This window comes from Cyrtonyx montezumae, unplaced genomic scaffold, assembly GCF_038088225.1.
Source record: "Cyrtonyx montezumae isolate F1298 unplaced genomic scaffold, pur_monq_1.0 scaffold_7, whole genome shotgun sequence".
Taxonomy (NCBI): domain Eukaryota; kingdom Metazoa; phylum Chordata; class Aves; order Galliformes; family Odontophoridae; genus Cyrtonyx; species Cyrtonyx montezumae.
In genome coordinates, this window is record NW_027072078.1 from 29,790,544 (window position 1) to 29,928,409 (window position 137,866).

The 137,866-nt window shown below is 38.5% G+C and overlaps 4 protein-coding genes across 10 annotated transcripts; 2 read left to right on the forward strand and 2 right to left on the reverse strand.

Annotated features, from left to right (window-relative positions):
* Window positions 1-3,896: 3,896 nt before the first annotated feature.
* Window positions 3,897-14,545, reverse strand: MAP3K19 (mitogen-activated protein kinase kinase kinase 19). The gene is made up of 8 exons (XM_065750273.1): window positions 14,506-14,545; window positions 13,879-13,963; window positions 12,812-13,053; window positions 12,124-12,167; window positions 7,595-10,054; window positions 6,419-6,559; window positions 5,504-6,201; window positions 3,897-4,484 (listed from the first exon to the last, which is right to left on the reverse strand). The coding sequence occupies exons 1-8, from the start codon at window positions 14,543-14,545 to the stop codon at window positions 4,421-4,423; spliced, it is 3,774 nt and encodes a 1,257-aa protein (XP_065606345.1). The 3' UTR covers window positions 3,897-4,420.
* Window positions 14,546-16,780: 2,235 nt separating this feature from the next.
* Window positions 16,781-35,654, forward strand: RAB3GAP1 (RAB3 GTPase activating protein catalytic subunit 1). Of its 3 annotated transcripts, none has more exons than XM_065751391.1 (24): window positions 16,781-16,806; window positions 16,887-16,942; window positions 18,209-18,284; window positions 19,499-19,631; window positions 19,873-19,951; window positions 20,308-20,427; window positions 20,999-21,164; window positions 22,133-22,232; window positions 23,315-23,396; window positions 24,132-24,200; window positions 24,845-24,918; window positions 25,444-25,536; window positions 26,724-26,893; window positions 27,007-27,105; window positions 27,308-27,480; window positions 28,095-28,149; window positions 28,432-28,800; window positions 29,835-29,972; window positions 30,493-30,720; window positions 30,818-30,914; window positions 31,004-31,107; window positions 31,197-31,312; window positions 32,425-32,527; window positions 35,314-35,654. In XM_065751391.1, the coding sequence occupies exons 1-24, from the start codon at window positions 16,789-16,791 to the stop codon at window positions 35,554-35,556; spliced, it is 2,961 nt and encodes a 986-aa protein (XP_065607463.1). In that variant the 5' UTR covers window positions 16,781-16,788; the 3' UTR covers window positions 35,557-35,654. The 3 variants fall into 3 exon arrangements, with proteins under 3 accessions (XP_065607463.1, XP_065607464.1, XP_065607465.1); XM_065751392.1 differs by having other exon boundaries at window positions 23,321-23,396; XM_065751393.1 differs by lacking the exons at window positions 31,197-31,312; window positions 32,425-32,527; window positions 35,314-35,654 and having other exon boundaries at window positions 30,818-30,901; window positions 31,004-31,083.
* Window positions 35,655-37,907: 2,253 nt separating this feature from the next.
* ZRANB3 (zinc finger RANBP2-type containing 3) lies at window positions 37,908-73,516 on the reverse strand. The gene is made up of 21 exons (XM_065750322.1): window positions 73,467-73,516; window positions 69,888-70,043; window positions 56,575-56,593; window positions 55,634-55,812; window positions 53,157-53,388; window positions 52,878-52,963; window positions 50,358-50,529; window positions 49,806-49,934; window positions 49,145-49,264; window positions 48,320-48,439; window positions 47,667-47,846; window positions 46,799-46,951; window positions 45,741-46,188; window positions 44,597-44,797; window positions 43,819-43,910; window positions 42,791-42,892; window positions 40,848-40,990; window positions 40,223-40,366; window positions 39,219-39,612; window positions 38,565-38,696; window positions 37,908-38,006 (listed from the first exon to the last, which is right to left on the reverse strand). The coding sequence occupies exons 2-21, from the start codon at window positions 70,034-70,036 to the stop codon at window positions 37,908-37,910; spliced, it is 3,294 nt and encodes a 1,097-aa protein (XP_065606394.1). The 5' UTR covers window positions 70,037-70,043; window positions 73,467-73,516.
* A 22,088-nt stretch (window positions 73,517-95,604) lies between these two features.
* Window positions 95,605-135,947, forward strand: R3HDM1 (R3H domain containing 1). Of its 5 annotated transcripts, XM_065750327.1 has the most exons (27): window positions 95,605-95,693; window positions 96,551-96,758; window positions 101,880-101,921; window positions 102,380-102,469; window positions 106,124-106,238; window positions 107,700-107,778; window positions 109,345-109,404; window positions 109,490-109,630; window positions 112,049-112,157; window positions 112,253-112,348; window positions 113,419-113,456; window positions 113,539-113,589; window positions 113,720-113,946; window positions 115,921-116,175; window positions 118,629-118,783; window positions 119,742-119,843; window positions 122,289-122,546; window positions 122,893-123,013; window positions 125,845-125,999; window positions 126,241-126,389; window positions 128,194-128,297; window positions 128,794-128,955; window positions 131,833-132,002; window positions 132,191-132,341; window positions 133,640-133,721; window positions 134,376-134,461; window positions 134,543-135,947. In XM_065750327.1, the coding sequence occupies exons 2-27, from the start codon at window positions 96,591-96,593 to the stop codon at window positions 134,902-134,904; spliced, it is 3,528 nt and encodes a 1,175-aa protein (XP_065606399.1). In that variant the 5' UTR covers window positions 95,605-95,693; window positions 96,551-96,590; the 3' UTR covers window positions 134,905-135,947. The 5 variants fall into 5 exon arrangements, with proteins under 5 accessions (XP_065606399.1, XP_065606397.1, XP_065606398.1 ...); XM_065750325.1 differs by lacking the exons at window positions 95,605-95,693; window positions 96,551-96,758; window positions 101,880-101,921; window positions 119,742-119,843; XM_065750326.1 differs by lacking the exons at window positions 95,605-95,693; window positions 96,551-96,758; window positions 101,880-101,921; window positions 115,921-116,175; window positions 119,742-119,843 and having other exon boundaries at window positions 102,385-102,469.
* Window positions 135,948-137,866: the final 1,919 nt, after the last annotated feature.

A 137,866-nucleotide genomic window follows, 5' to 3' on the forward strand; every position in this document is an offset into this window, starting at 1 on the left:
GTATCTCACTGTGATCTGGTACTTCGGTATTTGCATAAACCGGCAGTCCTGTATATTCTTTTGGCAAATTGTAAATATAAATGTTTCATATTAGCATAGCTGAATTTTTGAGGTACAGACATTTGTGTGAGATTAGAGGACTTTATTTCTAAGAACTTGTAAAAAAAAAATAAAGTATTTTCAATAAAATTCCCTACCTCACCTCTATTGTGCAGAAATTATCCCATTTCCTATGTTCAGTTTTCCAACTTCATTTGTAGGTGCAAATATCCCTTTTTTGTTGTTGTTGTTATGGGCAAAAACATTTCCCATTAAATCAGTCTAACAGTGTATTACTTAAATTTGAAATGTAACTTTTCTTTTGTGTCCTTCACTGTATGGTGCTCAGGTTTAGGAACACATGGTAAATAGTATTTGCACACAACAAAGACAGTTCTGATGTTTTATGGCATCTGAAGAGATGCGTGTATCTGTTTCCTCACCCCTACCTGTGTGTAATTTCATTGTAAAGGGATTGGCCATGATTGATACTGCTTTGTTTTCTGTCATCGTCATGGCTGGTGGGAGGGGAAGAGGGGAGTGACTGGAACCTTCTATTCATAAGACCATGGATGGAAAGGTTCCTAGTCCCTTGTGTAAAGGGGACTGAGGAAACAGTGCATTTGATTTAACTGCAGTTGTAAATACACATTCTGTTAGTAAGTTCTAAAAATAGATGTCTTAAAAGACTTTCAAGTTATTCTACAAGGAGCTCGCTAATTAATCCTTTCTCTGCAGTGTTCAACTCCTCACACTTTGGGGGGCAAAGGGGGAGAGCCTGAAGTTCTCTCTCATGTGGCTGCAGGGAATGACATTCCTGGAGAAGGAATATCCTGCACAAGCAGAGTGAACCTAAATCAATAATCTTTACTCTTGAAAGTTGAAAGTACTTGGTTTTGGTTCCTCTATGTTCCTCCACTCAAATTGCACCAATTTTCTTGCCGTAGTTCAGAGTCTGTTTTGGCAATACCTGTAAACCTCACTTTCTGAAGCTGCCTCATCACATTGGGTCCCTTTGGGAATTGAAGGAGAAAAGGTAGTCAGCTCTGGGGGCTGGAATCATTTCCTCAGCAGAGCTTTTGATCTTTTTAGCTCATATGCAAGAACTGGAGTTGAGATAGAGTTGTAGCAAATAGCACCAGTTCCTTTCTGACCTTTGTGAGATGGGCGTGCAAGATGGTGATAGTTTTGAGCCTGAATCTTAAAGATTGTGGGTTTTCTGGGCCTGATGTCTGTGTCCTTGAGAAAAAGGTCAGTGCATGTATTCTGAGAGGAATATTTTGATGTCATTGGTGTCTGTAGTTTCAAAACAAGTGCAGAATAGTTGGGTTGGCAAGTCTTAAGAAAGCTATCTTTTTCCTGAGTGATAGTTCAGAGCTTTAAATGTTATTGCATAGAGTACATATTAGGAATCCTCTAAAATGGTAAAGGGCGTGCTTTCACATGATTGAATTTTAACTCCAAATGCTGAGGAATCTTGGCGTTGGTAGCTGCACCTGCTCCCTGGTGGCCTGCATGCTTTTACAATGTGTTCTTCATTGCTCTTTTGTTTCTGGCCCCGGTTTTGTGAATGAGTACTGTGATACAGAGTAAATAACGTTAAGGCTTGCCCTCCTTAAACACAAAAAATAATAGGGCAAATGTGTCCCTTTTCAGAGTTGTTCTTCATTAAAAAAAAAAAAAGCCTTAAGGTTTTTCAACTTTTCTCCTTATTAACAAGTTATCTGAATTATCTGGATTCTGATGTGAAAAATGTATACTTAAATAAGAAATGTGCAGTTGTCAGACTATGGCAGACCCAGCTGAGCTACCCGAGATGCCCTAAAGTAACATGATACTTTGTTTAGCTGTGCTGAGCGCAGGGCAAGTGTGCAATCACATAAAACCCTGTTTGCAAGCATGCTTAAGCTGAAACAAGCTTTGTTGCAAGCACTGGCATTAGACAGCAATCTCCTTCTCTAAATCTGGTTAAACAAAAGCGAAAGTTTACTTCCATATTTTGCTAAAATTCTCAGGTTCAGGTTTTTCAAACTTTGACACATTAAAAATAGAAATTAGTTTGATTAGCTGAACTAAACGTTACATTTAAACTCTAAATAGCAATTACGTGAATAGTAGGGAACTCAGACTTTAACAGGAGACTTAGTTTTGCATGTAAGATGTGCGTAAGGAAGAAGGTTCACAGCTGAACATTTTTAATTAATTGCATGTCTTAATACATTCCCACTCCTTCCCTGCTCATTTCAGTAACACTTCATGATAACTAAAAACTCATGTTTACTTTGCAGCTTTTTTGGAGACACTACCTTAATCTAAGAAGAATTAATAATTCCATAATGTATAATGTACATCCTACCTGAGTTCATGTGCCAGGGCTCCTACCTTTATTCTGCAATGTACTTTAATGTGAAGATGCTCAAGCTACCATTGATTTTGACCTGAGGACCAGCTGGTATTCCTCAAAATGGGACTGATAACCTTTCGAACTCTGAAGATTTCTGTAATGCTAAGATTTCTCTTTATACTGGCATGATGTTCTGTCATTGTTATGTGACATCATACCTACAGAAACTATTAATAAAGAATTTTGCTAGAAGTACTGATTTCTCTTCATTTTGATGAAATTCAGACCAAATAGATCTCTGAAGTCAGACTACTGGAATAAAATGAGATTTAAAAGCTATTTAAGTGACTGAAGTGTTTAATGCTCCACAGAAAGTTTATCTTACATAAACCAACTTTTTGTTGTTTTCCTTCTGTTTTGTGAAATGCCCATTTTTGACATTGCTGCTGGTGCAGACATCAGGGCCTTTAACTTCTGAGGGCTCAGCCCTTAGAAGTTCCAGGATTGAGTTTTACTGCATTTCTCCCTAGAACCTAGCTGCTCCCGGGGTCATAAAGTTCACATTTTGTGTCTTATTCTCCTAAAATCTTAACGATGCTGAGAAAGAAGCTCCACCTTCTATTGATGTATCATAACATTTTTCAAATTTATTTTCACTGCATTCAGTTAGAAGTAGGTAGTAGTGAGTTAGTGTAACTGTAAAATGGTGCAGACTGAGACTGCTCTATGTGGTGTTCTCTCAAGTGTTTCTCAAAATAGTTCTCTGAATAAAATTTACCCTACTTTTACTTTTTTTACTTTTTCAGGTAAAGGATGTTGAAAACTAGTAGTAGTTTCTCCAGTGATTGAAATGGCACCTTACAGCCTTTGCAAATCAGAGAAAGGTAATGCTCCTATGCTTCTGCTGCTCTGTATCAGCAAGCAGAAGTTAGAGAATTACAGCACGTCGTCACTCAAAAAGGGCAGCAGCTCAGAGAATCCTATCAATGTGTACCAGTTCCTGATGAGGGGCAGTCAAGACAGAGCCAGAATCCACTGTGTTACCCAGTGGTGGGACAAGTGGGCACAACTTGAAATACCAGACAGTCTGCTCAAATATTTTATTTTCAGTATGAGGATATTTGAACACTGGAATGTGTTGCCTAGAGGAGCTGTGGAGTCTCCATCCTTGGTGATACAGAAAAGCCAAAGGACAAGTAACTTGAGCAACCTGCATCTGCCAGCCCTGCCCTAAGCAGTGCAGTTAGATTACAAAATCTCCAGCTGTCCTTTCCAACCTCAACCCATCTGTGACCCTAGACTGTCCATAAAATGCCATGCATGGTTGAAATAAGAACAATTGTCTCAAATCTCAGATGCATAATTCTAGAGAGATTAAGAAATTACCCTGATGTTAGTTAATGGAGATATATCTGTATGCAGCTGGGTATCTCTTGTCTTTATCACCACAGTGTCTTGTTGCTCCACAGCAAAGGATAAGAAGGACTGATGTGTGTGCATACAACCTAGTTTTTTCTATTCACCAGCTACAAATAAAAAGCCCATCTAGCTGAACAACAACTTCAGGATGTTTTATGCCAATATAATTGCATGGTTTGGAGTTTCAACAGGATCTTCACTGACATACTTAAAGACTCACATCTATGAGTTTGAAAAGAGCTTTCACATAGCTTTCTGCATCTGTAAAGCTTTCTGCTGATACCATTCACATTCCATAGGATTTTACAGAAAATTGGCACTCCCAACTTACCTGACTTGTCATGTGCTGGTGATAGTGAGTTTCTTTCCTTCTAGAATCTCAGAAACAACAAAATGTGTGGCCTTGTATTCACAGTGAATGAATGCCCATTCCAATGAGTACAGATATGACAAAAAAATGTTGAGCACTGTCTAAAAACAGACTTATTGTCTACACAATTGATCTACAGTACGTTCTGCTGATACTTTTAACTCCAGTTCCTTCTGGCCTTTTCCACAAGCAGAAATATTTTTCATAATGGAAAATGTATACTCACTTGGCAAGTTCTGAACAGTTCACTATCTTCCTTTCACAAAGGGATGGTCCAACAACTGCAGAGCAGACGGGCGTTCATGTTGATCTCTGCATTGAGGATTTGAAAAATCAGTACATAAAATGAATGTGCATGTATGGCATGTAATTATTTGTAAAACCTAAGTGCACACTATGCCATTTATTTTTTTCTTATTTGTCAAGTGATCAGTCCTTTTCAGGTAGCTTTTTTTCATTTCCTTTTGTTTTAATGAGGCTGACAGAGGAGGGCAGAATTTATGGGAAGACAGAGTTGACACTGATGTGACTTATAAAAAAATACTTCATTACAAAAATCATTCTTCCACTAAAATCTTTTCAAAACATACAGTAATTCTGTAAATTTTGATGTTTCAGGTGTACCAAAAATGTATTTAAGGAATGTGACAATTATTTGCCTGAACTTGTGTCTGTCAATCTATTCTGTCATCTCCAATCAACATAATTCATACTAACAAGGCCATTTGGAATTACAGTATCCACGTATAAGTCTGGGACAAAACATGTATTTAAAATAGAATAAGCACCACAGGAATAATTCTTATAGTGGGTGAATGCTTGTTTGTTTTAAATATAGAGAACTTTATGTTTCCAGTAAAGGATGCATTTCCATACTGGCAGTGACACCAGATTTTCTACTGCAGGAGACATGAATTATGTGAAAGCTCTTTCATTTAGAATATTGTCCTCAAAACAATTTGCTAGACACAGGCCAGACTCAGCCAGTCGATACTGAAACAGCAAGGCAAATAATTTTCTTTTTCAAAGAAAATTATCCCACATTTGTCTAGAACGTGTTTGTGCATGAAAAATACAGGAAAAGTAAATGCTGGGTAGAAGGCCTACAGGAAAAGGAATTTGTGGCTTTTAAAAATACCATTATGGAGAGCAAATCTCTTTTATGTACACTATTATTTAATGGCTTTCCTGGAATGTTGTAAAACCTAAGAATTTACAGTATGTTTGTTCTTCTACACAGTCTGAAGTACCATTTAAGAGGTAACCTAAATTCCCATGAGCAATGTCCACTATATAAAATAACTGCGTTTTTCACTTCAAAAACCACATACCTGGTTAAGCATGCATGCACAAAGTCCACGGCAGTTCCAGAGAACCGATCAGGTAGGGAAGGCATCAGTCCTCTGTGGGCTCCAATATAGAACATGGCTGCTATCCTGTCCATGGAAGCCAGTGGTGGTTTTCCTGTTGCCATCTCAAATACAGTGCAGCCAACACTCCAGATGTCTGATTTCCTCCCATATCCAGATTCATTGATAACTTCTGGTGCCATCCAATATGGTGTCCCATGCACAGACTTGAGCATCTCGCTGTGTGTGCCGCCGAGGCTGACCCAAGCCAAACGCCGGGCACAGCCAAAGTCAATTAGCTTTACTATTCCATTTGGCATGAGCATAACGTTATTGCCCTTGATATCTCTATGGACAACACAATTGTCATGTAGATATGCAACCCCTTCTAGAATTTGTTTTGTGTATTTACAAAGGACAATTTCAGGCAATGGACCAAAACGATTAAGAATACTGGAAATTGAGCCACCAGGAACAAACTCCATGAAAATACTTAAAATATTGTCTTCCAGACAAGTTCCTAAATAAGTTACAATATTGACGTGCTTCAGTGTCTTCAGAAGATCAACTTCCTCATGTAGCTTCTGATACTCCTTTTCTGTAGTCAGTTGATCTGATGTATCCAAAACAACCTGCTTTACAGCTATTAATTGTCCCTGGTTTGTCAGACCGCAGTATACCTGCAATGAAACTAGCATGTATTAAAATGGAACATGAAATTAAAGTGTATGATTACTTATTTTAAATACTACCTTTGTTTCTGTCATGTGTGAGACATGTCTCACTGTACAATCAAAATATTTAAGTTACACACTAAATGAGAAAGGAGTCATTTATAAGGTAAGACATAGCTCAGAGATGACCAGTGCATCCCTTAGCATACTGAGACCAACTTACTGTGCCATAGGCTCCCTTTCCAAGGACTTCCCCTCTTGTCCACATGATAGTATCCTTGTTATTCAAATTGCCTCCAGGTACTTGAGTAGATTCCTCAAAGTTTAGCAGTCCATTTTCTTCCAAAAAGGCTTTTCTGTCACTCTGCTTGGAACATGATGGTTGGTGTGGGGAGAAAGAAAGGAGGAAAAAGAAGGCCTCATATTATCATTACTTTTTATAGAGAGTAACTTTCACGAGGCATGTATCTTTTTTACAGATTTATATATATAATCCTTGCCTGGCACATCAATGCAATGGGTACGTTACCTAAGACTATGGAAATATTTTCAAGTATATACCACAACAGTAAACAGTCTGAAGATTACAGCATGCCATCTTTTTTGCCATTGAAAGCAAGCAACGCAGAAGGAACACTTAAAAGAACATAATGGCTTACTGTTTTATTTTTTTGGTCACATAGCTACAGTTTGCAAAGCTTAAGGGGGAATGTGACGAGTAGGTAAAGTATATAATCCAAGCTTCGTGAAAGCAATTTGGAGGGGAATTATCAAGAAGAAGAAACTGCTTCAAAAACAATAGGAATAATACTGCACCCAGACACAGATCCCTGAACTGAGGTACAGTTGGCTTCTGTGTTTGCAGAAGCAAAAGGAAATGTATCAAAATGTACTGAATTAGTTTCCCTTGTAAAATTTTTAAATAGATTAAAAATCTAAGAGAGTAAAGGAGAAGCAGTACTGGTAAGTAAGCTCCTTAGTAGGAACCCCTTCACTGAGTGAGGGACAGAATAAGCCTTCTGAGTTTGAAGTTTTCATTAAATATTACTTAAACAGTTGTGATTAGCCAATACTTGTAGTTAAACCAATTAAAATAGCCTCTCCCTTTTTTCACTATAATTTCTCTATTTAACTTGACTTGTCATCTAAGTCTTCCTGGTATGTCAGTCGTGTACCATCTGACTCATGTCAGACAGGCAGCACCTAACATCAGTATCCTCAGCTGAATGCTGGAAGATCCAGAGGGCAGCTGGCCTAAGCAAAGTACTCCATCTTTAATGAGCACATACTACCAGAACTTTAGTTAAGCACTGGTTACTTAGTTAACATGAAGAATCATCTTTCATCCAACACTGTGTTGAGCCATCCAAAGTAGCAAGTTAGAAAAAATTAATTTTACCTTCTCTAGACCATTATCTACTATTTCTCCATCTCTAGTCATTATATTTCCTTCTTCTTTAGTATAGGTATTGAGCATTTTAGAACCTGCATATTTTGCTCTTGAAGAGTTGATGTCTTTTTCTTCATGCATTAGCAATTCTGCAGCCAGACAACAAATCAACTCATCAGTTACATCCTTATTTTCTGTCCAGGACAAAACATTTTGACTTGTCTGGAAACTGGGACTCATAACATTTGTTGTCTGAAGCACTGAAGGCTGAGTGAGTTCATTTGCAAAAATACTGTTCTGAGGTGTGTATGCCCAACCATGACTTAATTTTTTGATAAGGAATTGACACTCCAGACTATCTGAAATGTGTGACGCTTTTCCTCTATTTACAGTCTCAAAAGTGGCCTGGTCTGATTCCAGGTGTTTGCAGCCATCCATATCCACCCTGTACTGGGGTACACAACTGTTTTGGTCTGCTTTTAATAAGCTGTTACTTAGAGCAGTGCATTCTGTGTAGTCATTATCACTGAGCTGAAGAAGATCCTGGCTATAGGAACCAGCTTTCTGATGATTGGATAGATCCTGACTGTCCAGAGATTGCTCCAAAGAAGCTTCTTTAATAGCTGATAACCTTGAATTTGAAAGAATTTTGTTCCTCTTGGTTGACTGTGAAAACTCTTCTAAAAATATAAGCTGATGATCTGTATCTCCATGAAGCAATGTCATGCTACTTGAAGTCTGTATTTGACAATCTGGACCAGAATATATTACGTTATCTTGCTCTGTGCTGCCACCATGCAATTCAATACTTTTGCTGTTTGCACGTAAGTCTTTCTGCTTTTGTTTAGTGCCAGATATGGTCTTCTTTGCTTTAGAATGTGTTCTCTTTTGAGTATTTCTTGTTCGGCTGCTGTCTCTTCTTTTATTGCAGGTAGAACTGCAGGTGCTAGCGATGCATACCCCAGGTGGAGCAGAACAAACTTCTCTGTAAAAACTGTTCTCAAGTTGATCAAGATCACGTGTGTGGGAATAGACAGGAGTTCCAAACATTTCATAAACATCTGGGCCTTTGTCATTTGAATTTATTTTCTTGAACATATCACTGTATTTCAGTTGTACAAAATCTGAAGCAGATTGTGCATATTGCAGAGAAAGCGGAGTAACAGGTTTCTTTGAGATAACTAGATTTTTGCAACTGCAGGAAGAACGTTGCTTCTTAAGTTTCTGAGCACTCTGAAGAAAATGACATCTGTTGGTTTGAGGTATTTTTTTTTGGCACTTCAGGAAAGTCTCAGATTCCATGCATGGCAGTTGCAAAGATGGAAAAATCTGCCTCTTGGCATTCATCTTTTGTGTATTACGTTTTGTGGAAATCTCATTAGAAACAGCTAAGCCTTCAGGTGTCCTTGTCTTGCTACTCATTTTAGATTTTGATGAACATTTGTTTCTATTCATCTTTACCTCGCTTTTGTCATTGTAAGCAAGAATGTTGAAGCTGTGACTGATATGAGGAGGCTGGCTACGAACGGCGCTCCTTTTTCTGGCGGGATGTTTATCGATGTGTGGTTTCTTAGGTGGTCCTTGTTCAGAGAAAGTAACATGGACAACAGGAACAAGCTCACTTTGACCTCTTGCAGTCAATTCTGACATTGCTTCTTTTTCCAGTTCAAAATTGAGAAGACAAACATTATCTTCTGTTTGTTTTCCAGAACGATCCTGCACTTCTACTCCAGGAATTACTGCAGCTACAGAATTACCTTCTAAGACACGGCAGGAATCGATCACTTCATTTTCACACAAAGAACCTAAATTACCATCACCAAGCACAAGTACACTCTCAGCATCTTCATATGGTCTACAATCCAGTATCATCTCTGTAATGCTCGCTTCTACACTAGTTCTACAGGAATTCTCCACTCTTTCTTCCTTCTTGTCAGCTCTTAAAAGGTCTGTGTTGTTTGGCATAGGACACAGGGCAGTAACTACTCCACAGTTTATCACATCGTTACTTGAGTGCAGGTTAAAAAGATTATCATCAGAAAAACTGCCTTGGGTCATAATATCTACATTCTCACAAGCCACTGAAAATTGAGACTTCTTCTGGTCCATTTTTTCACTGTTGACAGCTACCTCAGCTTCTGTCCATTTCAAATTGCTTTGAATTTCTTCTTTCTTATCACTAGGGTACTTACAATATTTATTCTTGCTGAAGCAGTACAGGCCTTCTGATGGAGTGAACATATCAGAAATAGTAGCCACAATCACACCTGAAGACTTTTCAGCATCTCTTCTTACTACATTGTCTAACTGATACTGATAAAATTTAGTAGCTGATTTTATAGGCTGAGAAATAGAGTTCGTAATATTCAAAATATTTCTGATCTTGGTGTGCTTATTGATGAAAATATCATCTAGAGGAGCAAGATGAATTGTTCTTATAGGCTGAAGTGTCACTGGTGGCAAATGAAACTGTAATTTCCATTAAAAAAAAATTAATAATGTACTACACAGCAGATAAAGGTAAAATTTAATCACTAAGAACCAAACATTGATGTGTTGATTTGACATATTCCTATATTTAAACTAATAGGAAGTATAACATCAAAACACTGAGAAAATACATTATTTTTATCAGATTGACAATTATTCCTCAGTTTGAGGCAGTATAGAAAGTGGGATTCTTTGCTATAAGGCATAAGTCACTACGCATAATTTAAAAACAGTAAGCCTTGGCCACACATACAAATAATATCATCAGTTATTAACTATGCCTTATGCTATATAGCATGTTTGATACACAAATTCAAAGACTGGTCAGCAGTTTATTGTGCTAAAATGTCCTTCTTGCTGTGCACTCTCGGTGAATAAAAGCACAGCTCCTACGCTGATAGTTAAAGCCTTTGTATGTAACCCTTCAAAAAGAGGCACTACAGGATACACTATATTCCCAACAGAACCAGATGTCATTAAAGCAATTTTTAAAAAGCAAAAGCCTTAATAGTACAACAGAATGCTATTTCATCCATGGAAAAAAAAACCAAACAATTTTTACAATTCATTTATTAGTTTTAAAAGTCATTTACTGTAATTCTAAACACGTAGCTCTTCTGTGCATTCAGTGTAGACTTAAGAAGTTCTCAAACCATGTCAGATGGGCTACAGATCCAGCTCAACAGCATTTTGTTAGAAAATACTACAGTCTGTACTACTTTTTTTCAGTGAAGTTGCACAGGTGGCTACCACAAATCCATTTTTTAACATCAGCTAATGCAGTATCCTGTTGTGCTTAGGATGTATTTTATTATCCCTCCCTTCTTTCTTCTCTTCCCCTTCCATCACCTGAAAGGTACTGCACATCTTTGAAAGAAAACCAATTTGAGAATTTAAATATTTTATTGTGATTATTCATATGATCTGTGTGAATAATTTTCTGAAAGTATTTCTATTTTTTACTGTATAGGAAAGAGGTACAAAATAAGCTCTAATAAGCTGCATACTTTTATGCAAACGAATGCAAGAGAAATAATTACACAGTCATATGCTCTGAGTACCCATCTGCATGTCTATATTCAACATCAGCAAGAAATCTGCAGGAGATTTTTGCTGCATTCCAAGGACAAGCTGAAGTGTGAATGTGCCAGGAAAGCAATGAGGGCTGTTTTGAAATTTACAGTTGAGAAGACTTTGTTTAGTCTGCGTGGTTTTAGTTTGAACGCTCAGTAAATCCCAAATGATAAGCTCCAGTAATCATCAGAGCCTAAGAAGTGACATAAAGCTGTATTAAATTACATTGACGTCGACTAAATTATTTTTCTTAAACATTTCCTTCAGTAACGTTTTATTTTTCCATAGCTCTTTTTATGAACTGCTGTCAGAACTTCCTGCAAATGCTTTTGTACTCTGCAGTAGGTACACTAAAGTGGATTCAATAATTCTCTAGCAGAAAGGACTATTAATTAATATCTACAAAGACCAAATTCTAAGTACAATGAATTTGACCTTCTGCAGCTCTTAAAGCTCACCTAGTGTGATGCACTGGCTCATGTTAAATGACCAGCTTGATTGCGAGGACAGGAGTAGCCATAAACAACAACAATCCTGTTTACACTAATCACAACATTTCACGATAACTACTATTCTAATCCATCATATAATATCAGGTCTGTTCTTCAATTTGGCTTCAATTTTATATTACCCATCAACACAATGAAACTGCTTTGCTTTGTTTTTAAATTCAGCAAAGCTAAGCATCTAAAGTGTCTAATATACTGAAAATTAACTTATGTGTTTCCATTTTAAGAGGTTCTATATCTTTTTAAACTTCCAACACCTTGCCCTCAATAATCCCAGATGTAATACTAACATAATTTTGAACAAGTGCTGATATATATCATAACATCTATAAAAATATTTGATGTTCATCTGAAAAGCTGTAGCAGAGAAATCCACCCAGACTTCTATTGTATCAACTCTTTTAAAGTTTTCAAAGTATACAAAACTTTTAATTGTGTTTATTTTTGTACGTAATACCATCTTACCTCAGGCCTCTTGTTCCTGTTTTCCAGTATTGTTATATTCAACCCTTAAAAATCAAAATGCATCAATGTTAGTGAGAAGTTAAACAGACTACAGTTGTCATTACATAAATATCTGAACTGTAGGGTTCTGAGGACCAGACATTTGTCTAACACGTGCCTGCAAGACTACACTATAAATCTGCTATAACAAAAAAAGGAGGGAAGTTACAATTGCACTTTCTATAAAACACAGTGAAGTACAGCAATGTAAAAATATTTTATTCTAATAATTTAAGCAAATATTCCTTCGAAATTCCAGATGTTTGCTAACTACAGCAAGTAGCTAATTAAATCAATTATGAAATAATTAATTCCAGCAGGAGAAAAAAAAGTGAAAAGAGATGGCATCCTTTTGGATGGCTCCACTGAGAATGCCACTGTACATTATGTGTGGGCAGTTTTATTACACAGAGTAATGGGAGTGTAACATCTCTTTTTTCCTTTATGTTCCCTGTTGTTGCTTTTCTTTATCTCCTTCATTCCCTAAATACACATACAATAATTTAAGAAGACTGGCAATATGGCTAAAGCCTACTTAATGTGAAGAATTAAAACAAGAAGACAATAAGGACTTCTGAGGCTTTAGCACCTACCTTGAGAGTGACATTTAACTTTTTAAGAAAGTTCTGACTTTCAAATATGAACTTACTTTGTTGCCCACATGCTTTTATTATCTGGAACACATCTAAATCCTTAAAATACTTTGGAATGTTGGATTCTGGGTATGAGGCCTGTAGCAGAAAGCTGAAGTCAAAGCCACGTCTTATGTTCTCTTTCTTCAGCAAGAAAGGTAGAGTGCTGCGCTGTGCCATCTGTAACGTTACCGGCTTTTTACTTGGACAACATGCCACTTGTTTATCTGGCTGCAGTCTGGTTGTTGCTGTTATCTGGCTAAAAGGCAAAACCAGAAACCAAAATATGACATGAAAATCAGTGGAAGGAGCCTACTGGGTTCAAACAATCATTCAACTTTGGAATAAGAGGAACAAGAAGCTTGCAAGACCCAAGAATGCCAAAGCACTTTCTCCTTCTTGATCAGACTAGGAAGCTGTGGCTCTTCCCAGCAGCATCTAACTGCTATGCTAGCAACTGATCACAAATAACAATGAATGGCAAATGTAGACAAAGGCACTGTATAAACAGGAAAACACATGGCCCATCTTCCCCTTGCTGACTGAAACGGATTGCTTCCAGCAAGTATTTTTTAAGAATCATCAGGAAAGTATTTCAAAAGCAGACCAGGTGGTGTGCCTTTGTCATTTATAAACTATGCTATGGCCTCCCTGCAAGAACAGACGCTGTATGGACAAGACTCAGATTTCAGCTATCTTGTTTCTGAAGAATGGCAAATCCAAAAATGGGGAGAGAAATAAAACAAAACAAAACACATTTGATTGAAAAGAGGTAGAAAATACAGACTACTTTATCTTAAAGCTGCATGCAAGGCAGTTCTTTGTTTTTAATTAGGTCAAACACTTATGTAAAACCATACACTGGAAACTACTTCTTATACTGTCCCAAACCACTAGTTCATGTAGTATGATACCTATCTGCCTCTGCCAGGTTCAGTGATTGACACTGGAAAGGAACACCATGCAACTCATATAGCTGTATCTAATATGTGGCACAAAGTAAATCTTTTCATGTTCAGACTAATTCCTGCTTTGTCTTCGCTTTTGGATACCTACCTACAAATTAAACATCAATTCTACTTACCTATTTGTTCCTAGAGCTTTGTACAAATCACAGGTTTCTTTCATTATCTTATCTGCATTTTGAAGAGCAATAACATTTCCACAACCTGCATCAGTAAATTAGTATATTTGTATTATACTGCTGCACTTCATGAAATTCTAGTATATTGCATATCATTCACTCACCAGTCATACAAAGCAAATATACTTATTTTGGGCCATTAAAATATTATTGGGATGTATCGAGAAAAAAAGAAAAGCACATTTCATTTCAGTAAAATACATATACTTTTTGTTGTAGATTTTAAGACATTTGAATGCATAAATCTAAAATAATTTCAGCTATTTTGGTAAGTATATTAATTCAGTCTACTTTTAAAAGCAAACGTTTAAAAAATCCAGTTATATCTCCCATTTCAGTGGAACAGAAATATAAGAAAAAAAGATGGACCAATTCATTTCGAAAAAGTATTAAAATGAAAACAAATCTCAGGGCTTCCCCATGGCAGAAATAACTCTAAGCTCAATTTCATATTTTCTTGTGGATGTTTGATGTTCACAAATGACAAGATCTCAAATTAACATTATCCTTTTTCTTCCCCAGATCCATATATTCAATTTCAGAGACTTCATGTCAGTGGTTAGATACCTTCTTTGCTTCTCCTCTTAACCTTCTGCTCCTCAGACATACTGTCCTTAGATGCTTTAAGGTCCTGAAACCGGAAAAGATATTTCCCTAATTGATTTCCAATTCAAGCACACAAATCAGTAGATCATATTTCATTATTTTGGGATCCTATACAAAATCAGCATTGAAAAAGTACTTGAAGTTATTAAAAAAATCAGTTTAACTTAACATCCAATGCCCCATCCTGCAAATACACAAAACGAAGCAGTCCAAACACAAATTGTGTTGCTAAAAATTCAGCACATGCTGTGAAGAATAAGAAATGAAAGCTCTCAGTATTATTTTGCTGATATCACCCTTAAACAGCAGACCAGAATGTCAACAAATCACATTTAGAAGATAATTCTATTTTGAACATTTTAACAACCCAGATCTGAATTGTTCATCTTTATTTGATCAATACTCTCCCTTAGCAACAGAGATCAATAAGAAAAACTTTCCGAGCACCGAACAGCTCGTATGCTGCAATCTCAACAAAGTCTCTATGTGACCGTTTTTGTAATCGTAATGCAATCCACATCAACCCTCTTTCCTAAGAAACACGAAAAACTCATAAAAATAATATCCATGGGGTTTCTTTATGGACTTGGGGCTCTTTCTGAAAAACATGGACTTCTGTTTCTCAAGTGGCAAGCATATGTAATGTAATTAACTACAGTGAATTGAAATGAATGTAAGAAAATCTTATTACCAGCTAGTATCTATATTTCAATGCTTCCCACTGTCTTTATTACTTAGCAAACAACAGACAGTTTAAGAAATGCAGAAGATACTGTCAGATGTGTGTACAAATACACAGAAATGAATATTCCTCATTAAATGACAGACAGCCTCAAATTCATTAGAGTTGCACAGGGTTAGTGAATGCTAGAGAGGAAGATTATAAAGTTCACAATGGAACATTCTGTGATAACGTGCCTAATATGAATAACATTTATAAGGACTTTTTTCCATCTAGACATAAGCAACATTTTCAGCATTCATTATACATTTTATTATAAGTAATTCCTAACAGGTACTATCACAGGCAATGTTTTTGGGTTGGCTTTGTTTGCTTATTTGTTTAGCTCATAAATACTTGCTTTCAGTATTTTCATAAATTCCTTTTTTCCTTTGCACTTGAGCTCTCAGTAGAGCTACTAATGGGAAAGCAGCCCAATATTGCAGCGCTGCCAATGGTAAAACGTATGCAACAGATGGCAGGTAACAACTCTGTCCTTCAGAGGGCTTCAGGACTCCATTTCAAAATCAGGACAGAGGTCCGTTGGATTCAGCAGCACTTCGCCACTTACTGCCAGTCAGCAGAAGAACTTGGCTTTCGTTTCTCATCCTATCAGCAAAAAGGACACAACATGCCTTCAGCACGCTGCAGCCTTTCCAAGAGACTCATCCACTTATTCTGAATTAAATTAATTGTTACAACTCTGTGTGACAGTTTTGTACGTGTGTGAGAGAGAGAGGAAGGCACGTTATCTTACAGATGCTAATCCCAAACGATGGTGCACCTTGACATCGGGCAGCGCTGTTATTGGAAGTTTACAATGGAGAAAAGTTGAGTAGTGAGACCAAGATCAACGGATACACTGTGAAACAGCAGAAGCAAGCACTTGTGATCTGTCATGCTAAACAGCAGATAGGCCATTAGAAGGCCCATCCTATGAGCCTGTTAAGGGTTATATCACACGATGAGCTTTTCCAAAGTTTGCCTTTTTTGAATATATATTAAAAAAAAAAAAACAAAAAACACAGACCTTTCAACATAGTAGCTGACAAGGCTGTATGCAATAAAGCGAAGCCGTCCCTTACCATGTGCTCGTGGCAGAGGCGCGGATCCACGCACGGCGGCGGCCGCGCTTCGTTTACAGCGCGTTGCCACGGCACCGCGGCCCTCTCCGTCCCGCCTTATTGATTCGTGTATTTATGCCGGAGAAACAGCAGTTTGCAGCGCGGGGCGACGGTCACAGCTCCTGTGAGGGCTGGCAGCGCTGTGTCTGTGTAAGAAGGCGCCATTCCGGACTTGTTCACCCCCTCAGGCGGTCCCACAGAGCCCCGTGAACAACCTCAGCCCCACACACGGTGCGGGAACCCCTTCCCTACCGAGCAGAGCACACTGAAGCCGCACAGCGTGCTGCGAGCACCCCCGTGAGGCGCTGAGGGGAATGAAGAACCGTGTGGAGGACAGAGGGCGGACAGCCCTCCCGCCTTCCCGTCAGCCCTTGCGCGCGGGGCGGGCCGCAGCCCAAGATGGCGGCGGACAGTGAAGTGAGTGTTATCCCTCTCCTATTCCGTCCCGCCCCGCGGTCACCTCCCCGCTCACTGCTTCTCCCGCTCTCTCCCCTCAGCCCGAGTCGGAGGTGTTCGAGATCACGGACTTCACCACCGCCTCCGAATGGGAGAGGTAGGTGGTGCTGAGGGCGAGCCGCGGGGCTGCAGCCGGCCCTGCTCCTTCACGTCCCCCGCGCGCCTTCCCGCCCTCCTTCACCGGGCATTCTTAAATATTACTCTTTAAAATACTATTTACATGATAATACCTGCGATAGGAGGAGACGGATTTAAGGTCTGCGTTTAAATTTGAATTTAGGTTACAGTTATGTGTCTAATGCGGTTTTTGTTTTTCTGTAAGCAGTGCTCTGCTTTGTTGTAGGACCAGACAAACCTGTACCATCAGCCTCAGTTCTTCCAACTCATGTTGTGTTAAATGAGCGATCTGTATATGGATCTAAATTAAAACTTGTGTTGGCTGTAACTGAGATGTGTTTTAATTTTAGCTGGTCATGCTTGAAACCCTTTCTGTAAAACCAGATAGTGGGGATAGGGGGGAAGGGTAAGAAGGGGAGACAGAAAGCATCGTCCTCTACATTAGAAACTATTCCTTTGGAAAAAAATGATTCTTGAAGTGTAACTGCAGTGCTGGTCAATGAAGTTGTTCACAGAATCACAGAATTGTAAGGCTTGGAAGGGACCTTTAGAGATTAACTGATCCAACCCCTCTGCCAAAGCAGCTCCCTAGCCCAGGTTGCACAGGTGGGCGTCCAGGTGGGTCTTGAACGTCTCCAGAGAAGGAGACTCCACCACCTCTCTGTGCAGTCTGTGCCAGTGCTGTCACTGCGCTGTGCGGAAGTTCCCACACACTTGCGTGGAACTTCCTGTGCTTCAGTTTGTGTCCTATTGCCACACACTGCTGAGAAGAGTCCAGCCTCATTCCTTTGCTTTCTGCTCCTTAGATATTTACAGATGTGGATCAGATCCCCTCTGAGTGTTCTTTTTTCAAGGCTGAACAGCCCCAGGTCTCTCAGCCTTTCCTTGCAGGGGAGGTTTTCCACACCCTTTATCACCAGTTGAACTTGTGGGTCCCCAGAGGTCCCTTCCAACCCCTACAGTTCTGTGGTTTTATGAAAATGAGTGAGACTTTATAAATGTTCAACTCGTGTTCATAACAGTTGCTAAAAATAACGCTCATCTGGGGTGTGAAACTAAGAGCACCACTTTATTTGTACAAGGAAGCGGTCCTGTTTTTGTTGTGGTTCTTGGTGTGTTATTGTTTTTTGTTTTGTTTTAAAGGAATTCCCCAGTAGAGACTACTTGTCTGCTTTTGGGGGTTGGATTACAACACGAACTGAGTGAGCAATCAGGAAATACTAATACCTTTTTCCTCCCTTACTAGATTTATTTCAAAAATAGAAGAAGTGTTGAATGACTGGAAACTTATTGGGATTTCTTCAGGCAAACCTCTGGAAAAGGTCAGTTAGAGCTTCCAGAGAACCTTTAGAATTACTAACTAGCAGTACTTAAATGTGGCAGCTAATGATTCGTGTTAGGAGTTTCGCTTGTAAAACTTGCTGTTGAACAAACAAGTGCTGTGAAGTTATTGGAGGTCTGCTAGATGGATGATTTCCCCGATAAATGTAGATCTTATTGGGACTGGCACTGTATTGCTGTGGTTTGCATTGAGAGTTTTCCATTTGGGAATGTGGTTTTAGCTTTTCTTCATTCTCACAAGCTTTTTTATTTACTTTTTTTTTTTTGTCCTCCCTGGTTGATGTGTCATGCCCCACATACTCATGGATGAGTTTTGCATTGTGTTACTTGTGACTCAGTACATCTCTCATAGAGATTTTTTACATTTTTTCTCCCAAAGTCTAACGAGTGCCTTTGTGGTGTTTCTTCAGTCCTGTAAAATGTGTGGGAAATTAAGGGGTTGTATGGCTGCCATGATTCCAGAGGAGTTTTATGACTCTTAATTTTAGGGTGCCAAGTATCTTAATAAGGATTAAAGCTTATGATATCTAACGAACTAATTGTCAACCACAGCTGTCAGTGTGTTCCTGTATTTTATGTTCTCTACACTGGCCCTCATATTCTAGTGAGAAGACACCTTTTACAAAGAGTGGATGTCCACATTACTTTTAGTATTTACTGTACGATTCTGTACAGTGCTGTTGATTTTTTTTTTCCTAAATATTTTCCTATGTAGTATTTTTGTTTAAAGTTTTATTATCCTAACACAGGACTTTTGAAGGTTTTAATACATTGTTATGTATCAGTGGAACTCTGATCAATGTAAATATTAAAGAAGCATTTATGTAGATTGGTAGAGTAGACAGGGACAGGTAAATTCTGAGGTGGGAAGATCTTGTTGCTGGGCAAAGTAGAGGGTGCACGTGCTTAAGATGTGCAGTATCATGTGAAGGGAAATATTAGGCATTGAAGAGGCAGATAACACTGGAAACTTTCCTGGGGGACATCTTGTCCTTGAAATGAAAGTGATTAACGTGGATTTTAGCATTCAGCTAACTTTATATTTGAGTGCCTTGAGAATTATCTTCATAGTAAAGCATGCCTAGCTGTAAAATGAAACTACAGAAGGAGAAAAAGGGGAAGAAATATTAACCTAAGTTTGTGTGATAAGTAATAGCACTGTTGGTTGCTTTTATTTGTTATTTTCCATCTACAGGGTGTATATACCACAGGAGCATGGGAGGAGAAATCAGATGAAATTTCGTTTGCAGACTTCAGATTCTCAGTTACGCATCATTATCTTGTACAAGAACCCTGTGATAGAGATGGGAGAGAAGAAGGTGTAGAAGGTAGTTGACAGTACTCATTTGTGCCTGAAATATGTACAGGTGTTGTAAGGATATGACAAAAGGCAATTTCAGAACGTCGATTTCTAAGTGTTGATTTGAATCTGTGTGAAATTCTGGGGGATCTGAGGGGTTGGACCTGACATTCCTGATTTTATCATGTCTTACAGTGTGCACCTTGCTTAAGAAGAAAACTGTTAGCTAAGTGGATACTGATGTTCTTACACGTCACATTTTTTTGCAGATGCCCTTCCTCTGCCTATGCAGGACTTGCTGTGCATGAACAATGACTTTCCTCCTAGAGCTCACTGTCTGGTAAGATGGTATGTATGCTGCTTTTCTTCTTCAGTGCAGGGAAGCATGGCAATAGATTGTTTTCAAGTATAATTACAGTCCTTACTAACTTTAGTAAGAAACTTAGGACTGGTACACCTGGAAATCCTCATGACTTTAGTAGTATTTGAACATTGTTGAATTCACGTAGTGATGTGATGATCTGTGGTACTGCATTCCCAGTCAGACCTTGGCCTCTCTGAATGAAGCAACACACAGCAAAATCAGTCATATCCTGCCTGTGACAATTAGATTGTTCAGATTATAATATTTCTAACAGTTCTGTATTTGAGCTGGTTTACTGGAACACACAAATACGTTGCCCTTTTCCCCTTCTTTCTCTAAGGTATGGCTTACGTGAGTTTGTGGTGATTGCTCCAGCTGCAAATAACGATGCAGTTCTCAGTGAATCCAAGTGTAACCTTCTGCTGAGTTCCGTCTCTATTGCGTTGGGCAACACTGGCTGGTAGGTGAAAGCGTGAACTTTTTTATATGCTCAGGAGAAACTCTTCATTTAGTACTTAATTTATTTAGGAAAAAGTATTTAATTATTATTGAATTACATTGTGTTTATTGCATTTGCACCATAATACTGTTACAAAAAGATGTTTTTTAAAATCTTCCCACATAAAATCTTCCCACAGTAACTATAAAAAGATTATGTCATTTATATTCAGTGTTGTATGAAAACATGAAAGGCTTTAAAAACTGTTGCATGTTGTTGAGATAACTGGCATACAGAGCACAGCTTTTGGAAGATTTCTTCTCTGCGTGATAACTGTACATTTCTAATAATTATGAGTAGCTTTAATAATAAAACTGACAGCTGACAGGTCACTGGTGTGAGTCTTTGCATTTGTTTTTCTCATGACAGTTTGTTCAGCATTCTCTTTGATGATGAAGTTAAGAATATTTTTCTGTGAATCTTACTAAGCGTTTTGAACTGTATTCCCCTAAGAGAAAATATATTCTAAAAAATACAGTGTTTAAAAGGTTGTGAGATGGCAGAGGTAATCCGAAACGTGGATGTTTTATAGTCAGGTGCCCCTGTTTGTACAAATACATCAGAAATGGCGACGTATGTATGTTGGAGAATGTCAAGGTCCAGGAGTCCGAACTGACTTTGAAATGGTTCATCTTCGCAAAGCGCCCAGTCAGTACACTCACTTGTCAGGATTACTGGATGTCTTCAAGTCCAAGATTGTAAGTGCATCTGTATGTGCATGCCTGATATGAAGAGTAATTGTTCTGTTACCTGGCTGCCACTGATCTACTTCTGTCTTCTAGCGATTTATTCTGTAAGAATCAGACTTCCTGTCAGTACCAACAGAGCATCCTTCCAAATATTGTCACTCTGTATCTAGTAGAAGAAAGTAAAAAATTGCATTTCTCCACTGCCATGTGAAGGATTCTTCCTGTTTCGCAGCCTACTTAAAACAACTCCCTCTTTCATCTTCCCCATGCAAGCTGTATTTCCTGTTTGAAAAGAGAGGGGAAGGTTGAGGTGTGTGTTTGTTCTGATACTTGTAGCTGCAGCACCCAACCTACTATAAATTAAGAGTGAAGAGCAGTGTAACCTGAGGAGTCTTGAGTGGACTTCTCTAAAATGGGGTGGCTTACTGCAACACTTTGCAACTAATGTTGGTAGTCAGCAATCTCATCAAAACACTGAAAAAGTCCTCACTGAAAATGTGGCCTATTTTGTGTTAGTTACTTGTCCATTACTGGTTAAATGGATCTTGTAAATGTTGCATGGATAGATTATCCAGATATCCGATAAATTAGGAAGGGCTCACCTGGAACTACACAGGAGGGATCTCCAACAAGAGACCCTTCCCCAGTGGTGGTCAGCCCTTAAATGGGATCTGGGAGAGGTGGAGCCAGGCTCCGCCCCCTTCCAGTCACACAGGTACATTGCCTTCACCTGTACTCCTGCATCTGACTCAGTGCTCACCTCAGGTGATCAACCAGTGGTCAGTGGTTCAGGCTCTGATTCAACAGTTCCCATACAGCTTAGTTTTAGCACAACTGTTTTGCTAAGCAGTGACTTTACTGTAATTCTTGGGGCTTTTGCAGTTCTGATTAAATTAATTCCATTACAAGTTGTCATAACTTAAATTCTGTATGAGGCTATTACAGAGGATGTACACTTAACAATGAATGTTTTCAAGGGGTGCCCGTTAACACCGCTGCCTCCAGTTAGCATGGCTATTCGGCTTACATATGTGCTTCAGGACTGGCAACAGTACTTCTGGCCACAGCAACCACCAGGTGGGAGTTTTGTATCCATTTAATTACCTGTCTTAAGATAAACAGTAAATGCTTGGATTTTTTTTGTTGTTATTAAGCCAAGGAGTTAATTCTTTTTTCACGTAGAAAATATTGCTGATTGAGCCTTTTATAATATTGTATAATTAATAAATAAATTATATTATTAAATAAATTAATTAATGAATAAATTGCTGGGGAAAAAGGGGAGGAAAAATAACTTGTAGTTTTCATTCTAAGGTACATAAACCAGGCTTGATAAGTTTGCAACAGTAATGCTACTTAGAAAAAAGCAGTGCTAGATTGCTCACTCACTAATCTCATAGTGAGCTCTGCTGTGCTTTCTTGGCGGTCGTTCTCGAGTTTCAAGGATTAAGTTAGTTATCTGTTCTAATGCCTCAGTTGTTTTGTCAGTTGATCAGATGCATGTGAAATTAGGTACCAGATGTTATATTGGCATTGCAATACATTCTCAGCCATTTGAAATCTGGTCTGTGAAGCCTATCAGTTTTTGTTTTGTCTTCAACGAGTATGGCATTGGAAGCGGCTGAGGACGCGGGTAGGCTAATGTGTCTTTTTAGTAGTGAAAGGCATCCTCTGGAACATCGGATTGAGTCTTCCACTGCAAGATTCATAGTGAATCATTATTCTCATACAACTTTCCCACAGCCTTTTCAAATAAATTGGTTTCTGACTCCTGCAGTTACTTTTCCAGACGTCCCTTTTACTGGATGAAACTGATTTCTTACCCTGATCTGTTTCTGACAAATTTGTGTCTATTTGTTTCTTCCTGAATGTGAACTCTTCAAGGCTGTCTCCATTGTTGCCATCTGTTCCTGTATAAGAGGACCAGCTTTTCCTCAATGCAAATGACAGAAGTTTTATTTGGAAACTAGGATTACTTCCTAGTTTCTGCTGGAAACAACTGCTTTTGCTGTATGCTAATATTGCAATTTTATAGCTCTGTCACCTTAGCTGTTCAGTTATTTTCTGATCAGCCAAAAAGTTGCAGTTGAAAATAAAAAGAGATGCTTTTTCAAATACCCTGTACATTCTGTATGGAAAATGTGTTGATCTGTGTTCAGATATAGATGCTCTAGTTGGAGGAGAAGTTGGCGGTCTTGAATTTGGGAAGTTACCATTTGGTGCCTGTGAGGATCCTATTAGGTAAGATAAAAATTCAGAAGCCAGTTTTTTGTATTTTTTATAACTTTGCTTAACAGCAGACTTTAAGGTATGTCACTGAGCTTTGCCTTCCTGTCACTCATGCTAGTACGTGCTCTAATAGCAAATAACAACTTGGCAATATATTCGTGTAATGGTATTAGTGTTGCAGCTCATAAATGTTCCACCATAAACTAATGGACTATGTTGGAACACGTGTTAATTGGAGGAAACTTAAAAAGTCATGTGCTTTCATTCAGCATTTGGACTGTCTTTTTTTTTTTTTTTTTTTACTATGACATTTCTAGAAGACATAACATGTCAGAGTCTGTTAACTGAGTTGTTGTAATACTTCTGATGTCCTCTTCTGAATCCCCACTCAGCAAATCAAGGGATCATTTAATTAGTAGTATTAGACACTATTAAAGCTGTAGGTAGTTTACGTAGGGTTTTTCTTTCATCTGCTGGGATACCTAGAGGATAATGCACAATCTCTCCTTTTATGGAGAGGAGTTATGAAAGAGTCCTCTCTGCCAGCTGCTAGTAAGGGTGTGTGCAGTGTGATGTGCAGGTGATGAGCTGCTGAATAACCAGAAGAATGCACGCAGTGAGGAAACTTGTTAAAAATATGCACAGCTCTGTGCTTAGCTGCAAAATCCACACAGGGACTTAAACATAACCCAACATGGTAATCGAGTTCTTAAACATGACAGAGACTTGAATCTTGTTCTGTTTCAGTGAGCTCCATCTAGCCACCACGTGGCCTCACCTAACGGAAGGTATAATTGTCGACAATGATGTCTATTCGTAAGTATTTTGTCTGAATTGCAAGTGTCTAGGTGTGTACTCTCCACTTGTTCACTACTGTATCTGTATCTGGCTTTCTGTGGAGTGCTACGGTCTACTGATAGAACGTGGAAAAAATATTTTTGAGGTGCATTTCTGTGTGAGAAAATGTTATAATGCTGTGATCTCAACAGATTGTACGTTCCCATAGCATATTCCCATGCTAACCTTACAAGTTTTGTGTATTGCTTTATTTTCTTGGAAGTGATGATAGGAAGATTTAGAATACGGAAAGCATTAGGAGTTCACTGATTGCCATACCTCTTCCTGAAGAGGAAGAACAATACACACTGATACTTCAGAAAAAGAATTGTAGTCTATTGTTTGAAGTAATGCAGAAATAACTTTTCAACATCAGTAGACTTCAGAAGATGATTGTACTTAAAATTGAGCTGAATTGTTCTTTTGATTTCTTTTTTTTTTTTAAGTCATGTCATATATGTATATGGAAAGAGACTGTTGCTTACTGTTTAGAATGCTTTTCATGTTCCTCTGTATAATTTGGTGTATATTGTAACTTCACAAATATGAAATTCTATTTGTTCAGAATTTAGTGCTCATCTCTTGTATACCTGTGGTTCCAGAGTGAAACTTTTTTTTTCTAGTGACCTGGATCCTATTCAAGCACCACAGTGGTCTGTGAGAGTCAGAAAAGCAGACAATCCTCAGTGTCTATTGGGTAAGACATCACAATTTTGTTGTATCTTCTTTTTTTGATGCATCTTCTTTTATGGCTGTTAAGTTTAGAAGTTAGAATTGGATGATTGATTACCTGATGACCTGATTTCCTCACTCCCATAATTTCTTTGATTGTACTGTATTTTGGGCTTCTTTCACAAGCTTTGAAAATAGGTATATTTCTTATAAGATAGTCTATATCTGAGTACCATTAATTAAAATAAGTGCTGTTCTTCATCAGATTCCAGAGAATAAATGTTTACTGTGTATGTTCTGTTCTGCTGCCAAAGTTGCAGCTTGCTTCAAGTGAGGTCTGTGCTGTGGAGTGGTGGCTGATAGGTGCCTGGCTGTGATTTCTCTGATACTTCAGTTATGTGGTTTAAGGATATTGTGTGCTTTGGAACAGATTATCATGTTCTTTCAGACAAAAGAGAGAAAGTTTATCATCTTTCAAGAGTTAATTGAGGGTTAGTGGATTGTTCAGTGAGATCTTCATTCAGTTGTTGAGAAACTGTTTGTCTTACAGGTGACTTCCTTACTGAGTTCTTCAAGCTTTGCCGTCGGAAGGAGTCGACTGATGAAATACTTGGAAGGTCTGCGTTTGAAGAGGATGGAAAAGGTAAAGCTAAAATCTTGGTGACTTACATTACTTGATTGTTATTCATTTCATAGATTTTTCCTTTCCTGCCTGCTTCTCCTGACTTCAGATTCAGCAGTATTTTGTATTTCTTACTCTCAGGCATTTTTTAGAACACACCTACAAGTTCAGGTACTATTTGATATGAATTCTTAATATCAGTTAGCAGTGTTAGCTCCTGAAGTCCTAGAGGACAAATTCCTTTGTTATAGTTACTTTTTTAATTAGAAGATGAGACTTCCCTTTTGATTGGCTATGTACAAGACTTGGTTATGAGCAAGCATTTATAAAGATTGATCTGCATTATTTTCTGTATTTTTATATTCACTTTTTTCTGCCTTTTGAAAAACTATGTCGGGCACTTTTAAACAGCCAATTAAGAGTGTAATCTGTTTGAGACTTTTTGACCTCTTTTCCATTTTAAAGGCCTATCTTACTGAGTAAAACAGCTAAAACCAAAATTATTAGACACACTGGTCAAGCATTATCCCAACAGTGTGGGGATACTGGCATCTTTTTTTTTTTTATGTCCTTCTCTCTTTCACTTCTGTTTTAGCTAGTTAGCATTAAAAGGTGTTAGACTGCGTAGAGTATGTGTTACTTCCAGTTTGACATGAAGTCTCTTCAGGCCCTCCCTTACCTCTCATTTCCTTAAAGTGTTTACCAAGATGACGTTTTCCAGGCTACTGTTAATTATTTGCTTAAGTTTGTTAAAACCCTTTTTAACGATATTAATTCATTGGTTTTAGAGTTTACCAGCAACAGCTTTGTCTGTTGAGTTCAACAGAAGAATCTAAAACAAAATAGCGAGTAGGTCATGGAAGCTCATATACAATGATTAATGCTCTTCAGCAGGCTTTCTTGCTGGTACTCTGCCTGTCCGTTATCTGCAAGTATGCAGTACTTGCAGTAGGTGGCAGGCACTACCTGCAGCCAGTCTTGTCTTCATTCAGAAAAAAATGCATCAAAGGTGGTTGGCCTGTGACTCCTTTCTGACTCCTGATTCTGCTATATAACTTTGTGCTTAAGAACAACACGTACTGAGGGTCAAACATTGACAGCATGAGGGTATAGCCTTGGTTAATAGTGTTAAAAATCAATACAACAAGTATAGATTGATTATGTCAGGTGAACGTTGAGCTGATATTTTTGTTCTTTTAATTGCATAGAGGTTGCTGATATCAGTCACGCTCTGTCGAAGCTCACCGAGCCGGCGCCTGTCCCGATCCACAAATTATCTGTCACAAATATGGTTCACAGTGCGAAGAAGAAAATCCGCAAGCACAGAGGTGTAGATGAATCGCCTTTGAACAATGAAGTTTTGAACACTATTCTTCTGGTAAGTGAGCAGAATTGATTTAAAGAAAAAATGCTTCTGATGTCAGTCTTATTATTTGAATTGCACTGATCCACTTCTTGAAACAGCCTAAGTCTGAGTTTTATATCTTGAAGTTCTTATTTCCTGATGCTGCTGATAAACTCACAGAGGGATTTGAAAGCAGAGCTAGTGCTCCAGCAGGAAGCAATCCTCCTCCAGAAAATGAAGACTACGTAAGTTATACCAGCTGATACATGACAGAGGGAAATGGGGAGGGACACAATCTTTGGTGCATGTTAATACAGACATTGTTGTGATTGCCTTGTGTTTTGCAATTGATGGACTTTGGAAAGATACACAGAACGCACAGATCATGTGGTTTTGGAGAAAATGCCATTGGTTGTATATTCCTGCTTTCTTTTATTTCTTATATAGAATCTCTTCAGTCAGTTTAAATCTGCTCCTTCTGATAGCCTGACGTACAAATTAGCTTTATGTCTTTGTATGATCAACTTCTACCATGGAGGAGTAAAAGGAGTGGCACATCTTTGGCAAGAGTTTGTGTTAGAGATGCGCTACAGATGGGAGAACAACTACCTTATTCCAGGGTAAGATTTATTTATTTATTGCAGATGCTATCTACTGCTTTTATTATCTTTCCTTCCTAAAGCAAGAAAGGAGAGGGAATAGGGAAAGAATCTGTACGCTGTTAAACTTGAGAGATCTGAAGGAGCTCCAGTTAAAGAGCATTCCTTTGTGTGGAGGAAAAAGCAGTTTATGCAAATGCTTAGCTTCCAGATTATCAGATAAAAATGGAGGAGCTGATAGAGTGAGAAATACCTTTGTTTTGTGGTGTAGTTTCACCACTTTTCTAACGGAGCTGTTCTCAGTTCCTGTTGGCATAGTTGCCTTTTCTGATTCTGTCTCAGCTATCATCCAAATAGAAAACTAGCTGGGGAATGCAGAATCTGTTTTATACTGCTATGAGTGATCTCTGAGCTTCAAAATGATCTGTAGGAAATAAATGTAGTTTAAATTCTGGGCTTGTTCTGTCACTAGCTTGTCTGTTGGGACTGTAGAAGAGCTGCATAGGGGAACAGGTGGGGGTGGGCTCATTGGGGGGTATCTGCCCCTTTCCTGGATTTCAGATGATTTAAGTCCATGTGTGTTTGAAACATTCAGCTTCATAATTGATAATAGTTACACTTCTACCTTTTGTTAGATTAGCTAATGGCCCTCCAGATCTGAGATGCTGTTTACTGCATCAGAAGCTTCAGGTAAATATCCCAAATTTAAGAATGATTTTTCTCCTAGAGAAACAGACAAAGTCATAACCGTTATTATCTAAATATGTTGGTTTTGTAGATCTAGTTATGCTTTTATCGCTTGGATGGACCTCCATTTCTTGGCAAAATCTTTGTTATGGCACCAATTCAGTGAGATTAGTGTCTTTTGGAATTGTAAGAGATTTTTGTGACTCTCCCAAGTTTCTTTGTGATGTTTTTTCTGTAAAAGAAGTAATTGCTGATTACTTTTTTTTCCCCCATTTAACTTGTTAGATGTTAAACTGTTGCATTGAAAGAAAGAAAGCAAGAGATGAGGGGAAGAGGGGGAATGTGTCTGATCGTTCACCCAGTGGTTCTGGTGATACTGGAAGAGGAGCAGACCACTCTGGGGATAACCTGAAGGAGACTGATAAAGAAGTTGGAAAGTCTTGGGAATCGTGGAGTGACAGCGAAGAGGAATTTTTTGAATGTCTCAGTGATGCAGAAGATCTGAAAGGAAATGGACAGGAAAATGGAAAAAAAGGAGGAGCTAAAGAAGGCAGCAGAGATCCTGTAAACCTAAAACCAGAAGGCCGTCTGCATCCTCATGGGAAGCTGACGCTGCTGCATCCAGGAGAGCCTCTCTACATTCCTATAACACAGGTTAGACAGGCAGAGCTGAGCCAGATGTGCAATGTGATTCTCATGCAGTGATTCATTCTCAGGAGTTGTATATAGTTTATAGGTTATATATTTATTTAGTCCTAAAATTGTGCAGTGGTTTTGTCTTAACTGGTTTTCAGTATTTCTAACTTTGTGAAGCAGTTTAAAGTTAAATCTTGCATGCTTTTACCAAATTAAACTCAAAACACATTTCTTTCATTTGAAAAGAGAACGAAGCTGTCTTGTCTAACTCACACTTAGGTTTTTTCTTATTTCCATTTCCTAAGGCATCTTCCATTCCCTTCCTGTCTTTTTTTATGTTTCTCTGGTATGACACATGTAAGAGTCCACAAGCTTAGTCATCAGAGCTGTTAGTAATTGCCATCACACAACCAGAGTACTGGATCAGTTTTGCTGCTACTGCTTGTATTTTAGACACATGGAGAAGTGTTTCAGAAGGCCATAGTTATCAGCTTAGGAACTCACTGTTCCCACAGAGAACTAGAAACCTTATCTGACTTTCTTGTAGAGGAGTGAAGTAGAAAGCAGTGGTGTTAGATTAAGTAATGTGAATTCAGCCACATATGAATACAGTGGTTTTCATTTGAAAGAAATTTTCTTAACTGATGTTGTTTCACAAGGATAAAAAGAACCAACATACCGCAGTGAGGCAAAATGCCATCAGCTTATTATATGCTGACAGTATCAGTGGCAAAAATTCTGCATTTCTTTACTATAACTGTCTAAGCAAAATAGTATCAAACATCAGACTTAATCTTTTGTTTTTGTATTATGACAGTGTATCTTTCTAGCATTACTTTATTCTCATGTAGTGATAGGTTTGTTTGTTAATGTCCTTTTCAGATGCACTTCAGGTTAAACAGTTTAAGCCATGGAAACTTAGGTTATTTCCTTAAAGTACAAATTGAGAACAGTGAATTCCTGGTGACAGGAAGCTGTCAGCTGCTTCTTGCTTGATAAGGGGCTAAGATGAGGAGCAACTATTGGTGAACTTGTTTTTTTCTGCCTTACAGGAGCCAGCACCCATGACTGAGGATTTGCTGGAAGAACAGTCCGAGGTTCTGGCAAAACTTGGGACATCAGCAGAAGGTGCACATCTTCGAGCACGCATGCAGAGTGCCTGCTTGCTCTCAGATATGGAGTCTTTTAAGGTAGTACTACTTGAAAAATTCCACACATCTGCTTTCCTCTTAATTAAATTATTCCTTTTGCACATGTTGAACGATATTTAAGGGTTTTATGGTGAGTTGTTTTTTTTTTCACAAAACAGTTTCAAAATAGTTTTAAGTTGAAAATAAAACCCCATTGATAAAACTGATCAAACACTTCAGAATCTATGCCTATCCAGTCTATTATAATGTAGTGTTCTGCTAAACTTGTACGCTGTCAGATGTGTGTGACTTCCTATGGGAGATAAATGAAAAAAACAACATGGCATTTAGTGGAAAAAATAGAAACTAAAAGTCAGGACAGCCTTATAAAGGAGGTAGGATATTTGTTAAGTTCTTTTTTAAAGGAAGAAGAAAAGGAATTTCTGTTGTTAAAAGATGGGTCATTGTTGGAAGCATAATTCATGCAGCCCTCTGCAAAACCACACTGCCTTCCTACCCAGGTTATTATACTTCCATAGTATTTTTTTCTGGTACAAATTGAACGTTGTCTTCATTCCAGGCAGCTAATCCTGGCTGTTGTCTGGAGGATTTTGTGAGGTGGTACTCCCCTCGGGATTACATTGAAGAGGAAGTAGTTGATGAAAAGGGGAACGTGGTAATTAAAGGTGAGCTGAGCGCCCGAATGAAGATCCCCAGCAACATGTGGGTAGAGGCCTGGGAGACAGCAAAACCAGTCCCAGCACGGAGGCAGAAGAGACTCTTTGATGACACTAGAGAAGCAGAGAAGGTAACAACTCTGTGGCTAGTGATAAGTGCTTATCTTTTGAACTTAACATTGAGAAGCAGTTCTGATCATTAATATATTAATTTTTCTGTTATTACAGGTACTTCATTACCTTGCTGTTCAGAAACCAGCTGACCTTGCACGGCATCTCTTGCCTTGCATCATCCATGCAGCTGTACTCAAGGTAAAGGAAGAAGGTAAATAATGCTTAATAAATTATTATGGTATTTTAGGTTGAACACTAATGCAGTAATGAGAACTTTTTTGTTTCTTTTCCTCCTAACAGAAGTACTAGAAGATATATCTTCAGTTAAGAAGATTATTAAACAGATAATATCCCATTCCAGTAAAGTTCTACGATTTCCAAATCCAGAGGACAAGAAGCTGGAAGTAAGGCTTCTATGTTGGCTCGTGCTGGAAACTTGACAGACTTGTTTGTGGGATTGCTAAGAGTAAATCTTTGTGTTTAACTCCTACAGGAAATCATTGCTCAGATCATGAGTGTGGAAGCCATCATTGCCAGGGCCAGGTCTTTGAAGGCAAAATTTGGAGTAGAGAAATGTGAAAATGAGGAAGAGAAGGAAGATCTCCAAAGGTGATTCATTTCATGAATTTTATTTAGTTCCCTTGTTTTTTCCTCTGATGCTCATTTTTTCAGTAACATCAACATGTAGGACACGTGGAAGCGATTATGTTACGGAAACAGTGAAGAATCATATTTAATGTGTTATATTTAATTCAAGTGTCCTTGTCCCTGTGCTAAGTAGTGGTGGGCATCTTGTATGCCCATCTGAGTAACCATCTCTTTAAAGCATGTGATACAGACTATTTTGATGGAATTTGCTTTCTGTTGATGGTACTGGAAATCTGATGTATTTTTGTGTTGAGTAAAAGGTGCACGTGATCAACTTTTGTTGCAGTTTATGTAAAATTAGGATGAGGCATTTTGTATTTTCTATAATTAATATGGAATGAAATGCTGCCCAAAGTTACATTTTCTTATCCTAGTCTCCTTAGTAATTTTAAAGGTCTTACTGAGGAACATATAAAAAGTGGCGAGGTGAATTTCCTTGTCACCACCTGCTGTCAGATTTACTTTAAGGTGACAAACATGTAACATCTATTAAAAAAGAAGTTCTTACTGCTCTAGGTGATAGCTTAACACCAATGGGCAGCTCAGGACCACCATGCTGTTTGTCTTCCTCAAAAAGATAGGAGAAAATACAATGGAAAAAGTGTTGTGGCTTGAGACCAGGACAAGGGAGATTGCTAACCAATTAGTTAAAGCTTAGTGTGAACGAATGAGTGATAGGAAGGGAGGGAATCACTGTAGGCTAAGTGGACAAGGAGAACTGTTACTCTGAAATGTAATTTTCTAGAACGGAGAATTCAGAATTAGCCCCTGGTGCCAAGTCTGTTAAATGGAGACCCCTCTCCTGGGAAGCAGTTGCATTTTTAGATTAGAAAACAGAATCACAGAATTGTAGGGTTGGAAGGGACCTCCAGAGATTATCAAACTCAGTCCCCCCCCTCACAGTGAAGAAGTTCCTTCATGTATTGGTGTGCAACTTCCTATGCTCCAGTTTGTGGCCATTTCCCTTTGTCCTGTCCCCACAGACCACTGAAAAGAGGTCGGCCATGTCTCTGACTCCCACACTTAAGAGTAAGCATAATTTCTTTTTTCTTTTTAATGATTTGTACCTTCAGATTTGTGAACAGTCTCCTGGAGCAGCCAGAAGTGTCTGTCCTTGGTGCAGGAAGGGGACCTGCTGGCAGCGTTATTCACAAGCTGTTTGTGAACGCACAGAGGGTAAGAGAGTTCTGACTGCTGTGCTGATGCTCAAACCACTGAAATGCACTGAGTTAACATATGATGGCTGTTCATGTTGTCTATGCATATGCATGTATCTTTATAAACGTGTTGCTTTTTTTTTTTGTGATGTACAATATGATTTTAGCTACAACAGTATTTCACCGAGAGCAGATGAACTGGGATGTGAAACTTGAAGGGAAGCCAAGTAGATAAAGCTGTCACTGATGTTTGATTTACTTTGAATGGTAACAGCAATGCAATTATGGCACAAGTTTCTGCTTCAGTCAAGTTGTGTAACATGCAACATTACAGCAGGAGCTACTGAGCGTGTTGATGGTTTCACAGGGAATGCAGAGAAGCATGCCATGATATTAAGTACCTTTTAGACTGAGGCTTATATTGGAATACTTTCTGGTATGTAAACTTGTGCTTAGGAAAAGTTTCAGTTCTCTCAGCTCTGTATTTGCTTTTTACTGTCAGTGTTTTATGCGTTTTCTTGAAATCTTCCCCCACTTCATATTTGTATAAATAATTCCTTTTTCCTTAAGCATTTTAATTATAATAATTGGCTTGATAAGTATTGATTTCCAAAGTTCCTGGACTGCAGTCAGCCTGTAGCTTCTCTCAGAATGTCAACTGCCTGTAGCATCAAATAATCCAATCAGATTTTAACTATAGTGATTATAACAAGGTGGCATAATGTTGCAGACATCTTAAACCCTGAAATCATGTTCAGAAATCACTGCTAAAAAAAAAAAAACTTGGAATTAAACCCTTTAATGATGCAGACGCATTACTAATAATCAGTAATATTTTGCTACTCAATGTAAAAAGGACCATTCTGAAAACAGGCCACAGTTATTCTGAGAAATGAAAACCATAACGTGTTTCACCCTTAGGAGAACTTTAGTTGCCAGTGAAAGCTGTGTTGCAAATCTCAAGGTGTAAGAGCCAGCCTTAAGGAATTTCTCTTAAGATTACTTGCTTTTTAAATAATATTTTGTTTTAAATGTTGAGTTTCTAATTTTAATGATGAGTAAAAATGTACATAATTTCTAGAGTCCAGGGTTGTTTTTATTTTGAAATAGCAGTAGCTAAAGCTAGCTTACAGCCACCTCCCACTAGCTGCTGGTCACTGGTAAGACTTCTTAGGGGGATGGGAATTAACTGCTACAGAAAAGCATGTTCAATCTACCGTGAATTACTTTAGTAGAGTTGTTTAGGAATTAGAAGTTGAATGACTTTCTTGTTCATTACCTTTTGAATCTGGACTCTTCTCCGCGTTGTGTAAAACGACTTACTGTCACGCTTCCTCAGGGATAATATGATAGCAAGTGCATGCTCTTAGAAGTAGAGTGCATGATGTCTCCTAAACCTACAGTCTCCTTCTAACTTCCTGTAAGTCATCTCTGACTTGCCTTTGTTTCTATCTTTCATTACTGGTTCTTTTCTCATCCCTTTTCAAGCTGACTGAATCTTCTGATGAGGTAACCAACTTTGTCCCTCATTTCCCACTCATCTTCCTTAGCTGTATGGAGTTGAACCTTTTGGTAGATAGAGTACAACAGCCTGATGTGGGTGGTACTGTAGTTCACGTTACTGAGCATAAAAATAATCTTGTGTTTCCAGAATGGTTTTTCCTCATTCATAGACTGTCTTTTAGAGCCTCTCAGGAAGTGAAAATAAAAAGAAATTAAAAAAATAAAAACAAGAACAAAAAACGCAAACATTTCTTCAAGTGAATCCTGTTACTTACTGATGCTGAAATACGTGGCCTTCCTTTTATACTCTCTTCTTTTACTGTCACTAATAGACAAACAAATAAACAGCCAGATGCTCTGGGGGAAGGTAATGATGTACTGTATGGGTGTTACTGTCCAGCTACTGCCAAAACTGTGGAGATAGCAAAGCTTATTAAAACTACTGAAACTTTTAGACAAAAGGATAGAGGGGTTCTGAGAGGGAGAACTAAAGAAACTGAAGTAGCAAAAGGAAGATTCTCTCTCTTGGTTTCCTTGAACTGTTTTTGTGGGAAAAAATGACACTTGTCGCTGGTGACTGTGTCAAAGGCTGCAGAGCCAGGCAGAACTGGGTTCTGACAGAACAGGGCTGGAAGCACAGGGAGCACAGAAGTCATCCTGTGGTTTCTTCCATGTCTCAGCAATGTTGCTAGTCTGAAGGAGTTCAGTACCCTGTTTGGGTATTGGTGTGTGTGTGTGTGTGTATGTCAGCTGGGCTGCCTGAGGAACAACCAAGAGCAGAAGCATGCCATTCATGCAGATTTAGTGTTACTGCTTACTGGCATTGAGTAGAGATGGAGGTTGCCCCGTGCTATTTGCTCTGTGACCTCAGCAAGCCTCTCTCTGGTTGTGGAGAGAACACTGAAGTTACATGTTGAGTTCCAAAGGCAGGTGACTGCTGCAGTGGCACTGGTTACTACTACCAGGAGCGTGGCTTGGCCATGTGCATAGCTGTGAAGAGCTGAGGCTAATTTCCTGACTGAGAAAGGGTGATTTTGTATGGTGAAAACCCTTACTTCATGCTTCTCAAAACCCAAGGAGCTTAATCTGGTCTGAGCTTTACCATCCGCATACAAAGGTTCTTCCATTTGATGGTGTGCAGTTTCTTTATTGACATCCCATTAGTGTCTTGCTCTGTGTACACGTAAAGCCTTCTGATATTTACCATTGCCGATCTTCCTCTTCTCCTCCTATGAGTTCTTTTCTGAACTCTAATCGCAAGGAAGGGCCTGCCCTGTAATGACATCTCTGCTTTTATTTAAGATTTCTGCAATGCCTCCACTCGACGAAGAACTGAGGAGATCAGGTTCATCAGATGAGCGAAGGTTCAACGCGGGCTCCGTGTCGGACTTCCCGCCGCCCACAGGCCGGGAGATCATTCTGCGCACAGCTGTCCCCAGTCCTGCTCCTTACTCTAAAGCACTGCCCCAGCGCATGTACAGCGTGCTCACAAAAGAAGATTTTCGGCTTGCAGGTGCCTTTTCAGCGGACACAACGTTCTTCTGATGTCACCACGGCTGTGTTACCTTGTGTGTCTTCACAAGTAGAACCTTCTTCATTTTCCTTCAGGGAAGTTAATGCAGATCTACCGGCGTGTGGTGAGGAGAAAAATAAGGCTGTCAAATAAGGCTGTCATTTAGTGAGTAATAATCCCAAGGATAGTCCTCGACTGAGGCTTGAGCAAGAATGCCTCCAAAAGCTCCATCGTGGGGGTCTGGAGAGGCTGCAGCAGTAGTTCTAATCAGACCTTTGGGGAAGAAAGGGTAGCCATCCCCTTCTGCCCAAACAGAGCACATTTTTGCATTAGCTTCTTTAATAATGGATGTTAATGGGCTATAGGCAAATACTTAATGTTCAACTTTATGCAGAATGTGCTGCTTTCATCAGTTCTTAATCAGACTTGATAAAGTGATATTAGCCTACTCAAATTGATGTGCAGGCATTAATTTGTATTCATTGCTAATCACAAGTATTGAGCTCAGTATTTTCTTGGTTAATCTATAAATTGCAAATACTTCTGAAATACCCTCAATTTTATTTAAAGTGTACAGTACATTGTAGTTCATGCCTAACTTTCAGCATTGCAACAGTCATCCAAATAGAAGCTCATCTTGGACGTTCCTCCTAAATAAATATTGTGGGCTATGAGCTACTACAAGGTCCTAATAAATAGCCTTATGCCCAGCTCAGTTTTAGATGCTTTATATCCTTCCCTGCATGTAAGGGCCAAAGCTGTATGCAAATTACATGTAAAAGAGGTGTTTTAAACCAACACTGAGCTTACAGTAGAGACCGTTTAAATGCATACTGTCTTTGATCTGTTGAAGCAGTTCTTTAACGTGCTGTAAATTAACCCCACTGAATATTATGTGTACACTACAACTTGTATGTGCCAATGTTGCTTTACAGTGATCATATTGTGTTTTAATCAGAATCAGCAGATCAGAGTTACATTACAAAATGAAATGTAAAAACTGTGGTATTGTTGGCATTACTCAATAAATCTCAGCTGATTGGTTCTCAGAACTTTTCAAGCAGGAGTGATTTTATCAAAATACTTCTTAAATGTCATCCTTGCATAGTTTGATATAGGAACAAACTTGCTTGTGACTATATCACTTGTAGAAAGCTAAGCTCCATCTATTTCAAATACTTCCCTCTGATAAAGGAGCTTTAAGGACAAGTTAACTTTCTTTAGAGAAAAAATCTTGCTGTAGGATTTTGTCCCACAGGCTTTTTGTGTTTTAAGAGGTAAATGCCTTTGTTAAATAGGAGCAGAAAGGCAAAGGCCAATGCAGCTGTTGCTTAACTGTCTAACTTTGTAAGTAATTCATTGCACTAGACTAATTACTAGGTAAGTAATCTTACACTTACTATTTCCTGGTATTCTTGCTTTCATCCTCTCCTGCTATGCAATCTTAGTGGATTTTTTTCATAACAGCTGGTTGAAAATACGTGATGTAGCTGTCAGGCTTTTACTGGTGCTTGCTCAGCTTCCTGGCAGTGCCTCACATAGGGATGCTCAGGGAACACGAATGCTGTAACACATTCTCCTGAACACATTCACCACATTTCTTCACCTGAGAAAAGCTGTGTGGAAAACATGAGGAATTTTCTCGTAAGGGTAAGTGATGAAAGCATTTCAGTGTACTCTAAGTAGATACACCTGGAATTGTAGAGAACACAGTACTTTTATAACAAGTGATCTATTATTATTTCTCATGAATAAGCCTTAAGTGCTAGCTGTTTTCAACAGGTACTTCAATAAACATGAACAGAAAGTGCCAGATTTTCTTCACCAAGTCAAGTGAAACTAGCAGGCATTTAACAGCCCTTTCCCAGGGCTGCTACTGACTTAGGCATGTAGTTATCAGACAGTTTTAGAAGAAACAAATCACCCGCATTGTTGCTGTCACAACAGAGAGCAGAGCCTGTATTTTCTCCAGTATCTTTTGATTATGTGAATAAAGGGAATAATTTAAGATAGTTCCCTGGTCCTGAATATCCCACTATGGCTGCACACTGTAAGACTTAACACGAATTTCAGCTGTGCTTCCTCCAATTCCTGTAGCTGTAAGTGAACTAATATGAAAATCAGAGTACTTCAAAACTGCACTGAGGTTACACAGAAATTCAGCTTTAAACTGCAGGGCTGTAAAAATGTAACTGTGATCCAGTACCTTACATGCATTCTTCCAGGTCCAATGAAAATCAGCATTTTGGATGATTGATTCTTTGTTTCACTCACACATTTTCTCTACCAGCATACTAGACTACTTTTTTAAAGTGCATGAGGAAAGCTATGCAAGCTGTAATCGTTCCTGAGTTACATTACATAACTGAGCATATTTGGTATTTTACATCTTCACAAAAAACTTTGTGATATCACAGCCATATTTCGTAGCTAAAGAGCGTCTCTTCATCTGACTTCTTTCCTTGGCCTGTTTTGCAGTTCTCTGGAAAAGAGAAAGATAGGTCAGGTCAGAAAACAGAATTACACTGCTGGAAAGCATTAGGCCATAGCTTTAGATTTCAGTCTAATTTTGTAGGAGATGACGAATAAAATGCAAATGTTTATTAAGGCAACATTTTCCCATTCATGAGTAAACCTTTCCTGTTCACTGATGCCTTTCTCCAAGGAGCAGTGCTGTGCCACAGACAGGGGGCAGCAGAGAGAAGCATGTATCAGTTGAGTACGGCCTGAATGAGTAACATCAGGTATTTCTTAGTAAAGGTTTTTAATTTTTACCAGTTGCTTCTTTCCACATAACTAATAACCTGGGCAGTGCCTATTACTTATAAGGCATACAGACTAATAGCTGCTTTTCATTGTAAATATAATAGCATGATCTCAGCTACCTATAAATCAGCGTTAGTTTCTCCTGTCAGAGAATCCTGTGATTTGCTACAAGTGACATCCCAGTTCTAGGATGGGTCAGTGAGGAGAGAAGCTACCACCAGGCAGTTGCTTTCAGCTGCCAGACAGCCATGATTTCTGACTTTACCACACTGACCTCTCTGTGGCAGACTGTACACAACGTCTGAAGGTTTTCCAGGGAACACTGTCCTCCTCCGCTGTAAACAGGCCTGATGTGATCCACCTGCCAGAACTGACCTTCTGTGGGGTTTGTTATAATTTCATTCAACTGCAGAAAACAAAGGGCAAGACAACAGAAACCTCAGATGTTCCTTCTGAGCTACATCTGCATGGTACAGAAAGAACTGCTTTCAAATCAGCAAAAAAGTGATTAAAATCCAGGAAGAATGGGGGAAGTTCTTAATGCACTCTGAGTGAGGGAGGCTGACAACTGGTTTTTATTAAGCTCCTTCCAAGCATTCTGTGAAGTAGCAATAACCTGGTTCTATTTGCTGCATCCATTCCTCCATTCTGTTTCATAACCACATTCCAATCAAAGTCAGCTACAGCATTTACATCCCTAAGAATCAGAGTTCTGATGCCTGTCCCATTTAGAGATCAGAAAATGTTTATGTCTTTGAAGAGAAGGGTTTTGTTGTTGGTTTTCTTTCCCATGGTCTGCCCTTGGTGCTGGGTAACCTTCTATCTTGTGCCTGCAAGAACACCATTCTGGATTTTCCTGAACCACCTCCTACAGCTGCTATGGGAATACACACATCAGCAGAGAGCACTCTGAACATGGTGGTATTACCTGCCCCAGGGGAAGGTGAGACATCCACGAGCTCTCCAGAACTTTCTTACGCTGACTCCTAGGTGCATCTCTGACGGTAAGATAAAGCTCTTGGGCATTCTGATGACAAAACTGGCAGACACCGTGTTCGACTTCAAACACCTTAGTCCTGAGGTAGCTCTGACTAGAACGAACTGAGAAGTCCTCCTGGCAGCCAAGAGAGCAGAACCGCGTGTCCCAGGCATGGGCCTGGCTGCTCTGGCTGAGCTGAGTGGTTGGCTGCTGACAGTGGAGACAAAGTGGGTTCCCTTCACTGTCCAAAGCTTGCAAATAGCCTTTGGGGAGGGAGGAGCCTTCAGCCTCAGTCCAATTGGAAGGAAGAACTGAAGGACTTTTTCCATTCTCCAAAAACAACCTGTTTACAGAGATCAAAGTACAACTATTACGAAAGCAGGCACTCAGCAATACGATTTTTTGCTTTATACACTGTGTATTTCCATTAGTTATCTTTCATGCTCTAGATGCCAATTTTAATCAAGATCATCGAAGTCAGGTTAATCTGCACAGTGCCTTCTCTCTGCAACTTTTGTAACTTCCTTTCAGTTTCCTACTCTAAACAAGGTTTGCTTCCAGACAAGAACTACCTGTCTGATAAAGAAGGGCATTTTCTGACCAAAATTTACAATTTTTCCACCTTATTCTAAATTATAAGGTAGAAAGGAAGAAAATTTGCTCTCCAATTTGAAGTTCACAAGTGAGCTCAAGCTAACACTGTTGCTTCCTTAACCAAGTTGTGTAACTGCTTTCTTGTTTCATCCTGTCACTCCATTAACTCATAGCAATGTCATCAGATACTATTAACACAGTTAATAGCTCATTAGCTATTTCAGCAAGTTTCTTTTCTATAACTTACCAACTACTACAGCTCAGCAAGGTAAACATAGACTATTTTTAAGGTAGCAGAGCTGCTATGAAGAAACAGCTTCACCACTTTTTTTTTTTTTTTTGCATTAAACATAACTTACTTTGTGGAATGACCCAGTTGTGCCACAGAAGCACTTTCTTTCTTCAGACCAGCTCTACTGTCTCTAGTGATGAGGCGCACGCTGCCCCCACTGCTGCCTGCTTTGCTAAGTGAGGCTGCTGCTACATCCTCCTTGGTCACATACCTAAAAAAAAACCAACAGTTTTTACAAATGTCACCCACAGCAGAAAGAATTACTTCAAGAAAAAATGAGCATGAAAAAGGGGTTGAAGAAGGCTGCAAATTATCAATAAAAGATTGTAGCACTGATGGCTACCGATGATTTATTACCCACTCCCAGGTAGGAAATACAATAAGATATTTTTAAGCTTACTTTTCTTACAAGACCCTAAAGGTAATGAGTTTTCCTCAATCTCTAGTGAGCTCCACCTGCTTAAATACACAAAGCAGAAAGCCAGAATAGCTACTGAATGTGACACAGTGACAGACAGGGAAGCAGATACTTCCATTCCAGCACATTTATCTGTGTGCTCAGTCAAATCTGTTTGTCACTGTGAGACAGTCACTGAACAACCCATTTATAGTCTTTGGTTTCATTCCACACATTAAATACATCAAAACTTCCTGCAGAAATTAACAAGTGGAAGAAAAATAAAGACACATACCTTTTTGTGCTGCTTACTGCTGACTGCTTTTTAGACAACTCCTCTGCAGCATGAATAGGACTACAAAACAGCTGACCACTTTTTCTGACAATTCTCTGTTTCATTGCTGTTAGATGACTCCATTCTTTCACAAACCTCAGTATCTGGGGGAGAATGCTACTGTCAGCAGCATGATATTAAACAACTACATTGAAAGGGTGCTAAGAATTAATATATTCCAAACTAGCTGGAAAAAAAAATTAGTATGACCAGAGATGGCCCCTTCAAGTCAAACCTTGTGCAAGCTGCAGCCTCCCATCCTCTCCTGCTGATGAACTTAAGACTGCTTTGATGTGGTCTACAATTACAGTTTTGCTATGACAGAGATGTGTGCTGCTTCAGAAGGTAGAAAATAAAACCACAAATGGACTTTATTAATCTAAGCTATAATGACAGGAGAATGGCTTCCTGATAAAGTCTGAGGTAAACCTTTCTTGTGTAAGCAAGACTTTCCTGATAGATAAAAATAGACAGGCAAAAGTCTTCTAATTAGAATGGCCCTCTCTCTTTTGCTCTAGGCTTTTCAGAAAAGCAAAGTTTGTGAGAGAAAAAAGACACTTCAATGTAGAAATCTGGAATTTATAGCATGGCCTTCTTTAGAATATGCGTAGGGGAAAAATGGTTTCCCATCTTCATCTCTACCACAGAAAATAATATGAGTACCATATGTCTTTCACTGTTAGTGGCTGATATGAAAGTCTTGCTCCATTTGTTTTTCCCCAATCCATTCCTTGCTGACTTGCTACAATCCATAGTAGCCAGTATCACAGTGTATCTGAGCATAGACTATGGTAACCACAAAAACATTGTGCAGTATGGACGAGTGATTTCAGCCTCATCCAGGAGCATGCTTCAAAGACTACAATGTGAAAAGGAGTTTCTCCTTGAAGTATTCTTCAAGACAAACATGGAATTGCACTGACCAGTCTCACTTCCTGAGTAGAACAGCAAGAAAGAAGTCAGCAAAACTGCAGTATATAAAGACACATGGGAACATTTACTAACGTGGATATATTAATCTGCAAGAGAAAGCAGAGGAAAGAGATAGGAAGATCCACAAGCAGTATTACCTCCTGCCCAGAAACATGTCATTCTTAACATGTCTTCTCAGTCAGTAAGTAGCTCTGAAATTCTTTGGCAACATCTCTGTTACCCACTTATCAGGTGATTCAGATAACTCTTGGCTGAATCAGTCAGGAATTTGACCTACAAATCTAAGTTCCTGCCTTGTTGGAGAAGCTACTAAAAAGTCTTGTTCCTACATGATAGAATCTGGTTTTCCAAATTATACACCTCCTTAAACGGATGAAATATTGACTGTTTCCAACCAATAACATCGCAAGTTCGATTTAAATTCTGGACTTCATTAGTGTGAGTACTTGGTTTGACAACGTTCATGTCTTACAACACCAATACAAACCTGATTGTTACTCTTAAATAACTGAAGCCACATATCTCAGTGGAGTTTTGCCCTACACTGTTTTGAATGTTGTCTCTTGTTTTGTCCTTTGGTCTTCTAACAAAGCCTGCTCTAGCAAAACCGCAGCTCTGATACAACCCAGCACTTACTCATCATTCACCACACAACGTACAGCCTTTAAAATGCTATTTTGATGACTTACAAATGCTAGTTACTAGTCCTGCAAATGAGAAATTAAACAATGCCTGGTTGATTCCATCTACAGAAATGTTAACAGGAGGTATGACAATCTGCCAGAAAAGGAGTCTACATAATAAATATTTGCATCAACATTTACGAGATCTGCTTGCATTAACGAAACCATGTCTAGGCCCCAAGTCCTGGGAGTGTTCTGCATTTATTAAAAATAAAATAAAATAAAATAAAAAGCCCAAATACTCCACATCAACTACTCTATTATTGTGCCAGCAGAATTTGTACTTACCACTGAACGATTTCGTTTATGTTGGAAGTTCTCTGGTAAATCCTCCCAGTTATCCAGCTGTATGTCCAATGGAATGAAATTCAGATTCAGTGGTTCACCATCCTACACAAACAGACAGTTTTGTTTACAGACAGAATGCACTACAATCTAGAAAAGAGAAATCTGTTTCAAATGGATTCTCCTCCTCTTTCAACCAAATTTAGATCCTCAGCATTACGAGTTTTCCAGGAACAAATACTAAATCACATGGTTAATTACAAACAGGACAGTATTGTGGGTGCAAGACACGTGATTCACATTAATATATCCAGAAGTAAACAGGGCAAAAATTTACTATTTGAAACACGTTTTTTTTTCCTTTAGAAATAGCTCAGAGACGAAATGCCTTAAAGTAATAAACTGAAATTGAAAATCACTTGATTGAGTTTCCAAGTGAAATGAATAATTATAGAGTGAAGAATGTAACTTCATTACAAAATAAAATCAGAATTTTATTTTGCTTTTTTCTAAGTATGAACAAGTTATACTCTATTTGTAGGGAACAAATTATCCCCAGAGCATTTTATGACCCAGGGACTTAGCAGCGACTCACAGAAATTTGAGAGAAGGAATTAAAGCAGATTTCCCCAGTGTATCATGTATCATGGCACTCGCTCATTCAGTAGCTCTGAAGAAATTTTCTAAATGAAGGCTTCCAGCCCAAAATAGAAGGGATCATGATTTCTCATGTAAAAATGACCTAAAAAATTAATAACTGCTTGTTTCTCTTTCCATTACCATTACAGATCAATGATAATGCATTTTATTCAAGTCTTTACTGATCTATACACAGCATCAACATGTACCTTTCAGAAAGTGTGGGGGCAATATTTTATTTACCTATTTAGACTGGAAAGATTCATTGATTACTGTAACTCTAAAAATATTTTGGAATAGCACAGTAGTTACAAACAGAAGAAAGACATGCTAACTAAGATGCTAAATTACGTAATTTTGAAGCGATAACAACATGCTTATTTCAGCTTTACCTTTGTATAGAGGTGAATTCTATCTGTATTCCTGCTTGCACAGAACGTTAGCCCATCGTATACTAGAAATGCATCTGATTGACCTAAATATCCTACACAGAGAAGCAATGTCAAAATTAAAAGGATTTCTTTATTTAGTCTGTTCAGATACTAAAAATATTACCACACCTGTTATTTGTGAAATTTCCTGATTTCATGTGCCTATAAACGAATTATTGTATGAACACTATAAATCTTTTTTTTACTTTTTACCCTTTTCCCCCACCTCCAAGTTTTTGGGAAGCGTGGTACAAACTCCAAGAGAGTATATATACCACACTAGGATTCTACATCTAATTCCAGAACTTCATGAGATGCACACAATGCAAGCAACAAACTATTAAGATATTTGAGTTCTCCTGATTTTTTCCAGGAGATAATCTTGTTTCTCCTGAATTACCCAACATTCCCTTTACCTGTGGCTATCCTGAACACAAGCCATCATAAACTTCAAAAAAACAATACGTTGTAGCTTAGGTTTTACAGCTGCAAGTTTGACATAATTGCTTTGTTAAACAAAACCTCTCAACTTCCTCAGGCTTTGTATAAAGAGTGGGTTTAGACATCAAAATTCAATAAACAACCCACATTAAAACAAGGAAATCATACGCTAGTCTATCTTTCACACTTCACAAGTTCTTTTTCATGCCAGAGGCAGTTAATACAGTTCCACAGACAGAATACTGTCACCCTTATCTTTTTTTATTTTTATTTTTTTTTCAAAGGAGTCCCCTGTTACCTTCTCCACACCTTCTTTCATTTTCTTCACTTTTGATTTTAACAGCTTCTTTTTCACTGACTTCAGATTGCTGGGTCACCGATTCCTCCAAATCTTCTCTTCCATCTTCAGCATCACAGGCTGCTCTCTGTTCATCTCTTCTGGACTCTTTTGACATGGATTCTTCATTCTGGCCAGCAGGGACTTCTGAGTTTCTCCCAGCTATAGAGAGAGAAAAGTGATCATTTATACTCTCCTGATAAACTAACAGCTAGTCAATAAATGGATGGACAAAAACTAAGTAACTGAAATACAGAGACACTGAGTTATATTCTCTAATGATACAATGGTTCAATCAACTATGGAAACAGTGCTACCTTTGATATTAGGAGAATAAACACATGGACCATTTTGTGCACTTAGCTTTATGTCAAAATTAATGGAAACAAACAGTTGGCAATCATCTACTGCACACATCTATTGTACACCATAAATACATTTAACAGTTTTCCAGCATTTATACGTACTTAAGAAATTAAGAAGTTGTCTTTACTAAATCAGGCAGAGATTTAAAGAGGAAAAAAAACCAAAACTTATTCCTTTCTTTGTAATATAAATGCTAAACATGGAAAGAGATTTATAAAAGTATTTACTAAGCTCCCAGATAGCTGAACTAAATTTCATAGAAGATATTTATTCTGACCTGTATGAGTGAGAAATGCTGTATTTTTAAGGTAACGCCTCCCACGACAACTATGCAATCCTGAAGTTAATAAAACCATCTATATGACATCATTTAGTTTTGACAGGTAGAGAAAAACTTTCCCATTTAATTGGATTCAGAATGACCAGAAACCTTCACAAAGAAACCAAGAGCTACATCTGCTGTAAAGAAAATTCAATTTATATTCTTACTCACCATTTTTGGATCCTGCTAACATTCATCTCGATTCTCTGTTTGTTTCAAATTAGAATCACACAAAAGATCCTCAGGGAAAGCTAAATTAAGAAAGATCACCTAAAAGGAACCTACCTATCTGTTCATGTAAAGATACCATTCTTTATACTTTGCTTGTATACATGTACACTCCTATTTAAAAATATTTATTTTCTGAAACTAATCACAACTGGAATGAAAAATGCAGGCTTCCTCTGCAGCACTTACCGTTATTGCTCTGAGGGCAATTACACATTTCACAGTAAGGAAGCAATTCGTTATTGCTGTAAGTGCAAACACTGCAGTGCCAAACTTTATTTAAAGCTGTGCCTTTGCTTGAAGTACGTGAACTGCAAGGAAGGACTTCGTTCTTTTCTTTGGAAAAAGAGGACTTCTTTCCAGTCAAAGTCTCTTTCTTACTGGAGCTGATTGGAGTGCTTCTTGCTCTTTTAGCTTCACGTTCACAAGTACTTTCATGACAAATTGTACCCACATCACTTATTCTTCTGGAATCCAGATTTTCACTGCTCTTCTCTGAATCCTCTTCCTTTGAGGCTTGAGAAGACTCAGCATCAACCTTTAATGATTCACTGTCTGATAACATTTTCCGTTTCTTTACAGTGGAGGATTTTGTGGAAAAGAAGGAACGTATGTCATGCTGTCTTTCCTTTTCAAACTAGGAAAGAGGAAAGAAATACTTAAAGCTATCTTTATAATTACCACATTAGGATCGGTTTAAATTAGTAGTGCTCTCTAAAACAGGAAGCTAGTTTGGAGATAAAAACAAAATATATTTTCCTTCAAGCAGAAACAGCATAAAAAGCAATTCAACATTGTTCTGCTTCCTAAAAATTATTTGCAATATTCTTATCAAAATTCTGCAATAGCAATAAAGAAAGCAAATACACAGAACAGATAACAAGGTGTATGTTTTCTGACGATGTCTATTACAAGGAAAAGCTTTCAAACCATGTTTTCAAAATAACTGTGCTGAATTTAAATGCCTATTAAGAAAACTGAATTTGAAACAGAAATTACATTTTCTTATGAGACTCTGAGGGTGAGTCAATCACATGAAAAACAATGCAAGCAACTATTCAAAGCACGCAGATTATATCTCTACCCAACAGATCACTTTCTTCAGACTAACTTTCTGAATCTGAACTCAGGTTTTTCCCACTCATATAGTATTTCTCCATTAGTAAATTCTGCAGTGCACACAAAACTTGAGTGAAAAATGGTTAATTTTTTTTTAATGAAAGAATAATTAAAAACATGAATCTTACATGTGTAAACAGAAGTTCATTTTGGAGATCTTCCACACTTTCACTAGGGGTCCAAGTTTCAGCAAAACTCAAAAAATCCCATTTCTCCTTATCACCTTCTTCAGCTTGAATTTTCTCTTTTTTGCCATTCAAGGTGCTGCCTGTAACCTTGGCCTGCAGAAACACTTGCGTAAAGGCTCTGAAGAATTTACAGGTTGGAACAAATTTATTTGTCTAAATGCATTAAGTTTGTTAAAACTGCTGAACTAAGTTTGCAAAAGAAAAAGAGAATATCTGCAGTAATTCAAAATAATGTTAGTGATTAAAACAATCAAAACGCACCTCAGCTATCAAAAACAATGCATGGTATCAATGTCTACTGAAAGGTCAAAAAGGCAAAACAGACAAATAATTTTTAGTCCTGTAACCTTCCAAATAATGAAAGAATGCCTAATGGCAGAAGAAGTTAAGATTACTTGGATCTTGGGTTTGTTCGAGAAAAATTACTTGGGAATGCTCCTGTTTCTCAGACAAAGTTTGGTAAGGTACATCATTCATTCAATTAAAAAAATCTCTATCTTCTTTGATTGTGCAGAAAAGCCTTTAAATTATAAATGGAGAAATTTGAGCAACAAAAAGTTAAAAGAAAGGAAAAACCTACAAACGTGAAACATTCTATTCATTTCATCAGAATGACATTATTTATCTTGGAATTTTAAATGGAGAAAAAAAATGTAGGAAATGTTAATTTAGAACAAATGTTCATTTTGATAACTGGCAATCTTAGATCCCTAGATTTGTCTTATCTAGAATGTTATTTGCCACTTGCACTTCAGTGCTATCTAAAGCATAGTGAGTCCCCAATTATTTGGTTCTGTTCTACACACACCTTGCGATTCAGCATTGCCCACATAAGAGGATCCAATGTTCCTTTTGCTATAAGGAAGTGAATATTCACAGAATTGCACTGCCCAATCTGGTGAGCTCTGTCTTCTGCTTGCTTAATATGGCCTGGATCCCAATACAACTCAGCAAACACAACGTGAGTAGCAGCAGTGAAAGTTAAACCCTAAACAAAAGAAGACAGTAGATGCAATTTAGAAAAAAGATTCTCCCCATAAATCTACACGCTGCACAGAACAGCTTTAAATGTAAACAAGAGGGACCACCTGGACATGAAATCAGCCTTCTACACTTATTTCAGGTGGATGTTAGTAAGGTTCAGAAAACACTGCAGTGTTGTGCAAAGGCTGCATACTGCTCCTCATTATGGAAATAAATGTTACTTTTTATTGATCTGATCCTTCCAGACAGAAGGTGCAGTTTTTTTCTGTCGTTTTCAGTTGTTGCTGCTGCTTTTACAAATTATTCAAGCATGAGACACTGCTGCTTATGTTGATTTTGCTCATGTAATTTCAATGGAGGCTTAAAACAGTTAACATGACTCTGCAGAAGATGTATTACACGAATTGCCTTCAGTAAATAACTTTAATAATAACATTTGTTTCCATCTTATTTAACTTCGTGTTTTTTTAATCCTACCTGACCAGCTGCCTGAATGCTCAAAATAGCAACACGAGTATCAGGATCCTTCTGAAATTGATTAACAAGATGTATTCTTTCTGCAGAAGGAACACTTCCATCTATACGTATATAGCGAACCTGTAACAGATTATAACAGATAAAGAAATGAAATCATCCCTGCCCCTTTTTTGATCCAACCACCTTCTTCCCCTCAAAAATACAAAAACATCTGCTCTATTCCAGACAAAGTAGTTTTTTACTTTTTATCTAGGAGATTGTAGACTTAGTACTACCTATTTCTAAGAAACAAGAATAAACACAGGCTCTTAAAATTGAATATTCTGCATAAGAATCTGCAATTTTCTCGATTTATTAAAATTGTAAGCACTTGCAAATGAATAGCTTGTGGTTAAATAGTGATGTTAGCCAATTTTCCCTAGCAATGGTTGAGTCCACGACCAATAACATGGAAGTGATCTGTTGTGAATTAAACATTCAGGTAAGATGACAGTATTTTGAAAAAAACAACCAAAGCAAAACACCAACAACAGCAAACAAACATCTATTCTCCATTCCAAAAGCAGACAGAAGCATATCAATGAAAAACCTTGGGAAACAAGTGCCTACAACACTGCCTCAGTGATGAAGTATCATACCAAATGTCCCCACATACAAAACATTTCTTCAAAATCCTGCAGTCTTTTTAATACACAGGTGCTGACCTTTATATACTTAAGCTCCTTAAATTCTTCCACATACAGATAGCTCTACTCAATTTAAGCACAGCTGTTATGTATTTACTGAGTCTGAAATTAAATGAGTGCACATTTGTTAAATAATTACCTTATTTTCTACAACTGCCTCCGTACAAGCTTGAAGCATGCTTAAGTGGTGAGCAAAAACCAGAAACTTCAGTTTGTCATTTTCAAGCATCATTTTGATATAGTCCTTTACGGCTCCTGCCTTGAGTAAGAGAGGATGTTTTCATCAGTTAGATATATAAAATGTGCAAAACAACAGCTTTCACTTCAATACCTAAGTGGCCGTTCTATTTGTTACCCATTTGAGATTTTATCAAACACTACTGTTAATAATAATAATAAAAATTAAAATTATGTTTAAAAAAATTAGTGCAAGTTTATGTCTTAATAGCTAAACCTATCCCATTTCTTTAGAGAAAAATTCTCACACCTTAAGGATAAGAGGGAAATACAGAACAGGTGTTTCATCTGATAAAATAGAGAGACCAGTTAGAGGGGATTATTCTTTTTCATTTATCCATGCAGAGAACCAGTATTGACAGAGCAGTCTGCATAAGAAGGGCTGCATCAGCAGCCTCCTGTAACACAAGCCAACTGGGTCAGTCGGCTGCACCAGCTGCCCACACACAGATATGTTCCTGGAGTATTCACCTTCTGTGTATTCCTACAACGCAACTAATTTTATTAAGTGAAAACACATGGAAAAATTAAAATATATATTAAAGAAATACTCCTACACTTACCTTGGCAATGGCTGTTTCCTTATACATGCGTGTGATTAGACTCATGACTTCAACAAAATGGCTGTCAGTGGGCTCAGAATTCAGCTTCCTCATTAATTTCTCCCACTCTTCAAAAGTGGTATTCAAATTCTAATTGGTAAAAGAGATCAGTGGTTAGATAGATGTACTAGTCTACAGATATGTCAGAAACTACGAAGTATGCTCTACCCACAACACTGACTTCAACAAAATGTTTAGGGATGGAGTACTTCTGAGACCGCTATCAGATCTGTCTAAAAGTAATTCTAGTATTCAATACCTATTGAAAATGAGAGAAGAAAAGAAGGTTGTATTAAAATTAGGGTCAATTTTGTCATTATTTTATCCCTCCTCAGAATGACATACTCATATTTTTCATATTACAATTAAAAAAAAGATAAAGATGCTGTGCTATATGTGTTACAAAGAATGGCAGAATATAACACACATGCTTATATAAATACATATATAAATATATATGAGTACATAGACATTTACTAACAAATGTCCTTTTAGCTGATGTGGAAAATTCACCTTAGCTGCTGCTTGTGGGAGGTCAAATGGAATACGCTGTCTAACTTTGGGAGGTAATTGTGTTAGAACATCATTCTTCAGTCTTCTGATCATTATTTCTCTTAAAAGTTGATGTAGTTCTTTTAAATTTGAAGCTCCTCTACAGTCCCATTGTTTTCTTTTACCAAAGAATCTGAAAATGAAAAAAAAAAATCAATATTGATTGGTAAACGCTAGATAGTCCAAATCCAATAGAAATCTTCAGTGCATGACTAATTTTAAGACACAGTTAGATACGAAGGCATTTAGGATAGCTAGATTCAATGTTCCTGGTTATGCCAGAGAGGTGATTGCTTTCTGTCTGACTCCTTCCAACACTCAAGTCAGAGCTCTTTCTGTTTCTAACCCACAGACTTGACTCCCCCATCAGACAAAGTCCTCTGTCTCATCCCATCTAGGCTTCCCTTTGTACACATGAATTTTCCAGGTCTATTCCAGCAGAAGAATCTACCACAATGCCCCTTTATTATATTACAGAGGGTAACAGCTGATAAAGCAATTATCACAAATGCTGCAAAGAACATCAATAAAATTCCTTTGCTCTCCCATCTGAACTCCCTGTCATTAACATTCAGGATTCAAAGCGAAATGTTCCAGTTTTAAATGTAATTGTATTAAAAAACCAAAGCTAAATATGGGAAGTAGATTAAAAGTTATAAAGCTCAAGGTTAAAACAGAGAAACAAATTAATAACTGTGTTTCTTTCTCTTTCTTTTATTTACAAGGATATGTTGCAAATAGCTTTTCTGTGTCAATATTGTCAAGAAGCAACAAGTAGCATGGCAGATTCTGCTGGGTTTGGAGAAAAGCCCAGGTGGTATTTCTCAAGAATAGGAGAGTATGTAATTACATTGGTAAAAATTAAAAAAAATATATTTATTTTTAGGAATAAGCTTTGCTGGGCTTAAGCTGCTGCTGATTTCAGATGGCTGCTTATCATCAGTTCGGAAAGGAGGCAAGGAATCATTTCTACACTGGCAAAGTAATGCTGTAACTTGCTCAGACTGCTAGACAGATGGAAGACAGCTACAACTTTTGCTCTTATCTCTTCTATAGTCTTTGTCTGGCCTTAGAAAGGATTCATCCCTCCAACATGACCACTGGGGATGTAAGAAATGGTAGCTGAAAATAGGTGTCCATAAACAACTGAGTAGTTCAGTCTGTTTGTAAGGATGAGGGCAAAAATGTAAAAAGCATTTTCAAGTAAAGTTCTGCATAAAATAAAGCTATCAAGTAGATAACCACAGGACGTTAAGTTCCAGCCAAGTCATGACAATATTATTTGTTGAGAGCTTGCTAACCCAGATTTGATTTTCATTATACTTATGGTATTCCAAAAATAAGATAATCATCTATGATTGAGTAGTGAACCACGCTGTACCCACGCACACTTGTGGTGTGAAAATTAGATGCATTCAGTCAAAACACCATGGAAAAAAATAGCATTTATCTGTCTGAAAATTAGACAGCACCCTTCTATGTTATTAGAAGTTAAATGCTGGTAAAACACATACAATGGAGGAAAAAAATGTCCAAGTTACATTAAAGTGAAATTATTACTGTAAAATTGAATGCTAGCCAATTTAGCTTACAAAAACTAATGTTTTTAATATAAAATATAAATCATAGGTAATAAATCTTTTAAAGGTTCTTTTCCTCTTATACCTTCATACAGTGCCCATATTCAATCCCTCAAACAGAACTAAAAGCATATTACAGTGCTTTTGAAACCTTTCTCTCCTTTGGTTTGGTTAATCTAATATTTGATCTTATTTTCCCCAATTGTTGCAGGACAGCAAAAAGACTGGATCCCATAATAAAAAGAGATAAATTATTACATGACACGAGCATAAGACTGAGAATCAGAAAATCAGCTCTAGCTGAAATGCTAGCTCAAAAGGTAAGAACTATACATTTCTTATTAACAAATAAATTGGCAAATAATTTTACTTAACAGAATGTTGGCACTTATACTTTCTCTCAAACTTTAATAGCTTTTACTTTATTCCCCAAGTAAAATCTCCTGTCAATTTAATCCTTTTCCAAACATTTCTAAACACTGAAAACCAAATCCATGTATTTGCCAACCTATCTTCTGTTTGTACAATATATTTTTTATACTCTTCCTCTACAAGGTCCCTAATTCACCTTGATGGAAGAGATGGTAACATAGCATGGCTTCGTGTGGTCAGGACCTCACAGATCACCCAGTTCCACCCCCTTCCATGGGCAGGGTTGCCAATCACTGAATTGGGCACTAGATCAGGCTGTCCGGGCCCCCATTCAACCTGGTCTTGAACATCTTCAAGGATTATGCACCCAAAACTTCCCTGGGCAGCCTATTACAGCACCTCATATCCCTGGGTCTCTAAACATGATGGCAAATAGACACAGTAATAGTCACTACTTATTTGTTCTTTCATTTCACATGAGAGGAAAATGAAAGACGTCCATGAGAAAGTATGGCAAGTACAGTAATACCTCAGACGAGCGTCACAGTATTTTTTGGCATATTCACTCCAAGTTCCAAATCTTCTTGGAAAAAGTGCTTCAATCTGCATGAAAAGCTGTATAAAAAGAAGTGTCAGTGACAAACTGCCTTCAAGGGTAATACTACTCAGAAATAATTCTCAAATATTACATGCTGCACTATTCATGAAAATTACAAAACTGCATGCTCAGTATTACTGATGCTATCCCTAAAAAAAAACAACAAGAAAAACAAAACAAAACAACAAAATCAGACAGGATGCTAAATACCTCTTCAGGTCTTCCTAGAGCAGGAGTTCCAGTAAGAAGAATAGCTCTAATGGCTTTCTGCACAATTGGCAATAAGATCTTGCTGCGCGTAGCATTTCTGGATTTCATATAGTGCGATTCATCAATCACAACTACCTTGAAGTTCTGCCTATACAGAGTGTCTACTAAAGTCTGGGCATCAGAAGTTAACAGGCCGTATCCCAGAATTGTCACTTTGCTGGTTGATATTCTCCTAAAAGGGAAAATTCAGAAGTTGTCTTAGTATATTTTTATTGTAGAAAAATTAATATAGCAAAGGAGTTCCAGAAAGATGATTTCTCTTTTTTTTTTTTTTTTTTTTTTTTTACAGAAGGTATGTATGGATTTTGGATTGGTTAATTATAGAGTTGTTAGGTTAACTAATAACATTGGCTATTCAATTAAAAACAAATTATAGCATCTCACAATTCTAAGTCACACATATTTCATAACCACTTTCAGAGGACATCACTGTGGTTTAACACCAGCAAGCTAAACACCATGACATTCTCACACTCCCCCTCCTCAAAGAGACAGAAGAAGAAAATATGATGAAAAAAACCTTGTGGCTTGAGATGAAGACTTTTTTTCTTAAAAAAGTGCTGAAAATAGCTCTCACAATGAATTTAAAAACATATATAGGCATAAATCACAAATTGTTTTTAAAATCACTAGAGAGCACTGTGGCCCTTCAGGAGTCTTTAAACGCAGAAACACAAAGTTGTTAGGCAAACAAGTTAGCAGAACAAGCTGATCTGTCTGTCAGAAACAACTGCTCTTCTGGCCTGATTATTATTTGTTTCCCAGTAGCAACAGATCAAAGACCAATTTGATAAGCAAAAGTTTCTTACAGTACTTAAGAGTAAATAAAGTTTGTGCATGTGTACATCTATGCTTCTGGGCATGGAGGAAAGGGCAATGCTTACAGCAATATCCTTACTACTGCTACTAGGAAAACAAGAATTTCACCACCTCTGTAAAAAGTGGAGGAAAAAAAATACAAATAATACTATTCTTCACTGAATCAGTTTATCCAATAAATATTCCATTTCAAACGTTGTTAGAAACTCTGACGACCTGGAGCAATGTCTAAGCATATTTTAACCTACTTATATGAAGAAGTTAATCAACATTCAAGCAGTACATATCATTGTTGAAGCTCAGAAGAAAAGCAAAGTATTGAAATAAAAGAAATCAAAGGTTGAACATATAGAAGCACAATTTCCCAAAGCTCTAAACCAAGCGCGGCAGCTCCGTTTTTGGGCTTGAAAATACATAAAACATTCTTTATGTTAAAATATTAATTAGTTCAACAGCTATCTTGAAGCTAGAAGCATACTGGGAATTAGACAGAAAACCGAGTTTTCTTTTTATCTTATTGAGAACAGAAGTAGTAATGCTTAAGGTCTATTCCTTTTAGAAACTTCAGAACGTGAACAGAATTCTGTTTGCCTTTTACTTTTGTCTTCGTATTTCCCTTATTCCACATTTCTCTTTGCTGCATTCAGCAGCATAAGCATAGAGTTTTTATGTGCAGTTTAGCTGAAAAGATAAAAAAAAAAAACCAACATGCTCAATGGATCTTTATTGTATTTCCCAATTTCCTCTAAGAGTTTTATTTTGATTAGCAATAGCAATTATCCTTCAATTAAGATTTTAAACATATTTTGAACTGGATTTGTCTGGTTATGGTTACCACAAGGAAGATTCCTAGCTACATTCACACTTTCTCATCTGCACATCCTGGAAGTCAAGTCACTTCCTGATATTCCCCAGACATCATGGAAGTCAATCTTCTTTATCCAGAAGTTTTACAACAATATCTAGACACTGCCATGAAATTAACTAAGTCATTTACAGTAAAACAGACTACAAAATACCCCTGTAGTTCAGTGTTTCCTCGCAATAGGAGAGTTATTTTAGTAACACCTAAGACTTATAGTCCCACTGTAATTATTTCTGCTACTAAGTCTAAGGATAGAAAACGTAGATCACAATGACCTTCACAGTTCTTTAGTGAATACTTATTGTAACACATTTATTTTCCCAGTGCTCTAAACAGAACATCATATGTAATTAAGTCCTTATTTTGTAATGCGTACTAGATTTTTTTTCCAAAATGTATTCAAAATGTTTTACAGAAACTAACAAGTACAAATACATCAGAGCTGACACATAACCAATGCACTCAACATGAAACACTCCAAAGAAACCAAATTTTCAGTAGACATCTCTCCCTATCATGCAAAAATCAGACCTCTCTGTTACGGAGGAGACAAGGAACAATCATAATCCCGACTCTCAGCTGAAACATAAATTTCAACTATGTGCTCTATCTTGCTGAAATCTTTACTTTTCATTATGATCATTATGATATTGTATGTTTTTCACATACATACTGCAATCGGTTTACAGAATGAAACAGGACTGTCTATAGAATAATAGTGGACTTAACTCACCCAGTATCAGTTTTGTTCTGAATGATGCTAATATCATCTGGAGACAGTTCTGGAATCCACTTTTCCATCTCATCAACCCAAGGATATCTCAGAGATGAAGGCACTACAATTAAGAGAGGCCATTCCTTTCTGTAGTAGTATGAAATAGCAATTGCTTGAATTGTTTTACCTAGTCCCATCTGGGAAGAGGAAAAAGAAAGTTAAAAACAGAAGTTATGCACAGAAAGCATAAATCAATCAGAAAAGCCAAAAATATTTTGTGAAGACAGAACCAGATAAAGGCAAAGAAAAAACAATGAGCTAGTTACATAGTATCTACTTCACAGTCATTTGTTACTACAGTTAATCTAGATGAAAGAAGATACTTTTCTTTAAAGGGATTCATACATACTGCATATTTGGTTAGCTTATTAAAGCTATAAGTAGCTTTCCAGTCATTTCAGAAGGTTTTTGGTTCAGGGACTTAATAGGATCAACAATAAAGTTGACAAAAGTCTTCAACTTGTTAATTTGCCAAAAACATAAAAACAACAAAACAAAATAACTCCTGAGGTTAAAATTTCCTCAAGCTTCTTTCTGCTAAATAATAACCAAAGTTGAAGCTTGGAACCTACATCAAATACCAAACATTACCTCTTTTACATTAAGTTTTTCTACATACTATAACATTTTATTACAAAACCATTTTTATCTACAGTAAGAAATTATGAATTAAAATTTCCATGATGTGGACTAAATTAAAAATTTTAGAAGCCACGAATTTCACTACTAGTGAAAGTACACCCTTGCATCAAATTTAGTATTTTGTTTTTTCTACTTCAGTATTTTCAGAACGTCTAGATAATATCATAGGAATTAGGCTCCACTCACTGTCAGCTTTCCTGAATGAAGCACGTTAAAACAAGAAAAGGTGGCGTTACAGTAACAGGAATATCACTTACCTCATCAGCAATCATACACCTAAACATGAAATAAGAAAGAGGGAAAAAAGGGGAAAAAAAGTACAGTAAATATAACTGATAAAGCAATCATTATAAATGAGTTACTACGAATTTATGTTATGCATTTACTGAATCTAAAAGATATTCTTTCTGACTAAAGGAAAAAAGATAGACTTCTTTTTTGGAGCACCTTTGATAATAACAGTAAAAAATAATTTTGGTACGAATGTAAAAATAAATACATCTTTTACTCTAAAACTGTATATTCAATTTGTTAGTGTTACTGAAGAACATGCACTGTGGAACTGAATTGCTGCTTTGGTTTCGTGTTATGTTACATGTAATTTTAAGAGACAGCGTTAGAAGTACATCTTCCATTTTACTGTCTTTGAGAAACAGCATTGGTTTTGCTACTTCGTGATTAAGGGTCACTTCTATGTCACACCAATTCAGAAAAAAAATCACTTCCAGAGGTATTTCATTTGTTCTGAAATAGGAACAGACGTCCTCTCACCTCCCCAACTGTACCAGATAAAGTGTTAGAAAATGAACTTGATTTTTCCATTTAGAGTCCTTTAGTCCACATAAAGAAAAGAATGGCAACTCTACAGGCAACACTTGGAAATTATTTAAGTATATTTACATTTTCAGAACAAGCTTTGATATAAATTTCTTTATAGGTATGTTACATTATCTCCTGGTAAGAGATACTCACTCTTAAGTAAAATAGGATCTAGGGAACTTAAGTACTTCTAGCTAACACAAGCTTCTTCCAAAACATTTTGAAACTGGATGAAGGCCAATGAAATTATTTGATGGACATTCAGTTACACCACCAAATGGTGGATTTCAAGTATTTCCAAATGTTGTACCCTCAGCTATTTCACAAACAGCTCTCAGCTATTTCATGAACGTTTACCTCTGATACTGTACAGGTTCACACCAGTTGGAAAAAAATACACCCACCAAAAAACAAACCAAGATTATCCAACTTGCAAGAATTATCTAAGGAATTAAGAGTTTATTTTAACTCTTGTAATTAGTAGGTAAAACAGCTACATCATACTCACACACCAACAAATTCAGAGGAAGACAGTAACTGTGAATTTAAGAAAAAAGAAAAAACCTACTCCCTTGAAGTTTTGCAACACAGTGATGACTTAAAGTTGTTTTTCTGTAACAAAACCAGACTGCATTAAGCTTCAGACTTGCTAAGAATCTCCTTACCACAATCAATGCTACCAGTTATGAAGCATGATCTAAAATGAGTACGAAGTGCCAACCTCTGCAAGTTCAATAGCAATACCTGCATGAGTTTCAGCTAAGTAACTAGCAGTCAGATTAATCCTCCAGCTAATAAGGAATCTGGGGAGTTTTTCAAGCACTGTATAATATACCAAATTTTCATAAAAAGCAAAGTGAAAGAATAACTCCCACTGTTCTGTACCATAGTGCCACACAAAAGGCTTAGTCACACCACTGAGAAATACAGCACGGGGTGCTGCTGCATGAATTGAATGGCAGCAATAGATTGACAGCTGCATGCAGTCCATCACTTACAAGATTTGCAAATCTTTACTGACAGAAAAGCATCAAGTCTCAGAAATGGAGATATTTCAATCTCCAGTAGAGAATGAACTTCACAGGCCACTCTGCTTACTTCTAATCTGATTCAAGGGGAAAAAAAAAATCAAAAGCCCAAGGACCTTAGCCTTGCGTTTTTGCTTCTTATTCCCAGTAGCTCTCAGTCATAGACACAAATTAGTCTTGATGAATTGCTCTGGATGAATTCCTCTTATTGCTTCATCCCCTCCACTGCATCTTCTGTGAAAACAAACTTCTGCTCCTCTGCCGCATGAGTAGATGTGTGCTCACTGCACCATGCAACCCAAATGGAATGTTCCTTCTTGGACAAAAACTGAGATGATCTTCTAGGTCTCCACATCTTTAACTAAATTTAATGTATTGAGACATCAGAATTCTTTATTTTGATATTAGAAACTTTTTAATATAATACACAACTGTTTTTTCAGTGTCAGGTGTTTTGAAGTTCATGCAGACACTCCAAGTAGTGTGATCAGCTGTGATCACAATAACATACATCTTGCCATAGGGTCAAAATGGACAATCCCATGGCCAAAATAAAAAGCTCAGCAAAAAACATACAGGGGCAGTTTCCAGATCTGATGTGCTGGTAAAAGTTTGATATTCTGAGAAATCTGGTACACTTCCTTGCTCATTCAACCTGAAAGTGTAGATTTCAGCATCTACCAGCTTCAATATTTAATTTCAACTAACACACAAAAAAATTAAGTTTTATATATATATATAAAACTTAAGTTTTCATAAGTAACAATCTACTCGTAATAAACCTTGTAACAGTACCCTCAGCTTTTTAGATGCTCTCCATTTCAGACTTGGTTGGGATGGAGCAACCAAAACTAAGAAAACAAAGAAACAAAACATAACAAAACATAACCACTAAATCCACACAGGCAAAGGAAAAAAAGCAGGAAGAGAATTATTTTTAGTGGCAACTCAAGATTGTGGAGCCTTTATGTTTGTGATATGCAGATGGGCAAGGACATTTATTCACAGACAAGAAACACAATTCTATTTTTAAATAATGCCATACGTTGCTTGCTTTAAAGAGTGATGAGGTTTTTTTGTCTGTTTAATGCAAGTTGCTTCAATTGTACTTTTGAATATAATTCTTTCTTGCAGATTCTTAAAGGTGGCAACTTCTTTCAATAGACTGATCAACTTTTAAAAACAGTATGAAGACTGAAATCAGGTTGAATGTACAGCAACCTAACGTTGGAGGATTATTATTTAGTTTTAACTCCTTAAACAAATACAGCAATCAGCAACACACAGAGCAGAGGCAGCTCAAGATGAAACTAAAAATATCCTTTAATATTATATTTAATCCTAAAGGATATCTAAGCAAATACACAAATACAACAAATAACTGAAAGCACACTGCATTCAATAGCATCTGCTAGTAAGGAAATGTGGCAAAGAGAACAGGAATACAAATGTTCCTCGACAAGTTGAGCTGACAAATACAGTATTTCTCAGTACATCAGCTTATATTTTAGCAGTCGTGCAAATTATATCACTTTAGGCATGCATCTTCTGCACAGAGGAAATAAATCTTTTTAACACATTTTAAAGAGATCAAAGTGAGAACATATAAGGTCCTAATGCACTGTGTTTTGACACATGCAGACCAACTAGTTGGATCTTTGCTCTATTTCTCAGAGTAACAAGCTAAAATAAAGAAATGTACAGTGATTTACAAGTTGCTCTCACAATCAAAAGCTAAGAGCAGTCAAAACAAAAAGTCTTTAAAGTATGTTTACCACAGAACCAGATTTTCCATGAAATTAGATATATTTGCATTAGTTTAGTGTAGCCATTCACACTTCGAAGACTTAAGTATCTGCAGAACAACAGGAAGTTGTTCTGTTTTACTGTTTTCAATTATTTTCAGGCTCTGCACACAGAATTTTCTGTTTCCATGCTTATTTATTTCAAGTTAATACCTCTTAGGTGAAACTCCTTATGCAGCAGTGCTATCCAGAATAGCACATACAGTTTTGATCACTCACATTCACAGAAGATAAATACAAGCAATCAGCATTATATTCGTAATTATACTAATAACTGTATCAGTGAAGAATCATGGGAGGAAAAAAGTTTGTAATTACAAAGTAGAACCCAAATTCAGAGAATCAGCACGGACCTTTCCAGCAGCACAGGCTTCAGGACACAGATGACCTCCAATTCTGTTCCCAAACAGACAGTACAGTTTCTCTTAACAGTTGTAAAGATATGGTTCTTCCACATAAAATTCCCACCCTACTAGGTCTGAATCACTTTGAAATACCATAATTCAACAAAAATCTTCAAATCTAGTTCTCTCGCATCTGTTCTGCTACAATAATTTGCAGTAAAAATCAAAGGTTGAAGTGAGGAAACTGCTGCCTTTTCTTTCTATACCTGCAACCCATATATCATTCAGTTATATGAACATTAACTAGATAGATCATGGACTAATATGAATCAGATGCACAAAACTGTTTCTAAAGCTCCAAATAAGAGTACATGAATGTCTTACATCCTCTGTTACAATAGTTAGCAACATGAATCACTGCTTTGACCCACACCATTCATAGGCTAATTTCTGAAGTCCTACAGTTTTAGATTGCTGATTTATGCCAACTAACTAAAGTTACAGAATCACAGTATTGTAGGGGTTGGAAAGGACCTCTAGAGATCATGGAGTCCAACCCTCTGCCAAAGCAGCTCGAAGCCCAGGTTGCACAGGTAGGCATCCACGTGGGTCTTAAATGTCTCCAGAGAAGGAGACTCCACCACCTCTCAGTGCAGCCTGTGCCAGTGCTCTGTCACTGCACCGGGAAGAAGTTCCCACTCACATTTGTGCAGAACTTCCTATTGTTCAGTTTGTGGTCATTTCCCCTCATCCTATCACCACACACTGCTGAGAAGAGTCCAGCCTCATCCCTCTACCTCCCACTCCTTAGATATTTATAGACGTGGATCAGATCCCCTCCGAGTCTTCTTTTTTCAAGGCTGAACAGCCCCAGGTCTCTCAGCCTTTCCTCATAAGAGAGGTGCTCCAGGCCCTTTATGATCTTTATGGCCCTCCACTGGACTCTTTCTGGGAGAAAGATGTGATACACAGGATGAATTTATTGTACAAGTAAAAGTAAATAAAACTGAAGTATGTGGAAACCAAGAATGTTCAAATTATGACTTAATGCACTTCAGATCACTGATCCCCTGAAGTTTTCATCCTTAGAACATGACTGCTTCATGTAGTTGCAACATCTAAGAAGTCCACTATCTGCTCTTTAAGGCACAAAAAATAGTTTATATCACTGAGAAGGGAATCACCAAGAATCCCCACATTTATAATCACAGCCATTAGTTTAGAAGTGTATGGAACTTCCCTATCATTACAGCCCAGATCATACAGAACTCATAAGATATCTGATGGTCACATAAAACTGTTAAAAAGAAATACCCCACATTTTGCTTTATGTAACCTTAAAAATATGCAGCCGCTATTTATAACAAACTTCAGTATGTTCTATATTACTGCAGTTAGACAAGCTGACAACATGAACATAAAGAAACAGATCTGCAGATACACGGAAGGGACAAATATGTACTTTTGTTCTACATATTTTGACTGCAAGAAGACAGACTTCTTGTTCTCTGAAGTTCAATTAGTCATTTCCTCTCGACTGGTAGTTACCCAATTTGAGCTTCATCATTCATATCCCATCTGTTCCTATGACACCTTAATAATAGCTCTATCCAAGAATAAAAATCAGAGCTATGATACGCAGTTTCACATCCTGTTATAGGCTCAGCCCACATGGTCAAAAGTTTCAGAAAAGCAGGAAAAATCATTTTAGATGTCTCAGTTACACTTCCCCTCAGCAGAGAAGTCCAACTCGGCAACAAGCATCACAGTCAATGGCAAGCTCCCTCCATTTCCTTTCCTATTTCTAAATGCTTCCTTTCTTCATAGTGAATCTTGAGGTTAGCATGTGAAGGAATGGTATTTTTTCCTAACACATCACATCAGAATCTTATTGCAGTGTATTACATGTTCTGCTATGATCTTTCTGGTATTTACAAACCTTTCACAGCTGTAGGGTCAGCAGTGGGCTTGGGACACGGGAGTAGCTTTCATAAATAGAAGGGAACCACGCAGTTTTACCTCCACTAAGAATTTACAATCTTTTCCTTTCAAGATGTATTGATTTTAAAATAAGTTGAAAGCATCCTGATAGGTGAATACGCATGCAGAGAAAAAGAGCAAAAAGGCTGTTTTGTTGGTTCAACCCAAGCATACATAGGTCCAAAACTTTAATTTTGATCCAGACAAAAGAGAATACAAGCATCTAGGAGTATAATTTAAGGGTCCACACAAAACTGAATGAATCAGAGCCCCAGAACCTGACAGTCAAGGGTTAGCACACACTACTAGAACAGCCTTGTATCAGGTACCAAGCAAGGATGTGCTTGCACATTCTTACTGTGCAAAATCTTGGAGAGAAATTAACAGCTTAGAGGAAAGTTAGAAAAAAAAAAATGAGGGACAGAAGGGATGATAATTTTTCAAACCTCGTAGAGAACAGGAAGAGCTCATGGTTACATTGACGTCAAGAAGACTGAACCAGCTTTGTAAAGCATAAGGAGAAACAGATCTTTAAAATACTAAGCAGACGAGTTCACTGGAGAAGCAGAAGGGAAACTGAGGCTAACCTTGTGTGGCATATGTCCTACAGCCGCAGGAAGGACTCTGCAGCAGAAAGACATTAATGCTGAAACAGTTTCATAACATGAATTTTGGGGAAGGAAAAAATGTTTAAAAGATAATTATTTCTATTTCTGTGTGTCTGGGTTAAATTCAGGCAAATTTTCAGAAATGTTAGCAATATCCCCAAGTAAACAATGTAATTACAGTTTGTTGTATTAATTATGACTCCAGGAAGGTATGTGAACAAAAACAAAGAATCTAATATTGAGCATCACTCTTGGAAAAATACTGACAATTCAACAACAACACAGTGGCATGTTTGAGGTTTAACTTTATAATCCATATAATTTATATACATATTTAACTAAGAATCCTATTAAGTCACAACAGTCAGTGCTTTACATTCCTTTAACTACAAATATATTTTGCAATTATATTCTCTCTAAACTAGACGGTTCTGCCTCCTTATAAAACATGGATTAAAAAGGGATATATTGTTCCAATATAATTATTGCTTGCTTGTGGGGATAATTTAACTTTGTGATTTATTTTCAGCAGCTATTTATCCAGAAACTGCAGAACTGCAGTCAGATCTGCAGGCAGCTTTTTCAGAACAAAGTCCTCCACCTTTAGTTCCATTATTCAAGACAAAGAGTCAAAGCAAAAGCACTTGATTTCTTAAACCACTGAAAAATTCTGTTACTACTCAAACAAATTAAAGCTGGTTCTGTTAATGCAGCCTTTGGAACATGTTGTACAGAGGAAGCTTGCATCTTTCTCTCACTAGTGTGGGTGTTCTGATATTCTTGGGATTCTCACCTACTCATGTGAGTCAGTTTTATATAACGCTACAACATATAATTTACCTCCTACTCACAAGCCAACACTTTAGCACTAACATCTTAACCAAGGGTTATTTAAGGAATCTGAACTTAGTGTATTTTTATATAAAACTGCGCAAGCAACTGTTACATTAGTGTGTCAGTAATCACAGCACTCAGTCCTCAAACTAGAACATGGATGACTTTCTTGCAAAAATAATCAAGGCTGTTTAACCAAAAATAGAGCCCCAGAAGATTTCACTCAGGTCACACACTTGCTCTTGAATTGCATTAGGTATTTTAAAAAAGTAAATATCTAATGTAAGGTGCACTGAATTGCTACCTCTGCAATGTTATTGATCCTTTAAAGAAATATAAAGGAGAATAGTTGTGCAGAGTCTTAGTTTTTTCTCCAGCAGCCCTCAAACGTATCTGAATAAAACATCTAAAACACCCTGTGTTTATGAAGGTTTGAGAGCTATGAGAGTGTATTAGCAAACATATCTCAGTATGGAAAAGGACGTGTGGAACAATGCATCTCAACCAAAGTGGTCATGGTGAAACTCAGAGACTGGAATCACAGAATAGTTTGGGTTAGAAGAGACCTTAAAGACAATCTAGTTCCACCCACCTCCTAGCCAGGGAGGCTCACACTAGACCAGGATGCCTAAAGCCCCATCCAACCTGGCCTTGAACACCTCCATCGATAGGGCATCCATAGCTTCTCTGGGCAGCAAGCTCCAGTGCCTCACTACCATCTGAATAAAAAATTTCTTCCTTATGTCTAATCTAAATCTGTTCTCTTTTAATCCAAAACCATTACGTCTTGCCCTATCACTAGAGGACCTAGTAAGAAGTCTTTCTACACATTTCTTATAAACCCCCTCTGCCACAAATCAGCTCACCAGCTGAATTGCTGCTATAAAAATTGACATCAATTAATTGGAACAGAATGGAAAAACAAACTAATTTCAAATACTGACAATCTAGGCTACAGACTTTAACCTAGATATTAACTAAACCACCTGCAATCAAAGTAGCTCTTGCCTAGTATGTAATGTAGCACCCCTTAATGACAATTAGTTATTTATCATTACTTTATCAATAAAATTTGCTTTTCCAACTGATATTCCTTACTGCAAAAGGTGCAGAACTCATCTCCTTGAATCTTCCTCCTTACTCTCAGTTCTCTCCAATCTGAAGAGACAGAGTTAATGGAGGCACTTGTGGATATCCTTCAATCCTTCAAGTCACCAAGTACGTGTTAAAATAAAAATGAAACATTCATAAAAATATTCCTAGGCATGACTCAACAAAATAAATATTAATGGCATTCCATTTTCAAACATGCAAATTTAATTAATTTGGCATCTATCAAAGTCTTTGTGTGACAGAAATGGAGAAAGTAAGTAGATCTCCCTTAAAGAAATGATGATAATCCTTAACCTACTTATTTTGGAAATCCTCTGAACTTTCCATCTTAAAATCAAAATGGTCAAAAGTTTAACAACGAGAATTTAGATGAGCTCCAATCTCAAAAAAATACTGGGACTACAACATTTGCACACCTTAACTGATATTGTGTGTGGCAATGACACCAATTCAGCATCCCTGCCTGCAACATGCAAGGCTGACATTAGCTACATGCTTACAAGGAAACAGAATGGTCACTCAGATTCCCATTAATTCGGACAGTAATCATGAACCGAAATGTAATCAAGATAAAAGCAAAACAATGCACAACTCTGGTAACTTTAAAAAACAAACAAGAAAAACAAGACAAAAGACAACAGTGGCATTATACCAAAGGAGAAGGAAACAACTGGTAACATAAAAATCAGAAACAAACTCAGTAGAAAAGATAAAAAATAAGAGTGGAAAGGAAAAATAAAAATATACACAAGAAGGACATGTTGCACTAGCTACAGTTAAAATCTGCATGGAAACAAATGTCAACCATACTTAGTCTTATCATACCAAATTCCAAGAACTAGAAGTGCATCTGTTACCCTCTCAAACCCTATGGATTTTGTGTCATTCATGCTATTCAATGCCCAATAGAGACAAATCAACCTGATTGAGGCTACCTTGTTCAGAGCATTAATGCACTAGTATACACCAAACCTTGTGGTGAGAAAAACTACATCTGGGAATTAGACTACCCTATAGAAACTCTTTGGGCATGCATTCATAATTAAAAAGCTTACTTCGTATGCACTAAAAAACTCTTCTTGTCCATCCATAAACAAGATAGCTTAAACGAATCTATCTGCCAACTATTCTAGGAAAAAAAAAATGCATGTGAAGGTATCTTTTATAGATACCATCAAAAAGGAAGGCAATGCCTGCAAGTTTTTCAAATCACACGCTGACAACTTGTATTGTAAAACTTGATAAAGCATTTAGTGATACGGGTTATACTTGTTAGCAGCACGAGAGCTAGCTTTCAAACACTATCATGCTTCTGATTTTCACAGTGTACGCAGATAAGCAAGTTATTCATAATTAAAGCAAAAAGCATTTAAATATATATATTTATGCTGTCTAAAACATTCATTTTTATGAAAAACACAGAAATAGAATAGTTTTCAAGGATCGAATTTGCATGCACCCATCTTTTTCACACATTAATGTTTTAGATTATAATCAAAGATTTCAATCTCTTCTAAAGTGCACTTCTGAAGAACAATCTCTAGCAAAGAATAAAAAGCTGTATAGTTACATCCTTAAGAATTGCCTGTCAGCAAAAAGGAATGTTATCTTTAAGTATACATGGTCTTATTGGCTCTAGAATTATTATTTTTATTATTTTGTAGAGAAGTATTAGGCAGCTCATGCTGCTCTGGACAACACCTTTGGGGCATTCAGTGAAAAAGCTAGCATCTTACCATGCTGCCTCACTTTCAATAATGAATCGAAAGCTCAAATCACAGCAGCATATTTATTATTAGGGAAACTGTGAGGAAATGAATAGATTAATCCCAGTCCCATTAAGATCTCATTGTGTATATTTCATTCAAGAAGATACAGTTTTTTTGTTCCTCTTTCATGCCAGGAGCTTCTCTAACCTAAGAAAACATAAATTGAATCTCCACAGTAGAGAATTCTCTCTACACCAGTTTCCTGCCACTATAGCAAAGCATGGATTAAGAGATGACTGCAAAGGGAGTGCACAGCCTGAGAGAAAAGAGAAGCCCAGATGCACGTCCTGCTTACTTCAAGTCCTATGTTCATATATTTTCAAAATCAGAAAAGACACTTATATGGAAAAGCATCAGACCTTGTTAAAATATACCAAAGGGAATAGCAAAAGAATGCTTAAATCATTAAGAAGTGCACAAAAGACAGATGTGGGTGAGCCAGAGGCTGACAAACTAATAAGAAAACTCAGCTACAAGCAGCAAAGGCTCTTGTTCTCTGTTCTGGGACTAAAAGAAAAACAGATCTGAGTAAGGGACAGATTTTTGAAAAGTAGTCCTCAGGAGAGTTTGGCTTAATACATTTTACTTTAGAGGCTAGGTGAATGTGTGCAAGCCATTCCCCAGTTTGACCCAGCTAATGCATAAAACATCCTAGGCCAATGAATGGCATTTCTTTCAGCCATAACGAAAATACTTTCACACTCATGTAACAGGAAAAATATCAGCGTCATATTGTTCAACAGTCTTTTGTTAATGAAAAGTTTCAAAAAAAAAAAAACCAACCTAAGCCCATAATCCTAATTGAAATAACCCCATTGCCTCAACAGCCATTAACCTAGGCATTTCAAATCTTTCTAGGCACTTATTGCGGGCAGCTGTTACTTCTCAAAGAAAAATACCTGATTTGAATTTATCTAGTTAAGCAGTTTTCCTGGGGAAACTCATATTATAATAGCTTGCAAAGAATTACGTTTTCAAGCACATCCATTAGCCTACACAAATTAACATTAAAGCAACTACATACATATTTTCTTGTGTAATTTTATTATTTGAATATATAAATGTATCTCAGTTGCATGTTATTTAAACTTGACTTCCCCTTATTAGCATCAGATCAACTGAGATATGGTAGCCTAGGGCTTTGGATACATTAAATTCAACTGTTAAATACAAACTTCGCTGCCTATTCTGTCAAAACCTGTGATCCATTGAAACTGTTCACAGTTATTCCTACAGTCACACTGTGCAGCAGAAAAACACATATAATCATAGAATCCTTAGAGTTGAAAGGGACATTTAGAGGTCATCTAGTCCAGCTCTCCTGCAATGAACAGGAACACACACAGCTAGGTCAGGTTGCCCAGGCCCTTTATCCAGCCTTGCCTCAAAAGTCTCCAGGGACCCCTGTCAACCACAATGCTAGGTAACCCGTTCCAGTACCTCACCACTCTCACTGCAGAAGACTTTTCCTTATATCTAACCTAAACCTACTGTCTTTAAGCTTAAAGTCATTTCCTCTTGTTCTATGACCACAGACCCTGCTAAAGAGTCTGTCCCCTTCTTTCCTGTAGCTCCCCTTTAGATACCAAAAGGCTGCTACCATGTCATCTCAGAGCCTTCCCTTCTCCAGGCTGAACAGCCCCAGCTCTCAGCCTGCCCTTGTAGGACAGGTGTTCCACTACGAATACGTCACTCCTGTGTGCAACTTCCCATCCACCAGTACCCCCAGATCTTTTTCTGCAGGGATGCACTCGATCCTTTCATCCCCCAGCTTGTATCAGTAATGAGGGTTGCCTCAACCCAGGTAAAAGATCTTGCATTTAGATTTGTTGAACCTCATGATGTTCACCTGGGCCCACTGTTCATGCCTGTCTAGGTGCCTCTGAATGGCATCCCATCTCTCAGATGTGTCAACTGCACCCCTGCAGCTTGGTGCCATCAGTAAACTTGGTAAGGGTGCATATGACCCCACTGCTGATGTCACTGATGAAGACATCAAAGAGTATTGGTCCCAGTTCCGACCCCTGGGGGACACCACTTGGCACTGACCTCTATCCAAACATTGAGCCATTGACCACCACTCTCTAGACTCGTTCCTGCAGCCAATTCTTTGTCCAATGAACACTCCACCCATCAAATCCACACTTCCAATTTGGAGAGAAGGATGTTGCGAGGTACTGTCAAAAGCCTTACTGAAGTCAAGAGAGAGGACATCAGTGGCTCTTCCCTTGTCCACTGATGCAGTGACACCATCATAAAAGGCCACTAGGTTGGTCAAGCAAGCTTTGCCCTTGGTGAAGCCACACTGGTTCTCCTGTATCACCTCCCTGTCTCCCATATGCTTTAGCACAGTCTGCCAGTAGGATCTGCAGATTTTTTCATCTTTGTAGAAGTGCATGCACATTTCTTCCACAAAAAGCTCACAGATATTAGCAAGCAATCCTCTTAGGCACCATTCCTTCTATTTAGAGCAAGATGATGAGGTTATCAGAAAAAAACTTGAACTTCCTTACAGCCTCAGCTCAAATCACTTCTTTTGTGTCAGTCCTCTAAGACAGCATTGCTTTGCAGAGGAACAGCATGCAGTAGTTTCATGACTTTAGGCTGCAATTGCTTAGATACTCTAAAAGTTACAAAGCACAAATATCATTTTCCTTCCCACTTCTTTGACCTTTTAACACAGTCACATGATCTTAGCAAAGTACTTCCAGTCGCTGTTGCACAAACTATTTTTCTGATTTATAGGGTACTTCATTGTTGAATGCTCTATCAGTTGCTGCTCTTGCTAACTGAGCACTCTGCAAGTCTTCTGCTTGGCTGTTACAGCTCAGTGAGCTCCAGAACACCCTGATTACATGCCAGAATTGTACCAAGTTTAAAATAGATCACCGCATAGATGCATCAAGATGTGTTAGTCATTCTCTTAACAGATCTACCACCCATTAAGAACTACAGAAGCAAACATGAATTAACTTATTTTGAGACTCCTCTATTAACATCACAAAAGAACGCTCCTACTGATAGCAGCCTCCTCTCATGTGTGGAGATCTTGGATACTACAAGCTGATTTTGTGCCATTAAATATTTCTCCCTCCTCTGAGGGGAGAAAAACGAAGCCACCTCATTTTAAATCATGTTATATTACAGTTTATTTTAAAAGCTGGAATATAACTCACCTAAGTGCTGCTGTATTTGCGTAACTTTTGTAACTATTCATTAACTTTTATTTAGAATAATTCTTTCAAGCACATGATATCCTAAGGATTTTACCTGCCACTCCTCTGGAGTGCAAAAACAACGCCTTCCTCCTGAAAAGGAAGTAGTTTCTTCCTCAGTCTTTCAGGCAGAAAGGACAGCTCAGCATCAACATTTTCACAAGAAGCTTCAAGCGTAAGTGTGTCCTGTGGCATATCAGCCATTTTGAACCTACAGGAAACAAAACCAAAAAAAGATGACTTACTTAAAAGATAGGTGTGCAACACATTAAAGAATAAAACTTCCTGGAATAATATCAGCTTGAAACACTTGACATCTACACCTTATACAGACAACCCTTATACTGACAGCACTAGGAAGAAACGAACAGGAAATACTCAGACTAACTGGTTACCTTCTTCTAGAACTTAACAGGTTAGGCTTTTAATGGATGTCACACATGACATTTTAATTTATTAAAAATATATCACAAAGGAAGAACATCAGAAACACCACCATATTAATTAGTAACTTCCAAGATATGTCAGTCAGAAAAATCCTCACAATTCTTACCATGCTTATGTTAGAAAGGTAAAGTCACAAAGGTGTTGTAATTCAATGAACCTCTGATAAGGAAGATCAATCTCTGCAGATAACCCTTACCCCAAAAAAACCAAAACATTTCAACACCCTTCCCATTTCCAAAGTAGCACATCTTCATTTGTTTTATCATATAAAGAGCTATATCAAGTTGCCATAGAACTGCCTGCCTTAATTTAGAATTAGAAACGTAAAGCTTCATATCTCTCTCTATAGCCAATAAAAAAATGGCAACATTTGGGTATAACAAGGGAATTTTCCCCCACAAAGCCATTTACAAAAAGGAGCCATTTAGCAAAGAAGTTAGGGGAGGAATGCTGTTTTCGACATCAAAAACGTCACCAAGATTGTAAGAGAAAGTTGGCAAGATCTCAGTATGAGAACAGGTTTCATCACGCTATATCGGTATGACTTATTTTACAACAATGCCTCTGAAAACACATCAGTTCTTTCCTAACGTTGATTCATTTTCAACTTTTGACTTTTCTGGATAAAAGTGATCTGAGATGGACCTGTCCAGCACAAGGAACGTGGTTTAGCTGGACGCAAGAAATCTATTTAAATTGGCACTCATGGGTAAACTCCAAAGACATCCAGTGAGAAGTATCCTAGTAATCTTTAAGAGCTGGGAGGTTTTTCCCCTCTGGGCTACAAAGTCAGACTTGAGAGCCATTCTTGTGAATTGCAATACTGTAGGGGCTGGAAGGGACCTCCAGAGATCAAGCTCAACTCCCCTGTAAAGCAGGCTCCCTTCAGCAGCCTGCACAGGTTGGCATCCAGATGAGATGTGAATATCTCCAGAGAAGGAGAATCCGCAGCCGCCCTGGGCAGCCAGCTCCAGCGCTCTGTCACCCTCACTGTGATGAATTTCTATGCATATTGGTGCAGAACATCCTAAGCTCCAGTTTATGGCCATTTCCCCTTGTCCTGTCCCCACAGACCACAAAAAGAGGTTGGCCAATCACATCTCAAGAATTCTCTACAAAGTACAAAATAACACAGATGATAAAGAGCCCACAACCTTATAGTCAATAAAAAGTTCTAACTACTTCAATTGGAAGAGGTTGGTGCACATTGCTTCCTCGATGCAAAAACAGCTTTTTTTCAAGTTCCTTATTCAGTGATGATAGTAGGAGTACATCAATACAAATTCTCATACTGCACCTCGTTCACTTTGTCCACGGGAACAGGGCTAGAGCAGAACCACTAGCTCTTGTTCTCTTATAACTTAAAGAAAAAAATAAATCAGCTGCTAAGACATCAGACTGTTCAGTTGTAGTACACCAACTAAGCACATGGAAAGGAGCAAACCTCTCATCAGAGCACAAATAAAAGGTTTTTGACCATGAACTCCCTAATCGTCTAATGTTGGATTCAGAGCTTGTATAAGGAGCAAGACCTTAACAAGCATAGGAACAAAAAGCATCAGCCTAAATATGCCTCTTGTATTGTCAGCAGTAGATATTGTACTGGTATCAAAGGCTCCGTATCAAATTTTTGTAAGAACACATTGTGCTCACATTTTTTTGAAACTCATGCATTTCTCAAGCAACTCAGATATGATCTGGTAGGATGAATCATTACACTTGCAAGTAAGAAATACACGGAGCTATTGCAATCCACTTCAGAAATCCACAGGACTAAATAACCTGGTCTTTGCACTGACTAGTTACATAGTAAGAGACCTGGAGGGCAACGGAAGTGGTTAAAGTTATCAATATAGATCACACAAGACAGTTTGCAACTGCTTGCTTCTAATGTCCTGGAGTACTGGCAGTGAAACAGATTCTGATTAAACAATATGAAAGAGGACTGCACTAATTCATAAATTCCATGTAAGAATTTTTAGCTACAAAACTTGATATACACTCTACCAACCAAAGTTCAGTGAAGAAAATCTAGTCGTAACTTCACTGCTGCACAAGAGAATAACACTGCTCCATTTTCCACGGGCTATCTAAGGGCCGTCAGATTACTAAAACTAAGAAATCCTTCCACTGGGTGAGTTTCTCCAGGACAGACAGACCTGCTCAGTGCAGTGCAGCCTCTTGGTATGACAGCACAGATGGTAGCATACAAGACTTCAAAGTCAGGGCAAGCCAAAGAAAAAAGGAACATAAGACAAGATTGCTGCAAAAATAAGTTAGCAGGAATTTTTCCTTCTGTAGCAAAAGAATTTGGCAGAAGTACTGTTGACAAAAGTGTCTGTAGACAGACACACAAGCCCCGAAAAAAAAGACCTGAATGTTCTGTAAGTCCACTAAGCTATTGCACAACCCCAGAAAAAAAAAGTAACAATTATGATTTCAGAGTATCCCGCCACCGGCTCCACTAGTCAGGCTAATGAAATTCAGAAAGAAAATGAGTAATCATTTATTTTGTTTATATGAGATCATATAAATACATGAGAACTCCCGTGCTACTTTATTGGGAAAGTTTTACCACTTCATTTACCACTGGGCAGCCTGGTCTAGTGGCTGGCAACTCTGACCACAACAGGGGGTTGAAAACAGATGATCTCTGAGGTCCTCCTCAACCCAGGCCATTCTATAATTCTATGCTATCCTTTGCACAACATATACACCACTAAATATATTACCACACACGGATGAAAACAAGAACCCAAACTGGAAGCACAGATGCGTGCCTTGTATAGATTTTTTTTAATTAAGCTATATAATTACTTCGATAGAGGTGATCATTTACAGTTCATTTTATACAGATCAACTATGCACAGCGTTTTGTAACTTCATCATATAAACGCAAGATTTTTAAAGTCACACTGCAGCAATGTTGCTTGGCACCGTAAGGAAGGCCAGTTTATTAAACAGGCCTGCTGTTCTAAGCTCTGAGAACACAGATAAAGGATCAGTGCACGTGTTTTCTCTACTCCCCAACCCCCCCCACCCCCCCAGTTTACTCCTGTAACCGTAATAAAAATAGAAAATATTTAAAAAGACCCAAAATATTAGCACACAGCAACTGAAAAAAACCATCGGTCAGGCAGAACAAAGGGCACCAAACGCAGCGTTACGCATCACGTAACAGTTTTACCGCAGACCATCGGGGAACACAGACACCTCCACACCAGCTCAGGGGCAAGGAGTTATATTGCTCTGTTTTGACTTACGCAGCTCACATGCCACAATACCCCCAGCGTTAGAGCGAGCAGAGCGAGTCTTTCTACTGCAAGCGCGGGCTGAGGGGAAGGAATCCCCGAGAGCTCAGCCCAGCCCGGCCCCGCAGCACCTCACGCCTTGGCGGGCTCGGCGCTCAAACACCGCTGTCCGGAAGTGACGCGCCCGCCGGCAGAGCGCATGCGCACGCAGGCAGCCGCGGGCTCCCCGACGCGCTTCCGGGCGGAGGAACTGTGGGGCGTTGTGCTGCATTCGGACCGCGGGCTGGGGCTAAAAGGCCGAGCTGGGACTACATTCCCTAGCCTGCCCTAGCCAAGCTTTCCGTAGCTGTGCTCCAGGCAGGGATCACCGCCATTCAGGGTGGGGAGCAGTGGTCTCCGACTGCCATTAGCTGTGGTTGCAGTCTGTCTGCGCACCGCCGCGCTGCTAATGGTCGCCGGCTGCCCACAGGGGGCGGGCGCTACCGTGCCGGTCTCCCCGCCAATTGGGGTTCTTATTGGTGATCGCGGCTGTCTGTCAGCGCAGCGAAAGCTCTGATTGGTCGCCATTTTCTGGATGAGCCTATCCCGCCTAAACGCTGAGGGGCGCCACTCGCCGGCAGCTCGGGCCGCTAATTGGCCGGCTCGGCCGTAACTCAGGAACGTTCTGCGCGGCTATTGGTGGCGGTGCGGCGGAGGGGCGGGCCTCTTTCCCCGCCGCGGCAGCAGGAGGAACCCAGGCGGCTATCGAGGCTGGCGATGGGGTTAAACGCCCCTCGTGCGTGAGCCCGCCGCCGCGCCGGCCCGAGTTCGCCGGCCGCGCCGCCGCTGCCGCGGTAAGGAGCCCGAACAGGCTCCCGGTCGGGCGCTTGGAGCTGGGGAGAGCGGGAAAAGGGAAGGAGGAGGCCGAGAAAGAAGGCGGGGGGGGCGGTCGGCCGCACCCGCAGTGCGGAGAGCAGGGGGCAGCCGCTGTGGGAGGGCGGCCGTTGGAGGGGGGAGGGGCGCGCGGCGCGGCCGTTGGGGCGGTTGGCGGCACCTGCACCTCACGGCCCTTCCCTAATATAGGCAGGGCCGGCACCCAGCGGGGCATGGCGGCCCCGGGGCTGAGCGATCCGTGAGGCCGATGGGCAGGGGCTCCGGGCCGGGCGCCGTTACCTGCCCGAGGGTTTTGCTGGCGGAGCCGGCCGCGGCCCTTCGGCGGGGAGCAGCGGTGTGAGAGCGGGGTGTGAGACTGTCCGCTCCGCCGCGCCTCTGTGTGGGGATGCACTCGAGCTGCAGCCCTACCCGAGGGTCTTCCCGTCGTGATGGTTAATATGCATGGAAACGTATCCAGCTGTGTAAGTGAAATGAAGTGAAAACTGTGTCACAGCCCGGTTTCTGCAGTTTCTCTTAATGACGGTGAAGAGTGGTTTTTCATTATCTAGAAATGAGATGAGGGAATGAGCGCAGCGCAGCAGCTCCTTACGGACTGAGGTGACTTCGGATTATTGCCGCTGAAAGCTTTGCCCGGGTTATGTTAGTGGCTGAGGTGGGTCCGCCTGCCGCCCTCGTGCTGTTGTGAGCTCTATAGAAAGTCGTGTGGGCAGGTGATGGTGGGGAAATCCAGGAGGAGTTCTGGATGCCTTCATTGAGGTGCGTTGTTTGGCAGCAGAATCCACAAGTGTGTGCTCTTTGGCTTTTTGTCTCTTTTCTGTTGTTTTTTCCTAGTGATGCCTTTTTTTCAATAACCTGAAATGATCCCAATTTTTTTTCTGCCCTTGATGTAATATAGGGGTATCTTTTGGCTTTTGTTGTTTCTGTTACCCTTACAGAATGTTTTATATAAGGTTTTTTGATTTTTTTTTTCCTTTTGTGGTGATGTTGCTTTTGGATTGAAGCATTAAGTTGGAATTTTTAACTGGATTACTTCCTTATGTCTTCTAACAGGGAGTACTGCATTTGGGACTTGATTTTGGTTGAACGCTAAGCAGAAGATATGATGATGGCAGTCGTCGTGTTAGGTTAGAAATGTGTGCTTATTATTTAAGCAAAAACAACAAAATTCTAAATGTACAGTATTCCTTTTGAAAAGGTTTTATTCTAGCAGTTTGCCACTCAAGAGAAAGAAGCAGTGAAAACATTTCTTTGACAGTCTTTCTTTAGTTACAAGTAGTGACAACGTTATCACCAGGCAGATGATATTAGCCTTTTTTAAAATTTCCTTTGATAAATAGTGTGGTCTCTAGGGTTAGTGTTTTGTAGAAAATCTTTTAAGTTATAGTTTGTTCTCTGTAATTGGAAAAAAAAACAGTTGAAAAGATAACATTAGGACTTAAATCATGGAAGGTCAAGAAGGTAGTACTTGTGACTGTGTAACTTAATTCTGCTTTATGGTTTTACAAAACTGTAATTACCATTGAGATCAGCTGCTGCTTTTCTCAGTAACAAACATGGGTATGACTAAATATTAGTAATTTTTAGGGATGCGCACACACAAAGTTTAGAAGGTGGATATTATTACCTTCCGATTTCTCTTCTTAAACATAGAATTATATTTATACTTAAAGCAGAATTGCATCTTATACTTTTTTTCTTGTTCATGTTATGTCATGAAACTTTGGTTTTCACTACTTCTTATGTGTCGTTATAGTTGCCTTATATCATTCCTTCTTATTTTATAGTACTTGCTTAACCCCTCTCTCTGTAACTGCTTCCAACTGGATGTCATAGGTGAAATGCTTTAGATATAGCTCTGGATGCAAAATAAAAATATCGTGTTTGAAAGGTGCTGTCAGTTTTGTCCAGCTGGTTAACTTAAGCTCTTACATCCTTGCATCACTATTTCCAGTGGTGTACTTCTCTGCTGGCTAAGAACTGTAGTGCCATATCCTTGAATAAGATACATAAAGTGCCTTGAAACCTGAAGTCAGGCTTTTAAAAGCAGTTGCAATAGCTAGTTAAATACAAAATATTATTGTTATTGGATGTTGCATCTTAGGAGCTTTCACAGAGGCAGTGGAGTATTCTGTGAAGCTGACTGTTGGACTGGGAGTACTGCAGAGATGTTTGGGTTTGAGAGCCCTGTTAATCTCTTAGTGGCAGCTTTCCCACCTACATTCCATGTAGGGATAGTTAGATAGAAATGACCCAGGGCTTTTGTTAAAAAGTGCATTCCAAATTGAGCCTTTTAATAATGGGAAGATGAGTTGTTTGGCTCTGCAGGATGTGCATAGTAAGGCCATTCATACTTAAAATAATAATAATAAAATAAAAAGAAAAAAAATATGGGAATGCCTTAACTTGGTAAGGCATTCCTGACCATAACTTGTCGTATCTTATTCAGGATGATAGGTAGCACTTATGCAAGCCCTTAAAGTACGCTTTATATATTTCTTTGCGTTTCTTTGTTGGTTTTTCTTTGAGGTGGTAGAGTGATGCACTGTATAACAGTGTTACGTTAAGAGGTTTTCTGTAAGTGGTATTGGAAATATATTTCTAGGAGATCACAAATCAGCAGTAGGTTCTGATTAAATGTGGCTGGGCAGATTGTACTTTCAGCCTACCTGTAACACTGATTTGATTTCAAGAGTTTTTGAAGGAGTCCTGTAGAGGAAATAATATCTGTAACCAGATCTGTGGAAGCTCAGCAGCTTTAGTTACAGAAAAGCCTTTCACTGCTACTCCTGTGTATGTTAGCCTCCAGTTTAATGCAGGTACTATGAGAGTTCTGTCAGTGTGTCACTTTGTGATATGAACTATTTTCTAATATGGAACATTTATATTTCCAAGCATATTATGTTTTCTTACTGTATGCTTGTATCCAGGCTGATGAAGCAAACTGTAGATTTGAAGAGCATGGCTAAGGGATGCTTAATCAAGGATTTCTTTACTGTTCTTTGTCTTTGATTCCCTCTGGAAGGGAATAGGACATTTTCTCTTTATAGCCACTGCTTTCTTCATAAATCTGTATATCCTGCATTATTCATCTGTCCTTGTTCATATGCATGTAACATAAGTTTTTCTGTTCTTTTATCCCTTTCCTGTACAAAGTGGAGTTTTCTCCTTTAACACGCTCAGCTCTCAGCCCCCTCGTGAGTTTTATTTGCTACCAAGTTTATACTGCCATTTATGGAAGGTCTTTGTCCACTTGTGTACAGAAGGGTCTGATGACTGAAACTTATCATGACAAACATCTGTCATTAAAGCTGTGGCTGAATAGCATAGCATAATTGTTCCTTCAGTTCAGAAGTGTAGGTTTGATTAGTTTGTATTACCAGGGCAAAAATAATCTCTAAAAGGTACAAATACAAAAGCTGTTATTGTTGGATTTGATACAGCTGAGTATTCTAAGCAAAGATCCAGTGCTGAATTTCAGACTTTTCTAAAAGAAATGAAGTGTTTGATAGCTAACTGTTAAATTGCCATACTTGTTTTGAAAAGTACACTTTCTGCAAAGTGAAGTGTGATTTCCTTTTTGTGTGAAGTTCCAACTAAGCCATTTTCGTTCATGTTACAGTAGAATGAGCTATGAACAGATGTGCTTCTTGCAGCTATCTGCCTGTATGTGGGAATCTGTCATACTGACATATTAGCTTTTTGTAGACACCCTCTTGTCACCCTCTCTGATCTGTTAATTGGGCTGTTATTATGAGCAGTTTTTGAATATTTCACTTAAGTCTGTGTAGGATGTAGGGCTCTTTTTTTATTCTATCTAATTGAAACACGTCTAGGAAGCTCACAGGAACAGTTTAGCTGGCAGATGGAGGAAATGGTGACTTGGAAGTGAGATCAGTGACTTCTTTCTCTGGTGCATGTGAATCTAGAAATCTGAATCTAGGTTGTTTGTGTGCAGCTGCTGAGATAGTTTAGTTCAAAACTCTAGTGCTTTTGCCAATAACTGATTGAGGAGTGTTCTCAGAGTCATTTTTTTGATGTCAGAGCTTTGGATATGCTGCTGATGGTGAGTAGCTGGGAGCAATTGCATCATTGACCACCATGCGGGATTTACAAGAATATTTTAATTTGTTTTCATATTCAATTATAAGCTCAGAATTATTTAGTGTGTTACTGTGAAGAGATACTAGGAGTTTTTAAAATCACTGATTTGGTGTACTCTGTAGGTGTTTAAAGAGTAAGACATCATGCCTGGATTATATTGTTCTTGTTTTCTTTCATAATCTGTCGTATCTTATTCATAACTTTAAAGCAAGATCCAAACCTGTGCCAGTTTCTGACTTCCTTTCTAACTAGCTTGATTGCTTAACATAGCTACCTAGAACGATAGTACCTTGACTCAAAATAAAACTTGGCTTTGGTTTTTGAGTTGACGCATCCTTATCTTTTTTAACCTTGGGAAGTCAGGCTATTTCCAAGCAAGAACTTTTTTGCCTAAGGACTTTCCATCTGACTAAAGGAAGCTGACTAATGTTCTGGTGTTAATGACTATTTACATACGTTTCAGTGCAAGGAACTGTGTTAAAATGGTTAATTAGGTATTGATAGTATCTAATGATAGTAATTCTGTTCTGAGGATTAGCAACAATAGAGTGTTGATTTTGTTTTGTTTTCATTTTTTTAATTTGCATTGAAGATAGCAAGTGATCTGTCTCCTAGCTCAGGTGTTGTGGTTTGTTTTCTTTCCTTGAGTGCCTCAAAGTGATGTTTAGTGTATTTTCACAGTAAATAGTGCCTGAAAAGGATTCTAGGCACATGTTTAATTGCATGTTACATTATTTTCATGGAAATATAAGCTCCTCTTTAAAGGGTATATAGCCGTACCAGAAGTTAGTACAGGTATTGCTCTGTGGTGTCACCCTTGTGGTACGGTCTGGGAGGAGGAACAGGACGCACAGAGCTATTTTGTGACTTGATGGAGGCAGCCATAGGAATGTGAATGCCTTCTGGCTACATTTGTGGTTAGTAAATGGATATTAGTCTTTCACCACTTAAACTTCTGCATTTCTGCGTAAAAAAATCCTAGTATTTTATGTTAATTTTTTGTGTAGTAAGACTACTCAGGTCCTTTTTTATACTTTTCTTAAATAATGGTTACAAAGGCAAAATAGCTGTAGCTATTTGGACCTTCTTGTTACTGGGAGAAGCAACTGTGTCCTGACCTTGCCTAGCTAGAAATGACTTAAATACAGCAAAGCTTACATCCAGCATCTTGAATAAGGTTGAACTCTGAAGTTTACTTTTAGGCTAAGTTCTTGGAGCTGTATTACGAACAGAATGAACATTACTAGGATAACCCATTATTTCAGGTATGATATTCCAATGGCAGGTTGTTCTAGTTGTGATGACGTTCCAGAAGTTTCTATCTAATCTTGTATTTTACTGGCACTGTAAAGTTTGATTTGCAGAGCACAAAGAGCAGCAGTCTTGAGTAAGACTTGCGTATCGCAACAGCAGTGAGGGCTCAGAATACAGGGGGTGGTGACGCACTGAACAGGTTGCCCACAGAGGTTGTGGATGCCCCCTCCCCAGAGGCATTCAAGGCAAGGCTGGATGTGGCTCTGGGCAGCCTGCTCTAGTGGTTGGTGACCCTGCCCACAGCAGGGAGGTTGAAATTATATGATCTTTGAGGTCCTTTTCAACCCAGGCTGTTCTGTGGTTCTGTGAATACAATTGGTTTTTATTTTCTGGCCTTACCTGTTAAAATGTCAGACATGTTAGATTGGATTTGTGTTCCTATCTTCCTTGGTCCATAGCAGTTTGAAGCTAATATGTTCCACGAATATCAAGAAATGTAAATGTCTAGGTACTCTCAGTATCTCTCTTTCTCGTCTTGCCTTCCAACATAAGGCTAATTTTAAGCAGGAAGCAATTCAGCCCATTTCTAATGTTGGAATAATGAAATATGGGGAACCTTGAAACGATTTTTCAATTCTGATCAGGCACTGTCTGACAATATGCCTGGGATTCAGAGGCGTGTTTTTGATTGCTGATGACGACTCCAAAGTACGTTGCTTGGCTGAGATCAGAGTGATCTGATGGGTTTCTTAGTTGTCTGGTGCTGTATCAGTAGTTTTCTGAATCCATTCTTAACTCGTGCCTGCAAGTGCTGCAAGTGCATGGTTACAATTGCTGAGATCTTAAAACATTCAAACTTAGTTTGAGTTCAGGCTGTGTATGTGCTAAAAATAGGTTGTGTGTAGGCATGGCTGCTGTAAGGAGGCTGCATTTCCTCAAGTGTTCGATGATCAATGATAGACTTCTATAGACGTGCTGGAGGACCTAAGATTGATTTTTAAGTGTTCTTTGAATTTTTTAGAAATAAAACAAAAATCAAAGGATATATCCAGCATAAATTAGGATTTTTTTTTTAAGTAACTTTTGCCATCTTCTTCTAATTAGAAGGAAAAATTCTTGCTGACTAGGCTAATTAAAAATAAAGCTGTACAAATAATCAGTTCCCAGTGAATCTAGTCAATCCAGGTACTTGGTTGTTAAATAGTACTAATTATCAGCAAAATAATGGAATGTGTGTGGCAGGTATGAGACTTAGTGCATTCTGCACTGAATGAGTGTCTCTGAAAGCTCTTTCAAAGACTGTGGGTCCAATCCCTTGTTGCAGGAAAGAATCGATTCTTAACTGTCTCAAATATTAACATGAATTGGACTGCTGGCTGTCTCCTTTCCTGACAGATAGCATTTATTTATTCTGGTTCCTTTAATGTCTTCTGGCCTGCGGCATGGCTGGCTGTGGCGAGTTCGTAGCACACGGGTTTGTGACATTTTCCTCTAGTCTAAGTAGCTCTCCTGCCCACCTGTTGTCTCCTGCAGTCACATGTGTCATTTAATAGAGACTAATTGCTCTTCAGTCTGTGTTTTGACTAAACGCTCTTTTTCAGTCTCTACAGCTACCTTATTTTTAGAGTGCAGTGGTGCTTTTCATGCAAGTTTTTACCAGTGCAAATGCCATTTTTCTCTCTAGTGTTTCACCAGGGCTTCATTAAAATGACATTTGTGCTTGTGTAGGGAGTTTCTGTCATATGAAAGAATGCAGTAAGTCAGTACTCTGTTATCAGCATCCTCAAAATAATCTTTTTCTTTGGGTGTCACTTTCCATGGTGTGATCTGCAGGTGTTAGTGTTACATCTCAAGCAGCAGGACTGAAATGAAACAAAGCTGGTCTTAGCATCATAGTTTTAACCCTTTGGCCCATTTGCCCCCTCCATTAATCTCCTGCTTTTTATAGTATGTTTTTTAGTAAGCCTTCTAATTACCTGCAGTTATTTCTGTTCATCTTTGTTGTTTCTACTTTATCTATTTCCTGTGAGATCCCACATGTAATTCAGATAAATAATGCCTACTCCATTACTTTTTTTGCTAAGAAATATTTCTTTATTTAATAGAATTGTTTGATATAATCCCTCAATATTGCATGTGTTCTCTCAACTCATTTTCTGTTGACCTTGCTGCCTTTGTTTCCTGCTTTCCTTTAAAATTGGTTGGAGTCTCAGGCATACAGTTATTTTTTTCCTTATGTTTAGTTCTGTGCTTGTCTTTCTAACATCAAGTGATACTGTAATGTATTTTGTGCCGTACAAAAAGAAATTGCTCTGCTTTGAGGTCTTCTTAATCTCATGAGACAGTTCTAATTTCCTGTAGTTATTGGTTATGCTGTTTTCAGCACTTACGTTGTGGATCTTGGGTTTGCTTTGAACGTACTCTTTCAACTTAAATTTCAGATCTGCCACTGAGTTTTTTTTCCTGCTCTTCTGTTTATATGGACAACAGAACTTTTGTTAGCAAGTTGTGACTTGTGTTACTTTTTGTTGTTGAGTCTGTTTTTTTTTGATTGTGTATTTTTTATCTTTTCAAGCAGCTGAGCTTGTAGGTTGTTTGTTTGTTTTTTTTAAAGTGATCTCCCCCCTTCCAGCCCCTTCTCCCTTTGCTTTAGGCAATCTGTGGTGAGGGTATGTTCCGTAAGGATTTTATAGAAGAATCTCTAAGACTAGATACATAACTATAAAATTAACTTATAACAGCAGTTTTTCATGTATACTATTTTCACTGGTATCTGTGTAAGGAAATAATACATCAGAGACAGTCTGGTTATCCTCAAGCCCTGGACATGTTGTAGTATCAAAGTCAATGACCTGGATTGTCTGTGAAGGTAAAGCCTGTTGAGCAGAGAAATGCTGACTTCTAGTACTCACTGTTAGTTCTTCTGTTAATTTTACTTTCCTTGAGTATTCTGAACATATGAATACAACTCTTCAGTTGTGATGTTGCTATCTCGTTAAGCTTTTCCCTTTACACTATTTCTAGTTTTCCAAAAAATTTTCAAATAACTTCATCAATTTCTAGTGCTCTGTGTTTGTTTCTTTTATATAAAAGTTTAAATGGTAAGAGTTCAAGATCCTTCAGAATATCGATTTATGGGTACCATTCTTTGTCCTACATTCACACTTTGCATAAGAAAATTCTGCCATGCTTGAAACCTTCATTATGTTTACTCTTTGATAATCCATCTCTTCTAAAGAGGGAGATGTTTATGCAGTGCTTGATACTGATAGATTTCCTTAGTGTGCGGCCATTTGTTTCAGTATGTCATGAAGGAGGAGGTTATGTCATCACAAAAAAACAAAACAAAAAAAAAGCCCTGGCACAAAGTGCCTAAGTTTGAATTGTTTTCTTGACAGAACTCGCTACTCCTTAAGAAAATGAAGCCTCTCTGAAACTTTGGGTACCAAGATGGCAGAAGTTGATGCTGTGTGTTACTTTTTTTTTTTTTCCAAGTCAGGAAACAAGGAATTGGCTTTGTGTCTCCCTTGTGCATGGATCTGAGCAATTAGGCTGCTCTTCTAATGATATGCTTTCAAAAGTGTTCATTAAGAAGCAGCGGGATGCTGATTTTACTCTGCTTTCCTGTGTTACCAGGCTTTTCAGTTCAGCAATACAGAGTCATGCCAAAGCAGCTGTTGAGTCAGGCCAACATATCAGTGCAGCAATTGTCTTCTGCCCTCCCTCTGATGAGAAAGTTGAACAAAGGAATTCGCAAAATTAAACTGCATTGCAGGGTGCTGCTTAACACTGAATCTTAAACCCATTTAGAAAAGCTGCTGCAGAGCACAGTAGCTCATTTATAAGCAATTTAGGAGGACTAACTATAAGAATCAGATAGTGTAATCCTCTGCAAATTGAACTGTCTGTACTGAATGATCTTCAATTGTTTCTGCAGGAAAATAGTTTGACTATAACCTAGTTCAAGAAGGTTTGCTGGCTCAGAAGCGTGGCTGATAAGGTTTGACCAGGTATCAGCTTTTTGTTGTGAGATTTCACTGAATGGACTCCAGTTTGCAAACCATTCCTAGCTCTCTGTGGAATATTCAGGCCTGGATGGCTGTTGCATGTACTAACATGACAGTTTGGTGTGATCTAGAGCTTGACCTGAAATTAATGCATATTAATTAAAAATCTGCTAAACTGAAACAGTTGTACTTAGTAAATAGATAGACTTAATGGATAATGGAGTTCTCAGTTCATCTAAATGATACTGAATAATTATCTAATTCTACTGTTCTTTTGGAACGCTTTTTCATCACATCAGCTTTATGAAGCAGCTTTGTACTTACGTACTTTAATGTACAGTCACCATGTACTGCATGAAATTATATCTCAATGTTAATCTCCAGATATTGAGAACATAGATTAAAAAGTTCTTCATTACTTTATTGGTGTTTAAAATGAAGATAGGAGATATTTGACAAAAAGGATGGGGTTTTTTGTTTGCGTTTGCATATCTCATTACAGTTTCTGAACTCAGTGAACTCGCAGGAAGTTTCAGCTCAGATCCAGAGTAAGGAAAATAGCTTACCTGTTATATTGAGCAAAATAGTCGCAGCTGACCTTGTACAGATACTCAGAGTAGCTAGCAAGTTAATCAGAGCCTTTGCTGGAAAATCAAGTGAAGGAGTTTAAATTAGTTCTGAAGTTCTAGTAGGGTGTTATCAGAGTTGAATAAAGGTTTTAATTTAGCAAAATCCTGCCAAATCTTGGTGCTGTTGCTTTTCAAGTGTGAAACAGATATCTGTAGGCAGTATATAAGGCTTCCCATGCCATAGCAGGTTTTTTGCCACATACGTAATGCTGTGCATATGCATGATGAATTGAATATGTCCAGGTCTCTGTCTGGTCCATAGGTCATTATTGTTTTGTTTGTTCCTATCCCTCTGGAATTACTCATTGATGAGTATAAGGATGATCTTAGACAGAAAATCAGATTCAGATTGTTTAAGCCAAACTACAAGAATAGTTTTCTGTAACATATGCACAAAATCCTGAGATAAGAACTGTTCGTGTCTTTCTGTGCTAGAGCCAGGGGTCTTTTTTGTGCAACCCAGTCATCTTGCTGTACATATCACACTAAAGTCATAAAGAGATGCACATTTGGGACTCTATAATAAATACACTAGACGCGGTACATAGTATTTGCAGTTGTGGCGATGAAATGAGGCCATTGCTTTTATAAATCTCACTATTCAGGAGTACATATGAATAATTCAGTCAGGAGCCTGAGATTTTCGTTCATTGCCACCTGCTCATTATTCAGAATTCTTGTTACAGACTGTTGCCCCAGCAACGTTCTGAAAATTAGTATTGCATCTATGAAAAAGATTTTGTTTATCTAGCAAAGCCACTATCCAATCTGTAATATTATAGGATGCTTCTCAAGTGGATACTAGGCTCAGCCCTGGTTGTTTAAAAACTAATCATCTCCTCTTATGTGGCATTAATTGAAGATTGTTTGAGGGTTTTTTTAACCATAGATATTAAATGTGGTGATTTAACTTAGTCTCCTTAGTGTCTGATAACGCCGTGGCACGATTCATTTGTCTAGAGATGCAATCCCATGTTGACTGTTGGTGTTCTTCTCAGGGTCCTTCTCTCCTGCTCTTCTTTCCCTCCATTCTCTCTGAATGTTGACTTCTCACATGGAAGTCAGAGCTTGTTTAACCTTGAGTGTTCTACAATGTAAAAAGATATATTTGTGCTCATGAACTTAACGTTAGCTTAATCTGGAGTGTGGAGGAAGAGGTGGTGGTGTTTATAATGAAGTCCATGAATCTGCCATTGTTGTGACCACTGGAATTTATCTCAACTTACTCTCGCTCTTACCAGTTAAGTATACTTGTTTCTCTTACAAGATATACTCATGGCATCTCCTTCTGGAGCAAACCAAGGAGCAGAGCTGAGATGTTGGATGGTTTTGTTTTTCTTGAAGGGAACAAATAAATTGAAAAACAATATTAAAAACAGCCATGTTTGAAAATCCCTCTCCCAAAGCAAATGAAAGCTGTCATCTTAACCCTTTTTTCCTTTTAATTGTGGTTCAGCTCTCTTGTATGTTGTATTGAACTGGTTTGGTTCAACCCCTCAGTAGCTCTTTGAGTTCTGAATCTGTGGAAAGGAACGTGTACCTTCTCTGAGAGGAGTTTTCACTCTTGGTTTATCTGACCTGTTGATTTGCAGATCGTAAGTCCTCTTTACTGTAATGAACTTGTACTTAATTAGCTCTTCAGAAAAATACTGATGTGTAAAGGTCTCAGTTCCATAGTGTTTTCCCTCTGGAGCACTTGAAGTGGAAACTGAAGAGAAATAAGCTGCTCTTCCTGATCTGAGCTGAACATTGTCAGCATTAGGCATCTGCACTGAATCCCTGTTACTGAGTTGGTGGTTGTTTAGAATTCTTTGGGACGATAACACAACAATTTAACCTAAGCTTCCTAAACATTTTTTTTTATTTATTTATTTGCAAATTAGCAGGCTTTACGTTTGGGTTTTTGATGTTTGGAGATAGATGCTGTTATTTGGGAACCTCTGTTTCAGCTATCTTTTTGCAGAAAACAGCACTGGTTTAGAATTAGCAGCTTCTCATGAGTCTTTAGTTTTACTTCTTTGGTCTTCACAAAACTGCTGCTGGTCATTATATCTTTTCACTGGGAAAGGCAAAAGCTCGATCTTAGGGGCTTGTAAATGGGTTTACAAAAAAATGTCTATCTTCCTCCTTGTGCTCACTCCCCTCATCAGTATTTCCCCCACACACACCATCAGCAATGCAATATGTTAGGCAGACAGTTTGTACAGCAAATGTGAAGGTAGTGAAGGGGTTACATCCCTTTTTTTAGAGGTAACACAGTGAATGTCCAGTAATGGGAAAGGCTGGGGGCAAAATGACAGATTAGTAATACACGGCAGCTGTGTACCCCACACTGCATCTACAAAGACCTCATTTTCCTCTTCATTTGTTCCTCCTGCTCAAAGCACACATCTAGTTAAAGCCCTGCAGTCTGTTAGCCATGTGCCTCTTCCTCCAGGATTTACTTCTCTCCTTTTCTGTCCTGAATATGTAGAGGCCTAGAGATCTTACTGTGAGTGATTTGGGGGAACGTAGAGGTAGATTCTTTCTGCATTATGTGCAGAATTGAATCATTTAATTTTTTTGTGAGTTTGCAAATAAAAACCAGAAATAATAATTTCCCCTGACAACTGTACAGCTATCCTAGAGTATTTTTTTTGACAGGAAAATGATTTTGAAGTGGCTGTCTGTGTGGTGTTATCTTTTGCTCTTGAGCAAGCCTAGAGACTCATTCCTTCTTTAGCAAGTATTTGATTGCTTTCTAGTCAGTCTTTCATTTCTCTCTCAAACATCTTCTGCACATTTGATATGTGGTATTGTCTTGAAATTTAAATTGGATTGGAACTTTGTATTTGCGTATCTCTTTCTGTGCTTATTCTGTTAGTAGTTTTCTGCAAATGTAATTATGTATGCTTGATAACAGATATAATTTCATGAGTTGAAGATCAGCTAAGTTAAGGTTCTGACACTCCTGTAAACTAGCCCTGAGTGTTCCAGTGTCTCTTTCCTGGATGTAAGTTGTCACTTAGGCTAAGCATATCGCCTCAGTGTCTTCTCACTTCACATTTTTGAGTTATTTCTGTGTTCTTTTACATGCAGTTGCATTTGGTGTAATCTCTCTAAGAGACATCTGTAGAGCAGTAGATGCATGCAACATCAAATGAACATCTATACAGTACATTTCTTAGGCAGAACTATTTTTAGGTAGCTATTGTTCCTTCTCTAACTCCACTTTTTTAATGTGAAGCAGAGATGCCCTGAATACTATTTCAATACCAAGCTAAAAATTATTTCTCATCTTTTAAGGACAACTTACATTATTGTAGGCATTACTGGTTTTCTTATGCTTTCAATGTAGTGTTTGTAAGAAAATCTCTTGGAAGGGATTAAAAATGTTGTCCATTGGCAGTTATCATAACTAACGCCTGTGTTTTGGCATCTTCCACCATAGACTGCCTCTCTTTTTATTTTTATTTTTCTATTTTTCCTCCTTTCCCTCAGTTCAACAGCTTTATCCAATCTCCCCCTTCTATGAAATGGAAAGCTAAAGCTACACCATCCTGCACCAGTCTGTATGGAACAGCAACTGAAAGGGAGAGTGCAACTGAAGGGAAGCTGAATTGATGGTACAGGCTTCAGTAGAAGGGATTCAAATCCACTCTTCTGCAACAGTGGGTTGAAAAGATCCTAAATATTAAGCTGATGTTTTGCACCTACTTAAAGTAGATGTTTCTGCTTCTTCCACCCGTGTTGAAGTTTAAAGGAAGATGTATTCTTTTAATCACCATTCTTCTTAGCTTGTTTTCATGACCACATGCAAAAGAGACACCTTTTAGTAGGTTGCACCCAGTGGAAACTCACTATGAACAGTTTTGTGGAATACTATACTAATCATCAATTTGTACTGATGCGTTCGTATGTCTTTAAGTTTTCATTTTTGTTCAAATGTATGTGGCTTTAAAGATGGACAGCTTTGTTACACTTCTTCCTAGTATATTTTTTTTTAATTAATGATATGTCCTGCTTCTGTGTTCTTATTCAAAAGCGCTTCCAATGATGATGATAGTAGTTAATAGGCTTAAGCAGTTGGCCATGAGTGCACATAACAAACCTTTCTGAGTTGGTTGTTCGGCTGTTTTTAAGAATCTGTTTCTAATTATCAGTTATCAGCAATTTATATAGCCCTATTAGAGAAATGGAAGCTGTTAACATGAAGGATATTTCATAGTGCTGGTTTGCAAGTCATAAGAGGAGCCTATAATGCTAATGTGCATGAGATAGAACATTCTACTTTTCCAGTTTTTATTTCACTCGTCTCTGTTTTCCTATCAGATACACAACCATATACATCTGATGATGATAGTAGTTAACAGATTTAAACAGTTTGCACAGTTCTCCTCTTTTCTCCAATTGGTACTGCTCTACTTCTTGTTCAGTGCTGGCAGCAGTTTCTTCCTTATTATACTGATAAAAAACAAACCTAACTTCTAGACCTGGCTGTTCGTGGTTGACTGCTGGGCTGCATGGTGTGAGCCCTGTTGTCATTGGCTGCCAGAAGGAATAGAGACTGAATGCAGAGGTAGCAGAAGAGAAGGAAAAAAAGGAAGATTTAGATGTGTCACAGGTAGCAGCAGTCTCAGCACCAAAAGATCTCATGTCTTATTTTTCTTCCTTCCTTGTGTTCTGATAGTGGCCATGCATTTATCCATCAAACATCGTTGACATTCATGCTGCCAGTTGAAAAGCTGCATTTATCTGCTGGCATTGTGAACTAACTTGCTGTTTTTTTCTGCTGCTGTATTCACAACATCATATGAAGAAATAAAACTTCTTACAATGAAATTAACACCTTTACAATAGAGATGGTTTTAACTACTTTTTTTCTCAAATACTAGAGTTTTCCTTAAAGTTGAATAAATTTGATTTGATACGTTTTCTGAAGCTTCCAAGGATATAATTGAGTTCTGTATTAAAGTAGTTGCTGCTGTGTTCAGTTTGGATGCGTGTTTTCCAAATGAAATGGTTTTATCTTTCAAGAAAGCTGCTGTTTGAAGGCTGTCCCTTGAAAACAGCAATGCTTTGTTTTGTTTACTTGAAATACCGTCATCAAAATATTATTGAAAAGTATCAATCCTAATGTTTTGAAGTTGATAGTATGTGTTAAAACAGGAGAGAGCAATGTGCTGGGGTTTGTTTTAAACAGGACATGGCTTGAAGCTGGTGTGGGCTGTGGGTGCAGAGCTGTGTACACATCTGCAGCAGAGCTCCCAGTTACATGAAGAACCAGGAGATGACTTTTGCTGCCAGTTAGATCTCTTTGAGCCACGTAAGCTAAGCCAGTGAAATCTGTCAGCATAGTTGTATCTATAGAGCTTTTGCTGGTACAGCAGCGTCATGTGAGAAGGGCATTCATTTGTCCTCGCAGCCCAACAGAACTGTGTTAGCAAAATTAAAGGCAACTTAGTTGCATTTCATAAGCATTTCTAGTAGCTTTTTCCTCTTGAGACAAGCCTGCACTTAAGCTGGAGGGTTAGTCGTTCAGTGCTTGTTATCTGCCAGCCTACTGCTTTCCTGTTTCTGAAGTGTGTGGTTTTTGAAAGGTTAATTCTATCATGTTCAGGCTAAAATGGCTTTTGTCTGCCACTCTGAGCTGCCCTGTGCAGATGCTTGTCTGTGAGACAATGATAGCAGAAATTGGGCTAACGGGCTCGAGGGCTGTTTTAAAAGTGTTTCTTTTCCTCTGTCTCCCTCTTCAGCTGAAAAAGAAAGGTGGGAGCAGAACAGTTCCTGATGTTGCTACAAATTTAACTAAATGATTGAACTACTTTAATAATATTGCGCCAATGGGAGCGTTCTGTAACATGGCTATTTCCATCTGACGTAGATGGATCAAAGCTAGAATCTTATTTTTGTGAGGAACCCTAAACAGAGGGATCAAACTTCTTTCGGGCAGTGTGCTAGTATCCATCTCCTTTCTTTTCCAAAAATGATTTTGATGGTTAGAATTGCTTCTATTAAAAATGTATGTTTTGCAACAACCAAAACCACCTAAAACTGCTGGGTTTAGGAGCTGCCTGGGAGCACCTCAGAGAAACCTCTTTATTGCCTTTTCTCACTGTCAGCCAAGTGTTGCTTGGTATTACTCAGAATAATTCTTAAATGAAAAAGTCAGAGTGCAGCCCGTGAAGGTCTGTGTGAACTTAGGCACCACACTGAGGAGCTATGTTAAGATGTGAACATATTCTCTTCTTCCACTTTTGCTTTTTAACCTCCAGTAGAGGTTAACTTTGAAGAGACAGTAACTCCATCTCATTCTTTTATATTCCCATCTATTGTCTCACTGCTTTTTGAGAATCTAATTAGTAAATAGCTTACTTCTTATTTGATTCAATTAGCATCTTCTAATGGTAATGCAGTAAATAGCATTCAGATGTTAACTGATTTATGTATAATTTAAAAAAAAAACACTGCAGACAGTAGCACTGGGAAAAGCTGTTGTCTTTCATTTAACTGTATTAAGATCAGTGAAGCATGGATTCATTATACAGCATTTTTTAGTACATAGATATAAAATCCGAAATTTTTTTATTTACTCATTCTTTAAAAAAAAAAAGAATGAAGCAGTGCTGTGCTCATCAGTCAGTCTTCCACTTCAGCTGTGGGGGGAGCTGCTCCATGTGTGTTATGGTGCATTTGTAAGTCGTAAGAGAAGCAGAAAAGGTAGTCTGGAAAAAAGGAAGTGCTGAGGAGAACTTCTTGCCCTCTACTGATCTCTGAAAGGAGTTTGTGGTGATGGTGTGAGGGTGTCACCCTCTTCTCCCTCTAATAAAATGTAGCAAAATCAAACCAACAGCAAAAATATATTGTTAATACCATGTAGCAAATAATGGACTTGCTGCATGTCTCCATGCCTGAACGTTTGCTATTACTTTTTCCCAGTTGTTTGGTGTTGTACCTCACCTGTCTTTCTTAGGATTGCTAGTGCTAGGATAGTCAGACAGCTCAATTCCTGACCATTCCTGCCTCAGATTTTAATACATTTTTTTCTACTGTTTTTTCTCCATACTGTTTTACGTAAACTTGAGTCTGGTTTCAGAAAGAGTACAGATGGGTCACTGAGTTCCAGCATTTTCTATCTGATAATACAGTTAAAGCAACTTCTGACTCCTGAAGAGAAATACACCTCTGTATAAAACTATAGCAACTGTTGGACACTGAGACAAGGTCAACAACCACACACTATTTGGAGATTTCTGAATCATTTGCAGCAATCCTAAGTGGGGAATTTAGCTCTGACTGCAGTTTTGGCTGTCAGATATGGGGATAAGCTACTTAATAGGAACGAGATAGGTATTATACACAGCAACAGAGACTCTCTAGACCTGTGGAAATAGCCAATGAGCAGAAACTTATATAAGAAATCTTCATTTTCCCATTCTACTTGTAGTGTATCTGCTTTGTGTGTTGAATGTAGATTTCAGCCCCCCACACTTGTAATCCAAATCCTACATCATTTGATGAATAGCATTTATTTTGTCAGCTGTTCTGTTGTTCTTGTTGATTTTTGATGTTTGTTTTTTTTTTTTTCTTCACCACCACGGTATCAATAATTGCTTCAACAAAGAATGGAAAATCACCTTTTCATCTTCTTTTCAAAAGAATCGATTTCTTCCATCATGGGCAGAGCAAAGCTTCCTATCTTTATCTTCATTGCTTAATGAGGAGGAGGTAGGAGTCTTGATGCCTATTACAGAAATTGGATTAAGTTGAGTAGATCCTGTTCCCAGAAATATCCTCGCTCATTACAAGTCAATTTAGCACTTTGCAAATTATGGTTTCCAAGTCAGAAACTGAAAAAAAGATGCAGTGGTTTTATATGTGTCATGATTCTGTCACAAAACTCAGTGGCTTTGCTTGATGACTTCTTCTGATGCCTTTTTTTAATCACTTGCACTTTGGATTGCATAAAAGAAAGCAGTAGAAGCAGAGCATTGATGGGTTTTTTACTTTTTCTGACTGAAAGGTGTATGCCTTCCTAGCACAAGGCTCCTGTCTCACACCTTACAATAGCAATCTTCCCTCTGAAAAGGGGTGTGTTCAGAGCAATTGTCTAGACAAGGTGGTTACTGCTTTTCAGTTGGAGAAATGAAAGAATTCAGGGTGATTGGTGGTATAGTGTTATCTATATGATGAAGGGGAAGAGTGTGTTTCAAGTTACATACTGTCTAGACTGTTGAGAAGCATGCCCGTGGTCTGTCCGCAGCACATAAAAATGCTTAAGTCTGTTTAATCCAATCTATGTAATAATAGAAACTAGAATTGAATGATCTCAGCTATGAATTTGTCTCAACTAGAAGGAACTTCAGGGGTGGGATGCTGTCCAAGTACGGGTAACTCCCAGTTGTGGCTCAGAAATCACAAGGTTGTATTGTGAATGTCAGTGAATCTCTGCTGCTTTGCTTGTTTTTTTTTTTCTTTTTTTTTTTTTTTTTTTGTTTTGTCTGTTGGGTTTTATTTTTATTATTTTTTATTTTAACAAAAATTAGGTAAGCCAAGCTTCTATTATGCATCTGTTGCTGTTAATCTGAAGCAAAGGCTAAATTGGCAGGCTTTAAATCTATTTGCAGTTGAGAAATCTGTTCATAGCAATTGATAAGATTGTTTGCAGTTAGAAAATAAGGACTTTTTTTGTACTAATCTCCTGGATTGCCATAAGCAAGCACAGATATTGGCAGTATGAATTGCACGGAGGTGACTGCTGCTAATCCTTTTTGGTGTATGTGCTAAAAGTGAATGGGGGGGAAAGAAAGAAGAACTTTGAAAATGTATGGTGTGATTACTGTCACTGCATCTGTGACCTGGATAGGGTGTAGAAGGTAAACTAATTTTAATTTCTGGGGTAATATGTGCAGCAGTACATAATCTTTTTTCTCCAGCCTGTAATCTTTTACAGTAATTTTTCTAAAAGCAATTTAAATACCTTCAGTTAAACTGAAAAGCATCTGTATCCAAACTGTAAATGTTGAAGGTTTGTGTGAGCATCTTCCTAAGTCTGAAATCACCATCTGGATTGTCTGGAAAAACAAACTCGGCAAGCAAACAGCACGGCTTATCCCTCCCTGCCTTTCTGTCGTTTATTTCCACTTTGTTCTTTCATCTCTAATCCTTTCCCCTCCATTAATGATTTGGTAAATCGGGATGTTTTTAAAACGTGGCCAGGCCTTTTGATTTTCCACACTTCATTAAGTTGAGACATCTGTACTAACTTGTATTTATCAAACTGTTTCTTGACATCTGGAGCTGATGTGTGGCTGGGGACCGTGGCGGCCGTGGCCTTGCTGCTCCTCACTGCTGCTGTGCCAGTGGTCATGCTGAGGCAGGAGTGCAGCACTGCTCTCGGGTATGTGAGGAAGGAGTGAGCGATGGATTTAAGAACCATCCCAGATAAATAAATGGCAGGTGCTGATCAAATGATCGCTTAAAATCTTTCCTCCCCAGATCTCTTCTGCACAGTGGTGTCCCTTGGCTATTCTCGGGGTGGTGAAGAGGGCAGGAATACCGTATTTGTTCATTTTCTGCTTTGTCTTCCCAAGTGTTGCCTTGAGCTGTTTTTGCAGTTACTGTTTTCCCGCATACGATTGTAGTATCCTATTATATATAAAGCAGTTTGTTTACAAGCTGGTGAGACTTACTGTTGTGAGTTGTGAAGTATTTGCTTTCTTTTGTTTTGCTGTAAATCCTACTTCCCAGCTTCAGTTCTGTTGGTAGTTGGAACAGGGATATGGCTTTTTCTCTCCTAAGGCAGGGTTAGTTCTGTATTTAGCCAGCTTCTGTTAGGTGAATTTATATGAAACTATTTGCAAAATGGTGATATTGACAAAGCAGCAAAAGTGCTGACAGGCTGAGCACTGCCACGTGACCACAGAAGTTTGCTATTAATGGCATTTTAGCAATCTCATAGTGACAACACTTTTCAGATCCCTTTCAGCTGAGATGCAGCTTGTGGGAGGCATTTAAGATCTTTCAGGAGATGTCTTTTGGCCCCTTATTTCTGCAAGCAGTGCAGCTCGTTGTTGAAAGGGAGTGGTTTAGTGCAGATTCTTTACTTGCATTGATTAAAATTCTTTGTAACCACAGAAGAAATGGCTCATTTGTTTCTCATTTCACTTTAAACGTTTGGATGTTTTTCACTTGTTGGTTTGTTTTCCTGAAATTGTTCTAATTATCTTGTTACTCACATGGAAATTAAGCAGTTCAACTGGGGTAACAGAAGGTATTCTTGGTGTTCATTATCGTTTTTACTGTTTTTATAATAACCCCCAGAACAGTTGTGAGAAATGTGTTTGGGGAACACAGTGCAGAGATCCTCGTAAGCTTTATTTCAGCACGTCATTGTCATGGAGTTGAGCTGCAGTTCTTTGCTTTGCTTTGGGGTATTTCTACTACATCTACGGGTTAAGTTTTGTTTGGTATTTGATGTCTGTTGTTGCCTACCCCTTCAAACACTCATCCTTGTGGGTGGTGGTATTATTTATTTCTCAGGAAAGCAGATCTGGAAAGAAGGAAGATGGAACATGATCTGTTTTCTAGAAATTTGTAAATTCCATTCAAGGGCATTTACTGGAGTTGAATAAAGTAAAAATATATTCTGTAATTCCAGTTGCCTTAAATACAGATCACATATTGTGCTTGTAGATTGTTACTACAACAAATAGGGACTTGTTTATACTTAGAGGGTTTTCTGTGAGTTTTCACGGCCTGTTATTCCTCCACACCTGCTGGACTTCTTATTAACTGTATTTTTCAGACTTTGGGAAAATACCTGCTTGTTTATAGAAAGATTTTGACTGGGATGCCAACAAAATACTTATTATGACTACTTGTTTGCTCTGTAATACTGAAATGTATTTGGAAGTCTGATGAAAACTGTTATTGCTGCTGCTAGCTGAGCAAGCAGAATGAATACATATGAGGAATGGAGACTGACTACTTTTTTTTTCTTTAAATGGCTATTTGAGTGCTTGGATCAATTACACCCTTCTCTACCCCCAAATAAAGCTATCACGTATTTCAGTTGTCAATGTTTGAAATTTATTTCTTCGTTTGTTTAGGCATTTGAAAGGGATGTTCTTGCTGATCCGAGACAACATCGTTCTGTCCAGGACTTTACACTGGGGATAAGGACATGGGACTCCTCCTGCCAGATTCCAGATGGTTCATTACAACTGACATCTTCGTTGACAACTGTGAAAAGGAACTTTGGATTATTTTATTTTATTTTTGTGGGAGACCACAATCCCCAAACTGTAGGATACATCAGGTAATAAATTGAGTACTTACTGAGAGTTTTCTGTACATTATTTGATTAAACTATTTTCTTATTGAAGGCTTGAAGTGTGTAGAATGCACTCTTTGTTTCATTAAAACCAAGAATATTCCATTTCTTTGTCTTACACTCCAACTGAGTAAAGAAATAAATTCTATTTCATATTTCTTAGGGAAAAATGGAGTGATTCCATTATTTGCTTTAATCATTAGAGTTCTTTTTATAAACTTATAATAATAGTTACAGTTGCAGAAAATTATCTAGTTATTAATAGCAATTGCCAAAGCTGTTTCTGTCTGTCTTTGCTTCTGAGAGAAGAGAGGTTTATTTAATATCAAGGCAAGTTTCACTGTGTTGAGTGTGTAAGAGAATTCCTGCATTCAGAACCTGTCCCATTGCTACTGGCAACCAGGAAGCTGAAAAGTTCTAATGAAACTTGTGTGTGCTTGCACGCTTGGTTCATTGTAATTTGTCCACTTACTCTAAACTCTGTGTAATTCTTTCTTCCTTTCAAATGAGTACATCTTTCCTTGTTTTTGTTGGAACCTAACTTGATTTGGAGCATTGGGATGTTTAGGAACTTGTTTTTAAAATACAGAAAGGAAACTCTGTAAGAGGCATCCAGCATTGTAATGCTTGGTTCTCTCATGTAGAAAGTGTGCCATTATGTGCTTCTGATAGAAATGGTAAAAAGAAAATGATCACTCCTTCCTTCTGATATGAGGCAGTGAGAATATAAGAGGAGAACAAGCCGTCTTGACAGCAAAGTAACTTTTATCTTGGATAGCTGTTTAGGTATCTGTATTTCTTTAAAAAAATACTCAGTGATCCACTTTTTCTTTGTCCTAAAGGTTCCGTGTTTCTTGTAGAATTTTAAAATAATCATTTCTAATGAGGATGTCTGATATTCTTACTGTAAAAGATGAAACTGATGCAATGAAGGGTTCAGAAGCTGAATTTAAAGATACCGACCCAGTTGAAAACCTTATAAAATCAGGAAGTCAGGAGCAGATTCATGTGGAAAAGGATGAAAATTGTCCTGATAGCAAAAATATGCCGGTAAGAAGCAATTCATTTTATTTTTCACTAATGTATTGTGTTAAATGAGTCTTTCTTGTTGTCTTCTCATTTTTATCATGATCTCCTTATATGTTACTTTGACACAGATCAGGAAAAGCTGGATAGTTTTTTGCAAGCAAATATGATGATTATTGCTTCCTTTCTCCTTTTCTTCATTTCTCTGTTTATGTTCATGTATGAGTATAAAGGTCAGTCATTTTTAATTGTTTGAGTTGGATAAGTGGTTTTCACAGGAACCAGGCAGGTTGTCTGTTATTTATGCTTTCCTGAGTGCACATGTGAAGCGAAGTCAAGCCTTTTCTATTGTGGCAGAAAAAGAGAAACTTTTCACTTCAAACATCTTCAGCTGTTGCTGAATATTGGCTGTATTTCAGAGACTTTGCTTTATTGAGGATACACTATATAGAGTAGTAAGATTTGTTCAAGATGCTGGAATTTTGAGTGTTGCTAGTACGGATAAAGCACTCCAGAACAGCTCAGCATACCTACACGGAGTAGGAGTGACCAACCCAAGGCTCCTGAGCTATGGATGGCTCAGGTTTATTTACAGAATAGCTGTTCTGCATGAGGCCAAAGTAATCAGATATCAGTGATCTATGTCCTCGGTGTTAGAGGAATGTGGGTCCAGTCATTCTCCCTGCATCAATGGAAGGAAACAGTGAGTTTTCGTCCCATCTTGGCTGCCAGCTAGTACTTATATACCTTCTCTTTTCCTCAGTATTCCTCAACTTGAGAATTGTGGTAAGTGATTTGTAAGGTTGGAAAGGTTGTCCTAACAGAAACATTGGTGCGTGTAAATGTTTGATGTTTGCAAGGTAGGAGATATACCTGCACAAACTTGTGGCATCAAATTTCGAGTGAGATGTACAGGAGGTAAACAGTGTGAAATCATACCATGTTAGGAAAGAGAGCACACCAGCGGTAGCACCAGTTAAGGACATGTGGCAGTGTATCTGATGCCTCTGAGGTTCAGTTATGCAGTGAGCATGTACGCTCAGGAGCCCTCATAGATGGGTCTGTCGCATGGGACAGAGCGGCAGGATCCTGGTTGAGGCTGCCTGCTGTGTCACTGTGGGATTGTACGTACCTTAGGGGAGCTGAGCAAAGCAACTGAAATCTTTTGTCATAACCTAGAGAAAGAAGAGTCAGATTTCTAGGAAAACACGGAAGCTTGTGTTTGAGAAGAAATTACCTTTCTGTAAGAATTCTTCCATCTGTGAGTTGTTAATTAAAAAAAATAAACATTATTATAAAAATCGTGATGGGGATATGGAGTATGCTAGTATTTTTTTGTGGGTTGCAAAAACTGGAGAGTGGCTTATTGGATTCCTGTTATTGAGAATTCAATAAAACTTTCTTCTGGGACTTGCTTTGTTAATGACTAGCAAGTCAGTATTCTGCTGAGGGAGGTAAGCTTTATCTGCTAGTTGAAATTGCTTCCAAACGAATCTTGTCAACTGCTGTAATAACACAGTTCTACTCTTTAATAACTTCTGATTTTATTGAAACTGATATAATTGTAAATAGTTTTATGGAAAAAAAAAATCCTTAAAATGAAGTACTTCACCTGTAACATGAGAAACAATTACTGAAACATTGGTAGATATTAGAGCTGAGCTGGTAATCTCTTTAATCAATGCAGTATCACAGTAGTCATCATGAAAAATGAATGTGTGTGGTTTCTTTTCCAGCAATTCAGTAACTTGGAAGAATCTCATTCACATTTTCTCATTCAACAAATAGTGTAGAAACTTATGAGGGCTCAAGTGGCAGATTGCTTCTCGGCAAACGGGCGTTCCTGTGCAGAGAAATGAAATTGTCAGTGGCTGTGGGCCTTCATTTTAGCTCTGGCTTCTTTGGCAGCAGTTTTGGTTGGTTTTGTTCTTGTGTGGGAGTAATACCCGGTGGCAGAGATGCTTATCTGGCATACACACCTGGAGCTGTACAATTGTGTAATGAGAACGTCTTTTTGATGAAGACAGTTTTGCAGTCTTTTTTATTTAGCATCAATGTGAATGTTGTGTCCAGGGGTCTCCATCAGAACCAGAACGTTGCCATTACATGAATGGTGTAATTCAAAGCTGAGCTAGTAATCTGAGAGTGTTGATTTCTGGAGTGGTTGGGAAATGGTCATTGTGAAGTGGAACCTTGCTAATGTAGGCCTTTGCAACTGCAAACTGCTCTGTGAAAGTTAATGTCACTTGTACTATGGTAGCTGACAGTACAAATATGTATGGTACACACTTGCTTTCTAAGTTGCTGTTTAACATCTTTGCAACCAAGTAAGCAGCTGCAGGCGTTCCTCTGTCTAAGCCTGTCATGGTTTGTATGCTTCTGGATCTTCGTAGTTTTGAGAAACGGGTCATTATTTTTTGAAATACAGATTTGACTGAATTCTATATTATTCTGAGACATTGTGGGCTTATCACTTGTTTGCTGTTCTATGTAATGTGAATAATGTATCACTGGAGTACATGGGTATCTTTCCCAATCTTTTTATGCAGTATAAGAGTGGCACAGGCCTTTTTGTTTCTGTGTCCTCTGGCTGAGTTCTCTGAAGCCTTTCTGTGCCTCATTCTCAGCTATTCTGGTCTCTCCAGGGTTTACCTGTCTTTGTTTCCAAAGTGTGACTTACTGATTTGTTTCTTTATAGCCCCATGATTGGATAGATTTTCTTCAGCTTTTGAACTGTTGAAAATGCTTCTGTGGCCAATGGTGAAACTATTTTTCCAATTTTGATCATTAGTCATCCTGTCTGGTGTCATGGAAAATTGCTGTCAGTACTCACTAGTACAGGACAGCAAGTAACCATGCTGTTTTTGCTGTCATTGCAAAGCTCTCCACAGTTCTGATATAGGACTCTTTAAGGACACTTAAGTGGATTTAAAATCAGTCTAGTTTAGTAGAGAGAAGAGAACCTGCAGCCTCTCTTGTTCAGCTCTGCCACGAGTCGTATCTGTTCTCTGCAATGTCCAAGCAGTAAATCAGAAATGTACTTTTTCTCTAGATTTTTCATACTCCTGAGTTTGCCTTCTTGTGCCTGACCTGGGTGTATCCCATTCCTTTATAGCACAGAAGGATACAGGAAGGCATGTCACTGTTCCAGGTCTTTACTTTGTATTTGATTTGAAGTGTGGGGTAGGTAGGGAAAAAATAGTCAGATACTTCCACTGAAAGCCCCTGTTATATTTGACTGTATGCATTTGGTAAACTATCTTAGCTTTCACTTTATTTTGCTGATTGCATTAATTAGTTGGGAATAAAGCATAGTACTTTGTTTCAACAGGTTTTTTTTCTTTAAGACAAAAACCTGATTGATATTTCATTATCCAGTTGTTTTTTTTAACACTTGCTTTTATATTTTTAGTCCTACGTTCATTAACACCGTGTTTTCTTGGGTTGCCAAACTCTTTGAGAACTGCAAGTATAAAGAAGCTGCTTAACTTGTTATGGATTAGATACTCTAAAGCAGCTAAAAAATGTTTGTTTTTTTGCAAATGAGAACGTAAAGATGCAGTATAGGAACAAAACTTAGCAAATACAGGAATTGGAGCTGAACTAAAATTGATGGAGCTGCTGCATGCACTGACTGCCTACAGGTCTTAATATGAAGGGTGGGATGACTTTCATCTCAGGTGCAACTCTGAGGTTGGATTCATTTCAGTTGTCAGTCTCCCTCCTGCAGTGCCCCTATCCCCAGCTCTCCCCAGTATTAATGCTTCTGGATTGTTCCCTAAAAATAGTCAGCTGCTCGTGAAGCTGAGCAGCAAAGCATTCAAATGCTTTCGCTTATGCTCAGTACCCTATATTTGAACTCAGCTGTGGTAATTGATGCAGGATTGATTGATTAAAGGTTGGCAAATCATCTCATTCTTAAAGCTCAGTAGCTTGGTATGATGCAGACTCTGCTAGGGATATACAAAGTGCCAGCTTCCAGTAAACTGTGCATGCTTTCAGCATAGCTGATAGAAGGACAGAATGTTTTTCAGACAGCAACAAGGCTGTGTCTCTGTACTGTGGTAGGTATGGGAAGAGGTGAACTGTCTTTGCTCAAAATCTCAGCAGTTGAGTTTCTTTCAGTGCAGCTATTTAAAGTGCTTTGCACAGTGAAATGAATTACGTTTAAATGAGCTGCCCTTCTGCTCTTCACTGAAGCTGGGGCAAAGATGGTGTTGGATACTTGAGGAAAGTGACAGAAAATAGCTGTTCTTCTTTCATAGCTTTTCATAAAAAAGGGAATATTGTCCGTTAAAGAAGATTTGAACCCATATTACAAATGTTGTTTGTCACGTACAAGTATTAGGCTTATTCTGTGAAGGCCTGGTATATTCATCAGTTTGAGTACTGTACTGAAACCATACCGAACTGTTATGACACTGAGTGCCTCTATAGCTGTGTAACTCTCAAAGGAGTTTATTTCACCTTTGCAATTAAAAACCTGACCAATGCTTCTTTGAGTGTACGTTTCAGAGATGTGCTCTGTCTCAAAATTGGGGTAATGTTTTTTTAAGAAGAGAAGGAATCTGGAAGAGGGAGCATGTTCATGGATAGTAAATTACTTAACTAAACAAACTTCTGATCAACAACCCGTTCTAAAGTTGTTGTTTATAGCTCCTAATATTTTAATTATCTATAAAATATAAGTTAAATAATAATTAGGGCATGTAGTAATTGCCTTGTAGAGGCTTTTTTCTTCTTCTGTATCATCGTCCTTCCAGATAGGTTTCAGGAATAGGGAGAAAATTTATGAAAACAAACTCATATTACCAAGGAAATCAGAACATGAGGATTTCAAATGTATGAGACAGCAGGGAGCAGAAACTGCGTGATCTTACAGAGTGAGATTAATGCTTGTATTCGTTAGATTTCTTTTGTTACATCTTTTTTTTTTTTAATGAAAATCTTGTTGTAAATGAAGCTAGTGAACTTGAGGACGTGCACGATGAAGAAGGGAAAGCATACAGTCCTGCTGTTGCTTTCACAGATTAGAGCATCACATCAATAATAACTGTTAAACTTTCTCTGTTATGCAGACTTTTACATGAATAAGCTGAACTATTAAGTTTAATGTAAACCTTTTCTGTTGTGCCTATCATTCAGCAGCCAGTGCAGGCTTTTGGACAGACAGCAAAAAGGTCGAAGGTACAGTAGACTTGTGTGCTGGCATGCTGAGGAGGCCCTTCGTGCTTGATATGAAGCTTTGTTACGTTGTGAAAAGTGCCTTTAGTTTCACCCTTTCTTTTTTGGCGATGAAGCTTTGTTTTATTCTGTTGGATATGTTTTTTTGTCTTGCCTAGTTGTCTGCTTCTGTGGTTTGCCTTTATATTTTTGGTGGCTTTTTATTGTTACGGACAGAAACACTTCCCCAAAGATTTTATTTCCTTTCCATTAGATGTGCTCTGTTGTGCTTGATAGTGCCTTCGAAACTGCGATTGCTTTGGTATTCTCTTCCTTGAGGAAGTAATGTATTGAAAGTATCCTAAGTGCCATTCTCGGCCCATTTGTTTTACATAACCTGAATGGAAAAAATATAACAGCTTCTGGTGTCTTTGTAGAACGTTGATAAGCCATAGTTTTTAATTTTACATACTTTCCTTTAGTCAAACACAAAGTTAAAGTTAGTTCGGAGCCTTGCTGTATGTGAAGAATATCCACCACCTCCTACAGCTGAAATATCACAGGACCTCCAGGTAAAAGTTGCATTACTGACATTTCTGAACCAATCTGAACTTAGTATTCAAAATAAAGCCTTACGGGTGCTCTTTAAATATGTAGATACGATATTTAATTAAAAAATAAAAATCAGTACAGCTTTAATAGAGATGGTGATACCGGGTAAAGAATCCACTGCTTCTGAGTCCTCTGAACTACAGAGATGTACTGGGGAGCAGAGAGGGAGGCTTTGTTAGTTCTTCCAGCTGTCTGGTGTTACACTGTGTGTGGTAGCTGATGCTGTGTGCCATCATTAAAGCAGTTAGGAACAAGGTGTGGTAGATATGAAGCATAATTTCACAACTTCATATTTGGATGATTTAAGCAGTTTTAAGTTTTGGTCTTTTGAGTGAATTTATGCATGTTATTAATAATTGCTGGTGGTTCTCTTAACGCATGCCTGAGGTATTGCTGAACACTAACTTGTTAATATACTCAAAGGAAATCCTAGATACTGGACAAAATATGTAAAATGCTTTCAAGTCCGACATCTCTGACTTTATCTGTATCCTTGGAGTGCAGTACTATTACTGGTCCTAGTTTGGGTTTGGAAACCGAGCACTGAAATGATTTTTGCACTGCTTTTGTTTTCATTCCTAACGGAAACTAACAGTTTTGTGTCTTCCTCATAACGCACGTTGACTTATTTTGCTGTTCTTTGAAAGGCTTCTAAACTATCTTTCTGTGCAGTTCCCCTTTCCTTAATGAGCAAAGGGAACCAGTAGGAGTGGGTGACAATTTGTTGCTGTGGGAGGTTCATTTCAGTATTGGAGAGTGAAAGAAGGGAGTGAGAACTCAAACTAATTAAGCATAAGAATGAGCCACAAAGTCTCTGTCTAGGTTTTGTTCTTGGAACTGAGAAAACAGTGTTTTCCCCACTCCTTCCATAATATAGTTGAGGAGTTAACTGGAGAAATTATGAAACTGGACCAGCTAACTTAATAAAAAAAATCCAAGTCTTAGAAACAACAGTATGGCGTGTGGTAAGAGATTAAAAAGACAACAGAAAAATTGATGCTGTGTACTGTGATTTATAATCTGGAATGTTTCCTGTAAGGTTGCCAAAACTGACTAGGAGATGGGGCTTGGGGCAGTAGGGGTTAGCTGTGTTACCGCATCTTATTCCAAGAGGAGAGAACCCTCATCTGATGAACTGTTCATCCACAGCATGTTTCAAACATAAGTCAGCGGGATTTTTTCAGAACTCTTGAACTCTATGACACCATATATTTAATGGTTTGCAATCACAGACTCTTATAGTAAGCATTCTTCACAGGTGACATTTGTTGCGTTGTCTCGTGGGAATCTCTCCTCAGCTGCATACATTGCAAAGTACTTATTTTATCTTTGTAATACACTGATTCTTTATTCTTTTGCCATCCTTTGCTAAGTTTAGGTGCTGGCATTGTTCTCATTCTGTACGCTGTGATGTATGAAATGCAAACTCTAGTTCAGGATATTAATTTCAGCTCCTAATAAGAAAAGGCTGGCTTCATGTCTGTGATACTGATATGGGTAACAAGCAGACTGATCTTTAAAAGATTGAACTTCTCGAACAGCAAGAAACAACCTTAAGTGGGAAAATGAAAATAAAAGATGACAATCAACAAAGCGTCAGTGATGATGGTTTGAACTGACTTGTGTAAAGCCAGATTGTAGCTGATTTTTAGAGAGTGCTGGTGAAAACTGAGAACCCATGGCGTAGATCCTATAATGCTTCTTGACTCTTCAGTGTCCATTTTTCACTGTCCATTCAAGTGTATTAAGCTGGAAACACTTTCCAGATTTTGATGGTTTTGGTTTGGGGATTTTTGGCTTTTTTTTTTTTTTAGTCAAAATTTGGTGATAATTCTTGCTGCCACAATAAGGATGTGAAATTGGAAGGTCATTTGCTTTACGATGAAGAGTTCGTTCAATTAGTATGCTAGCAGAGAGCAGCTATCACTGTAGTGGGATTAAATGAAAATTCTAAGGAACAGAAGCTGAGATATTTTTCAGTGATTTTCCCATGAAGTAGGTCATGCTTATAATTAGATGCTACAGGTTTTAAAGCATGAAATCACAAGAAGATGCCCTTTGGTACGCAGTTCTGTGTCACATTTTGAAGTAGAAATGATGGCTGTTCAGATGGCTCTCCTTTTTTTAGCTCTTGTTGCAGAAAGGATAAAAATAATTACTTGCTCTGAAATGACTGAACTATTGCTATGTGACTTTTTAAGAACTTGGCTGTGTACTCTAAACCTACCCAATCAATATTCTAATAAGAGAAAATCAGACTATGAAGAATTTTTTTCATTTAGTTAATTTTGTATAGTGCACTGTTGTAAAACAGGGAATAGCATGTTATGCTGGTAGATCTGAGTCGCAATTAATTTTTTAATGGTAGTCACCACGCCTTTTATAAAGTAGGAGTTGCATGGCTGCTAGGTTAACAGTCACTGTTAACTTTACAGTGGCAGTTTGCGTTAGTGGAGGTGAGGTTGTGCAGAGAGGTTTTTGCATGTGGAACAGTCTTTAGCCCTAGTAAATCCTGACTATGTTTAATTCTGGCCAGCTTTCATGAATTAGATCAAGTCTGTGGTGTGGCATGCTGGGAGAAGCTGACAGTGGGTGCCTGGAGGTGGATAAAAATGGGCTTGAAGGAAGAGTGAGGACTTGCATGGGAAAGGATTTGGTGCACGATAGAAAAGTGGTGGGGAAATAATTGTGGGGCAGCTCTGTGAGCTGGGTTGGAGAGAGTTGGATCTTCTACAATGGGGTGGGTGACAGCATAAACTCAGTTATCTCTTGGGAAGCAAAACAGACATTTGAGAGGCTTCCAGGTAAAAGGAATGGGGAAATGCTATTACAGGACAGGGTCAGCTGTCCACTTCTTGGGACCACTCCACTAAAGATTTTGTCTCCATTTCTCTCATCTTACTATGTTTTTGCTGTCTGAGATATGATAGTCCTTCATTAATAGTGTAGTTAAAGACAGAAGAGGCACAAAGAACGAAATGATACTTGTCCACTAGTTAAGGATCTGTTCTGTCACTTCAGTTTAAAAGCAAAGGTCTGTTTGGCTGTATCTGGGAAACAGGTTTCATGATAGTTCACCCATACTGTTCAGAAACGTGGGTTTTTGAGGTGACTGCACTCAAAGCTACTTTGTCAAAATACACAAGAGGAATCTAAACCTTGATTGCTTTAAGGTCTGCAAATTTAGCCTTGGTATATTGTACTCTAAATACTTCTTTTTGTGTGTGTGAATCTGGTAATGCTGGTCTGTCTGTTTTAGAGATTGGGGCATTTGTTTTATCCTCTAATGGAGGGGGAAACATTGTAGATGGTGCACACTACCCAAAAAACAGATGTAAAGAAAACGGTTCCATTTCCAGACAAATGAAGTGTGTCTCAAGATACTTCAGATTCATTTTGAAATAGCATTTAGAGCCTGGAAATGTGTCCAAATTCTAAAATACATATTACTTTCTGTCGTCTTCATTTTATTTTGGTTAGAGTATGTGTGATCAGAGAGAATATGAAGGCAGTTATTTTCCTTGTTACTTCCTCGTTTTTGCAGGTGACATAATAGAGAAATATATATATTGTTTGAAATAGTTTCCATGATGACTGACTTTCGCTTTTGACAGGAGAAAATTCAAATCCAGTTGTCACAGTGTTGTGAAAAAGAAGAAAAGCCTGCAAAAGATGAAACAGAAAAGGAGAAGTCCAGTGATAAATTGCACAGGAAAATGTTATCAAGAGGTTTGCTATCTGTCATTCTGCTTTTAATTTGTATTTTTAGATGACTGTTTTCAGAATTAATGATCTTAGCTGACTTTTGATGGGGGAAGTCTTAGGAAGAGGGTTTTTAAGGTAAAAAAAACAAACAACATTGCTTTCTTACGACTCGAAGTTCATTTCATCTGAGTTCCACTGTCCAAGAACACTTTGTATGAACCACAAGGGATTTTGGTACTTGTTAATGATTAATATTTCTGCCTGGTTCACCTGGATATATTGTCATTCACACACACACTTGCTATACCTAGATTTGTTAAAAATCCTTTGCAGTGAGAATTGAACTCAGTAAGTTAAAATGGACAAGTATTAAGCATGCGTGTTATATTCCTGCAGTCCGGATTGAAGGTCTATTCTATCTGGAATACAGCCACAGAAATTAATGATAACCATCTCTGTCCATGGTACCTTTTGCCACATTTATTGCATATAAGTTGGCAATGCATTGAACAGCTTTTGATTTAAATAAAGGAAGAAGTCTTATCTGGATGTCTTGTCTAGATGTCTTGTATCAAGCAGTATGTAGGAAAATCTTTAAACCTAATATTCTTTCGTGAGACTGCTGGCATGTGTCTCTCTTGTGTCTCTCAATTCCATGAAGACTTCTTTGTGTGACATTTCAGTACATCTTGTCCCAGCTGGCAACCAGGCATTCATGAAATAAAAACCATCAGAGTGCAGAACTGCACTCTAAATTTGAGCTGTGCCTGCCTTGGCTGTAGCTTGATACTTGTATTTTGTGGAAGAAATCTAGTCTCAATATTTATTAAACCATTACTAGCTTATGATTCTGAGATCTGTAACTCTGGAAGGCTGATGAAGGGGAAGGTTTGTTGTTAAAGTATATCTTCCAGGGGCATAAATTGGAAGTAGGAAATATTTTGTTTGTTCTGAAACCAGAACAAGACAGAATGCTGTGGGAAGTCTCTAAACACTGTGTTAAGTAAGACCAATAAAAGGAAGGTATTTAATAGTACAGGATAACAGTAGTGAAGGCTGAACAGTATTTATTTGGGCAACATCCAGTCTTCCTGTGTATCAGCTACTGGTCTGTGAAAGTGTACACAGCAGTGCAGTATGTTGGAGAAAACTTGGGGGGTTGATGAAAATGAGATGGCTGAAGATGATAATTGCACTCCTTCAAAACGTAACCAGTTTGATAATAGTTTGGCAGTGTTACTGAAGCTTTTGCCTTCTGTGTTACATTTGAAGTGCAGAATTCAGAGACATAGGGTTTTCAGCTTTGTGATTTCTTTTTTTCTTCAAACCTTTTCTCTGGAAATTGCAAGTGTTTCATTTGGGATAACGCATCTACCAGTTAAACAGCATTGATCCATAAATCCTGTGTTCATCAATAATTGTGAAAAAAGATTGGTTTTTTATTTTTTCAAAATATAATTCTGTTCTCTTCCACCGTGCCTTTAGATTCCAGCCAAGAGTACACAGATTCCACTGGTATAGATCTTCATGAATTTTTAGTAAATACATTAAAAAACAATCCCAGGTAAGCATCAGCGAAATCAACTTGCAGTTTTTCTGTCTTTGGTATAGTGCCATGTTTTGTTGGTGTGTTTGTTTTGTTTTTCTTTATTATTATTATCATTGTTGTTCTGTTTTCTTCCTTTTAAATGTTTACCACTGCATCAGTTATTTAGGATGAGATTTTGTAGTGAAGACTATCTGAAACAGCAATCCACTGTAATCTGTGTGTTAGATGAACACAGGTTCAGGACACTGACCTGTTGTAAATGCTTTTCATGTTTAATGAGCAGATAATGAGTTCTGTCTGTGTGCAGCTCTATCTGGAGAGACTAATACTCTTTAAAATTTGTACTCATTTAACGCCTGCTTGTTAGATACTAAATCGCTTTCTTTTGCTTTAAGCTGTCTTGTACTGAATTTATGAATTTTAAAAGTTCCTTTTAGTATGTAATCTATAAACCATAGACAGGTGTATCTTCAATCTACTCATCAGAAATCAAATCTGACCTAATCCAAGTCCACCATTTGCTGGGAAAAGTCGATGTGACCTGTTCCTTTGAGGTTTGCAGTACAGTGTCTGTCTGGTTTGTTCTTTCCCTCAACAGAGTTTAAATACTAGATCTGTGGCTTAACATACAAGGCAAGAAATGAGCTTAGTGGAATTGTGCTGCTATTGTGAAAGACATTCCTGTTATTTGTTGCTTGCTTATATTATATTTATGATTTACAATGTGATAATGTATTGATATTCCATTTTATTGGGTGCGTGGGGGGAAACAAAAGAGAGAACATTATGATAGTGGACCAACACATTTTTCCCTATAGTGAAGACATTAGGAAAATTAGGAAGCACAAACCTGAATTAGTCTCTTAGTTTGGCCCTTCTGGAAGGCAGAAATCATCCCAGTGAAAATAATAAATTTATTGACAGAGGCCTGCTGGGGGCTTACCTGCTGTCATATTATCTGATGTGTGCAGACAATGACCTGTGGGACAGTTAGCTTCATTATATGCTAATGAGTTCTTTAAATCAGATAATGTTATGGTGTTTCAGCTAATCCTTATTTCAGTCACCTTGAGTTTTAGTTTTTTAGATTCTCTTAGCATCACATCACAGTTTGTGCCAGCTTTTAACTACTCAGTTGTTAGTATGTGGTAGGGCCGCCTTCTGTTACCAGCACCCACTCATTCTATTTCTCTGTCATAGTGTGATTCACAATTCGGGGGCAGTTGAGGCCTCTGTAAATCCTGTATCTGTGCTGACCAACAAGAACCAACCTAGGCACTCTGTCCCTTCTTGAGTCTTCTGAGTGACTGCACTTTCTATTGACAGTACCAGGAACAGATTACTTGGAGGCTTTTTGTACTGTGATTTCTGAGATGAGGACAGCGTGTGTTCAATAAAATACAGCTTAGTGGAAAATGAATACTTTCTCCTAAAGATAAACACTGTATTAGATGCTTGATGGTCCTGTTTATAGTCTTCCATCATTCCTTGATCATAGATACTGTCTGTGTATTTGTGAGATGAATACAGCTGGGGTTATTGAAGTGTCTCATATGTGAGTTGCTGTGTTTTTATTTTCAGGGACAGAATGATGCTGCTGAAATTAGAACAGGAAATTTTAGATTTCATTGGTAATAATGAGTAAGTACTGTGCTCTTACAGGAAAAAAAGAAGAATTCGGGAGTGTTCCTGTTTACTTAATAAAGCTACTATTCCTTTCTTCCAGAGCTCCAAGAAAAAAGTTTCCCCCAATGACATCTTATCATAGAATGCTGTTGCACAGGGTAGCTGCTTACTTTGGATTAGAGCACAACGTGGACCAGAGTGGGAAGTCAGTCATAGTAAATAAAACTAGCAATACAAGAATGTAAGTGTAAAAGTCTTGGAAAAACTTTATGGTACATAAATTTAAACTCTTGGGATATATTATGATTCATCTGCAGCAGTAGGGGATTGTCTGTTCCTTGGGAAGCGTTCAGTAAGGAGAGGTGTTCTGAGTGTTACGTAAAATGTGGTCAGTTGCATGTTTAAAGATTAGCAGTGAAGTATGCAGTCTGGATGTTGAGAGGTTTTGTTGCTCTTGTCACATAGATGCCCTCTGAACTGTTTCCATAAAATATCAACTATATCAACTATTTATCTGTTCAAAGAATGATACCAGCTTCAACTACGTCCTTTCATTTAGAAAGCAGGACCAGCCCTTATCTTAGAACAGTGCCATGTTCTGATAGGGTGAACAGAGGGGAAAAGATTTGCTGACCTTAGATTTTTGTACTATAAAAATCTACTGAAAAAATTCATTCACTGAAACCTGTCATTGGAATAATGCCACCTACAAATCTTGCAGCCTCACAAAGTATATATAGCAAGGAAGGTAAACGGTGGATGTATCAACCAGGTTAACAACTCTGTGTGCTACTTTACTGTGATGGCTGGGGAGTTCTTGCAGGAACCACTAGAAAAAAACTATTACCGAATACAAGCATTGGGATCACAGCATCACCAAGTTCCACACGTAGCTGGTGCTTTCATTCTAAGGATCCAACTGTTCCCAGTTCTGCACTTGCTCTGTCTCCTCTTTCTCTCACCACAAAAAGATGAAAGGATAATGTGTCGATGTATTTAAGTTTTGTTACCTAGTTTCTAGTGTTAACTTATTAAATTTGCATCACACTTTTTTTCTTAAAGAACTCTGATCTGAGCATGAAAATAGGAGTTCACAGCTCCTGCATCCTAATCTTAAACTCTCCATAGCTTTGAAGAAATAAAATCTAATTATCCACGCTAATTTAAGAGTCAGTAGAACTGAAACAACAGACAATACTGAAATTTTACTTAAGCCGTTATTTTCAGTAACTTCTCAGAAGGAAACTTATATAGGGCCTAAAGATATGTTAGATGATTTTGTCTTTTTGGTATTTGTCTTTGGTTTTGCTATACATTCTCTATCAGAAATTAATTACAGAAGCTTACATCTGTTGTCTTTGCATCTACCAGCATCCCTAGACTGAAGCTTCACACATATGAGTGTGGAATAAGTACTATTAAAATACGATTTCTTGGCGTGTATTTTTTTTTTATTTGTTGCTTTTTTTTTTAAACTGGCCTCTGGAAGCCCCATGTAGGTGTAGTTACTAATTAGCAGGCATTTCATTCAACCTGCAGACAAGAAGAGTCTTGATGTTTTCAGTATTCTTATTTTAAATCACTTCAGATATAAAATAAGAATTTAGAAAGAAAACCTTGGAGATCTGCTCCATGTTGAATAAAACCAAACTTACCTTTTCCTCATAGGCAGATTCCCGGCTCCAGCGCCGATCAGTGATGTTACTGACATCAACAACCCAGTGCACACTGGGACGTCTCAGTGGAGTGGGAAGTTGGTGATTGCAGGGCAGTAAATTCAGGGACCTTAAAAAGAAAGAGGTAAGACAGTCTAAAGGTTCTCTGAAATGCCTGCTAATTATGTTTGGGCATCCAGTAACTAATAGTTAGGCTTGGCTGTTTTACAGAAAAAGATCTGATCTCCTGATTTTTATACAAATGCCCTGAGTAATGTGTAAAGAAACAGAGAAGAGTACATATACGTTTTGTCTTTCAGTAGGCAAATTCTTCCCCATTGTCTGAGAAAGTCTGACCGTAGTAGTAGTGTCATTGTCTAGGTAGTTGGGATCCACTTTTGATAACAAAAGGTTGCGAAATATTTCACTTCGCAAAATAAAGTCCCAAAAGAATATATATTGCTCCTTCCTGTTACTTTGATCTCATGAAGCTCTCGCTTGCCCGCACTGTTGTCATTCTTCTTCTCTTGTTTATTTCTACTTAATGATGTTTTAGAAGCTTCTAAGTGTCCATGCTTTCTCCTCTATATGTCTCCTTATCATCTGTTTTCCCTTGAAATGAACTCTGAGGTATATTACAGCTCTAGCAGAAAGCTCCTCTCTTCACTTCTGTGCATGCTCAATGCCCATTGCATGGCACCAGTATGGATTCAAGAGCACTTCTGGTTCCCCAAGGGCATGTGGTTGATTCCCACCTTAATTGGAAACTGAAGCAAAAGCTTTGAAGGAGGAAGAGATTTTAAAAGCAGGTTTGTTATGCATCAGGAACAGGAGTTGTCAGGTGTACACAACAGTACACGTTTTTGGTATCTTTCCCATTGCCCAGACAGCCAAAATCTGCCACTTGTTAGAATATTAAATATACTGCACGCATTTCAGTTGGTTCCACCTTGTACAGTGTGTTTTGACAAATCCATAAATGTCTTTTTGACAACTTTTCATAGACCTGACCAAAAGTTCTGTGAGCATATAAAGGATGAGAAGAGCGATGACTTTCAGAAGCGGTACATCCTTAAAAGAGACAGCTCTAGTTTAGACAAAGATGACAACCAGGTGAATAAATATTACTTTCCACTTCTGTTTGTTGTATTGGGCTATGTATCTGTACTATTTTCATGTGTAAGTTGACACTTTGTCACTTACTTTAGATGAGAATACGATTAAAAGATGACAGAAGAAGTAAATCCATAGAAGAACGTGAAGAAGAATATCAGAGAGCTAGAGAAAGAATATTCGCACAAGATGTACGTATGTCAAAGAATCGTGCTGTCTTTTGTATGAACACTTCACATACGTGTGTGCATTTGTTAAGAGAAGTTTCTTTTCAGGAAGCTTCCTATGTCACAGGCGTACTGAGCAGATAATCATTAGTGTGGCTTGAACTGAGTTTTTAAATGATACTGAAGTTTCTGGGAAATGCTTGACGTTTCTCTCATCATTACTGCATGCAGCCTGTGGAAACATCAAGAATGACTTTCATATATTCTTGAGCATTACTGCCTTCAGTGCATTATTTTGCCTCTTACTGAAATTTAGGCTTGGTTTTGGTACTGTAGACATTACAAGTGGTACTGAGAGCAATAATTGTTGGTTTTGTTTGCTCTTAGACACGGGTGAGAAAAACCTATTTATTTCAAATGCATCTTATAACCAGTGACAGTAAAATAATGTGAACTTCCATATATGCAAACTGAGTCAGAAATGTGGCAGTTCCATCTCTCTTGAGTGAAGTGGGATGAAAGTTTTGCAGCTCTAATTTAGTGAATAGGTTTGTGGTGTTAATGATGATATGTGAGCCATGCAAATCAATTAACTTTGAACTTTGGAATCCAGAGTATCATATAATGCCACTTGGTAAATTATTTTTCAGCCTTGCATTTTTTGCAAGTAGAGATTGTGTTTCAGTCAATATATTGAGTAAACATTGTCTTGCAGCGTTGATTACTTCTGACCAACTTTTCTGACGTTTATCTGTGGCTCTCACACGTTCGTAATATTCTGTCAGTGGAATGAGCTCTGAGGGGATAATTTGCTGTATCCAGATATTTTCTGAGAACTGTTCTGAATCGATCACCCTATTCTAAAGTTAACTTCTTATGGATAAGTCTTTTTACACTGGCTTTTCTTTCCCACGTAACGTGGAAATTATTCACCAAAGCGATCAAGTTTTCATGCAGTTATATATATAAAGAAGGCTATCAAAGTTTGTATCTAACAGAAAAGACTTCAAATTGCAGTTTGTTTTGTTGCTGTACCATTATGAGGGTCCTAGATGACATTAATAGTAATTTCTACACTTTTTTTTGCCACTCAGTCCCTGTGTTCCCAAGAGAATTATTTCACTGATAAAAGGTGAGTCAATTTGCATTTCAGTTCTGCTGCACGTTTCTATTTTCTTAATAAATATTAAGCTATCTTATTAAAATGCCAACAGAATCCAGGAGGAAGAAACTAATAATACACAACAAAGACGACAGATATTTAGGTATTTGATGCATTCTTTAAAAAAATAATAAAAAAATCCCCAAGTATTCTGCATGCATTTCACTTTTTTTTTTCTTTTCCTTTATTTTACAATTGATGCCTGTGCTAAAATTTTAGTTTATAACTTGCAGAATCAATAAAGAAACGTCAGGGAGATCTGCCAACAGCCATCAGAGCAGTACTGAGAACGAGCTGAAGTACTGTGAGCCCCGTCCCTGGAGCAGCACCGACTCCGACAGTTCCATCCGCAGTCTGAAGCCAGCTGTAACAAAAGCCAGCAGCTTCAGTGGGATCTCAGTTCTGACGAGAGGAGATAGCTCTGGAAGCAGCAAAAGCACAGGCAGGCTGTCTGAGACAGGTATTACAGACTCTGTTCGTAGTTACGTAGCAGTGAAGTACCTTGCTGGTTTGATGTTGGAGGTGTGCTGAGTGGAGGCCTCAGTCCTGTACGTGCTGCTCCCTCTGGTCGGTGGGTGCTGCATGCATACAGTGACTGCTGACGAGGCCTGCAGTGTGTAAGTGGAGGGCTAGAATTTGGGTTACAGATTAAATGAAGACTTTTACTTTGGTGTAACTAATGTCCAAACAAAATCTCAGAAAACAAGGATATGACTCTTAAGCAGAATCAGAAGTGACGTTTAGTAAATGTTTATACTCCAAATGGTAAATAAATTTGATGTGAGAGCATCTCAGCTGCGCAGGACTTTGAGTCTCAAAGTAGATGGGTGGGTTACAGATGTGCTACTTCAAAATGAGAAAAAGTAGGAATTAAAAAAGAAGAATGTTACTGCTTGTCTGCATTGCACTTAGCCTTGCTCTCACTTATGAAACTTGTTTCTAAGGAGAATTAGTGAATATTTTTGCTTTCTTCAAAACTTCCACTACATTGTTGGTATACTGCCACACCTTTAATGCAGCGTATAGGTTTTTTTTTCCATTATATATATAAGTTATGTTCCAAGAGCACTTCTGCATTTGTTTTGTAACGTTCTCAGAAGCATTTCTTTTTTTATACATTAAATGCAAGAAAAATTGTTCATTTTTTGAGTAAAGGTGCAATTGGCTTTAACTATGATGACTGCAGCCTCATCTCTCTACATAATCTAGAAGTGAAAGTAAAGAAATCTAAACAAAGTAACTGGTCAAATCAGGAGTGTTTTCTGAAGCTGAGATGAATTATTTTGCACAATTTACCAATTTTAGCTTTGTATTTCACTTTAGCAATAGGAAAAATAAATGGTTAACCGTCAGTATCAGCAAATGTTTGCAGCTGTACTGATCTTTCATACTGCCAAGTGAAAAGCTTGCAGTGAGAATGTTTTGTGAAGGACAACAAAGTGACTTAAATTGGAGAGAGATTTTACCAGTCTTCTAGATTGTATAGAGGCTGCTCATAGAAGTTTAAATGTAATAACTCTTATATTCAAGTGTCATAGCAAAGACTTAAAGTATGCTGGATTGTATGCCTAGAGATCTCTAGAAACAGTGCAGCTCTGAAGAGCATTCTGTATTGGCCTTCTGGAGAACTGCTTTCATCTGCGTGCATTGGCTTTCAGAAAGCTCAGGGTCTGGTTCTCCACTGCCTTGCAATGCTTATAGCCATTCACAATTGTAAAATAATTGCATTCAGCAGGCTAATTTGTATTCTTTTTGAACCTTGAAATATGGTACTTTTCACCAAAATTAGTCTTATTTCCTCATTTTTCTTCTTGCTGCATTCTTTATTTCAGCCTTAAAATTGATAGGGGAGAGGGGAGGTTGGGAAGAGTGTGTCGAGATTTTTGGTATTCTGCAGTTTGTCCATCAGGTGAGACAGATCTGAGACAAGTAGTAGCCACTAAAACATGTCATTCCTTGCATGCAGGCTGTGTGTACAGAGCGTACAATGTACCCAGTGCGTCTGAAGGGATGTTGGGCTGAATGCATCCGCATTATGCAATGGCCTACGTGTGTGCCATAGCTGTAGTCTGCGTGTGCATGACCGTGTATCCAAACCTTTGGGTATGTGTGAGCAGTTATAAGAACTGTGGAAGAACTGCACTGTAGTTCATGTGCACGCCTGCAGACTTTAGATCTGATTTCTGGTCAGAAAATGAGATGGTCAAAGTGCAAAGCAGTGCTGAACTGACCCTTGGTTTACTGAAAGAATCTTAGAATGCTATTCCAGGGGAGATGATGGGCAGTTTGTTGGCAAGGCCACTGTTTAATGATGTGCTTACGCATAGCTTTAGGGGTAAGCATTTATAAGTGTGTGTGTATATATATGTGTATGTAAGCGAGCATGTTGTTTCTGTCTTTAGGTAAAAACAATTTCTCGTTACTCCTTTCCTAGGTTCAGAGTCTTCTAGTAGTGTAGGGTCATCCACGGGTTCTCTTTCTCACACCCAGCAGCCTCTTCCAGTGCCAGCTCTAAGCCAGCCTTCTCATGGCACGCCTGCCGTCTATCCAACTGTCAGCACTAGTAACTCTCTTTCCTTTGATGGTGGCATAAATTCCCAAGTGGCACCTACTAGCACTAGCTTCTTTTTGCTTCCCTTGGAAGCGACAGGCATTCCACCTGGCAGTATTCTGATCAACCCTCAAACAGGTTGGTATCTGCTCATGGGTGTTCTCGTTACAGTTGAGAACTCAGACAAAAATGTGTGAGTCTGTTTATGAGAGTTAATTTCAGTACTGTCCTTTCTTTTTCTCTTTATTTTTCAATATTTGTGTTTGTTCAGTGCACGTAATTTAAGAAGCATGACTTTGCATAAAGGGGATAAGTAAACTCACGTTAGTTTTTGTTACCGGTTTTGTGTTTAACATATAAATGTTATGTACGTAGTGGTGACTAGCACAAAATACTTTAATATGTCATTTATTATCTAGAATGCAGAATAAGGGGAGAGAGAAGAGTCTTTCAGTGCTAACGTAAAACAGTTTCCCTGAGGGAAGAGCTCCTGAGCATGTATTCCCATTGCCTTGAAAGAATTCATTCTCCTGTCCTGTGTTTTGTACGTCACATAAACATTCTTATTTCTGTAAACTTGTGATACTTGATACAAGAGACAGTGCAAGTGAGGATGCTATTTTTAAGCCTCTGTTTCAGTTTAAAACAAGATTAAGTCGATGTAGGCGTATTTGGCCAACATTAATATTTTTAGTAAGTAGGAGAGTGAAACTTGGTGGTGCAGAGGCAGAGATGTGTAACTTCTTGCCTGGTTAAAAGAGAAATTGAACAACTTTTTACTTGCTGGTAGAAGTTAAGGACCACTGAAGATTCGATTTTACCTTTTCTGTGTAGCACAGATTATATTTTGCTTTTAGTATAAACATGTTCTCTTTCTAGATGAGGAAATAACTTCAGTATGCATTTTTCATCAATCTGTAGACAGACTTAATTATACTTGAATATAATTGCATGTACTTTTTTAGGACTATTTTTTTCTCATTGCTGTTGTTAAGGTAGTCACTTATTAAATTTTCTCTCACGTAACTGAATAATTTTCTTTTTCCTTAATATAAATCAGTTGCTGTTCTTGTATACAAAACTAGAAAACTTTTTTGGTTAAAGAAACTACATACTGGCATGCCACCTGAGGTTTAAACCTCAAGAATAGCTAGTGGTGGTACTGGTAGAATTTGGTTACAGCTGGCTGCAGCAGCTAATTTTTCTAGGTAGACATTGCATTTCAAGGAGGGAGTGTTTGCTATCTTGGGTGCAGATTTGGGACACAGCACTGTTGACTTTGCTTCTCTAGGCATAATGGGACCACTGCACATCTTGCATGTGGATTTTCCATTGTGATGTTGTCCATCTGAGGATAAATGTGACAATTTGTGATCAGATTTTGCTAGAAGTGTTTGCTTTCCTAGCGTTCGCAGACATCAGTGTGCTCTGCAGTAAATGTGTAGGATATTGGCTGTCATTCTTCATGTTATGAGTTTATAATGTGACCAGGCTACGGTCTGTAGAGTTGCTGTAAATGAAATGGATAACTGCAGACATTGGAAGGCTACCATCAGTTTGAAAATAGTGTCATTTTAAACATGATATGGTTTAAGTAGTGCTCTTTGAGTCATCTTCATTTCACTTATGTCAGCATTCTGCATGGGATTAGTTGCACTTTCTTCCTCTTGTTTGGTTGGTCATTTCCCAGTTATGATGAGATGCATAGCAGCAGGAAAGGGCAGAGAAAGAAGTGATTGTGAGACAGTTCTTCACATTGTAAGCAGTCCTGAGGAAAGTGATAGAATTGTAGAACAGAGTGTTTGATGTTCAGGAACACTAGCTGGACTTTCAAGCTGTGGTTCTGACTTAAACGTGGGCTCTTGCTGATCTGCTGTTCCTTTGGCTGTTGTTGTGTTGTTGTTTTTATTCCCCCAACCTAGGCAACAAAACTAGTTACTGTTTATTGATAATTCACTTTTAATAGTAGTTTATTAAAAAAAAAATGCATTAATCAGGTGCTTCAGTATTGAAGTTACAGATTACTAAATAGGGGAATAGTGTTGCATTATTTCACTGGAAAGCTGAAGGAATACTTCTGTGAATAGAAGTACTTTAACCTTATTAGCAGTTATGGGAATTTGTATCCATTTTACACAAGTATTTGCCTTTATGCTGTCCCATGTTTCACTTGATGTTCAACATGATTAAGTTCATTCATTTAATTGCCTTTTAAAAGGTCCTTAAAGCACTATTTTAGTCGGGTTTTCCTTTATTGCTTCTGCCCTTTTTTCAATCCCCTTAATAAAAATGAGTTGTGAGGACTATCAGGATATGGTAAATGCTTATCTGTGTTCATTAAGTCAAGTTTCTTTGTTTAGTTTAAATATTTATTTACATGTTTCAGCTGCATGTAGTTTGCCATTTGACTTCCTTTTATTTATGGCTGTTGTAAATGTTGTGTGGATTTGGCATAAATCTGATATGAAAAAGTACAACATTATTTCTAAATGTTATTTTTTTGTCTGCTGCAAATACATTTGTCTTAATTTTCTCCAAGCTTGGATAACGCAGATGTCTGTCTCTGGTTTTGTTCTTTTTCAACCTCGCAGGTCAGCCATTCCTTAACCCAGATGGCACTCCAGTTGTGTACAATCCTCCAATGCCTCAGCAACCTGTTAGGACCCAAGTGCCTGGACCTGCACAACAGCCACCTCTTCCCCCACCACCTCAGCAACAGCCTGCAGCTAATCACATCCTCTCACAGGTGCACATGTCACATACATGCTGCTTGCATTGATGGCTGACGCTGCCATACTGCTGTCTGATCAGGGATTAGCAGGTTTGCTCTGTTGACACGTGCTAAAGCAGGAGTAGCTGCACAGATATGAGTATATGGAATTTTTCCTCATAGTTCTCAGAACTGTCAGTTCTAATAACTGAACATGGGGCGGTCTTTTCTTAAAAATATAGAAAATAAAAAGATGTACTGAAAACGTTACAGTATCAAGATTATAGAAAAAAAGGGGTTCTGTCTTCATCCAGTGACACACGTACTCACCCCCACGCAGACACCCCTGTCACAAGGAAGGTGGTTAGTACAACCGTAGAAGTATTTTTTTCATGAAGCTTACTTTTCAGTCAGATCAATTCTTGGGCTGTGCTGTGCCAGTTGTACTGCTGGCACCAGAGGGGCAGCTCAGCACTGGTAGGTGTGAACATCTTTGTAGTAGCAGCTCGGTTTGCCCCACTTGCAGTGGCACACTGAAGGACAGGCTGGCTCTCTGGTGTTTAAATAACCACAGTGCACATAAGATATTTCAGTATTCATGAATAAATAAAAGTAACATGTTTTAATCTGTGGTTGCTAATAGTTTCTGTCTTCAGATGCTCTAAAACAAGTTATTCAGGATGCATGTCTAGTTCTTACTTTATAATTTCAAACCAGTCTCTCTCTAAAGGACATCATATATGTTAAATAAAAGCAATCTGCTGACTTATTTTATAGCCAGTATAATGTGTAACATAAAGCAAATGCCTTATGCACTGTGATACTGAAAATTACTTTTAATTCCATGCCATCCTTGAGCTTAGTTAAAAACAAAAAAGTATCTCTTCCCTTTTTGGTAAGGACTGGAACACAATTGCTTTTTTATCCTGTTACGAAAGACTTTGTTTTCACTTCTCTTATGTTAACCATGTTAATAAACCTGTTATTTCTTCAGCCTATCCGACCTCTGCAGCCCTCCTCCCAGCCTGTTCAGTACTCTGCAGTCTCTTATCCACCCCCGCTCCTGCCAGTCTCCTCTACCCAGCAATATTCTGTGGTATTATATCTTCGTTCATTTCCTTTTTGCGTGGGTTAATCGTTAGTGGAAGCTGACCTTTGCTTGGGTTGTTTGTAAGTGGTGTGTGATGGCAGTGTAATGACTGGCTAGCTTTTCAGTCACAGTAAAATATCACCTGAGTAGTGGAAAATAGTTCCCTGTTACGTTCAAGAGAAATGAATACATTTAAGGCTATTTTATATATCTATGTAATGACATACAATTTTTTCTTAACTAAGTGAAGGAACAGCTTTTGTTGGCCAGTCAGTACCTCGTGTCTTCTAACTAATGTCTTTCCATCCCTCCTTTCCATCCTCATTGCTTCCTGTCTGCTCTTCTGCTGACCCCTCATCGCTTTCTAATTGCTGTGCTGGGTTTTGTGGAGGTTACTTTTTGAAGCCTCTTTGCCAGAACTCTTAATGCTCCCAGTTCCCCACCATTCCATGTTTTTAATAGATGGAAGCTGGAAATGAAATCCATTTGTCTCTTGTAAAAATGACTGTTAATTAAGAATCTTATTGCTGAGGCAAAGTGAAGCCTACTAAAGGAGAAACGCTATCAAAGCAAAAGCCAAAGTGGGAGCCAGGTCAAAAATTGAAGCTTTCTGACTCCCCAATCTGCTCTACATGTTATACAGTATCTGTTTTATGATGTATTCGAAGTTTGTAATTTGCTAGTGTTTGCAGCATAGATCATGTCTTATGATTATACATACTCATTAATCTGAATTGAATAGCCTGCATATAATTAAAAGAAATTATAACTGTTACCTGTACTTCAGGCGTACAGCTCTAAAAGGAGTTGCACTTGATTAAGATGCTTTCTTTTCAGCAGTGTTGTTTCTCATGTTATTTTAGGGTTTGAGCACATCTGAACTGCACTGTGTATACCTTAACTTCTCTGTTAATTAAATGAGAGTTGTTATTCAAGCAGTGTGATGCGTTGCTCCCAGCAGCAGCTGGTTCTGAGCTGTAACCTGCAATCACTGTTGGGCACGCGTCTGCTAAAACGAAGGATGAAATCCTTCCAGGTTCATGATGGTTTCATATTCGTTTCGTATTCAGGAAATGAGACCGAATACCACTTGTGCTGTCAGTTTCAAAAATGCATTTGTCCTGATGGCAACTCATGTAACGTAGTGAGGAGGAGTAACGGACTCTGGTTCGTGCTCTGAATGAATCCATAGTTGGTAGCAGGGACGTTGGGTTTATCCGTGTTTTGACAGTACTGTGTTCCAGTGGTTCATCACTGGTTCTGTATGTGTCACTGTAGCAATAACTGGCCAGGTGATGGTTTACCTGTATTGGTAGTGTACAAACCTGTACCTGTATTTGTAGTGTACAAATGTGTGTTGCTGGTTTTTCTCCTTTAGACATTGCAAGTTAATATTAAGGCATAATTAAATACCAGTATCCTTTCTAAAATGGATATTGTGAGAAGCAGTATATAAAGGTCAGTGCAGGAAGGCATTACGGTTGTGTTAATAGCCCTCATTCCAGAAGTGCCATAGGCCAAAGTAAATTGCTGATAGAATGAAAACAGAGATGTAAAGGTATTCTAAATTGAGTTTTAGGTGCAAATTCATATATCAAATGAATAGTTCCAAGGCTTAAAATATAAAATGTCATCATAAAATACGAATGTAGATGATCTGTAAAAAACAGAAATTGAACTTAGTCTTTCTTGATTACTCCTTTTCTTCTTCAGGATGACGTGAGAGAGGACCAGCTGCCCTTAAAAATTGAGTGTTTTTTCACATTTAACAAGGCTGCTTTTTGAACTGTGAACCTAAACTTCATGTTTACCAGCCAAGACAATACGAGTGATAACTTTTAACTTCTAGGGTGAAGAACAAGTGCTTCAGCTTAGTTACAGAAATTTTCAGATATCACAGGAGTTGTGCAGTGACATCAGTACCACAATTCCAGATGTAAATAAAGCAGAGATGAGAAGTAACCTCTGGAATTGCTTTTTACAGCTGCTGCAAAGATTAATTTTGTAGCATGAAATCAAGTATGTAGTACAACACCAAGTTTGACAAATGAACCTTGTTATCCAGGATTGAATTCAGCTCCTAAAAACAAAACCTGCTTCATCAGTACAGTATTCTGCTGTTTTAGCTGGGGTTTGGTGTTTTCATGCAGAATTTGAAGTCCAATCGGAGAAATGTAATTTTGACAATTCTTGCAGTTAAATAGAGAGAGGCAGATGTAATCCAAAGAAATCAAATATTTGAAGTGAGCAGGGTCTCCAAATGTGGATGTACTTTCCCACTGTCAGCCCTGAAGACAATTCGCTGCTGTGTTCTTTCCTGTTTTTCTTTGTCTGGTGTTGCTATTGTGCAATAATTTAAGACGTTCCCTGTCTGAAACCCTTTAAATGATTTGCCTACGTTGTTTTTTTCTTAAGTATTTCTGAACATAACTTTTTGTTGTTGTCTTACAGCAAGACAACCTAGGATCACAGTTTAGCCATATGAGTCTTGCCCGTCAGCCACCTGCTGATCCAGCCGAAAGTCACACCACTATGTTCCAGTCCACTGTCGTCCTGCAGTCCCCGCAGCAGTCTGGTTATATCCTTGCAGCTGCTCCCCCTGCAGCCCCCTCAGGCCAGCCGGTTTCTGCGGGCTACTCTCCATCCAGCCACCCTGTTGGCCAGCAGGTCCTTCCGCAGCAGGGATATCTGCAGCAGCCTGTGCCACAGGTACAAGGGCTTGGTTCCACCAAGCAGTTGCTGTGTTCTAAAAGCAATGGGGTTGCTGTCTTCTGGCATTGACTGAAATGGTGTGCACAGTCACCAGAGCCTGCTAAGAACAGTTCGTAAAATTAGTGCTGATGTATGGGAATGTAATACTGTGGAATTTTCCTTTCTCCAATGAAAGAACAAGAAACCAGCTATTAAGGAGAGATTTCATATGGGGAAAAAATGTTTTGAATTGCTGAACTGTCATTGAAGTTCTGCATCTTTCTTTTTGTCGTTCTTCTGTTTATGTGTCTGCCTTCGATGAACTTGCAGGTACTGCAGCTCTTTAACTGCTGTTTGTCTCTAGATGCCAGCCTGTTACTGTACCCCCAGTCAGTATCCACACTCCAGTCAACAATATCGACCCGTTTCTGTCCATTACAACACACAGCAAAACCAGCCGCTGGCACAGCCCGGACAGCAGACAGGTTTGTTGGGCTTTCTCAGCATTTCATCAGAATACGTCGCATACCTTTTGTTCTTTTAAAACTTATTTTATTTGAAATCATACAGCAAAAATAAGTTCACGTATTGGACACAGCACGCAACCGCCAAGTTACGGGACAATTTTTTAGTCTGAAACCGAGTGATTTATAAAACAAAGCCAAGGACTGCTAACTCAGTAGTAGCTTGCAAAATAAGATGAATTAATAATTCGAAATGATGTAAAAACACGGAGATGTTTCTTAACTGCTGAAAGCTCCAAACAAATGATAGTGGTTCTAGATATGGCGTGAAAGGACTGTGATAGAGAAGGTACTGGTGATTCTATCACTTATTGAAAGCTGTGGTTTAATACGATATGGAATAAATCATTTTTCTGTCCATTGACTGATGGTATCTGGATATCAACAGGTACACGTAATGGCACCTAAAGCTACATCTGAAATGATTGGGGTCGTTATTGGCTGTGTTGGAGCTGAAAGGCAGCATGCTGCTCGACTAAGGCAGCAGTGTGTCCCTCAGCTTGGGTCCCTTCCAGCCCCAGCTGTTCTGTGAGTCCGTCTGGTCGAGAACAAGAGTGAGCAGATGATGCCTTACAGAAAAGCCATGGCATCTGTTCATTTTATAAAGTGGTTACTAACTATGAAATTATTCTCCAAACGCAAACATGGATAAAAGATGGCAGCTTCTGAGTGCGTGGCAACTGAAGCCATGTTTGGTTTAACATTATGGGATGGCCTGACTTTGAGCTGTTGAATTCGGGGCCGTAACACTGTCTGAGAGGTTTATATTTCTCACAGTGAACCGGTCTCTTTTTCAGCTGCTTCCTGGCTTCCTTTTTAAAGGGGTTTCAGGTGTTAGGTTTTTCACTTCTACTTCAAATGCTTTGTTCGTCCAAATATGTAAAGAGAAGGAAACGCTCTTTAAGAAAGTAGCATCCCATGTCCTCGTAATCGTGAGGGCCAAGCTACCACGAGTCCTCACCACAGGTTGATTAAAAGTCTGAACTGGACTGCACTTACTGTAGGAACATCAGCTGAAGTTCAACTGATTTCTGCTACAGAATGGCCTGTGATAAAACCCAACAGCTGTAGATGTAATAGTTGGTATCAAGCTATACTCATCACTTGCTAACCAGCTGATTGTACTTCTGTGTTCTTGACTGACAGCCATTTTCACTCTGTGTGTTATTCAGAAAGTGTATTTCTATACTCTGTATGCTAACTGGTCTTTCATTTGAAACACTGTAAATATTAAGAGACATGCTTCTTCCAGGAGACACTGCTGTGGAGTATTCCTCTGTCAGGTGCCAGCCTGCTATAGCAGGAGTGGGTTTTCTTTTTCTGCTGAGTGCTGCGTTTCTGTCAAACCATTTTCGATGCAGAGGTGAAACTCTGATGCTAAAAATAGAATGTTCTTTGGACTGCAGTGGGGAACCTCCTTGGCAGTCAATTTCTATTGTTCCAGTTCTCTCCACTTGCAGAACTGATTACATCTGTCACTGGGAGTGCTAGAAAAAAGTGACAAATATTCACAGCTTCATTACAGTGTCTGGGAAGTGAGGGCTGTAGATTGCAGATGTATTATGGGTTGTATCACGTGCTGCAGCTTTGCACTCTGCTGCTTTTTAGGTGCTGTAGATCATTCTGCAACAAAATACACTTTGGTATTGTTATTTACAGATGAGAGATTTTTGTGTGCAGCTCAAGCTCAGCTATTAAAAATTGCAATTACTAATCTTCATTCAAGCACGCATTGTTCTGAAGTTGTATAGTACTCTGAATATATGCAGGGTATTCATATTTCTAATGAACAGTGCTCATCATTAACTGAACCTTCCTCCCTTTAATTTTCTCAAGCAATATTTGATGATGTTACCGATCTGTCAGTGTCCATTGTTGTGACCTCTGTAAAAGATACGGGCAGCTGAGACTTAATTCACAAAGTCTGTTCTACCCTGAACGTATGTAATGAATGAACAGCCCTGGGTTTTGCTTAGTGTTAATTGAATAACGATGTATACAATAGACTAAGTAATTTTTTAAACTTGCAGACACACAATCCACGTGACTGTCTGTGGCTATAGTTGCTTTATCAATTATAGTTCCGTATCAAGCCAGGGAACATGGGCAGTGTTGAGTCTGTCAGAATGTGAGTGCACTGGACTCAGATACAGCTCTTCATGCCATCAGTGCTTCTGGTCAGGCCCCGTTTTCTTACTGTTGTAGTCGCTGGCTTTGTGTCAGCCACACTCACAGCTAGGGGGGTTTTGCTGGTACAGTAAGTAGCAAAGCACATAACCTCTAAGATGGAGCAGGGGGGGAAGGAATTTCACTCCACGTTGTTCTCTGTGTATTTCGATAGCAGTTATCCCTTGTATGCATCTAAAAAAACCTGTAGGCCATAATGTGTTGGAGTATGTTGGTGTGCCCCAAACAGCATTATTTATACCAACAGGGAACTGGTGGCTCTTTGTTATCTGGCATGCCTTGTTCAAATGCCTTCTGCTTTCACCAGGCAATTCAAGGTGTTAGCACGTGTAACTCACTGCAGTATAAACACTGCAAGCATGTGAGAGCAGCACTGCAGGTAGCATGTGAAGTGTTTAATACTGGAGCCAGATGGATCCAAACAAACAAACCTGCTGATTTCTAATGCTGACTTCTTTTTCTGTGCATAAGTTCAGTTCTTACAAAGCTACCAGAGTTAGAAAGCCACTGTAAAATCCCACGTGTACTCCTTCATGTAGGCAACTGTGTGTAAAATGTGTTCAGATGTATTTATTCCAAAATAACCTTTAAATGTATAATTTCAGGTTACCAAGTTTTGCCTAACCAGCAGCAAAACTACCAGGGTTTAGTTGGAGTCCAACAGTCTCAGAATCAAAATCTAGTCAGTGGCCAACACAACAATGTTGGGAATCAAATTCAAGGTGTGATCGTTCCATATCCTTCAGTGCCATCTTACCAGGTGGGTAAATTACTCAGAACTTTCCAATCTGCGTATTTGGAGTGATCTATTTTTAATTTAAGTACACTGTTCTGTAAACGGGTGAAACCTGGAAGTATGTTTCAAAGCGACATACAGATAGAAATTTGAGAAAATAATAACAGTGACCAAAGACAGCTGAGATGTGAAGCAGGAGTTTCAAACAAGAGACAGAAGGGAACACTGTCTGCACAAGGAAGTCTTAATGTGTTCTCACATTTAGGTTTCGGTGCCTCAAGGTTCCCAGGCAGTGCCCCAGCAGACATATCAGCAGCCAGTAATAATTCCCAGTCAGTCAAGTCAAGGATTGCCCACAACAGGAATGCCAGTTTACTACAGTGTCATTCCTTCGGGTCAGCAGAACAATTTAAGGTAAGTTTAACTTGGTTATTGGATTCTCAGCAATGACCTTTACCTGCCTTGTAGAATCTGACAGTATCTGCTACATTATTGCATGGATTGAAATACAGTTTAAAGGCAGACTTGCAAATGCTTTATCTGCACAGGAGCTAAGTGAAGCAACCAGTACTGCTTGTTTGACTGGAAATACACCGTTTCTATGTTGCTTTCACCAGTCATTTAAGTTTTCCATTGCAGTTTTCAGTATTCCTTTTTTTACAAGTGAAACACGAGCACATCCAGTAGCAATACCTCTTTGCAGTTATCTTCATTCTCTTTATTTTGAATCTCTGAAACAGATGACTCAGCTTTCTTTGTCCACATAACTAACAAAGCCTGGTAGCACAAAGCTGGCTACAAAATGATTACAGGAACTGCCTTGTACATTCAGGTGTTGTTTAGTAAATAAATTGGAGTACTTAGAACAGATAAATGAATACCAAAAAGAATTTGTTACGGTTAATGCTTGTTACGTGTGTGTTTCAAAGTAGTTGGCTTGCAGCTCTTAAATGAGCAGCAGTGGTATGAAGCTTGCTTCATCCATCTGTGAGCACAGAGACCTCAGCATTTGTGTTATTGCTACACGGCTTCGTTCAGTTAAATCTGAATTTTTGTTCTCTGTACCCTAAGGTTCTTTTTAACCTTTTCTTCCTTGGTTATATTTGAGATTCAATAATCAGACTTATTAAAAAAAGCTTTGCTTGATCTCTTCTGTCCTTTGCAATGGCCATCTCTCAAACAGGATAACTTCTGTTTGGCATTCAGAGCAGAGCAGCAGCTTTAGGATGGCATCTTGCCTTTATCAAAATAGATGCATTGCAGCACTTTAACAAAGAACATAGAATGCTGTTCTGCAGGAACTGACTGGTCTCAAACCTGCAGGTCATTATGGTAGACTAAAATCAATAGAAGGATGAGAAGCTGCATGGACAATACATCTCGGGCAGATAAAAAGCAATTCGTTTTAGTTTCCACCGAGTTCTCCCCGTTTATAAATACGAGCATTTTAAATTTATAATCAAATACTTGATCTGAGGGACAAAGGATGGAAAATAAATTCAGGTGAAGTCATAGGTCAGAACAGATTCCCAGTGGAGGCTCAACAGGATTGCACTTCCTTTATTCTGTAATTTGAAGTTATTAAAGACGGTCTCATTCCCTCAGGGCGTTTTCTTTCAGTTAGTAGTGACACGGAGTAGCAGGCTCTGTAGATGCCATTCTCAGGTTGCAGCCCTCCTCTGTCTGTTATGACAGAGTTTGGCTGAGCAGTCTCCTGTTTGGTAAAGCCGTGCTGAGGCAGTCCCTGTAGGTATCTGGCTCAGCTGCCTTACTCCTCACTGAAGCAGATGCTCATGCCCGTTCTGTGTGCTGAATAAGCTGGCTCAGCTGCCTGGGGCCGGCCTGCAGCTGGGAAGATGGCATGTGGAACCCTTGTGGTGGGTTCTGTAGTGGCTATTTAACTGAGATCTAATTATGGTTAATTAATTCTGTGCATCTTTATACCAATATAGTTCCATTTGCATGCATACCAAAATAAAAAAAATGATGCGGTTTCTCAGTATATGCAGGCTGTAAGTTATGGCCTCCAAACAGACTTGAAACTACTGCCTTCTGAAGAACGGATTCCTGGGCAGGGGGAAGGTGGGAATGTTTCACATTGGCATTAGCAAAATCCCAATAACTTGTAGTAGTATCAGTAGGCAACAAATGCAGCGGTTAGGATTAAATGTGACAAACCTGTGTTAGTCATGTTCTTTTCTCTTTATTATTATTACAGTTCATCAGTAGGATATTTGCAGCCTCCTGGATCAGAGCAGATACAGTTTCCTAGAACATCATCACCATGTAACTCTCAGCAGCTTCAAGGACAGCAATGTGCAGGTTGGGGGACTAAAGCTTTTTCGGAGCGAGTTTCTAGCTATTATTATGTGGAGCGTTTGTATATTTGTTCTTAAGGGTTTCATTCAGAATTAAGTATTTTTAATTCCCTTCTGTATTCTGTGTTTGAAGTTAGATTGGAGACAGGTTCACTTCACATCTTAATTGGTTTATCGTTGAAAGCTCTCAAATTACTGTGATAGAATGCAGTAATGGGCATCACACTGCCTTGTGTGTCTGCTTTTGAATTGAGACAGACTTGGGAACGATGCATTCACAGCCAAATGACTTTAATTTTTTCCTGGGTGGCTGCGTGGGTCTCCGTTTATTCTTTAAAAAGATCATGAGAAGGTGCTAAAAACTGTAAACACCCTGGGCTTGGATAGAGAGGAGAGAGGCCACCTTCTCCTATGTTGAAAGGGGAATTAAGTTCTCCTAAGTGTTCTGTTCTCGTGTTTGTTTCTTCTGGTAGCCTTATTTACTGCCTTTACTTCCATAGTTTATAACAACCATTCGAGTCAGAAGCCATCAACTACATTACTGTCACCTTCATCAAAGTCAAAGCCGCAGCAGGCTGCTTCCATTTTGCACTACAGCATAGTGTCTCCATCCTCATGTAAAAGTTCACCCACTGGTCTTTCCATCATGCAGCCAATAAAAGGTATATTTTATTGGGATTTTCATCTAAGCCATTCTGTCTAGAAGTTATCAGATTGATTTCGTGGCTACTTGCTAGAACAACTGTGACTTGAGTGCTGTCTCTGCAAATACTTTTTCATAGTTCTTCATCTGAATTACTGTCATTGTAACTTTTAAAAATGATATTGAATCTAAACGAAACAATAGCCAACTTTACATGAGCAGCCTTGAAAATATCGCTTAGCAGAAGTACTTAAATCAAGTTTGGAATGCTTTGCTCTATAAAATATTAAGATAATTTTTTTAAAGGCCTATATATAGCTGCCTCAATGGGGTATGAAGATGGTAGTGACGGAGAGCTTGTCATATCCACAAAACATTTATAAACATTGATATCCAGACACTTAAAATCTCTGAATTTCCAACCACAATTATCATAAAATTGATGGGCTGGTCAGGAAATTAAGGGCATTAGGGTCAGCCTCCGAACCAGAGATTTATAGATCAATCCTTTAATTGTAGTGAGCAGTACTGTCCATATTTTACTGAAAGGGAATTTGATGCATGAGAGGTTCTGTTGGCAACAAAAAAAAAAAAGGGTGTGTGTTATTTCTAACACTGCTATCTCGGTGTTTTGCAAGCAATAGCTGGAACAACTAGGTCAGTGACCTAGATTCCTCTACAGATGAGATGTCTCTTATGACCTGTTATATCTTTGAAGATATTTTTAGAGCCTGATCATTAGTAAATAGGTAACACACAGTTAAATGGCACGATAGCTGAATCAGCAGTGTATTTTATATCACAGGCAGTTTCTGTTTTCTTCTTTTTTGGATATAATTCTTAAAGCCAGCCATTTCCAGCTGTCCAAAATGGTTGTTCTACCCTTATCCTGGTAGTTCTGGCTTTATGCCGTTTTGAAGGCCTGAATCAAATCTGTTAAACTGAGACTGAAACAACTTTTGAGGAAGGTGAAAGCCATCCAAATATTGAGAGAATAAAGAAAAGCACGCACTTGAGCAACAGCAGTACTGAGATGATACCCTGGGGAATCATCTCAAGGTAAGGACACTGAGGGCGTACACAGGCAAGCAGCTGAGTGGTGTTTTGCACCTTGAAAAATGTGAAGGGGAGCAGACTCATTCTGGGCGCCTTTCAAGGCTTTCCCTGAGTTTTTCCTGTCATGCTTTTTGCTAGCTGAATATCTGCATCTGACTTAAGCCTTCTGTGACACTTGATTTTAAGCATACTTGTTTTAGGAGAAGAGTTCCATGTGTTCTCACGTCCTGAAATGCTATGGAAGTTGTAGTAGAAGTAGAGAGAAACAACATTTGGGGATCTACAGTTCTCTTTTGCAGTTTACGAAGAACTTTCAGTGTGTGACACTTGTGCAGTGACAATGCTGTAGGTTATTCTGTGTGATTTTCTTGGGAGTTCTCAGAACAGAGATGACAAAAGTTACGTGCCAAGCACTGCAGAAATTATAAAGCAGTAAAATGTAAATGTAACATTCATAGTATTTATTTTATTACTTAAGCATTTATTTATAAAGCCAGTTTTGTTGTGTGAAAGGTAGTGTGTATATAGTTTTTTGCCTCTTTACCTCAATTTATGTGTAGAGATTACAGAGGCCTTGCCACTTGGCAACTTGGCATGTATCATTCTGACTATATAGCAGTGATCCATAAGCAGAAGTCTGTTTTATTTTGCTGCACAGCAGAATAGAAGTGTTCACAGTGTGGCTTTTACAAGGGCAGAGCAGGGACACTCCAGTTGATATCCTCCACTAAATTTGGCAGGATAATCCGATGATTACATTTCAATCTGTAGTGCACAGGTAGAACTTTTTGCCATTAAAAAAATTGGGAAGAAAGCAGAGAAGTGATTGCTATTATCACTAACATTGATATCAAAAATATTTCAGAATACAGATTAGAAAAGCTAATACAGTTCTAATGTTAAGACCTTGTTACTCTGCATCATATGGTTTGCATTTCCAAGGACTCAGACTGTTTCTTTGTGGAATTGGGGGTAGTGAATGCAATAGCCCATTTTAAGGTCCAGGAGCAAAGCATTTTGTCATCTGATTCACGTTTCCTAAGCGATGGTATGACATAGGCAATGAGTTGAGAAGATTGTAGACTCCCTGTTTGAAGGTGGATGATTAAATGGTGTATTTTAATCGTGGTTTCTGAGTATAAACAGAACATAGGAGAAAGAAGGGAATTGCAAACAACCATTTTCAAGCAAATAGGATGTTACATAGATTACCCAGGGCAGGGGGAGAACAACTACTCTCTCAGGAAAGCTCTCATCACAACTCTACACAAAACTGTGTTGGAACAGCGTTGGCTGTTCTCCCCTAACTGGAATTTCTGCAGCTACCACAGCAGCAATGTGGTAGTGGCAATGAGGAATTACATTCCCTGCTCAGAAAAGCAATCCCAGACTTGTAGGATCAGTTATAAAATGTGTGAGTGAATGAATGAGACGTTGCTTTGGATGAAAGACTGATTCCTCATCTTTCTGATGTGTGGAGCTGTGTCAAAGAGAACATCACTGACAGTTACTGCAGCAAATGTGGAATGCTTCTAACTACTGTTAAATAGGAGCTCTTAAAAATATTCCCAATAATGAGTTTCAGTAGTTCTGTTTATCTTCTGCAGTTCTGGGAAACCTTCTCTTTAAGCTAATCTAGTGCAGATTTATTTGATAGTGGAAATTCAATTGTACAGAATATCCTGTCCTAGTTTTCTAGAAATGAGCAGCTTATTTAGCAGGATGTCATTATTGTTACGTTGTTTCCTTTATTTTTCCTTTCTTTAAATTCACGTCTTCTAACGTTAAAATTGAAGTTGATGGTGAACTAACTGCATCCTACCCATTTCTTGCTGTGTAGCAGTAGCAGCACCACCGGGTGGAGGAGTAGTAATGATGCAGCTAAATATACCTAACAACCCTCAGCCTCGGAACCATTCACCTCCACAGTGGAAGCAGAATAAATATTACTGTGATCATCAAAGGGGGCAGAAGTCCACAGAACTTAGCACTTTAGACAGTGCTGCACAGGTACAGCTTCTCTGTTTTGTTTTCCACCATGACTTACTTGCATAAGCTGCATCTCTGCATTGTTGGTTTTTTGGAATAAAATCTGTTCTGCTTGTACTTAATATAGTAACGTTGCTTCCAGTGTTGGAATGCTTGTAATTTAGCTCGTTCAACTGGATACCTTTCTAAATACAAACTTGTTTATCCAGTTGCAGCACAGTCCTCAACTAGGTAGTCCTGTCACCTCGCCAGCCCAATCACCAGCACCAGCCCAGCTGTCCAACCTCAAGAACATCCGTCCCACGTTAACACCTCTTTCTATTGTGCCCCAGTTTTCTAGACCTTTCATCCCTGGACAAGGTATATTTTTAGCTAACTGAGATGTGTGTGTGTGTGTTGTTTTTTCTTTTTTCTTCTTTAATTCTATTCTAAAAAAACTAAGGATTTTCTGACAAACTGTGGCTCACTCAGCAGTAATCATCTTGAAGGAAGATGAACAAAGCTATCCCTCTGCATCATGTGAAATGTGGCCTCATCTCTGCACTCCTGTCACCCCCCGTGTTCTCAAAAGCATTGGTCTTTTGTCTTGTGTTACAGCCCAGTAGTTTTCTCACATGAGTAATTGTCCACTTTTGCATGAAAATATTAAGAAAATGTTTGATGTAATTTAGTTTCTGTTTTCCAATAAATAAAGAACTCTACATGCATTTACAGAAGACTTAATTTTGGAGCTAGGAAGATGAATCACGTGACATAGTTCGTCTTAATGCATTTTATGCTCGTGATGTTATCTTTTAGGGATAAGGGTACAGAACTGGAATTTTAAGTTCTGCCTTTTAATCACTGATGAATGCATTCAATCAAATTCCTCATTCCTTTTAGAAAAACTAGTATGAAACAGAAAAAGTCCTGGGCACAATAATTTCATTCCTCTTCTGCCATGTTATCAGAAAAAAGGAAAAAAAAAATAGTGAATTTTCATTAAGATGTGAAAGTTTGAAAGAAAAAAAACACCTTTGTCAGTGACCAAAGATGTCCTGGTGTGTAGTTCCAAAACGTAAAATCAATGAGTCTTTTTTTATAGAAAAGTTACACTAGTAAAGCGAGACTTAGAGGAAATACTATTGTGCCTTCCTTATTGATAGCAGAAACTTTATCTTGTTCTGTTCGTCTTTGTCCTGTCTGCTGCACAGCCTTTGTGTCACTGCTGTGGAAGTTCCAGGTTGCCTGTTGCAAAATACATCTCAACTCTTTTCATCTGTGATTGTTTAAAAAAAGAAGAATGTTTGGTAGTTCTTGGAGCAGACAGGAATATGAAGATGTACCTGGCTGTCAGCAGGGATACAGCCATGGGAAATGGCTGAAGTAGTGCACTGAGGGGTGCTTGTCATTTTCAGATGGCACCGCAGTGAATAAAAATGTTAGTGCATGTTTCAGTGTAACTCCGAAGTGCAGGAAAGCCTTGGGCTTGTGCATGTTCAGCCTGTGATCAGTATGTGACATCATCACACCAAATCTTATTTTCCTAGCTTAGCCAAATACACTGCATCATGCATATTCATTCTGCTTTCTCCTCTATATACAATATACGCAAAAACCTTTCAATTCTGTTACTGTTATTGGGGGAGATGACCCTTCTGATTACCTTTCTCTTCAAGGAGATGCCAGGTACCCGTTGCTCGGCCAGCCCCTGCAGTACAATCCGCCGCCTTTATTACGTGGACAAGTAGCAAGCCAGCAGGTACTAGAGAGAACACTCCTGGCAACACAGAAGAAAGCAATTTAAAATAATCATGAATGGGGAGTTATATTACTGCATTAGAAGAGTAATTGATGGGGAAGCATGTGCTTTCTAACAACTGTTTATTACTTTGCTGATGCTTATATTGTTTATACGGTAGAGGTAAGGAGAAGCACTATTCTGAAATACAGCATGTCTTCTAAACTGAAATTTCAACCTATGACAGCAGGTGCAAGGCAGTGTAGCATATAGATCCCCTTGGAAGCAGTCTGGCAGCAGCTCTAAAAACGAGAGAGATCATTTGCTTAAAAGGATTGAGTAACAATTACAAAAAGAAATAGGAAAACACATATTACTAAGCAAAAAGTGCTTTTGTTTCTTAGAATGAAACATATGAAGTGTTGGCAGAACATTTATTTACCACTGGGGATAGACTTAAACCCTCCACGTCTACCTTGCTCAGTTCTACCTGAGATCAGCCAGGTGTGATGGGTTTGGGGGGAGGTGTTTCTTTTTCTTTTTTTTAGAAGTTTTAAGGTAATTTTTCATCATTTCCTTCCTTCTGAAGTCAAAGACTTAACACTGAGGTAATGTAGAGCTTCTAAGATATGATGCTCTGTCGTTAAAGTACATCACTTATATTCATCTGTCTTGTGTCAGCCTGGAAACAGACATGGAAACAGGGGAAAGAAACCAGCAAAGAAGGCTGCTTCAGCAGATCTCGGTGCAGGAGAACCAGGTATAGAACCGAGCCAGGTGATGTACGAGAGCAAAGCAAGCAAGTACAATGCATTTTGATTCAGTGTTTTTCTTGTTTCAGTTGTGGGAAAAGTTCTAGAAATAACTGAACTGCCAGAAGGTATAACCCGTATGGAAGCAGAGAAACTATTCGGAGAACTTTTAAAAGTCGGTGCCAAGATCCGGTGGCTGAGGGATGCGCAGTGTCTGCAGACCCAGCAGCACCGGCGTTACTGTGGCAGCGGAGATAGCAATGTGAACACTGAGCCATGCAGACCTACTGACTTGGCCTCCACTTACACGGTTCTAGCTATGTTCCCTACGATGTCAGCTGCTCAGAACGCGTTGAAGAAACAAAGTAGTACCTCAGTTAACAAGTTCAGGCTGAGAACAAGCAAGAAGCACTACGACTTTCATATCCTGGAAAGGGCTAGTTCTCAGTAGCAGTTACGTCGGTGGACACTCAGCCTTTACTACTTCCATGTCCTCCTCTCCTTGACAGGCTTCATGTTGTGGGGTTTCTGTTCTTTTCACAGAGACTCCTGGGATGTTTTGTCATAAGTGACATTAGCCATTGAAGAATAACCCAGTGATCCAGCAAGATGAAGAAGAAAAAGTTAATTCCAGACAAGAGCAAGAAATCATCTTTGAGAAAGGCAGCTTTCTATAAGGAACGCCATTGAAACGCCCCCTACTTTTATAATAGTTTTGTTTTATATTTTTGAATTCTTGTATCAGATCCAAAGTTCTATTGTACAGCAAACGTTCATAGAAGCCCACGTTCAGATTTGTATTTTATAGTCCCTGTTCACTGCCAGCACACAGCTGTCCATTCCAAAGCAGGAACCTGAGGATTGGTGTAGGGGAAAAGAGAATCATTTTCAAGGAATTACACTCATTTTCTAGAGAACTGCCCAAAGTATCAGATTAACCTGTTCCCTGTCCCTTGCATTTCTTTTGGTTTTTTTAAAGAAAAGAAATATATAATTTTAGTAACTAGTTAATTCCTTAGATGGTTGTTTTCTTTTGAGATTCATTCAAGCGATGTCAAAAGAAATTACAAGTTCGTTGTACCCTTGAAGGATTCACTTCGATCCAACAAGTTGAATAAGTATTTAAAGGGGAATATGAATAGATTACAAAGAATGTTCACTGAATCACATTTTAATATTTCTTTTTAGCAAAAAGGTGAAGAAACTGAAATGTATCTTCACACGTGACAAAGTGTTTGCACTTTAATTGTGTTCCCACCAGTATGAATCTCTTTCTCTTTCTTTTCACGCTAAGATAATTGTTTGATAAGAGCTGGAAACCTTTTTAATGGTTTAAGTTTTCATCATTTGCAGATACTCACTGGACATCAAAAGACTCATTGCACATAAAAATGAAACGAACGTTTTTTCAATTTGTGTAATTTGCAAGGCTGTACAATGTGTGCTGATGCAAGCCTTTTTCAGTTCAAGAAATAAATGTTTACAAACACAAGATTTTTGGTGCCCTTGTTTAAACTTCTTGGGAGTCTTACGAAAGCTGCCTGAACACACCGATGGGTTGGACCCCTGCAAATGTGAGACAGTCACTTGAAAGTAACTACCACTGTAATATTTTCTAAACCACCATCTCTCTTCCCCTTCCTGAAGCATTTATTTACACTGTCTTCTCCATTTTTTTTAATGTTTCCCTCATACAGGTGAAAATAGAAATATGATATGATTTATTCTGCTTTACATCGCACATTTCGTGCCACTTCATACTGTCCCTATGAGAGGGTTCGTGAGACATCAGCTTTCAAACGAGTTTCAGATAAGTAAGACCAGCTGCACCTCCCTGACTTCTACACTTCTGTCTCTCACAGTTCCTTAAGAGTCCCAGCTCTGGGGACTGTGTGCAGTGACCTTGGGCTAGATTATGTTCACAGCTGTACGTAAAGCCAGCTTTCTCAAGTGTCCTCACCAGCCTAGACCTAGTTTACTGAGCTCCTGCCGTTCCATGTTGGAGCCATTTTTAAAGTAAATAATGGCAAAAGGGATGATGTAAGGGCTCCGTTCATACACTTCATTCAACCTGTTAGGGCTGCTCCCTAAGCAAATTGGACCTGTTTTAATCTGAAATCCTTTTCTTGCATCGTGTTCTGTCACAGCACAAGAAGAATTGCTCAGCTTGGTGAATAACACAACATAGGTTTCACAGTGAGCAGTTTTGCTGCATCATCCCAACAGCTCCTTTTCCGATCCAGTGACACCAGCCACTTTGCTCTGAGGTGGAATAAAGTTTTATCCTCATGTTTACACACCTATTTGTGCCTTAAAAGTTCACGTTTGATGTTTGTTGTTTTAAGTTAATCTCTAAGTAGCTTGTCTGGATGTCAAAAAGAAAGTCTTAATTAAATGGCAACTAACATTGGTGTAGAGATCTGTTTTAGCTGCATGATGTGCTCTTTTTCCCCAGGAAATCGGTGCGGGTTGTAGTTCCCCATGTTTAGCCCTAAGGCAAAAGAATGCTTACATGAAGCTTTGGAGAAAACCAATCAAACCACCTCTAAATTAAATGTCATGAAAAATTACTGTAGCTCACTCAGAAAGGACTGACTTCAGTCCCCTTGGTGTTTCTACGGCCCAATCTTGGTGAATATTGATATGCTGCCTCTAATTCCTGATACTGACTGCAGTTTGGGGTTTTTTTGCTGTTGATGTCAGTAAGCAGCACACAACATTCATGTGACTCCATTTTAGAACTATTAACTCTCACATGTAAACCAGAACCCCTAAAAGGGCCTAATTTCCAAAACCTTTTGAAAGTTAAATCCCTTTAAGCACTCTTATTTGGAACCTAAGAGAAAAGCCACTATTCACACCTGAAAATTTCAGATGCAAGGTCCAGTGTAAGTGAAGTTGGCTCTTGGCTGACTTGAAAGTTATGCAGTCATGTTCTTAACACAAGATGTGCAAACCTTCCCCTAGTTCAGTGTCTGCTTTGTGCATTCAGACTTGTCAGACTGGAGTTCGGACCTGACTATCTGACAGACCCTATTTAGTAAGGCTTATTTTTTATCCTGCTTGTAACTACTACTTTGCAATCTTTGCTGATAGTCAAAATGTGTCAGGTGAAGGTGGATTTCGCATAAGAGATGAAGAAGCATTAAGATTTGGTACAGGGCATAAACACGTTACCATCTACTGTTTTATTTTGTCAGTCTCACCAGTACAGCACAGGGCAGTCATCCTGTAGGATGCAAGCAACTGTAAAGGATTGTTCCCCACTGGTCTTTCTGACACCAAAAGAGCCATGAGGGAAAACCGGTATGATAGTTGTTTGCTTTTAAAACTACGTGTAGGACGAGTGGAAATGGCCACAAACGGAGGCATAGGAAGTTCTGCACAAATGTGTGTGGGAACTTCACAGTGCA

Bases quoted from the DNA above. Each gene is read 5' to 3' on its own strand.
- ZRANB3 (XM_065750322.1), bottom strand. From the start codon at position 70,036: ATGGCTGATATGCCACAGGACACACTTACGCTTGAAGCTTCTTGTGAA. The intron at 43,911-44,596 runs GTAACAGGGGAC...TTCTCTGTGTAG, and splicing joins TGAAAGAAGGTGTGGAGAAG to GATATTTAGGTCAATCAGAT. The intron at 38,697-39,218 runs GTAATACCACCA...TGTTTTCTGCAG, and splicing joins CTCACCTTCCCCTGGGGCAG to TTGAATGAAATTATAACAAA.
- MAP3K19 (XM_065750273.1), bottom strand. From the start codon at position 14,545: ATGTCTGAGGAGCAGAAGGTTAAGAGGAGAAGCAAAGAAG. The intron at 13,964-14,505 runs GTATCTAACCAC...TTACTGATGCAG, and splicing joins TAAGAGGAGAAGCAAAGAAG to GTTGTGGAAATGTTATTGCT. The intron at 6,560-7,594 runs GTAAAATTAATT...TGTTCCAAGCAG, and splicing joins TAGATAATGGTCTAGAGAAG to AGTGACAGAAAAGCCTTTTT.
- RAB3GAP1 (XM_065751391.1), top strand. The intron at 16,943-18,208 runs GTAGGTGGTGCT...CTCCCTTACTAG, and splicing joins ACCGCCTCCGAATGGGAGAG to ATTTATTTCAAAAATAGAAG. The intron at 23,397-24,131 runs GTAAGATAAAAA...GTTCTGTTTCAG, and splicing joins GCCTGTGAGGATCCTATTAG to TGAGCTCCATCTAGCCACCA.
- R3HDM1 (XM_065750327.1), top strand. From the start codon at position 96,591: ATGAGGATGTCTGATATTCTTACTGTAAAAGATGAAACTGATGCAATG. The intron at 109,631-112,048 runs GTAAGTGTAAAA...AACTTTTCATAG, and splicing joins AAAACTAGCAATACAAGAAT to ACCTGACCAAAAGTTCTGTG. The intron at 122,547-122,892 runs GTACAAGGGCTT...GTTTGTCTCTAG, and splicing joins TGCAGCAGCCTGTGCCACAG to ATGCCAGCCTGTTACTGTAC.